Source organism: Hypanus sabinus, chromosome 1 (genome assembly GCF_030144855.1).
Source record: "Hypanus sabinus isolate sHypSab1 chromosome 1, sHypSab1.hap1, whole genome shotgun sequence".
Taxonomy (NCBI): domain Eukaryota; kingdom Metazoa; phylum Chordata; class Chondrichthyes; order Myliobatiformes; family Dasyatidae; genus Hypanus; species Hypanus sabinus.
The window spans coordinates 167571302-167715480 of NC_082706.1; the positions used below are offsets into that span (position 1 = coordinate 167571302).

The 144179-nt window shown below is 38.7% G+C and overlaps 1 protein-coding gene across 1 annotated transcript; it reads right to left on the reverse strand.

Moving 5' to 3' along the window:
* Positions 1–5849: 5849 nt before the first annotated feature.
* On the reverse strand, positions 5850–79270 carry st18 (ST18 C2H2C-type zinc finger transcription factor). Its single transcript, XM_059991707.1, has 19 exons — positions 79260–79270; positions 76568–76761; positions 72826–73641; positions 64270–64404; positions 60849–60939; positions 49592–49693; positions 47808–48016; positions 46725–46927; positions 42949–43185; positions 41424–41530; positions 38419–38481; positions 34113–34181; positions 31006–31068; positions 30832–30915; positions 29589–29810; positions 28493–28584; positions 21973–22076; positions 21468–21611; positions 5850–5998 (listed from the first exon to the last, which is right to left on the reverse strand). Exons 1-19 carry the CDS (start codon positions 79268–79270, stop codon positions 5858–5860), a joined length of 3087 nt encoding a protein of 1028 aa, XP_059847690.1. The 3' UTR covers positions 5850–5857.
* Between the last annotated feature and the right edge of the window lie 64909 nt (positions 79271–144179).

Sequence of the window (144179 nt, forward strand, 5' to 3'; positions counted from 1 at the left end):
GGTGAATCTGTGGAATTCATTGCCACAGGCAGCTGTGGCGACCAACTTCTTGGCTAAATTTAAGGCAAAAGTTGATAGATTCTTGATTGGTCAGGGCATGAAGGGATACAGGAGAAGGCAAAAGTCTGGGCATGAGACAGAAGGTGGATCAGCCATGGTGAAATAGCAGGCAGAGCAGAATGGATAAGCCAGAAGGCCACATTCTGCTCCTATAACTTATGGTGTGATAAACTGTGTACCATCTTGCTGAATAAGTATTATTTCATTTTTAATGCAATTTCAATAATTTTGTATGATAACATCAAAAATATAGAAAATAATAATAGCTCTCGTATCTATGAACTAACTACTTTCACATCCGTTATCCATAGATGAACTTTATATCTATGTATCCACATTAATACAAGTTTCCTAGTCTAAGGGGAGAGTTTACAGTTGTCTGTAACTTTAATTATTCATCCCACTCCTACTCTGACTTCTCTGTGTTCCAAAGTGGCCTAAAGTAAAACTGAGGAACCGCACTTCATCTTTTGTCTTGGTGAATTCTGTTACAATTGTTACATATCTCTTTGTTTGTTTTCTCTGTTTGACTACCCTCAATAATCCATCAATGCATTGGTTCATAAACAACCTTTCACCATGCCAACCCTCGTTTCACCCCATCAGAAATACTCCTTTGTGCTATGCAAATGCTCCATTCTCACGGCAACTTAAAATAACTTTGTTTTTTTTACTTTTCTGGTTTTAACAAAGTGACTTCAACCTTCAATTTTGCTTCTACTTCAAAGGAGGCTACCTGACCTGCAGAGTATTTCCAGCATTTTCTTTTTTCATTTCAGATTTCCAGCAACTGTAGATCTTTTGATTTTTGAGTTTCGGTGGAGATTTCTCAGGATGGTTGCAGAGAGAATATTTTTGCTCGTAAGGTATTCAGAATTACAGGACATTGTTTAGGAATAAAGAAATATCCATTTAAAACACAGGTGAGGAGGAATGTCTTCTACAGAAGGTTGTGAATCTTTGGAATTCACAACCCAAAGGGAAAAGAGAGAGGATGATTTACATTGTAAAGGTAAAGACTGACAGCGTTTGAACTTTTTAAGAATTAAAGGATATTGAGAGAGAGTGTCACACCGAGGAGCTGGTTGACCTGCTCCTCTATTCTTATGCTAATCATTCCCAGTGCGCTGACAGCATTTTACAAAATACTCCTGGTGTTCCTCTGCCTTCCAATCATTACCACCCATTGATAGATACTTATGAAAATCTTAAAGTGGGGTTTTAGTGAGGAAGCCAATCTGATGAAGTGGATCAGAGCCTTCCCCAGGCACAGCAAAAGGGAAGTTTGATTTTTATGCATCAGTTGAAAGTTTGAGACCACTGCTAACCCATCCAATTAACCTAAAACTTACTTATATTTCTCACTGTTCTATGTTCTGTATTCTCAAAAATTTTGAATCCATTAAATCAACAAAATTAGTATATTTTTCATAAATTGAGACATCTATAGGTCATAGTCCCTTTAGTCTTTACGATAAAAAATGTGAATAGAATATTGTGCTGCTTGGTCTTTGCTTTGCAACCACGTCAATGTGACAATTTTCCCCACTATATATTGCTGAGAAATTGTTAAGAATTGTAAGAATACAATTATTCATTTATACATCCACGTAAAAAACATTGTTTAGGCAATTTTGTTGAAGAAGTTGTCACAACGTTAATGCAAAGTATCAAGCAGTGGCATTTCAATCATTTTTAAAAATTTCAAAACGCTAATCCCAAAAATAGGGTAAAAAAAAGAACTAAAGTTTTGCTGTTTAAACAAGGAGTGCTTTGGCCCTTCACTTCTTCGAGCTTGTTCCAGTAGCACTCCTCGTCCCTTCACATGGCCCCATGTAAGATTTTTGTTGCCTCAAATTGACATGTCATGAATATGTATTTCAATTCCAACTTATGTCCATAAAATCATAAAAACCTATTTTTAATTTCAGATACTTTAAATTTTTAAGTTTTCTAAAATGAAAAATATAATGCCAACAGTACTGTTTAATATGGTTATTAACCATATAACCATATAACAATTACAGCACAGAAACAGGCCATCTCGGCCCGTCTGGTCCGTGCCGAACGCTTACTCTCACTTAGTCCCACCGACCTGCCCTCAGCCCATGACTCTCCATTCCTTTCCTGTCCATATACCTATCCAATTTTTTAAAATGACTTTTTATTAAGTGCCTTTCTCTAAAAAATAATCTATTTGTTTTAACCATGCTTATATTTGCTGTTGTGAAGTGTTGTTAGCTAACTTTAGAAGGAAACTCTGAAATATATTGTGGCATATATTTTATTCTCTATTTTTACTTTTTTTGTGCTTATATAGTGCAGACAGTCTTCTAAACTTAATGTGAAACCTAATAGTACACCTACCCAACAACATTTACTTTGTCAGGAAAAGCACTAAGTGGCATAAAATATTCAATGATCAAACAAAAACAATAACCTGAACGACAGTGACCTCTACATTTTGACTTGAACTTCCATCAATACATGTCATAGTGTATTGTCGTGCAGAAGTCCTAGCTTCCCAGTAAATGGGCTGGACATTGAGGCAGCAATGGAGCTTGCACTCTGTCTGTCTGTACCTCTACCAGCGTGCATTGATGCTCAAAAGAACATAATTCCCACTCTCCTACATATCTTATCCTTCATCAAGGGTTCTAGCAGCACAGGGCAATGGGACTGTAAAATAAATGCCTTTATTGGCGGTTTCCAGTGGACCTTCACTCCTATGTGGACACTGGCCTATTTCTCAAAAAATCGCAGGCTGTGGTTTTCTGCCCTGGTTTCTCACACATTTCATGGTTTATCTATCATCTCTCCAGGATGTGGGAGAAAATATATAAATGAGGCCATAAGAAGGCCTGTATCTGTGGCCTTGACACACTTCCAGCAGGCCTTCATCATCTGTGCAACTTTTCCATTCCTCTTAAATATTGGTGCTTTCTTCTCAAAACATAGGGGCTTAATTCTACTTGTTGATATTTAGATGGTGATCGTGTTCTAGTCTTAAATTGTACATAATTCAATAGAAATCAACTATCCCAAAGCAGCATTCATCTAAATATTGGATGGCAACAATTACATTTAAAAAAAGCTTATTTATAGGGATAATTTTAACCAGACCATTCCTTTGAGAGACTGAGCAGATCAGGGCAATTCTGACTGACACCCTCCCTGGATGAATAATTGGTTGCAGTCAATAAAAACAACACCAATCACCAACTTCACTAGCATTTCTCTCCATCTTTTGGCTTTCTTGCTTACCTGGTTAAACTGAACTTACTCTTATACTAAGCACGGGTGGTAGAGAAGTGAAACTGGTTCATATTGATGCAAACTGTGGATGTATTTTGTTTATTTTCAATGCTTACAGGTGACTATTTAATTCCTGTAGTCAACATCTGATCCACTACTGAGAAACTATTTTGGTACAAAAGACATAAAGGAACGTCTTGAACAATATCATAAGGATATGGTATACAGTTAAATGTTTCAAAATAGCATTGATATAGAATAGATCAGGAACAAGGCAAATATTGGGATTTCTTTTGACAAACTTTACAGAAGACTTGCTTTCAATGCCTAAGATTGAGGAGGTGTTTGCAATGCCAACAGTGCTACAGACAAATGGTATGCTAATAAACATACCCTATTGCCACTGGCAGGGAGATGTTTGTTATTGCTGCTGGCAAGCTAATAATATTAAATTATAATAAATTTAATATCATTTATTGCAAAGTTGTTAAATTGGTATTGCCATTATAAGATAATACACAAGAGGCTATTTCTGAAGAATTTCTAGAACTTTCATTTCATTCTGAATTGTCACTTGTAAATAATGCTAAAAGAATCTCGACAAAAGAACTGAAGTTCTACACTAGTAAAAATGGAATAACTTTGATCTGAATTAGGTTCTGCAGCTTGTATGATAACCTTTAAGTGATGCCTCAAATGACATTCACGTTGAATTATGAAGTAATACAGAGTCAAATGAGACAACCTATGAATAGAACATGTGGGAGTATCCTAATCAACAGTTCATGGGAAATAAATCACAGGAGCCCTTTGATTAATAAATTTAGAAAACAAATATACCACAGGACATATTCTAACTCACAAAGAACAAACATTATACCTAACACCACTGAGTGTTTAAAATTTGTTTTACAAAATGTGTTTCATCAACTGAAATAAATATGCAAAATTAACAGGCAAGTATTTCTAGTCACTTTTAACCATCAGCTACTGTCCTGTCACAAGCACAAATATATGTGCACATTTAGACCTATTCAAGCATATGCATGCATGAGGACATATGCAGGCATAGATGCACATGTGATACATATGGGTATGTACACAAGCCATTCACACACAAAGGCAGATTGTAGCAAATTTATGATCTAATATAGTGTACAAGAATTTTGAGATTTTACAGTTTAAAAAAATCCATAAAAACATTTTCATACAAGTGATTTTTTGTGATTCTTCTTGTCCATAGCTTCTCTGTTACTGTACAGTGGTCCCTGATATATAGCCTGTACCTGAACTGTAGCCAGGGTGAGCAATTTTTGCAAAACAGATGTACCAAATTCATGTTACCACAAGAGGGCAGTGTTTTACATTACACTTCTATTTGCATGATTCTTATAATTGATTGCTTTGTTGGTCATAAAAAATGCAATATAAAAAGTAAAGAATATATATATCCACAAAACACAGTAATAAGAAAATAAATTTATCGGAACACAAGAGACTAGAACAAAATAAAATCTGCTTGGAAATTCAGAAGGAAAACATAAATAATTTCTGTCTGTTATTTGCATTTAGAGCCCAAAGGGAATTGTCATTTATTAAAAGAAAATGTATATTTCTTTTGTTCCATAATCCAGATAAGCAGAATAATTTTACATTTTTCCCCAGAAAACCATTTCATTAAATAGCATTGTTTGCATAATTAAAATCAACAAATTATTAAATTAAAAATAATAAATAATAATGTATTATAAAAATAACCTAATCACTCACTTTTACAACAAATTATATAAAAAACTGAAAATTGGTGCAAACATAAAATTTCTTAAGTAAGTGCAGTGTTTTCAATGCTGTCATCCCTTCCAATTTCTGTTTAAAAAGTCAATGCCCTATTATAGACCTACATGAACTGGCTATGAAAACTATTAAAAATTAGCACTACACAACATTCTTCCTTACTTATTGCACATGGTGCATGTGGTTGAAGATATTTTAAATAAGCAGCCCTGAAATCATGCAATTGGATCTTAAGGTATATACATTTAGTGTGTCTGCAATTTGTCCCTCTGCTATTTTAGCAAGGGTGTAAAACCATTTATCTAAATAGGTTATCATCTCTGCTGAAGTTGCAGTGAAGGCCATTTTAGGTGAATATATTGTGCTTCAAATGCAAACACTACATAATTCCAAGGCTGTTTCTTTTTGTAAGTAGCGTGATGGTTGTACTTCCAAACTCTGCTTCTGAGTTGATTTCATACGGGGCTGTAACTCTGTGACATCATCTCAGAGTATTGACAAACTGCAATGTTTTCTGATGCTTCAATGAATGTTACTTGGTTTTATTTATGATTACATCAAGTTACAGCCCATTAGGGTTATTATTCTGTCTTGCTAGGTGGCTGTTGTAAATATGGAGTTTGCATTTTCTAAGACATGCCACTATTACATGTGCGACAAACACTTGAAGCTGAAGTGTACTGCCTATAAGTAAAAAATGTCATTAGCATTTACAGAAGCAGCACCAGTAAACTGGCAGGGACAAGTTTCACACCTGGATACCCTTCACTGCTTGTTTTATGCTCTCCAGAAGGGCTTTGCTTTCAGGAGTGTAATTCCTTTCCAAGCTGCTGTACATGTCAGTCAGAGTGTTCACATACAAATCAAAATTCTGTTCGCTGATTGGTTCCTAAGTGAAAAATTCACATTTAGCACAATGAATATAAATATAGTTCAAATTCAATGCAACAAGATTTTTCACAACATAAAGCAACACTTGAAGGGAGCATTTGATTCTTGCTTCACTGAATGAGGATTTCTCACTGTTACCTCGGTGCTAATAACTGCAGTACAGCCACTGAGTACTGACCAGCAAACCCATAGTAGCCCCACTTTATGTCCCAACATCAGTCAGCTATATGGAGCAACAAACAAGATGCTGGTGGAACTCAGGAGTTCAGGCAGCATCTGTGGATGAACCATTAGCAGTTGATGGCTTGGGTCCAGACCCTTCATCTGAACTGAAAGATAGAGGGTAGACAGCCAGCAGAAGAAGGCGATAGGAAGTTGTGTAACAAGAGCTGGCAAGAGGTAGGTAGATCGGCCAATGGAGAAGAGAGTGGAAATAATGGCAAAGACTGGGAGGTCAGCGACAGAGGCAACAAACAATATAAACAATGAAAACAGCGCAGGAGCAGGCCTTGTGGCCCATAATGTTGTGCCCAACCAATTAATCTAATGATGCCTAATTAAACTAACACCTTCTGCATGCACATGATTCACTTCCCTCATATCATGTGTTAACTGAGAGCCTTTTAAACACTATTATCACATTTGTCATCACTGCAATTCCATTCTCTGTGTATAAAAGAATCCCTCACACATCACCTTTGAAATTTCAACCATGAATTTTCAAACTCCCCTTCAATGCATACCCTTGGCTATTAAATGTATTGACCCTAGATAAAGATATGTGCTCTCTACTCTCTATATACATCTGTTAATTTTATAAATTACTATCTGGTTGCCCCTCAGCCTTCACTGATCTAGAAACAAAGTAGTTGATACAGTCTAGTCCATTATAGATAGCCCCCCACTTCAACCATTGAGCACGTTTACAAGGTAGCATCCATCATCAAGGACCTCCATGCAATGCTCTCTTCTCACTGCTGCTATCAGGAAGGATGTACACGATCTTCAAGTTTCACACCACCAGGTTCAGGAATAGTTATTACTGTAGGCTATTTAATATTTCAGTAATATTGTGACTATATTGTTTGATTAAGCATTCTTTGTTTGTTCACATAATACCTTACGGTTTAAATGCAAAAGTATGTGAATGGTATATTTAATTTCACCACCATGTCACATCTGAGTGCCTCACAAAAGAAAAGGAACAAAGTACACAAGTATTCAGTGCTCCTGCGTGTTCCTTTCAAGGAGTTTTGGAGTCACAAAACATAACAGTGGCAATGATGAAGTTAAAAAATGAACCTGAGGCTACTGCCTACCTGTTGAAGTGCAGCACATTTTTTCTTTGGAAGGAGAGAAGGAGAGAGAGATGGTTGAGTTAAAAATGGCACAAAATGGAAAAAAATCATAAATAAGTTGTACCAAGTGATAATAATAAATTAACAAAAAAGAAGAAATGGCTGGCTGCATCAAAAAGATAACAGTTAACTGGATGTGTAGTGAATGAACTTGGCAGTATTTTGAAGTAAGTGAAATAGTCAATGAGAAATGACTGCCAGTGTTGTGAAGTGCAATAGATGGAAAAGCATACAGTTTGCTTAGAAGTTTAACAGCTACAACCAAACCAGCCGAAATGAACTTTGCTGATATCGTGAACTTGATGCAGGAACATGTAGAACTGAGACCATTGATGATTGTAGAATGCTTTAGGTTTCATAATTGCAATCAAAAGGAGGGGAAGTCCATTTCAGCTTATGTGGCTGACTGGAAGAAATTGTCCAAGCATTGTCGGTTCAGAGATGGGCTTAATGATGCACTGAGAAATCGTATAGTTTGTGGAATCTTGCAAGAAACAATTCAAAAACAGCTCCTGACTAAAGCAGAGCTCACATTTAAATGATCAATTGAAAATAGCTATATCAATGGAAACAGCAGCCAGGGGTGCAATTGAGATGCAGTTAGGAATGAAGAAGAGCATGAATGAAATTGCAATATCTAAGCAGAGTCCTGCCTGGCTGAACAAATTGTGTCAATATTGTGACAGGGGCCCACACACACGAGACCAATACTGACTTAAAGCTGAAATTTACAGAAAATGCAACAAATAGGATACATAGTAAGAGCATGTTGGGCATAAAAAATAAATGGACTGCACAGGGAATAGAAAAAGATAACAAGTCAAGTTGCAGTTTTAACAAGAGCACTAATCAGAATGCTGTTGATGAAAATCTGATAATGATGAGAGTGACACAGAACTGAGTAGTCTTGAGATTTATGATGTGAAAACTAACAAGGGATAAGCAATATGGCTTACTCTAGAAGTGAACAACAAATTAAAATGGAATTTGACACAACCTCGGCTGTTTCAGTCATTACACAAAATAAGTTTGAACAGCATTTCAAATACCTCACAGTGCTTAAATCTTTAGGCCTGAATGAGACTATTTAAAATTTACAATGCTGTGGATGTCTTTATAGCTGTTGCATACATTACTATGCAAAAGTCTTATCCACCCTGTACCTTTTCTTTTAAATGTTTACTTTTTGTGTTCTGCATTTTGTCAGTAGGTAAAAAGCAAAATTTAGCTTTCCAAATATTTATTTTCCAAAATATTAAATGTTTCAGAGACATTTTAGTTTTTCATTAAATAAAGTAACATATAAAGTAAAAGTCCAATCACAAACAAGGGAAAATCTGCAGATGCTGGAAATCCAAACAACTCACACAAAATGCAGGAAGAACTCAGCAGGCCAGGCAGTATCTATGGAAAAGAGTACAGTCGATGTTTTAGCCTGAGACCATTCAGCAGGTCCACTTTGCAAATAAAAATTTGATTACTTTGTAAGCATATGGCCCAATGCACGATTAAACAAAGACAACAGACAGGTGATAATGATCAAGGACCAAATGAACTAAACTGATTAACTGAAACAGAAATGATGTAGAAGGAATCAAACTGGGCAAGGGACAACCAAACTAAAAGATGAGGGTGTGGCAGATGTGACATTTTAACCTTCAAATGATCAATTATTACACCAAGGCAAGAGTGAGCACAGCAACAAGACTCAAGGTGGTCATCCTGCATCAGCAATGTTGCTCCCAAGTAGAAATTTTGTGGCAGACAGAAGTCTCAAGATTTGCTGTCCAAGCTCTTCTGAAGGAATAAAAAGAAATTGAGGACCAGAAGCACAGTGGCTGGCCATGGAAGCAGATGAGAGATACATCAAACTGATGCCCCTTCTAAATCGGAAGAAGTCCATCACTCTGTTCAGCTCTGAACTCACAGATATCACTGGAACCCAAGTATACCCTTCAACAGTCCAGAGAAGTCTTGACAGCAGAGGATTTCATGGAAGAGTTGCTGCCAAAAAGGCTTTCACCCAAGTGAAAACAAAGTTACCTATGCACAAATATACAAGGACTGGGGCACTGAGTAATGGCAATGAATGTTCTGAACTGACAAGACACAAAATTTGAAATTATTGCTGTTTATTCGTAGAAGAGCTAGAGAAGCTACCTGAATGAGAATTTGCAGCCAACATTGAAGCATGGCAGAGGTTCCCTGTAGGCTAGGGACTTATTTCCACAATTGGAGTTGGTGATCTGGTCAGAATTAATGGAATCCTCAATGCTGAGAAGTACAAGCAGATTCTCATCCATCACGCAATACTTCAGGGAGGTGTCTGATTGGTCCCAAGTTCATTTGGCAGCAGGACAATGACCCTAAACACATGACCAAGGTCATAAAGAACTACCTTCAGTGAAGAGAGGGACAAGGAGTTCTGCAATAGATGTATGGCATCCACAGAGCCCTGATCTCAAAATATCGAGGCTGTCTGGGATCACCTGGAGAGACAGGAGCAAGTAAGGCAGTGAAACTCTATAGAAGAACTGTGGCAAATTCTCCAAGATTATTGGAATAACATATCAGCCAATGACAGTTTTACCTAAGAGTTTTAAACGCAAAGTGCGGTCATAATAAATATTGATTTGATTTTATTTTTTTTTACTGTTTATTGGTCTTCATAGTAATTTTTTTTGTTAGAAACTTTTCATTTCATTATTTTTGAAAGCATCTTCACTTTACAGAATTTTTAACACTGAGACACCAACACTAAACTGATTCCACAACCTATGGATTCACTTTGAAGGACTCTACAGTTCTTTTCTTTTTGTATTCAGATGGTTTGTTTCTCAGTAGTATCCTGATAATCCACTTCTGCACCCTCCACATCCTTTCACAGAGTCATAGAGTCAAAGAAAAGAACAGAGCAGAAACAGGCTCTTTGGCCTATTTAGTCAGTGCTGAACTATTTAAATTGCCTAGTCCCATTGACCTGTGCCCTTGACCATAGCCATCCATACTCCTATCCTTGTACCTGTCTAAACTTCTCTTAAATGCTGAAACCAAGCTTGCACGCATCACTTGTGCTGGCAGCTCATGCCACACTCTCATGGCCCTCTGAATGAAGAAGTTTCCCCTCATGTTCCCTTAAATTTTTCATCTTTCAACCTTAACCCATGACCTCTGGTTGTATTTCCACCCAACCTCAGTGGAGAAAGCCTGCTTGCATTTACCCTATCTATGCCCCTCATAATTCTATGATCTTCCTTCAATCTTCTACGTTCTAAGAAATGAAGTCCTAACCTATTCCATCTTTCCTCATGACTCAGGTCTTTGAGTTGCAGCAACATCCTTGTAAATTTTCTCTGTACTCGTTCAATCTTTCCTGTAGGTAACTGACCAAAACTGCACACACACAACACTTCAAATTAGTCCTCACCAAATTTGTCTTATACGATTTCAACATATATCCCATCTCCTGTACTCAATTATGAATGCCAATGTGCCAAAAGCTTTTTTTTAAGACTCTAGCTACCTGTGCTGCCACTTTTGTTAAATTATTGAGTTGTATTCCAAGATCCCTTTGTTCTACCACACTTTTCAGTACCCTATTGTTCACCGTGTGAGATCTAACCTAATTTGTCGTACTGAAGTGCAACACTTCGCACTTGTCTGTGTTAAATCCCATCTGTCATTTCTCAGCACATTTTTCCAGTTGGTCCAGATCCCACTGCAAGCTCTGATAGTCTTACTCGCTCTTCACTGCACTCTTAATCTTGACGTCAAGTGCAAATTTGCTGATCCAGTTAACCAAGTTATCATTCAGATCATTGATACAGATGAAAACAACCCAATACTGATCCTTTTAACACTCCACTTGTCTCAGGCCTCCAGTCAGAGAGGCAACCATCTCCTACCATTCTGTGGCTTCTCACACAAAGCCAATATCTAATCCAATTACTATCTTGTCTTGAATGCCAAGCGACTGAATCTTCCTGACCAACCTCCCACACAGGACCTTGTCAAATGCCTTCTATGTGGACAATATCCACTGCCTTGCCTTCATCAAATTTCCTGGTAACTTCCTCTAAAGAATTGTATAAAATTGATTAGACATGATCTATCATGCACAGCCCTGTTAACTATCCCTAAATAGTCTCTGTCTATCCAAATATTTATATGTCCGATCCCTTAGAATACCTTCCAATAACTTTTCCATTTATGATGTCAGGCTCACCAGCCTATAATTTCCTGCTTTATTTTTACAGCCTTTCTTAAACAGTGGAACAAAATTGGCTATTTCCAACCCTCCCTGATCCTTGTTGCAAGGATGATTTACATTTTTCTGATAGGACCCCTGTGACTTCTGCACTTGCCTCCCACAGGGTCCAAGTGAACACCTTGTTAAGCCCAGAGGATTTAGCCACCCTAATTTGCCCCAAGGCAACAAAACTCCTCATCTTCTGTAATCTGTAAAGGGTTCTTGACTTTGCCACTGAACTACCTCTCTTCCATCAACTCTGTGTCTGTCTCCTGAGTAACTAAAGAGGCAAAAAATCCATTTAAGATCCCCCCCCCCCTCCAATCTCTTTTGACTCCACACACAGCTTAACATTTTATTTTCCAGAGGAACAATTTTGAACCCTTGCAATCTTTTTGCTCTTAACATATCTGTAATGTCCCTTAGGATTCTCCTTCATCTTGTCTGCTAGGGCAACCTCATGCTTTCTTCTAGCACTCCTGATTTCTTTCTCAAGTGTTCTCTTGCATTTCTTATACTCCATTAGTATCTCATTTGTTCCTACCTGCCTATACCTGCTATGCACCAGCTTTTTATTCTTAACCAAGGCTTCAATATCTCTTTAAAACCAAGGTACTCTATTTCCATAATGGGATGACCAAAAGTGAGTGCAATATTCCAGATACAGCCTAACCAGAGTTTTATAAATTGGCAACATAACTTCCTGATTTGTGAAACCATTGCCTCAACCAAGAAGGTTAAGCAGGCTACACACCGTATTTATCAGTCTGTTAACTTCCGTGGCGTCTTTCAGTGAGTATAGACCTGTATCTGATGATCCCTGTTTGCATCAAACACTGCAGATGATGGAATTTCATCAGAGGAAAGTGGAGCATGTGAGCAAATCAGGGAAATGTGGAGGACTGATAGGACTGATGTGGAGGAAGAGAACCAGTGGGTGATGGACAGATGGAATGGATGGAAGAGGGATGGACAAGGCTACCTTTTTGCTGAGAATCTGAACTCTGTAAAAAACTGGCCTTCTAGAACACCTAGTAGTAAGCATCTGAATTCTCCTTTTTATTCCCTCATGTCTGACCTCAGAGTCCTCCATTGCCAGGGTGAGGCTAAATGCAGCCAAGGAATATAACCTCATACTCAGCCTGGGCCTAAACATTAAATTCTCCAATCTCATGTTTTCCCCCTTTCTCTCTCTTCCTGATCTACCCAGTTCATCCCACACCCATCCTATGCACCCCTTCACCTTTTCTTCCACTCTCATCTACCCACTTCATCCATCTATCACCCACACTGAGTCTCCTCCCCATCACTGTTCCCATCTCCCTGATCTGATTCAATGCTTCTTTCCCCCTGCAATCAGATTCCATCACTGCTGCCTTCACCTATGGAAGTTCAAAGTTCAAAGTAAATTCATTATTATAAGTGCACATATGTCACCATACACATCCCTAAGATTAATTTTCTTGTAGAACAAAGAAATACAATAGAATCAAGGAAAAACAAGCAAAAAGACTGACAAAGGAAGACAAACTGTGCAAATATAATAATAATAATAATAATAATAATAATAATAATAAAAAAATAGGAACTAAATGATACAAGAACACAAGTTGTGGAGTCCTTGAAAGTGAGTCAGTAGGTTGTGGAATCAGTTCACTGTTGTGGTGAGTAAGATTATCCAGCTTAATGACTGAACTTTTCCTAAACCTGTTGGTGTGGGACATCCCGGCCCTGTTATTATTCCCGCTCTTCCCTCCTCTGCCTGTTTCTCACTGCCTCCTCATCCAGATTCGACTATCACCTATCAGGTCTTGCCCAAACCTTTCTTTCCTCCTTTTTATCCTGGCTCCCTTGCCTCTATCTTTCAGTCTCAATCTGATACCACCTTCCACAGCTGTGTCCTGACCCGCTGAGTTCCTCTACCATGATGGTTGTTGCTCCAGATTCCAGTATCTGTAGCCACAGCAATCTATCCACCTGGGAAATCCTCATTGTAGGAGGTTGAATATAAAACCCATGCACATTAACAAAACCACCCTGAATGGCATATACCTCTTATTCCTGTATTTCAACCTATTAAGGCCATGTTATCATTTTCCTTATTATTAGGGAATGTAGGCATACAAGTAACTCACTGTGACTTCTACCATTATAGACCAGTTTATAGCCTAGAGTGTCTTAAAGAAAAGAATATTAATGAATTGTAAAGAAAAGCATTCTACTTTAGAAACATAGGAGCATAGAAAACCAACAATACAGGCCCTTCGGCCCACAATGCTGTGCCGAACATGTACTTACTTTAGAAATTACCTAGGGTTACCCATAGGCCTCTGTTTTTCTGAGCTCCATGTAGTCTGTCCAGGAGACTTAAAATACCCTATCGTATCCGCCTTTACCACCGTCACCTGTACCCAACTTTCCAATCTGACCCGGCACTAAAATCAGTAAAACATAAGCTCAATCCGCCCAGACTCTACTGCCTCAATTCTGCTTGTACACACCACACTGCAGCCGTCCTGCAATTATAGACTGCATCACACAGAAAATAAAGATAAAGAATTATTCTGAAGTTGTAATAACACTTCCTTAAAATTGTGAAGGAAGAAATATACATCCCAGATCTATTATCATGACAGTTTTATGTAGTGTAACATAGGATTGTATTGTGACAGATGCCACATTTTAGATATGACTTTTTATTGTGCTAATGTATCTATAACTGGAAAGTAGCATTACATAGATCATAGAACATAGACATTTACAGCACATTACAGGTCCTTTGACCCACAATGTTGTGCTGAATATGTAACCTACTTTAGAAACTGCCTAAAATTATTCTGCCACATGGCCCTCTAGTTTTCTAAGCTTCATGTACCTATCTAAGAGTCTCTTAAAAGACCCTATTGTATCCTGTTTCACAACTGCCACTGGCAGTGCATTCCACGCACCCACCACTCTCTGTGTAAAAAAACTTACCCCTGACATCTCTTCTGTACCTATTTCCAAGCACACCAAAACTGTGCCCCTCATGTTAGCCATTTTAGCCTTGGGAAAAAGCCTCTAGCTATCTCCATGATCAATGTCTCTCATCACCTTATGCACTTCTATCAGGTCACATTTCATCTTCTGTCGATCCAAGGAGAGAAGGCTGAGTTCACTCAACCTATTCTCATAAGGCACGTTCCCCAACCCAGGCAACATCCTTATAAATCTCCTCTGCACTCTTTCTATAGTATCCACATCCTTCCTGTAGAGAGGTGACCAGAACTGAGCACAGAACTCCAAGTTGGGTCTGACTAGAGTCCTATATAACTGTAATATTATCTCTCAGCTCTTAAACTCATTCCCATGATTGATGAAGGCCAATGCACCCTATGCCTTCTTAACCACAGAGTCAACCTGTGCAACAGCTTTGAGTGTCCGATGGACTCGGACCCCAAGATCCCTCTGATCCTCTGCACTGCCAAGATTCTTACCATTAATATTATATACTGCCATCATCCTTGACCTACTTTATTAAATTCTATAGCTTATTTTGACCATATTTAATGCCTCAACTGTAACCAAATCCTTTGTTGTTGAGACATAAATACAGTTTTGTTTCAACATATGTTTCAACAGCTGTTTCTGTTTCGATAATAACATTGATCTATTTGATCCTTCATGGGAATCAATGATCCGATTCTTGTCCAGGCACAATTATATACATGTAAGTGTATCATTGTTAGATCTGCAGTTCCTAAAATCATTGTCCAACAAACAAAAGCAAAGCCCTTTTGCTGGTGAGATCAGGCAGAGGACAAACATAAGCAAGAACGAGACCTCTCCTTCTCCATAATTATGTTGAAACTAATGGCATAATGATCATTAGATGCAAAGCGTTCCACTATACAAAATTCAGCCACCTGCCTGTTTCATTTCTTAACAGGTGACCTAGTACCACACTTTATGTACTGATTAAGGAAAATTTCTTGAACCCATTTGACAAACTCTTTCCGATCCAGCCCTTTTACAGTATGGGAGTCCCAGTCAATATGTGGAAAGTTCAAAACAACTACTATCACAACCTTTTGATTCTGGCAACAGTCTGCGATATCTTTACAAATTTACTCCTCTAAATCCCACGGGCTGTTGGGTGATATATAATCTCATTAACATTGTCATCCCCGTTTTATTCCTCAGTACCATTCATATGGACTCAGAAGACGAGCTCTCCATTCTGTCCTGTCTGAATATTACCATGACATTTTCCCTGCCACCCCTCCTCCTTTAATCTCTCCCACTCTATCACATCTAAAACAATGGAACCCTGGAACATTGAACTACCAGCTCTATCCCTCCTGAAACTAAGTTTCCCTAATGGCTACGTTAACATAGTTCCATGTGCTGATCCATACCCTGAGCTCATCCACCTTTCTTACAATACTCCTTGTACTGAAATACACACAACTCAGAACATTAGTTCCACTTTGCTCAATCTTCCGATTCCTAACTTGGCATGTAGCCTTAACATCTTTCCTCTCAACTACTCCACCATCTACTCTGGCACTCTGGTTCCCATCCACCTGCAACTCTAGTTTAAACATTCCCCCCCACCCCAACCCCCATGCTGCAGTAGCAAACCTTTGGCAAGGATATTAGTTCCCCCTCTAATTCAGAAGCAAATTTCCCTTCTGTACAGGTCCCACATTCTCTGGAAGAGAGCCCAATGATCCACAACATCTGAAGACCTCTTTCTGGCACCACCTTCTTAGTCACATGCTAAACTGTATGCTCTTCCAGCTTCTGGCCTCGCAAACAAGTGGCATGGGTAGCAATCCTGTGATCACATCCCTGTCCTTTAACATAGCACCTAACTCCCTGAACTCCGTTTGCACCCAGCAGGATGGACGAACAACCAATGTGCAAAAGACAACAAACTATGCAAACACAAAAGAAAAAAATAAGTAACAATAATAAATTGAATAAGCAATACCTATCAAGAACATGAGATGAAGAATCCTTGAAAGTGAGCCCACAGGTTGTGGGAACAGTTCGGTGATGGACTGAGTGAGTTGAGTGAAGTTATTCCCTCTGTTTCAAGAGCCTGATAGTTGACGGGTAATAACCTGTCCGTGTGAGTCTAGAGGTTCCCATGTCACTTTCCTGATTGCAGCAGTGAGAGGAGAGCATGACCTGGGTGGTGGGAGTCCTTGATGGTGGATGCTGCTTTCCTGTGACAACATTCCATGTAGATGTCCTCAGTGGTCAGGAGGGCTTTATTCTTGATGGAATGGGTCATACCTAGGGGAAAGGCCCCACAGTACTCTGCATTGGCTGCATATCCTTTTTCACCCTCCTAACAGGTACCCAGTAACTTGAGTTCTGCACCTTAGATGTAACTACCTCTCTGTAAATTCTGCCAATCAACCCCTCAGCCTCCAAATGAGTTCATTCAGTTCCAGCTCCAATGCTTTATCATGGACAGAAAGAAGCTGCACCTGGATGCACTTCTTGCAGGTGTAGTTGTCAGGGACACTGGACGTCTCCCTGCCTTCACACGTTCTGCAAGAGGAGCATATGGATTTCCTGCCTGGCATCCCCAATGCTCTATAAGAAAGAAAGAAAAATTACTTGAAAAAATCTACCTGCAGACTCCACCTCTCCTTGCCAAAGCCTCTAAGAGCCACAACCTGAATCTCCCCACTCTAACTCTGGCCTGCTCCCACAATGGCTGCTCCGCTTAAACCTAACTTCATTTTTTTGAACCCTGCCAAGTACCTAATTATATATAATCAATGTCACCTTGAGAACTGTGGCACACAGAATATCCTGACTGCCCCTGCTCCCTTCTTTGCTAGTCTCTGACCCACTGCACAATCCAATAGCTCATCAGGAACTTCGGTGCATGGAATTCACTATCTGCAATCTACACCTGCAATCCTCCAAGGCTGTTCTTTTCAGGATCCTTGAGCTTTCCTGTGTGGCATAAAACATTTTCCACAAATTATCAAAGACAATGCCTTCGCCTTTTCCTCCCTAGTATCAAATGCACTTGAAGGTAGATAGGAAATTAGTAAGCAGCCTCCTGAATGCACACTGGCCACTGCATTAATCCATAACAGTTGTTCTCATGGGAATGTAGTTCAGAACCAGCTACAGCCCTCACAGCAAAGTCTTTCCATAATGTGGGCAACAGCTGAAAGAGAAGGTGGGATAAAGTGGCAGGAAAAGTCGAACCCACTAGATTGATGGAAGACACTTTGACAGTCCAATAAACCCCAAAGTTCTGTACTGCCTAATTTATGAAATACTTAGAAACACTTTGCAAGTTTTTGAATGCTCTAGATTTTCAGAAAATTCAGAAATACTGTTTAAATAATTTGTAAAATAAGTCACTTTATGAAATCTGAAAACATTTAAAAAATCTAAAACATTTTAATCACATGTAAAGCAATTATAAATATTTAAATTTGTTCAAAGCAACTAAAAATAAATGCATTTACCTAATATTTACCTTTGCTTCTGGGAGTCATTTCCCCTCCATTGAATTGAACAGTAGTGCACTACTGCTTATGGTCTAGCCGAATGAAAGGTGTTAGATTCCCCACTGTATGTATTGGAAATTGCCTCACCTTCTCACTCTCATGTTGAATTCTATGGAAGTCCTGTATCCAAGTGTACTCAGGGAAAAAAGGCAATGAAGCTAGAAAGTTTGAATCTTTGAAACCTAGAAAAATCTGGGGAGACCTTATTCAAACACTTAAGCTTCTAAGGAGGCCTGATGTTGAGATGTTTTCACTAGTTGGAGCCACTAACAAAGAGACATAGCTTCCAAAAAAAAAAAGTGCAAGTCATTTTAAACCAATGTACATAGAAGTTTCTTTCTTAGGAAGTAGTGAACCTGGAATTCTTTGTCTCCAAGGATGTGGGAGATCAGAATATGAGATATATTAGTTAGAATTTTAGATATATTGGAATATTAGATACATGTACAGAACTGTACAAAAGTCTTGGGCACATGTTAGGTGAAGATTGTTTCAAAAATATTGAAATGAAAAGTTTCTAAATTTCAAAAAATATATACTATAAAGGGCAGTGAACAGTAAAAATCTAAATCAAATCAAGAATTGGTGTGACTACCCTTTGCCTTTAAAATTGCACCAATTCTCTTAGGTACAATGTCATGCAGTTTTACAACAAAATCAGGAGGAAGGTTTTTCCAAGCACCTTGGAGAACTTGCCACAGTTCTTCTGCAGACTTTGACCACTTCACTTGTTTCTGTCTCTCCAGGTAATCCCAGACAGCCTCGATGATGTTGAGATCAAGGACCTGTGGTGGCCATACCATCTGAAACCATATAAAAAAATCTAGGGCGCCTAAGACTTTTGTACAATACTGTAGATAAGAAGTGAGAAAAAAGATTATATTTAAAAGGCTGAGGAACTGGAAGTTTGAATCTGAAGGGGAACAGTCACCGGAGAAGAACTGAGGCCAGTATAAATCAACCACAATCATGTTGCCCAGCAGGACAAGGCCAAGGGGTCTGGTGACCTTTCCTTCTCCTATTTTGTTGCATTGTTTTCTTGTGCTCTTGAGTGGCTGTCTGCAACTTTGGTTTTTCCACATATACATTGAAATCCTAAAGTTGATGACATTTACTTAAAAGCAATGTTATTCTTCAAAATGATAAATGCTATTAGTTTGCAGAATATCTTGATCATCTACCTTCGTAGCAATATTGCTAGTCATGTAAAATGGCAGTTGATACATGCCATCTACCGTCAAAAGTTAAAGTAAGATTTATGGTTCATGTGTTTTTAAGCAATCAAAAATGATGCATGAAATAACTAATGTTGCACAGCACTTACATACTTTAATACTTAATTATGGGAGAAACTGCAAGTATGCTGTAATAAAATATTAATATCAAATAGGCTTTTTAATTGCTTTAAATATGTAGTGATTATTTTTGTAAATTTAGTTATTTGCTTCATTTCCAGTTGGTTACCAGTAGTTAAAACTGACAATAAAACATCACTCAAACAGATTATCTATTCTAAATTAATTGCATTTATGCAATATGATCCTGTACATTATTTGCACCCATTGATTTGCCAAACAATTGGTTACTATAACCAGCCAATATTGTGACCTGGATTTTGTGGTTACAATAGTTGCAGCATTCACTATTACCACATGTGAAATCGATTGCAACTTGGGGAGTGCATTTTACATAAAAATCCTAAAAAATGTCTCACAGTTTCTTCACGTGCTACAGAGTTTTGCAGTTTTCTCCAAAGTAATCAAGGTTGCAAATCGATTTGACAAAAAAAGGTCTTTTTAAGCTATCCTCATGGTAAAAATCCTTGAAAGTGCTTGAAAGTTGTTTCATAAAGTGCACTGAAACTTTCAGTACTGTAGTGAGCCATAATTAATAATTAAGCAAATCTCTAGCACTAGGAAACTAATCATTATTTTTTTAACAAACAACTTTTCTCATGATAATTCAGCTTCTATTTATATCATTTGCACAAATTGAAGCTTTATTTTGTGCTTTCCAAAACTTTTTTGTAATATGGCTAAACAGTTGTTTTCTTCCTGTCCCATGAGTGATATTTAATGAGACAGGCTGCTCAGCCTGATTGATAGCCTATCTGTCCCACAAAATCTCTTGAAGTGAAGCTTGATAGCAAGCAACATATAAAAAAGGGTAAGTCTGCCCTGTGTGGAGATAGCTGAATCTTTGTGACAGCTCTTTTAATACTAGTGCCTATTTAATGATAACCCTTTTAAATGTGAGAAAAGAAGTAAAAAAATATTAGGAATAGAAGGAAGTTTCCACAAATGTTCGTCACCATCATCATTATGTGTCGTGTTGCATGACATTGGTAATCACGGTCCTATGACCATGATTGTTCCTGGCAAATTTTTCTACAGAATTTCTTTGCCATTGCCTTCTTCTGGGCAGTGCTTTTACTAGACGGGTGACCCCAGCCACTATCAATAGTCTTCAGAGATTATCCATCTGGCATCCGTGGTCACATAACCAGGACTTGTGATATGCATGAATTGCTCATTTGACCAGCCACCACTCGTTCCCATGGCTTCACGTGTCCCTGTTCAGGGGACACCTTGCCCAAGAGTGACCTGGAGTCTTGTGGAGGGAAGGTGCACTTCGCACCTCCTTTGGTAGAAACTTATCTCCACCCTGCCACCCAGCCACAAATGCTATGCCACAAATTTGTTCTGTTCTGCATGGACTTCAAACTTGAGATAATGTTCACTGATTGAATTTCCTGGGGCTTATTGAAACTCCTGCTTAACAGTATAGCTGTATCTTAGTGTTTTTGATGGTTAAGTGGGGACGGTAGTGGAGGGCAGTGGTGGGTGGAACAATGAAATAAATGTTTCTTTACCCACGATTTTACTAGGGATACCAGGTGAACCTAAAGTGTCATTCACTTCCCACTTGGGGCATAGAAGGAATTCCACCAGAATGAGTAAATATGCCTTTGTTCTTCATTCATTAGTGGTACCAGATATGCCTTTCCATTCTGAAAATTCTCCATATAACTAAAGCCTTAAAATAGCAAGTTACATACATTGTTGCTTAATTCTATTCTATCAATACCATTCACCAGTCATAAGTATAGGAGAGAACTGTCATTTATTTTAGTTTAACTTGTGTACTTTTTAAAAATCACTGCAGGGAAATATAAATGGGGGATGTGTACTCTAAAATGTTTGAATTGCTTCAAAGACATTACAAAGTGTATCCATTAGAAAATTGATTTAAGGGGTCAGAAATACTCACATATTCATAATAATTTTGCTGTGCAGAAATGTTTTAGTTTCAGTTACTTGTTTGATAGCTTACCATTTGTGGGAGTTGGATGTCAGCGAGGCTGTTAATAAGGGCCTGACTCAGACCAGCTAATTCCTTTAACAAACTCTCATTGTGCTGCTCAATTAGTTTATTCTCCTCCTCAATTGTTTTCAAATTGCTCTCCATGGAAGTAATCTAAAATTTAGAAATAATTTTTCTTTAATTACATAATGGGCGCTTTACAAATTTCACAGAAATACAGCTTTGATTTATTATTGACAATGTAGCACTAAGAATTTTGCAGTTGGTAAACTACAGAACTAGACGTTGACTATGTTAATGTGAGTATCAGCTAAACTATAAAGCTGTATTATTTAGTCAACACTGTGGAAACATAACTGGAAAAATAAAAGTCAGCCATTATAAGAAGACAATCAATGTCAAAGCACTGCATAAGGTGGCTGAAAATGTAGTGAAGTATAGCATATCCATGTCTTCAGATGAAATACTTCCATTGTTCCTGCAAAATGCAGCTCATGTACTGGCTGATGTTTACCTGTGTCTGAAGTTTTATCATATCTGCTTCCATTTTTAAATTTGATTCATTCAGCTCCTTAATTTCATCATCCAAATGATTGATCTCCTCATTGTTTTCAGCTCCTACAGAAAATAAAGGCAGTACATTTATCTATATGGTTGGTGCCTGTAGATGGCGTACAATTTTTATGGCAAATGTTTAGAAATTCATCCCTGTTCAGTCGCATTAAACACATTATATAAAGCAACAGCTGTGCGACCTCCTCAGCTTCTGAATGCACACTTATTACCATATAATGTGTTTATATGATGAGTACTCTTGACCAAGGATGAATTGTTATTGGTAAAGCAACTTATAGATTTTACTGTGTGGAAATCTCTGAATGTGCATGGTAGTCTGAAGGTCCTTTAATCTGCATGTGTATTCCACCAGGTGAAGTGATTGCCTTCAGTGATTAAGCTGCTTATATTTTGACCTAATGAAGACATACATACTAAACATATGACTCTTTTGACTCTATTTTCTTAATGTATTTTGATGGAACACAATTCAGGGAATGGCCAGCTCCAGCTGAATCCTTCAAGTAGTGATTAAATTCAGGTTGCAGTGAAAGATGATTTCTGAGTGACCCAGGCAATAGAAGAATAACTCAGGCTGTTTGAAAATAGCAATAGTCTACTCAATGACACTGTGAAAGGCAGCATAACCTTTTATTCTTATATGGCAATTATCATGACCATTCTCTCGGATTTTATTACTGTTCACTTCTTGAGTGACAGCTTCAGGCGGTTTTGAAAAAAGAATATTGTGTAATTTGTTCTCAACACTGACTTGTTCGCTGAAAGAAGTTAAAGCATACAGAATGGACCATTCTTTTATGGCAATCATCATGAACGCTCTCTGGGTTTTTAGGTGTTGGTCATCATTATGTTCTGCCCATGAGGGAGTCACTGAGGGAGTCAAATCCTGTTCCGTTCTCAAGTACCTCGGGATTTCTTAAGGGTTTTTAGTTTTTTAGTTAAGGCCAATAGTTCCTTGTTTCTGGGAATACTCATTTCTTAGAAAGTGCTTTTCCCTGCTGCTTTCTCCTTGAGTCTGGAACTTCCGTGATTTTCCTCATGCATGGTGGACTATAATCTGCGTGATGCAACTTGTGGGTCCAGCACCAACCTGGAGAAAGCTAGAGGCACAGAAATTTATTGCAACTCTTATTACTTCAGGTTGTTACGAACAATGGAGCATTAGCCTACTGAAGGTGTGATTAAAGATCTCCCTGGAGAAGAAAGAAGCCCACAACTGTTGCTCTTCTATCTTTGATGTGGAGAAAATGTTTCTAGAGAACCTGTACGCTAAGGTCTTCTTCTCTCCCTTACTTTCTCTCTCCTTCTTTCATTGTGCCACTGTGGCCCATAGTTCCTTTCCTTCTCTACTCTCTTATTCTGCAGGTCCAGAACTCTAAGATCCAAATTCCTCTCTTTTGATGGGGCAACCATAGCTCTAGTGAAACTTTATATTGTTCACTGCATCCTCTTACTACTTTGGAATATTAAAAGTTTCCAGCAATAGAAGTGAAAAATATGTGCAGTACCAGCTCTCCTCAGCACACACAAGTGGACAAGTCAACAAAGGTCCTCTTTCGAAAACACAATGAGATTGGCAGGGGTAATATTCTTGCTGTTGCTGAATGCTTGACTCCCTGTGAGTGACTAACATATTGTGTTAGCAGGTCTGTCACAGAACATCTTGACTGATGTAAAATCAATGTTGCATGAGGAGTGATGTCATGAAATGTCTAATCTGAATATATTCAACGTGTTCAACCACTTCATGTGTCACTGCATAATCAATTTGCTGGATGGTGCAATTTACACTTGGCAATAATTTCAATTAAGGCACACGTGCCTTTCTTGGACAGAGTTATTGATGTCAATAAGAACATGATTGTGCATTTCAAAATCTGGAGGGAAACTAAAAACCATGAGATGAAACAAAAAGCAAAGCAATGCAGCTCTAGCATTGACCTGTCTTCTTCATTCAGAAACTGCACTGAAGTCCGTCCGTTAGCTCCTATCTTTGTTGACAGGCAACTTAGGTCTTTGATGACACTCGAGCTCAAATTGCTTTCCAAATACATTTCAAAAAATTCCTTTAAAGATCTTCATGAATAAATCTGTTGTTGCATTTATTGATTTCCCTCATTAATACTTTTTGATTAGACAGGAGCACAGATGCAGTAGAAGTGTTCCTGCACTGGTCCAGAGTGGAGCGAGAGAAATCTGCCAGTTTTAGCCAAGTCTTTGACTAGACCACAGCACAGGTAGAGTAGAAGCATTCCCACACAGGTCTGGAGTGAAGCTTCAAAAACCCAGTCTCCGTAAAAGAGATGTACCATCCAGCAGAGTAGTCATTGTTGGAGTGATCTGAATCAAAGTATTAAGGCTTTCATTCAACAGACTTCAGCAACATGCCGTGTGGCAGTGAGGGTAGGAATAGAATGAGGTGGCAGATAAATGCACAGCTGAAGAATTGGAGCAGGGGTCAGGGATTCAGATTTCTGGATCATTGGGACCTCTTCTGGGGCAGGTGTAATCTGTACAAAGGCTGCACTTGAATCTGAGGGCAATAAATATCCTTGCAAGCAGGTTTGCTAGAGCTGTTAGCAGTGGTTTAAACCGGTATGGCAGAGGAATGGGAACCAGTATGATACAGCTGAGGATGAGCCTCAGCTCAAGTAGTGATGGGTACAATATGAATATGAGGAAGGACAAGCCAATGATTGGGTACAAATGATGGCAGTGCAAAGAGTTAAATTGTACCACAGAGGCAAAATTCAGAAGGGGGAAGAATGCAGGACTGAAGGTGCTGAGTTTGAATGTGCCTAGCATTTGGAATAAGGTAGATGAACTCATGGTGCAAATAGAGATTGTCTGATATGGTGTTCTGGGCATCACTGTGACGTGGCTAAAAGAAGGTCATAGTTGGGAGCTTAAAAGGGATACACTTTGAATTGAAAAGACAGGTAGGAAGACATAGGTGGAAGTGTGGCTTCATTGGTAGGAGATGGAATTGCATCTTTAGAAGAAGATGACATAGGGTCAAATCTTTGTGGGTGGAGTTAAGAAACTGCAAGAGCTTAAAAAACTATTATGGGAGTTATAGCCTAGATGTGGGGTTGAGATTGTAAAGAGAGCAGGAAAGGGAATGTAGTAAGAATAGTGTCACAATGGTAATTGGGGACATCAATTTTCAAGGAGATTGAGAAAATCAGGTTAGTGTTGGATCACAAGAGGGAATTTTTTGAATGACTACAAGATGGCTTTTTAGAGCAGCTTGTGCTTGAGCCTACTTGAGGAAAGGCTCATCTTAGATTGCATGTTGTGTAATAACCAAGATCTTATTAGGGAGCTTAATGTAAAGGAGCCTTTAGGAGACAGTGATCATAATACAATTGAATTCATACAGCAATTTGAGTGGAAGAAGCATAAGTTAGCAGTATTAGTATCACAATGGAATAAAGGGAATTACAGAGGTATGAGAGAGGAGCTTGTCCAGATGGATTGGAGGGAGATACTGGCGGGAATGACAGCAGAGCAGAAGTTTCTGGGAATAGTTCACAAGGCGCAGAATAGACATCTCTCACTGAAGAAGAAGTTCTCAAATGACCAGGATAGGCAACTGTAGCTGACAAGGGAGGTAACAGACAGCATAAAAGCCAAGGAAAGAGCATATAACGTAGCAAAAATGAGTGGGAACTTGGATGATTAGGAAGTTTTTAAGATCTAACAAAAAACAACTGAAAAGGTGATAAGAAGGGAAAAGATGAAATATGAGGGCAATAATATAAAGCAGGATACTAATTTTTTTTTAGTTAAATAAAGAGTGAAAAGGGGGTGAGAATTGATATTGGACCACTGGAAAATCATGCTGGTGACATGGTAATAGAGGACAATGAAATGGCAGATGAACTTAATCAGTACTCTGCATCTATCTTCACTGTGTAAGACACTAGCGGTGTGCTAGAGGTCTGTGAACATCAGGGAGCAGGAGTGAGTGCCATTGCTATTACAGAGGAAAAAGTGCGAGGTAAACTGAAAGGCCTTAAACTGAATACGTCACCTGGACCAGATGGACTACATCCTAGAGACCTGAGCGAGGTTGCTGAAAAGATAGCAGCTGAATTGGTTATGATCTTTCAGTTATCACTTGATTCTGGCATGGTTCCTTAGGACTGGAAAATTGCAAATTTCACTCCACTCTTTATGAAGGGAGGAGTGGAAAAGAAAAATAATTATAGGCCAGTTAGCCAACCCTCTGTAGCTGGGAACGTGTTGGAGTCCATTATTAAGGATGAGGTTTCGGGATACTGGACATTAATGATAAAATCAGTCAAATTCAGTTTGGTTTCTATAAAGGAAAATCTTGCCTGAAAAATCTGTTAGAGTTCTTTGAGGAAGTAACAAGCAGGGTGGACAAAGGAGGGGCAGTGAATGGCTGTTACTTGGATTTTCAGAAGGCATTTGATAAGGTGCCACACATGAGGCTGCTTAACAAGATAAAATACCATGGCATTACAGGAAAGATACTGGCATGGCTAGAGGAATGGCTTGCAGGCAGGAGGCAGTGAGTGGGAATAAAGGGGGCCCTTTCTGGTTGGCTGCCAGTGACTAGTGATTTTCCTCAGGGACCACTACTTTTCACATTGTTTGTCAATGATTTGGCAAATGGAATTGACGGCTTTGAGGCAAAGTTTGCAGATGATACAAAGCCAGTTGGAGTGGTAGGTAGTGCCGAAGAAACAATGCGATTGCAGAAGAATGGGCAAAAATTGGCAGGTGGGAAAGGTGCAAAAATGCAGACTATTATCTAAATGGAGAAAATTCAAACATCAGAGGTTCAAAAGGACTTGGGAGTCCTTGTGCAAAACTCCCAGAAGGTTTGAGACTGTGGTAAAGAAGGCAAATGCAATGTTGGCATTCATCTTGAGGGGAATAGAATATAAAAACAAGAAAATAATGCTGAGGCTTTTTAAGATACTAGTCAGGCCATACTTGGAATATTGTCAACAGTTTTGGGTGGCATATTTCAGAAAGAATGCATTGTCTTTGGAGAGGGTCCGGAGGAAGTTCACGAGGATGACTCTAGGAATTAAGGGGTTAACATATGAGGAATGTTTGGCAGCTTTGGTCCTGTACTCACTGTAGTTTAGAAGAATGCATGGGGATCTCATTGAACCTAACCAAGTGTTGAAAGGACTAAATAGGGTGGATGTGGAGAGGATGCTTCCACTGGTGGGGGCATCCAGAACTAGAGGGCACAGCCTTAAAACTGTAGGGTGACACTTTAGAACAGAGGTCAGGAGAAGAGTAGTGAATCTATGGAATGCTCTGCCATATACAGCTGTGGAGGCCAAGACTGTGGGTATACTTAAAGCGTAAATTGATAGTTTCCTGATTGGTCAGGGCATCAAAGGTTATGGTGAGAAGACAGGTGTATGGGGTTGAGTAGGATGCAGTATCAGCCATGATGGAATGGCAGAGCAGACTTGATGGACTGAATGGCCTAAATCTACTCCCATGTCTTATGGTCTTATTACCCAACACTCTATTATGGGGGAGGAACACAACATAAGGAATCTCGGATGATACAATTGCTCATAGAGCACCTGTCCCACAGTTCTAGTGATTGTGCTTGATAATGGCTTCTGCTAGTGTTTGTGTGGAATTTGCATGTTCTACTTGTGACCATGTGGGCTTCACCAGCTGTTCCAGTTTTCTTCCACATCCCAGAATATGTACAGGGCAGTTAGGTAATTCCTGTGAATATGTGGCAAAAAGTGGAATTTCAGGTAAGTTTGTAGATTGGACTCCGTAGTTCATGTTATGATGTGTTTCTGGTTTCCGGTCACTCCTTTTTTGTTTTTGTTATTTTGGGCGACTTTGATCAGGGCAGCTTGGAGGTAATGAACTGAATATGCCTGATTGTTTTTATCTTGGGTTTTACATTCAGTGTTTTTTGCTCAGTTTTATTTTGTTGCCATTTGAGCGATTTGTTTTTTATTGAGTGGTAAGGGTCTGATGATTTTCTTTGCTTCATGGCTGTCTGTGGGGAAGATAAATCTCCACAGATGTACACTGCAAGCATCCTTTGATAGTAAATACACTTTGAATCTTTGAAGTTGATGGAATGTGGGGAGATTGAAATGGGAAAAATATACGATTAGGGATGCTTGATGATTGACATGGACGTGGTAGGTCAAAAGGGTTATTTCCATGCTACATGACTCCATATGACTCAAAGCCAATTGAGGCAATAATGAATAATCATTTTCAATAATATATGAAAGTGCAGCAAAATTTAATAACCAAATTTTATCCCACAGAATGAACCCACAGGAAGTTGGAAGCCAAATAATTTATTTATTAAAGTTCTAGATTGCAATAGGACCCAATGTATGTAAACAGTACGAAGAAGGAATTAATCTAGTATAAACAAACTGATTTGAATTGTATTATTGTATGTCATTTGATTGTGTTCTTACCGCTACTTGCCCTGAGCTTGATGGTCATCATTTCATCACACGAGAGTTTGCTTCTCTTTAGTGCTAGGGAAGCTCGGGGGCAACCTGACAAACTGGAAATACAAAAATATGAGAAGAATCAGCATTTTCTATTCACATTTCATGAAGCAAATTTAGTTTGGGGTAGCAACTTAAAGAAAGTGTGTAAATGTATGTTGAAGTGTGTCTGTACCCTGAGGCACAGACACACAGGTAACTTTGAATCAAGCAGGGGTTTCAACAAAACACACTTGCTTTTTAATCAGAAGGTGCCAATGATGCCAAATATAAATCTATTGAAAGTCACTTCAAGCTAGAAATTACCATTCAGATAAACAAATTGGCTGATGCAACTGTATGATATTCTGTTTTATTCTGGTTTGATGGATTGAAATAACTGACCTACAGTAAGAAAGTCAAAGAAATACATTAAGGATTCATCTACCATTATCAGCATCGGTGATTTTTATTCTGTTACTGTAGAATGAAGAGAAAGTAAGGAAAATGTATAAACAAGAGATTCTGCAGATGATGGAAAATCAGAGCAATGCACAAAAAATGCTGGAGTAACTCAGTAAATGAGGCAGCATCTGTGGAGGTGTTTGTGTTGAGCCCTCTCAACAGGACTAAAAAAAAGTATATTTTAGTTACTCTAAAATGGACCATGTTTTGGCTAATTTATTTATGCAAACAGGTTAAAATAAATATTTAAAAAGGTAAATGAAGGATTTAACATGTCAAGAAAATAATATTAGTCATAAAACATATCTCCTTTTGGATTACAATAGTTTACCTCTTGTTATCATTGCCCCTTTCCTTTTGATCTGTATTTTAACACATATCTTAGATGCTAAACAAATAAAATGTGTTAATTAAAAATGTGGTCATTAGTAACAATATTATAAATAATCAATTTTTGAAAGTTAGATGAGCTGGGCTCAGTTGGTTTAGATGATAGTGTACAGCATAGTAAAGTGCAGGACAAGTCCTTCATTCCGGGTTCTTTCATCACTAATATGGTTATAATGTTAGAAAATTTGTATTACAGTGGTAAGAAGAAGGATGCCCCTATACTAACCTTCTGTGGGTGACAAAACTGCCATTAATGTGACCGGATCCATCACAGCCAGGTGTGGGGCACGTTGTACCTTCCGCTTTGCCAGATTTCCATGGAAACTGGGGTCCATTCAATGAAGCCTCCTTTTGTCTTTTTGCAGCTAAGGGGCACCCTGATGCACTCCGATGTGATGAGTATTTGCCAGATATGTGACCCTGCCCATCACAACCTATCACTGGACACCTTAGAAAGACAAAAACACAGTGTTGTAAACCATGTTATCAATGAAGAGTTCAATAACATAGTCAGGTTACATGCAGAAACTCGTTCTCCTTTTTGTGATAGATATGGTTTAAATAACATTGTACTAAATGTTAAGTTGCCATGGAACGCTTTGTATGTATTGCTAATAGGTGCAAGAGAAATAATCACTTATAATTGAATTTTAGTCTGCCAAGAACACATGGCACATTCATTTCATTCATTGCCAAATCTGTCTCAAACACAGCTCGACTTACCATGCCATACTCTCACAGCCAAAACCGTCTGCTGCTTCAGAATCATACAGGAGCATAAAGCCACCTTGGCCTCCGTTTCTACACAAGGTACAACTCCTCATTCCCTATCTTCATTTTCAATAGCAACTCTGAAGGGACTATAGAATTCCTTGGTGATGAAATTGCACTTTGCTGTTTGTACTCTCAGATTGGGATGTAAGGAGGTTTAAAGGCTGCCCTCTCACAGCTGAGTCCATCAGTACAGGTGTTGGAGGCAACCCTCTAAGGTGGAAATTGAATCCACAACATGTGGAATTTTCCTCCCTATAGTCAATGTTGTTTTCCCCTTAGTGTTCCAATTTCCTCTCAAATCTCAAACATGTGCTGTTTGTTAGATTAATTAGCTGCTGTAAATTAGCCCTAATGGATGTGAAAGTTAAGGTGGGATGATCAGAGGGTCAGTAAAAGCTATGTGTGAAAGGAAAGCACGGGGGAATATTTCAGGAATTGGAAGGGGGTGGGGGTTGATCTGAAGGCTATATTCCAGGCTTGATTAGTCTAATAGCCTCTTTTTATGCTGTAAGACTATATGAACATTCAAAACCTACAGACACAAATGCAAGAACATCCACTGAATTAATACAAACTAGCAAGATCATTAATGCAATGCCTAAAGTTTATAGACTTTACATCACTATATACTGTATAAAAAAGTCATTACCTAGTGGAAGAATTTTTAAATAACAGTATGTAGCTTTTCATCCTACCTCACTAACTCTGAGTCTTCCTTGTCATCATTGCTGGGTGTTAGCTTAATTCCACCTTTCTTAGCTCTTGGGCATCCGGAAAGGCTAGAAGATAAAATTGATCATCCACTCAGAATGAAGTAACAGGCCTTTAAATTACTGCCCTGATTTCTTTCAGCTTATTACCAAACTCACCTTCTGTGTGAAGCATAGTTTCCAGTCACATGCCCAGAGCCATCACAACCAGGCGTTGGACACCTCATGTAATAAAGGAAAAATATGTTGAGAAAACTGTACTGTACAATAAACTTAATCAGATTTTTAGTGTATTTGTTGATGGCCATCTAACAACAAACCATTTTCCAGTGAACTACTAAAATCCTAGCAAACCATCAACAATAGTGGGCAAATCACATTTCATAAAAATCATATAGACCTCTCCTCAACAAAGAGAAGCCAAATTAGAAACACGTACAAAATGTTGGTGGAATGCAGCAGGCCAAGCAGCATCTATAGGGAGAAGTACTGTTGACGTTTCGGGCCGAGACCCTTCGTCAGGACTAACTGAAAGGAAAGATAGTAAAAGATTTGAAGGTAGGAGGGTGAGGGGAAATGTGAAATGTAGAGGGAAATATAGAACAGACAGAGTGATGGGCAGAAAGAGAGAAAAAAAAGGAGGGGGAAAAAGACTAAGTATATCAGGGACAGGGTAAGAAGGGGAGGATGAAGGAGATGTCTTCCTTTTTTAAACAAAGGGGCTTCCCTTCTTCCACCATCAACTCTGCTCTCAAACGCATCTCTCCCATTTCCCGCACATCTGCCCTCACCCCGTCTGCCCACCACCCCACTCAGGATAGGGTTCCCCTTGTCCTCACCTACCACCCCACCAGCCTCCTGGTCCATCGTATAATTCTCCTTAACTTCTGCCATCTCCAACAGGATCCCACTACCAAGCACATCTTTCCCTCTTTCTGCTTTTCGCAGGGATCGCTCCCTACGCAACTCCCTTGTCCACTCGTTCCCCCCCCCCCCCCATCCCTTTCCACTGATCTCCCTCCTGGCACTTATCCTTGCAAGCGGAACAAGTGCTACACCTGCCCTTACACCTCCTCCCTCACCACCATTCAGGGCCCCATACAGTCCTTCCAGGTGAGGCAACACTTCACCTGTGAGACGGCTGGTGTGGTATACTGCGTCCGGTGCTCCCGGTGTGGCCTTTTATGTATTGGTGAGACCTGAGGCAGACTGGGAGACCGTTTCGTTGAACACCTACGCTCTGTCCACCAGAGAAAGCAGGATCTCCCAGTGGCCACACATTTTAATTCCACGTCCCATTCCCATTCTGATATGTCTATCCATAGCCTCCTCTACTGTCAAGATGAAGCCACACTCAGGTTGGAGGAACAAGACCTTATATACCGGCTGAGTAGCCACCAACCTAATGGCATGAACATTGACTTCTCTAACTTTAGTTAATGCCCCTCCTCCCCTTCTTACCCCATCCTGATTTATTTAGCTTTTCTCCCCTCCTTTTTTTTTCTCTCTCTCTCTCTCTGCCAATCACTCTGCCTGTTCTCCATCTCCCTCTGGTGCTCCCCTCCCCCTTTCTTTCTCCCTAGGCCTCCCGGCCCATGATCCTTTCCCTTCTCTAGCTCTGTATCCCTTTTGCCAATCACCTTTCTGGCTCTCAGCTTCACCGCACCTCCTCCGGTCTTCTCCTATCATTTCTCATTTTCCCCTCACCCTCCTACTTTCAAATCTCTTGCTATCTTTCCTTTCAGTTAGTCCTGACGAAGGGTCTTGGGCCCAAACGTTGATAGCGCTTCTCCCTATAGATGCTGCCTGACCTGCTGCGTTCCAACAGCATTTTGTGTGTGTTGCTTGAATTTCCAGCATCTGCAGATTTCCTCGTGTTTGCCAAATTAGAAATTAGTGTAAATTGTTGCATAGCCTGGTTTCAGCTGGTCTTGAAGAAACCTGCAGCTCTGGTACATTTTGCACAGCTGTCAGCTCAATGCTAAACTCTAAAGTTGGCAATCTTGCTGAATTGTCCTGGAGACTCCAGGAATTCGAGATTAATTTTCTAGGGATTGCTGCAAGCATTGTGGGAGAAAATGTATGAGGAAGTTTCAAGGAATTGTGTTTACTTAATTTCATTATGATATTTTGGCAATTAGGAACAGCAATACTAGACATGAAAATTAAGGCTATTTTACAGGATGGAGGAATTGCAAATGGCAATTATAGTAAGAACAGCCGGCCAACACAAAAATATTATTCATATCTTGACAACATACCTCCTTAGATTTTCAATAAAGGTTTTACAGTAGAGAGAACTGTCTAGGCAGAGTCTGAAAGATATTTCCTTCGTTGCTAATTGTTAACTAAATTATATCTTAATGTAATGTAAAGCTTTTTTTCTATTTATGTGAAAAATTCATACCACTGCACCTATGAATGCATTTGATTGGTGTCTGATGCATCCACCTGTTGAGTTATGATAGGTTGTAAGCTGATATATCACATCCTGAACCAACAAAGCAAGCAGCGTCCGTAATGAGACATGTTTCTGGTGACAGGTTTTCAACCAAAAGCATTACTCCTACAGTCTATGTTTCACTGATGTCATCTAATCTGATGGATACTTTGAACAATTTCTCCTCCTACTCTTGTTTACTGTTATAAAAAAAAGCACATTCTGATCTTAGGTTAATTGTCACCCATTTGTCTTCTTCCACTGTGATTGTACTATAACTCCCCAGAATTCTTGTCAAGGTTACGAACATAAAATGTACAGAAATGTAGACAACCAGGCACTTGCGGATTCTCAATGTAACATGTTTTTAGACCATTGATGTGGATAACAAAATACATGCTCAATAGATCAGTTTATTTCTTCAACAGTTCCCCTGAAGTGAGTAACCTGTAGTGGGATATACTGTTCTAAGCTCACAAGTCCATATTGTGTGCAACTCCAGGCAAATTGATAATGAAGATTCTGAAACTGAATCTGATCCTGTTATCTTTCCAGACGTAGCACATGGAACAAAAACATCACTCGCAAGTAACCAGGTGCAAACCTGGCCAACATTCTCCCTCCATAGAGCATGGGAACAAAACCAATGATTTGTTGTCCCATCTAAGGCTAAATGGCTCAACTCCTGGTGAAGTCCAGAGCAGAGGAATTATTCTTCAAACACTCTTGGTTGCAAATGATTGAAGAATGCTGCCTTCCAATCATTCAAGACTGCCATTGAAAATAGTAATGGAAAAATACCAGAGATTTATACAAATGAGCATACTTCAGTTCCTGGGAGCTTGCTGCCATTAAACTCTTGAGACTTTTGTCTGCCAAAGGACAACCAGATACACTGCAAAAGAAAGAAAATATTAATTTATTCTAGTTCTCTAATACTACTACAAATTTATAAACAAGAAAAAATATATGATAGGGAAACACAATACTTTTACCTGCCACAAATGAACCATGCTTTCAGATTCTCACTATCTAATTAGATAACTGGATATTAGGTTTCCTTATTTCATTGGGTATATACATTTTATACAGTAAATTCAATCAAAAAGTGGCCACAGAGTGCATATCATGACAATATACAGCATTATTTAACTTTCCCTGAATACTTTAAGTTTAAATTTTAAAAGAAAGTAAAATTAAAATATTAAATCAAAGGCAAAAGATATGTTTGGAAATTTCTGAGTGTAATGTAATTTTGTGCTGTGGGGAAGGGCAACTTTGCAATATTAAAACGCTCAGTGGCTACTTTATTAAGTATCTCTGTACCTAATAAATTGGCAACTAAGTGTACGTTCATGGTCTTCTTCTGCTTAGTCCATCCACCTCAACATTCAATATGTTGTGCATTTAGAGATGCTTTGCTGCTCATCACAACTGGAACATGTAGTTAGTTGAGTGTCTGTTGCCCTCCTGTCAGCTTGAGCCAGTCTGGCCATTCTCCTCTGGCCTCTCTCATTGACAGGGTGTTTTTGCCCACAGAGCCAGTCTGGCCATTCTCCTCTGGCCTCTCTCATTGACAGGGTGTTTTTGCCCACAGAACCAGTCTGGCCATTCTCCTCTGACCTCTCTCATTGACAGGGTGTTTTTGCCCACAGAGCCAGTCTGGCCATTCTCCTCTGACCTCTCTCATTGACAGGGTGTTTTTGCCCACAGAGCCAGTCTGGCCATTCTCCTCTGACCTCTCTCATTGACAGGGTGTTTTTGCCCACAGAACTGCAGCTCACTGGATGTTTCTTTGCTCCATCCACAGTAAACTCTGGAGAGCATGCATGAAAATCCAGGAGATCAGCAGGTTCTGAATGACACACATCACCCCATCTGGCACCAACAATCATTCCACCGAGTGGCATAAAAGCATGCAGACATAGTCAAGTGGCTTAGATCATATTTCTTCCCCATCCTGGCGTTTGTTCTAAACAACATCTAAACCTCTTGAACATGTCTGCATACTTCTATGCATTGAGTTGCTGCCACATAATTGGCTGACTAGATATTTGTATTAAAACCAGGTGTACAGGTGTTATCGAGAAAAGTAGCTACTGAGTGTGTACTGGAAGTTAGGCAGTTCCAGTTTCACCAGTCAATCCTACATAAATTTTACTTTTCCCATGACCAAATATATATGTAAAGAAATCACATAATAAGTAATCAGTCCTGATGAAGGGTCTCGGCGCGAAACATCGACAATGCTTCTCCTTATAGGTGCTGCTGGCCTGTTGTGTTCCACCAGCATTTTGTGTGTGTAATCAGAATATCGTCTGCTTTTCTTGTTAATTAGTGGGGCAGTAAGATCAAGAACCCTGGATTTCTTCAGACTTTTGCCCTGTTTGCTTAGAAGTAGCCCAGTCTTAATGCCTTTGCCTTAGAGTCATCATTATGAGACTTCGAAGAGAGATATTTGTCTTCAGTTCTTTGGCTAGACCAGCATGAATTGTAGCAGCAATGAGCTGTATTCTGCTATTTTAAAACCCATTGATTTCTATATTAAATATGCACATTTGATGTAAGAAAAAGCAGATTTATGCCCTTGCCTTTTGTTTTGATAATCATGGAGTCATATGATCATGTGAGGGGATAAAAATAGAACACTGTCTGTCTTTTCCCTTCAGACTAAAACTGAAGATCACAAATATGCTACATAGAGTCATACTGTCAATGAACATCACAGCTCAGAAATGGGACATTTGGCCCATCTAGTCCATGCAGACCTATTAATTTGCCTCACCCCCTTGACCTGCACCCAGACCATAGTCATCCATACCTCTCCCATCCATGTACCTATTCACATTTCTCTCCATTACTGAAATTGACCCACATCCACCACTTCTATTGGTAGCTCATTCCACACACTCACCACCCTCCGAGTGAAAAAGTTTCTCCTTAAACATTTCACCTTTCACCTTTTAACCCAGAACTTCCAGTTCTAGTCTCAAAGAACCTCAGTGGTAAAAGCCAGCTCCTTCCTGCCTACACCTGCTATGTGCCTCCTTCTTCTCAATATCTCTTGAAAACCCAAGTTCCCTATATCTTTTACCCTTGCATTTTATTCTGACAGGAACACACAAACTCTATAATCTCAAAATTTCACTTTTGAAGGCCCCCCACTTACCAAATGCACCTTTGTTAGAAAGCAAATTGCCCCAATCCACACTTGCCAAATCCTTTCTGATACCGTTAAAGTTAGCCTTTCTACAATTTAAAATCTCATACCAAGGACTAGACCTAGCCTTCCCCATAATTATATTAAAATTAATGGCAGTATGATCACTAGATGCAAACTGTCACTTGCACTGTCTTATTCCCTAAAAGGAGATCTCATATCACAGCTCCGTAGTTGGGACATCCATATATTCATTAAGGAAACTTTCCAGATCATATGGGAGTCCCAGTTAATATGTGTAAAGTTAAATTCACATATTATAACAACATATGTTTTCTTCCAACAATTTCTTGCAACAATCTGTGATCTTTCTGCAGATTTGCTCCTCAAACCCACAAACTGTTTGTGGTTTATAATATAATCGCATTAACATCGTCACACTTTTTTTATTCGTCGGTTCCACCCATATAGCCCGAGTAGATGAGCTTTCCAGCCTTGTGCACTGCTGACATTCTCCCTGACTGGTAATGCCACCACTCCCCCTTTAATCCCTCTTGCTGTATCACATCTAAAATAAGGGAACCCCAGTACATTGAGCAGCCAGCCCTGCTCCTCCTGCAGTCAAGTTTCACTAATGGCTGCAGTGTCATAAATCTACATGCTGATCCATGCCCTAAGCTTATCTGCCTTTCCTATAATACTTACATTGAAATATACAGTATACATCTCAGAATATTAGTTCCACTGTGCTCAACCTTTTGACTCCTGTCTTTGTGTGTAGGCTTAACAATACCTTTCCCCACAACCACTCCAGTATTTGCTCTGGAACTCTGGTTCCCAAATATCTTCATAGTGTGTTCAGTTAAATGAGCACAGCAAACGGTTTAGTTATTTTAAGGACGAATACACAGCTACAAGGGAGAGGTGTTTAATTTAGCTACCAACTGCAAGCTACTTCTCTGATTTTAAATTATACTGTTGCCCGCAGATTGCATAATGAGAAATTATGCTTATTTGTGTAATATTTCTGCAAAGTAATTCAGGCTGTAGTTAACCACATTACTGACTGAGCGCAGTAGCAGCAGAAACCAAGAGAAAGCAAGTTGTAAACTTGCACTTTGTTCATCAGTACCACAGCTTAGAACCACACAATCCGTATACATACCTGAACTGCACTCCTGCCCAATAAATATGAACATGTTCACTTCCTTAAGACAATAGACAGAAGGTGCAGGAGTAGGCCATTCAGCCCTTCTAGCCAGCACCACCATTCTCTGTGATCATGGCTGATCATACACAATCAGTACCCCGTTTCCGCCCTCTCCCCATATCCCTTGACCCCACTATCTATAAGAGCTCTATCTAACTCTCTCTTGAATGCATCCAGAGACTTGGCCTCCACTGCCTTCTGGGGCAGAGCATTCCACATATCCACCACTCTCTGGGTGAAAAAGTTTTTCCGCATCTCTGTTCTAAATGGCCTACCCCTTATTCTTAAACTGTGGCCTTGAGTTCTGGACTCACTCATCAGCGAGAACATGCTTCCTGCCTCCAGTGTGTCCAATCCCTTAATAATCTTATATGTTTCAATCAGATCCCCTCTCATCCTTCCAAATTGAAACAAAAATATGCAGTATCTTTACACAAGTTCTAGGAAATACAAATGAACTTGCAGACATTTGCAGGAGTTTAAGACTCAACACTGCAAGTATGAGACTATTTTTGCTTCTTTGCAGATGGGGAACTCCATTTGCAACTTGAGCACAGTAAACCGATCACCAAACCTAACACATTTACATAGGTGAAAGGATTACAGTGCAAATTAGCCACTCCTTTCATTTTTAATAAACAAAATACAGGAGGAAAGTCAACATATAACAATGTCATTATGATAAAACCTGCTTAAGTATCGGGGATATTAACTCATCATCTTTCATGGGCGGTGAATATGAAGATGAGTCTTTTTACGTACCTGCGATGTGATGCATAATTTCCAGTTACGTGGCCACTACCATCACATCCTGGTGTAGGGCAACTACGGAACATAAGCATGAACATAATGTCAGATCAGCAATTCTTGCACGGTAAGATGGGCTTTAACATGGCATTTACAGTTTCAGAACACTGCAAACCCCACTTAACTGAAGAAATAGGTGCCAATTTGTTAATGAAATGGTGAACATAAATTTGTTCCAGAATTGAAGTGGAATTTAAGTTAAATGATCGGTATATTAAACATATGTTGCTTCCAGAATTCTCTTCAATTTCTCCCTGTGAAACTGCAACCAAAGTCCTGATTTAACTGGATTGCAATGACATCATATTGAAACTGTAGCATTGTAGATCTGAGTTAGAAATAATTACAACACCTTTCTGCCAGTCGTTTGGTGTGTATACATGCTCACGACATAATTCAAATTACTTAAGCATTCTTTTGGAAGTTTCTTCCAAATTCTCCCAATTAACTCCCAGGACATATGGACAAAATAGGATTTTTTAGAATGTTATGGGTGGTTGAAGTGAAAAGGGAAATTGACATATTGTATATGTATGTTATTTTCCTTGAGATGGCTAGAGACTTTGTGATGTCATATTAACTTTGAGGTTATAAATGAAGAATTAACAGAACAAAAGTTCGAATGGTAGATGGATAAAAATGAAGAACTGATGGTCTTTAAATTCAGCTTTATGAAAATGTTTTATGTATTCTGAGACTGAATTGGGTTGGAGGATTAACAAACTCCGTAGGTTGAGCAGGATCTGTGGGAAGAAAGAAATTGTCAAAGTTTTGGGTGAAAATCCTGTATTAAGACCTGATGCAAGATTTTGACCTAAAGCGCTGTTCAATTTGTTGAATTTCCCCAGCAGATTGTTACTGCAGGTTCCAACACCTGCAGTCTCTTGTGCCTCCGCTGTTTGTAGGATGGATTGGTGAATGCTGTTGAGTACGTCAGCCATGAAATATATCTATGGATCACAAGCACCCATCAAACATTTGAAGCCCATCACGAATGCATTGGTAATGGCAATCATAGTACAAAACACACTTGATATTACGACTGCAACAACAGACAGCAAATAAGGGACAAGCAGGCATCAACCATTAATTCAAGTGCAGATTCAAAAAGGAGAGGTATGTGCTGGTGCATTTATAAAATGGGAAGGTTTTACCAGTGTACTGTAATTGTCAGGGAATCCATGACAAAAGACACTAACAGTTTCACCTCCAATGTATCAAATAGGTCAAATTTCAGTTCATTATTCAGATGAGATAATCTACTTATTTTCTGAGAGAGTTGTTTGGGATTCAAGAGCTTTGATTATCTTTCTGGTTGTCTTGTTCTGACTCCATGAATTCCAGTGCAATATCAGAATTGCTAGACCTCTGCTCACTTCCTAGTAATGCTCATGACAGCACTTCCGAAGCATCACACTTCCAGATGAGGTGAAGCAACTCAGATTGGATACTGTGCAGGCTTGGCATAACAGTAGATCAGACATAACTGAAGGCAACATGTGTGTCAACGTGTACAACAGTGCAATAATGCTTATGTGCATTATGCTCACTTGTATTAAACTCACTCTTCAACAAGCCTGGACAAAACTCTCAAGGAACCTTCTCTGTGTATTTCAGTGGAAGGTAGAAGTTAAAGGATAATATTATCATTAAAACTATAAGCTTAAAGGTTTAGCTAATGTCTAGATTCAAATTTTAGAGATTTACAAAAATTATTCCAGTAATGAGGGATTATACCTACTTGGAAAAACTGGAAAAAGCTGATGATGTTCTCTTTGGAACAACAGAGGTTGATAGCATTTTTAAGATCATGAAGAGTGTAGACAGAGTAGAATCAGGTATAATATCACTGACATATGTTGTGAAAATTGTTTTCAGGCAGCAGTAGAGTGCAATGCATAAAATATACTATTAATTGTAATAAGCTATATATATATATATGTAGTGTAAAAGGAGAGCAAAATTATGATGAGGTAGATTTCCTATCTGGTCAGAAATCTGATGGCAGAGAGAATGAAGCTGTTCCTACAATATTAAGCATGTGTCTCAGGCTCGCTGAACCTCCTCTTTGATGAGAAGAGTATATGTCCTGGGTGATGAGGGCTCCTATTGATGGATGCCACATTTTTGACTCATCACCTTTTAAAGATATCCTCAATGGGAGCTAGACTAATGCCCGTGATGGAGCTAGCTGAGTTTACAACCCTCTGCAGATTTTTCTGATCCTGTGCAGTTGCCCCTCCATACCAGGCAGTGATGCAACCAATTAGAATGCCATTAGATAGAGAGAAGCTGCTTCTACTGAGGGTGAGTTAAGAGCCAGGGGCATAGAGTAAGGCAGCAGACAAATGAAGCAAAAAATCACATAAGGCAAAATGTTTTTACACAATGAGTGATAGAGACTGAAATTTATTAGCAAGGCAATAATAGAGGCAGACTCATAATGTTGAGTTGGATAATTGTTAGTCAGAAGAAGAGGCCACTGAGGCCAGGGGAGAAAAAAACCAGAGGTCATGGGTAAAGGGTGAAGAGGGAAAAGTTTAAAGGGAACATTAGGGGAGGGGGCTTCTTCACGCAGAGAGTGGTGGGAGTGTGGAATGAGCTGCCAGATGAAGTAGTAAATGCGGGCTCACTTTTGACATTTAAGAAAAACTTAGACAGGTATATGGATGAGAGGGGTTTGGAGGGATATGGCCCAGGTGCAGGTCAGTGGGACTAGGCAGAAAAATGGTTCAGCGCAGCCAAGAAGGGCCAAAAGGCCTGTTTCTGTGCTGTAATGTTCTATGGTTCTAAGAAGAACTTGTGGGAGAGAGAAGGGATATGGAGCTAGCTGGATTGCACTTTCAGAACAGCAAGCCTCAGGGCTACCTTCCATGCTGTAAACGTCCTGAGTGTTTGTGATTTTATTTGCTTAGTGCTACATCATACACATAGAGAATAAATGGTGCACTGCAACTCACGTAATTAGCTCCTTCTTTGAGTCTTTGTTTGGAACTTTGGACTGAGGACTAGGGATCGTGACCTCCCCAGGATATCTCCTCTCTTCCTCTGGACCAATGTCTTCTTTCTGTAAGTACAATAAATGAGACAACAAGGTGGTGAAGTGTCTGGGTGTTGTCAGCCATTCCAGCACTCAAAATAGCATTCCTTTCAGGGAAAACACTGCTGTATGTGCTATTAATTCACACACAAATCTATATACTTGATTGCAAAATCTGACAAAGAACAGCACTTTTGGACCTCAATTTAAAATATAAAATTAATAAATATAATTTCTTCAATGAAAACTTCTCAATTGGTGACAGCAATTATTTGCTTTTATCTGTCCATAATGTAATAACTTATCCCACGTTACAGGAGCTTCATGAATTAAAAGTCAACGCTGATCTGTGAGACCATGGGGTGGTGGGGGGGTTGAGAATTTAAAAAGTGCAGCTTTGTTAAACTGTTGCCAAATGTCAGTGGCCATAAATGTAATGATAAACAGGGAATTCTGTCCATTAAAGGACAGCATCAATCACATCATTGAAACACGGCATTAATTCACCCCTATGACTAACTCTCTAACAATGAGCTTTCATTTATAAAAGGTACAGAATTATTTTCTAATTCAGTTCTGGTCAGTCAAATGTTCAAAAATAGCTACCAATTATTCTTGCTTAAAAGATCCAGTTTTATCATTGTGGTGTCATTGAAAGACTAAAAAAAAATCCAATGCCACCCAAATGAAATTAGCAAGAAGCCCTAGTCATGGTTTATCTCCCCAGGGCCATTGCTAGGTTTGTGGGTGGAATCTGCATTTGGTATAAAGTTTTTAATACTAGCGGAGAAGATTACTAAACCTCCAGTTGAAGCAACTGTAATTTGCAGTTCAAATTCGACAATGTTTTGTGTAATGTCAGGGAAATTGTGCCAAGGAAAGTGCAAGCAGTTGAAAACTGCAGGCCAACATAACACTATGTGTTATGTCTTAACACTATGTCTTGACACTATGCAGTCATGAATAGTACATGCTTCAAAGTGGGCAGATGATGGAAGAATGATACATCTCAGACTGCAACTAGATTGTCATGTTTATGTATGCTTGCTAATGCTACGAGTCAGCTTGTGTAAAATAATAGTGAATGCCAGTAGCCTTACTATTATTCTTACAATAAATTACGACCCCCATAGACCACAACTTAATCTGTAATGTAAAGGTTTAAATCATGTATTTTAATGTAAAATTCAAGTGGAAGGTTGTGGTTGTAGAGAAATAATGATAATGAATACATTGGAAGTAATGGATTGCAGCTGTGCTTTCCAGACTTGGACTTCTGTAGCTTCTGCTCCGATGGAAATAATGGATAACAAAATCCCCACAAGAGCTTGCTTTCACAAATGAAATAAAATTAACATTGAATCTACACCAGAGCGCCTGGCAACAGCAACTTGCAAGTCTACGCAGACTTCATGAATTATCAGAAAGAAAGCCCTTTGAGTTACCTCTTTATCCTCATCCTTTTGTATTTGTGCTTTAGTGTAGTTAACAGGTGCATCCCATCCTTCTTGTTCGCACAGTGCTTGGTAGTACTGAGGAGTTATCAAGATACTGTTTAGGTACGGTGGGGGAGATTCTGGTGTGGTTACTGCAGAGCTGCAAGTGGTGACCTTGTCCCGGTTTCTATTTTTGTTCAGGCTTAGGTCGAGAGTTCCATTTTCATCCACTTCTATGTCTGTGTTCTGTATTAAGAAATTCCCATAACTATTATTATTTGCCATTGTATGTGATCAACAGTACTCTATTAAAGGGGGATCTACTGTGCTATATTAGAGAGGTTACATTACTTTGATGATACATTTCAGAAGATCAATCAGCAATGTGGTTATACAGTTTTCACGTTTCTTTAAATGGAAATTTAATCCAGTGATTCAATAAGAAATTTCATCATCTGTCAGAACTCAAAGTTTGCAACAAAAAACTCTGATCCTTCAACAGGGATTTAACAGTAACTATTTTTTGTAGAAATTTGTGGCATTAAGGCCCTTCTTGACCTAATGACTAAGATGTATAACTAATACTAAGAAAAAGATTTGCTTTTGGTTTTCAAAGCATGATTTGAGAAGACAGTTATTATGCTTTACAATTAGCTTTATTTTAGTTGGATGGCATCTAAACTGTTTGCAATGTTACCATGTGAGACACTTAACAGACCTCTAGCAAAATTCAGTCTGCTGTCCATAAGCGTTAATTCATTTAAAATGACATAATTCCCAGATTCTATTCAATGTTCTAATAAAACAATTATAAAAAAATAAAATGGAATTATCGATCTGCATCTTGTTAAGAATTTAAAGTGCTTCACTAATGCAACAGTCTCCTAGTGGTGGCAAGAACATAGTGCAAACAAAGGCTCTTTGACCATGACAACTATCAAGTACCCATTTATCCTAACCAATCTTCCACCACAATGGCCTTCAAATACATTGGCAACTTCAGTGCTCGTCGGATACCTAAGTGCTTTGAAAGTATCTGATTTCCTCACTTCTTCAGGCAGTACATTCCAGATTCTAACCACCTTCTTACTGAAAAATATTTTCTTGCATCCTCTCTAGACTTACCCCACCTCCAGCCCAACCACCATCCCCCACCCATCTTAAACCTATGGTGTTCAGTTTTAGAAGCTTCCATTACACGAAAAACCTTTTCTAAAAACTACCCAATTCATGCCCCTCCAATGCTTTCTGGCATTGAGGGTCTTGGTGAACTTCCATTGTCCTGTTCTCACAGATTTGATGCAGGTTATACTGTAAATGTATTTTCAAATATTGATAAAAAGATTTGTTTTCACTTTTCAAAGCATGAAAACAGAAACTTGGTAATTATGGTTTACGGTTAGATTCATTACTGAATTCTATACTTGTAAATTACTGTGGCATCTTCATCACGGGTCTCCTCTGATCCAAGGAAAGAAAACCCACTCCTCATGAGTGAAATGCTCCAGCTCATGTCACATGCCGGTGAATCTTTTCTGCACCCTCTTTGATGCAATTATATTCTTCCTGTAGTGTGCTGACCAGAACCCATAATAGAGGTATTACCAATGATTTAGAATGCTTTTTCACAACCCTCTGGTCTTAAATTCTTTGCCTTGGGCTGGCATCTTCAGGGATCATTGGACCTTTACAAAAAGGTCTTTCTGTTTCCCTGTATTCCCTAAGGCCCCATGATGTGGTTGTTTTTCCTGGAAACTATTCATATTGTGATTTCCTGTAACACAAACCTCCTGTTCCCATCACACCACACGATACAAACAGGGGTGAGTGTCTATAGGATGTTTTTTCTCTCACATTAAGCCATTTTGTCAGTGATAGCAAAGTGACCCACTGCTGTTATTTAACAGCTGATGGAAATATTAGACTTGGGGGATGATCATGGCTCCCTCAAAGGAAACATAAAATATTGCCAATTTTGATTTTTAGTCAGAGAATATGGTGGGCAATGAGAGTTGGATAATATGGCACTATATCAATTGGGATGGCATTCACAGCCGAGTCCTTCCTTTGTCAAACTATCTCCTGTCCAAGGACCAGTGAACAGATATCTCAGAGTGCAGCATAGGCACGTTCTTCATCTGTGAGGCATTTTTTCTGTTGTACATGGCTTATAGAATAGTTGATGGTATAGGAAGTTGGATGCAGCAGGTCAATTAACAATTAACAATTAACCATACTAACTGTTTAATACGGCTATAGAGGTGCCAACCCAACCATAATCCTGGAAGCCTTCCATTTTCATAGGTCACATATAGTAATCCAGATTTATAACTTCTATCAAGAAAGACAGAATTATAACTATGAAAATGAGTGAGAATACTACATATATACTAATCCTATTTGATTTGCCCTTCTTGATCCTAACACTCACCTACAGACTAACCAAAAGTTCAGAATATGGGAGGAAATCAGGAAACCCTGTAGTCACAGGGAGAATGTGCAGACTCCACACAGACAGCTCTAGTGATCAAGATCAGACCTGGGTTTGCAGAGCTGTGGGGAAGCACCTGCCTCAACAATGCCATTGTACGTCAGACATCATGTTGAACATAAGCTTTATTCAAACTTAAGGAAAATGGAATTAATCTCAATAGCTGAAAGGTGAATGTTGGCATAATTAGAAATTAATATGTCAACATTCAAATGCCATTTTTATTGTATGCTATTAAAGGAATTAGGCACATACATGTTGTTGCTGTCAGAAGAATTAAGCCATTCATTAAAATAAAAAATTGTGAGAATAACATGCTGTATAAATGTGTCAAGGATTCTTCTTTTAAGACAATCAAAAGAAATATCCATTTTGAGAAATTCCAGCCTTCCATGCAGTCTTTTCCTTGCCTGGATGAACCATTATGTCTTAAAACCTTTTCAACTTTTTGCATGGAAAAATTCATGGCTGATGAGCCAAATACAACCCATGAGATTTATAAGCCATTTTATAAGAATGTTTCATAAATGTAGTTCCAGTAAGGTTGTAGTTTCAGATTCTAATATTTTTTTCAAACTCCGACTTGAACTTCAGAATTCAAAGTTCAAAGTAAATTTATTATTGACCTTGAGATTAATATTTTATGGCTATACTCAATAAATCAAATAACCATTATAGAATCAATGAAAGATCACACCAACAGGATGGACAACCAGTGTACAAAAGACAACAAACTGTGCAAATATAAAAAGAAAGGAAAAAAGGAAATAATAATAATGATAATAATAAATAAATAGCAATAAATATTAAGAGTGAGAGATGAGGAGTTCTTGAAAATGAGTCCATAGGTTATGGGAACAGATCAGTGATTGGCAAGGGAGGTTGTGTGAAGTTATCCCCTCTGGTTCAAGAGCCTAATGGTTGAGGAGCAAAATCTTTTCCTGAACCTGGTGGTTTTAGTCCTTAGGCTCCTGTACCTTCTTCATGATGGCAACAGTGAAAAGAGAGAATGACCTGAGTGGTTGGGATCCTTGACGATGGACATTGACTTCTTACGACAATAGTCCATGTGGATGGGCTCAATGGTGGGGAGGGCTTTACTTGGGATGGACTCCCACCACACAGTGCTCTCTTCTCAGTGCTGCCATCAGGAAGAATTTAAGTTCAATATGTATAAATGAAGAAATTGGTATGAGAATTGCTATAACATTTGGAGTTCATTGCCTCCTTCAACCATTTTCTCTGCTTACATGTTTCATTGTTTGAACCCATGGTTTAAGATGAATTGTCTCACCTTAGCCGACAAATCCTGAGGCTTTGTGGAGAGGTTCTGCGGCATTTCTCTGCAGCGAGTGGATAGGTTGAGGATAGCTGCAGCTGCTATATGAGTGGCTTCAGTATCGTGAGTATAAGTGTAGATACTGGAATGGCATGGACTTTGAACAGAGGCTCTAGGCAGTCGGCTGGAAGAAGTCACTGGACTTGTAAACTGTTTAGCTGGCAGTAGATACAGGTGAAATTTATGTTAACATTTATGCAGTAACTTGACTGCGTTATACAATTCAATCTATTATTCAACTTTTAAACTATTTTCTTCTCCGATTGAATTAACAGGTACAAAGATAAAAGTAAAACTAGAATAGTTAAAATAGACAGGGAAAGATGAGAAGAAACAGGAGATTATATGATTAGAAGTGTCTATACTTCAAATTTCAGTTTAAAATGCAGATTTCTTAACTGTATTTGTGACAAAAAAGTCTTGGGATTATATCTTAATCCCATTCAATGTGTAAGATACATATTAGTCTTCAGCAGAATGGCCATTTTCTCCCTGACAGTGAGAAGCCAATGAATCTATTAGCCCATAAATACAAGATATTTTGCAGACGCTAGAAACCCAGAGCAACACACAAAATGTTGAGAGAATTCAGCAGGTCAGGTTGCATCTATGGAGAGGAATAAACAGTTGATATTTAAGGCTGAGATGCTTCATCAGGACCAGAAAGGAAGGGGGGTTGATGAGAGGGGAAGGAGTATAAGCTAGAAGGTTGTAGGAGAAGCAAGATGGGGGGGAGGTGGGGGTGGGGGGTCATGGATAAAGTGAGAAGCTGGGAGGTGATACGTAGATTCCATTTCCTAGTGTTCACCTGGTTGGTGGATGGGTGAGAGGGGAATTCGTTGGAAGATCAACACTTACAAGGAATTGAGAAATCTCCCGGAAAAATAACATGAGACTGCTACGAATTTCCTGGAATTTTAATGCAGGACAGAGTAATTCTGGGAGATAAGGGGAAATAAACCGCTCTATTATCCATTAATGATTTCTAGCATTCCATTATTATTCTTTACTGGCTTCAATTTGTTCTTCAATACTTACCTTCACAAAATTGAACAGCTTCCCATTCTTGCACTTTTGATGTTACAGTGTGTTTTCCAAATACTTGTGCATCGAAGCTGGCATAATCAAACGGAGCCTTGGTGTATTTGTCTAGCTCTTTAGATATGTTGGTATGGCATGTGCTGATTGGCTGAGAGGATGCATAGCTCAATTGTGTAATCTCCATTTGTTTCACCAGACACATAGGCCTATGCAAAGGACAGAAACACCATAAACGAAGTTTGTTTGTTTATTTCCTTTCCTGCCAATGTAAGCTGCATGTTTTTCAGTGAGGCACTCCGGCCCTTCTCAGCTGTTGTCACTCCTTACATGTCCCAGCAGGTGGCACACTGGAGCAACAAAAACTGGTTATATTTTGCCTGTGATAAGCCAACATTTGAATATTCAAAACAGGAATTTTATTCCAAGCTTGTATGAAATTTTGGGAAGTACATGTGTAACACATCAGTCCACATTGACTGACAGCCAAACATGACGGAGGAGAATATGGTAACAGAAGTGCCTTTGCCAGTAACAGCTTAACCAATCAACATGAATAGTCAGAATATGCAAAGGATGAACCATCACTTTGCAGAACACAATAGCCTTAAATGGGGTAAAAACTAAAAGCAGTATTGATACCTTAATCAACTGATGATGGGCAACCCTTCAGAATACAAGAATGTTCCTCTGGAACAGAGATGAGAAATTTTTTTCTTTAGCCAGAGGGTGTTGAATTTGCCAAATTCATAGCCACAACGGCTGTGGAGGTCAAATCATTGGGTATATCTGAAGCAGAGGCTGAGAGGTTCTTGATTACTAGGGGCGTCAAAGGTTATAGGGAGAAGTCAGGAGAAGGGAGCTGAGAGAGATAGTATAGTAGTGGAATAGTAGAGCAGACTCGATCAGCTGAGTGGCTTAATTATGCTGCTATGTCTTTTATGGTCTGATGGTCTTAGTATTGATCATTTGTTTTGAGACTAATATGAAATCTAGGACAGCACACAGGAGTAGAATCTGCTGCAGGTGACAGTGTCACGGTCTCAACTGCAACTGGATTCCTACCCAAAAAAGAGCAGAATTTCTGTGGTTTGCAGTGCTGCTGACTCACTTCCTTCTCTCTTTCTGAACTTGTTAGCACCACAATTATCCTCTGTTTTGCATCTATTTCCTGATGTTCAGCCCAGAGAAAGAAATAAGTAAGGTTTCATTTTTGGCCCTTGTCTCCTTTACACTTCATGTGATTTTCTGGGGCTTCACCGAGGTGGGCTGGGTTGTTCTGCTCAGGAGACAGAGTTGGCGGTAGGACCCTTTTGGTTCCTCGAGTACCAATCTGACAGAATCCAAACTGCAAATGTGTCAATTGCAAGTGGACGTTCCAGAATGGAATCTAAGAAGATGTTTGATGCACAAGTTGTAAAATTGACCCAAAATATGTGCAAATAAACTTTCTGGTTATATCAATAAATCATCTAATTTTCCTTGACACATTGAACACTATCTGACTCAAGTTCTATTTTTTGAATTATATGACAGTCTTTTAAATGTTCTAAATAATAAAGCTTCCATAGTAAATATCCAAAAATATAAAACATTATATATTAAATGGTTCTGTGTCTTTTTTAATATCAATGTTGTCATAATCAGGTAAAACAAATTGAGATTTTCTTTTATGAAATGTTATCCAGGCAGTGCAGTTGATATTATCCACCATGCTTTTAAAATTGACCGGATCATATGAGCAGCATTGATGACTCCAAGGAAATGGTGAAAAATGTGACTACCTGAACATTTGGTCTGAGATTTCTCCAATCCTTGTAAGATCATTCTGTTTGTCCTGTGATTTGGCCAGTTTCTCTGCTGCAGCAATAGGGCAACCTGAGAGACTATGAAACAAATAAAATACTTAAGTGTAAATTAGTTAAGGAGTCACAAAGATCAACAAGATGAATGCAACTTACAAGCAGCAAAGGATCACGTAACATTACAGAACAGAAACAGGTTCATTGTCCCATCTAGTCTGTGCCAAACTATTTATCCATCTCGTCATATTGACCTGCATGACAGCATGTCTACATATTTAGAAGTTTGAGAAGATTCAGCATGACCTCTAAAATTTTGACGAACTGCTATATCTGTGCAGCAGACAGTACATTGACTGTTGCATCACGGAATGGAATGTTGCATCACATCGTATGGAAACATCAATGCCCTTGAACAGAAAGTCCTATAAAATGTAATGGAGCAGACCAGTCCATCATGGGTCAAGCCTTTTCCACCACTGAGCACACCTACACGGTGCGCTGTCACAGGGAGAAGTATTCAACATCATGAACTCCCACCACCCAGGGCTTGCTCTCTTCTCACTGCTGCCATCAGAAGCCACAGTACCCTCATCATGAGGTTCAGGAACAGATAGTACCCCTCAACCATCAGACTCTTGAACCACTGGAGATAACTTCCCTCAACCTCACTCGTCCCACCTCTAGGGTGTTACCACAACCTATAGACTCACTTTCAAGTACTCTTCAACTCACGTTATTGATATTTATTTATCTATCTATCTATTTATTTATTTATTATTACTTCTTTGTTCCTGTTTGTATATTTTGTTGTCTTTTGCACGTTGGTTGTGGTCTTTCATTGACTCAATTATGTTTCTTGGATTTACTGAGCACATCCACAAGAAAATGAATTCCAACATTGTATATTGTGACATATGTGTACATTGAAAATGAATTTGCTTTGAACTTTGAATAAACAGTCACTGTTTTGGGCCAAGACCCTTTTTCAGGACTGGAAAAGAAGGGGGAAGATTCCAGAATAAAAAGATGGGGGCAGTGGAAGGAGGATTAGCTGGAAGAGTAAACAGTTGATGTTTCAGGCCAAAATCCTTCCAGGGTTTCGGCCCGAAACGTTGACTCTTTACTGTTTTCCAGAGGTGCTGCCTGACCTGCTGAGTTCCTCCAGCATTTTGTGTGTTGCTTTGGATTTCCAGCATCTGCAGATGTTTGTGTTATCTAGCTAGAAGATGATTGGTGAACCCAGGTGGGTGGAAAAGGTATAGGGAAGAGTGGGGAATAGAAGAAAAGAGAAGTGGAGGGAAATTTTTAGTAGAAGAAGGAATTGATGTTCATGTCATCATGCCGGAGGCTAAATAGATGGAATATGACGTGTTGTCCCTTTACCCTGAAAGTGTTCTCATCTTAGCAAAAGAGTAGGCCATGGACTAGCATGTTGAAAGGAAATGGGGATAGAATTGAAATGGTTGGGCACCAGAAAATTCTGCAGTTAGCTAATGGAGTGGAGGTGCTCAACAAAGGTGGCCCCCCCCAGTGAATGATTTTGCCAATGTAGAGGACCCCAACATAATTGCTGGTGAAGTATTGCCATCTGAAAAGACTGGAGCCTGAATGAAGGTAAGGAAGGTAAAGGAGGAAGTAAATGGGCAGGTGTAGCGTTTTGTTTGCTTGCAGGGAAATGTGCCAAGCGATAAACCTTTTTACAGATCCATGCTGGATTTGCTAAAGTCCATGTAGACAACATCTATTGCCTTGCCTTCATCAACTTTCCTGGCAATTTTCTTGATGTTTTTTTAAGATTGTTTAGACACAACCTCCTACACAAAAAGCCATGTTGACTATCCCTAATTATTCCCTGTCTATCCAAATACTAATACATCCGGTCCTTTAGAATACCTTCAAATAATTTACCCACCACTTATTTCAGGATCACAAGTCTATAATTTCCTGATGCATTCTTAGAGCCTCTCCTAAACAAAGGAACAACATTATCTATCCTTCAATCCCCTGGCACCTCACCAGAGGCTAAGAACATTTTAAGTGTCTCTGCTAGGGCCCCTGAACTTTCTGCACTTGCCTCCCACTGAGTCTAAGAGATCATCTGATCAGGTCCTGATTTATCCACACTGATTTCCCTTAAGACTGCAAATAACCCCAGCTCTTTGATCTGTATGTTTCATGACTTCACTGCTGTCTTGCCTCACTTCTAAAGATTCTGTGTCTGTATCATAGTAAATACGTATTCAAAAAATCCATTTAAGATTTCCCCAATCTCTTTTCGGTCAATGCATAGATGAGCACTCTGATCTTCCAGAGGACCAATTATGACCCTTAGTTTGCTTTTGCCCTTAATATATCTGTAAAAGCCCTTGGAATTCTCCTTCACCTTGTCTACTAGAGCAACATCATGCCTTTATTTAGCCTACCTGATTTCCCTTGGTTCCCTTGGAGATGTTCAATTGTGCGTAACTAGGTATTTGGTCAAGGGCCAATAAAAAGACATTAAGTTTAAGTGGAGCAGCCATTGTGTGAGTGGAGCAGTGTTAGAGTGGGAAGTTGAGGTGTGGCTCACAGAGGCTTTGGTAAGGAGAAGCAGAGGCTGTAGAAAGACTTTTTCACAATTTTCTTTCTTTCTTATTGCAGAGTTAGAGCCATGGGGATGCCAGGCAGGATAATGGAATGCTCCTCTTGTGAGATGTGAGAAGTTAGGGAGACCTCCAGTGTCTCTGATAACTACACTTGTAAGAAGAGGATCTAGCTGCAACTTCTTTTAGACCATGTTAAAGAATTGGATGAACTCTGAATCAGACAGGAGGCCGAGTGTTTGATAGACAGGCGATGCAGGGATACTCAAGGTGCAGGATACAGGTGATGTGCGGAGGGGGCAAGGGGATAGGCAGCCAGTGCAGAGTACCACTCTGGCTCTTTCTCACTATAGTAGATACACTGCTTTGGGTGCTGTTGTGGAGAATAACCTAGACGAGGAAGGAAGCAGTGGTCAGGTCTCTGGCACTGAGTCTGCCTCTGCGGCTCAGGAGGGAAAAGAAAGGAGAGATGAGCTGTAGTGATAAGGAATTCATTTGTTAGGAGAACAAACAGTTCTGTAGACAAGGACAAAGGGTGATAAAGTTCTGCAAATATCCATTCAGGGCTCCAAACAGTCCTTCCAGGTGAGGCAACACTTCACCCGTAAATCTACTGACTATTCTATCTAATGCCCAAGATGTGGCTTTGTTGCCACAACTATTCTACTTCATCCACAAAAATCAGATCTTCCTGGTGGCCCAATGTTCCCATTCCCATTTTGACATGTCAGTCCATGGCCTCCTCTCGTGCCATGATGAGACCACCCTCTGGGCAGAGGGGCAACATCTCATTTCCATCTGGGTAGCCTCCAACCAGGTGCCATGAAAGTTGATTTCTCCTTCCGATAGACAAAATTTCACTCCCCCTCTCTTCTTCTTATATTCCTCTAATGCTCTGGCCTCTCACTTCTTTTCACCTGCCTATCACCGCCCCCTGGTGTCCCTGCTCCTTCCCTTTCTGCTATGACCCACTCTCCTCTCCTATCAATTCCTTCATCTCCAACCATTTACCTTTCCCACCCACCTGGCTTCATCCACCACTTTCTAGCTATCCTTCTTACCCTCCCCCATCCTTGTATTCTGGCATCTTCCCCTTCCCTTCCAGACAGTTTGTACATGAATGCAGCCTGACCTGCTGAGTTCCTCCAGCATTTTGTGTATGTGGCCTGCAGTATTTCTTGTGTTAAAGATAGTGGAGCGGTTCTGGGGAAAGATGTTGTTAAAGCTACATATTAAGTCAGGAATCAAAAAATCGAGCATGGTGGGACTAATTTTCTGAGTTGTGTATATTTCAATGCAAGGAGTGTTGTAGGAAAGGCAGATGAGTTTAGGGCATGGACCAGCACATGGAATTATGACATTGTAGCCATTAGTGATATTTGATTGCAGGAGGGGCAGGACCACCAGCTCAATGTTCTGGAGTTGTTGTTTTAGATGTGGTAGAGTGGGGGAGGGGATTAAAGGGGGAAGGGTGGCATTACTAGTCAGGGAAAATGTCACTGCTTTGCTCAGAATAGACTGACTGGAGAGATCATCTACTGAGGCTAAATGGACAGAACTGAGAAATAAAGGGATGAAAATGTGAATGGTATTATATTATGCAACATCCAACAGTCAATGAGATTTAACAAACTTATTAGCAAAGGGAAAATCTTCTGAATAGATTGGAAGTTGATTGTGAGATAAGAGATATGGCATCTTGCTGACCAAGTCATCCTGTCCCCCAACTTACAACAGTGTCTAAGTAATGCACAAACCTCAGCAATTCATTGTGTTTTCCATTTTGTCCCAGTAGTAGTGTTTAATCACAGTAACATCCAAAATGAACTTTCCAATGTAACCTGTCACTGATTAAGATTCCCTAAATCTGTGTAAAAGAAAGGTTCCCTGAACCTGTTGTCTGATAATAGGAGATCTGGTATTACACTCTCTCTAGTTGCAACCTCCGTATATTGATTAAAGAAACTTTTCATGAACACTTTTGATAAACTATCTTATCCAACCTTTTACAGTTTGGGAGTCCTAGTCAAGACACAGAAAGGAAAAATCACCTCTTACCACAACATTATGTTTCTTGCAACTGTCTTCACCTCAAGTACTCTCCCTGTCACAAGGGGACATGAAACTGGACCCAAATGCAGGACACAGGCACTGAAGTACTAGGGGCAGGACAGGAACAACTAAAGGATAGAACAAGGTGGGGAGACCATGGCATGCATGATGGACATGGCATTCAAAGGTGATCCTGGGGTTCAGAGATAGTTTATAGCAAGGCAGGACCCTGGCTAGGCTAGAGGATGCATCTATGGGACAAGGAATACTAGGAGGATAGCCCCCTGGACAGGCCACATAACTTCTGGGCAGGGCCCAGCCTCCCAGGCAGGAACACAAGGGCCTGGGCAAGTCACAGGGCACCTGGGCAGGTACAGGGCACAACCCATCAGGAGAGAGGGGTAGGAAAGTGTCAGAGTCCCCCACTAGGCAACAGCAGTCCAGCTTGCATACCCAACAGAGGCAAGGGATCAGAAGGGAGCTCAGTCCAGGGTGACTACAAGAACAGACTTACAGAACTAGGTGATTAACAGTGGGTACTCCAAGCCAGGGCAAGCATGCTGAACAGGGTAAGCAGGGCAACCCACACAAACAGGACAACCAGGTCAAAATAGAATAGACAAACAAAACAATCCCCCCAACTAAACTCAGTCCCAGAGCCCCTTATATACACCTCCCAGCCGATAGGCATCAGGTGTGCCTCATTAAGCCAAAATGATCCTATTTGGGTTTAAGGATGAAAGGAGGGATGGCTACAAGACCTGGAGTCCGGAGCCCACGGACCAGATCAAGACCTGGAATGCGGGTTCTGGACCGGACCATAACACTCCCATTTTGAATCTGTAGACAATTTAACAAAAAATATGAAAAAAGACCTGGCTTGTGTTTTAGGTTGACTGGTGTTCCCTTTGTTGTAATAATAAAAAAATAATGAAGATGAAAGCTTAGTGGATCCACCTAATTGAAGTTCAAGCCTCCCTTCCATCCTGTCCTATGAAGACTTTGGTCTAAAATTTCATTGCAGGTGCTTTGACTGGAAATTATTTACATCTCAAAATCAGGGTTTTGCATTACAGTCTTAAGAGTATTCAGCCTAAACATCACGGTTTGCTGATCAATGAATCAGTACGAATTCTACCAGCAAATTTGACTGAGCTGCATCTCATTCTGCAGAATGTCTTGTGTTTATGATTGACAGAGCTGTACGATCTTTCCAACAAAGAGGCTCGGGGGTCTGATGAACAATAGTTATACATCCAAAGTGATGTGGGAGAAAATTATATTGCAATATTGTAAGAGTGGGCATCTTATGTTTAGTTGCCCTATCTTAAAATGACATCTTTCTATACTTTACAATTAATATCAAGCCTACCACTTTTAGCTGTTTCTTTATCTTATCCAACAGATAACTTGCTTTTCTGCTTGAACTCAGTCAAGAATGCTAATTGTGTGCCACACAAAGCAAGACATTATATGGGTGAAGCTGAGTGGACCACTGCCTGCCTTTAAATGTCCATATGTGTAAGTGTATAATTTTACAATTGGGGTATTTAAATATTTTAAATATCCTATTATTGCTCTCAGATACAGATTGAAAATGTTATGCAATAAGGGCACAGTATTTGTGGCAGCTGGGTCAACTAGCCAAGAATTTGTAAAGTCAAATAGTTGATATATTTGTTTTCAAAATGACTTATTGTATGAAATGTTTGGTGTTGCTGGATGAATAGACATATTATTCACCAAGCAAAACATTTAGTGGAGCTAATTTCACTCCTATTGTCAGGAGCAGAATCTACAAACAACTCTACATAAAATTCCATGCACACAGACAGCTTCTGTCGCCTGGCATAGAGAACACACCCTTATTTTTATTGTGTTAACTATATTGATGTTGTAGGCATCCAATAATTACTCATCACCAACTGCAAAATCCAGGTTCTCATGGAAGGGATCTTGCCAGTGATGCCTGCCCACTGTGAGTCTGTTTCCCTCTCCAGGGTGCTGAACAACACATTTGTGTAGGCTGCAGTCCTTTTACAATTTGCTCCTTTTTATCACAAATTCTTCCCACAGCTTGGCCATGGACTTTGCAGTTTGGCAAAGGGAATGCTCTCTGTTGCATTTTAAAATGCTCAATGTCTTGAATCAAATTTATTTGGACATAAATTTCATAAAACATAAGCTTAACCTGCATCCGAAATTCACTTGTAATGACAAATGCAGCATGCTTTGTCTGAAGCACATATTGGAGATTCACAGTAGCATATAAAGTGGGATTTACAGGTGAACCACTAAATTCAACTGTTAAAGAACAAATGCTAAAGGGAGTGTGAAAATATTTTTGCATCTGAATAACAGCGTTAAACTGATCAGCATAGTCACCCATTGATGGGATGCAGAAATTAATAGTGAAACCATTATTTATTGCCTGTCTTTAATTACCCTTGACAAATTATATGGTGATGGTAGTGAACTGCTCTAATTCTTGTGGTAAAGGAGTTTCCACAGTGTTGTTGGTTAAGGATTTCCAATATTTAGATTCAGTAACAACGGAGGGACAATATATTTCCACTATATTATTGTATTGTAAAAAGCAACAGAGAGGCATGGTTCCTGAATATTCTTTCAGGAAGGTGATGAGTGGTGTTTTCTTTGGACCAGAGAAGCAGAACCTCATCTAAAGCCAATAAATTAAACACTGGGTGGTCCTAAACAAGTGAAGAGTGAAAGGATATTCCGAGTAATGGAAGGGCCAAAGATGACTTGATTACTGGAATAAAAGAAGAAGAGAATTAACAATGAAATTGGAGAAATAAAGTAATTTTCTTTTTACATGACATATGCTTGGAATCTGCAGTGCTCTGCCCGCAGATATGGTGGATATAGGATACTCTGTGGCTTCAAGAATGAATTATGTAAGACATATATGGGGAAAAATTTTACAATGCTAAGAAGAAGGGGTTGTAAATGGTAAAGCCCTCCCCACCATTGAGCACATCTACAAAGAGTGTTGTTGCAGGAATGCAGCATCTGTCATAAAGGACCCCCATCATCCAGGCCTTTTCACTGGTGCCATCAGGAAGGAGGTACAGGAGCCTCAGGTCCCACTCCAACAGGTTCAGGTACAGTTATTACACATCAACCATCAGGCCGTTGAAACAGAGGAGATAACTTCACTCAACGTCCCTCACTACAACACTGAACTGATTCCATAACCTATGGATACACTTTCAAGGACTCCACAACTCATGTTCTCGATATTTATTGTTTATTTATTTATTATCTGTACTTTTTGTATTCTCAGTTTGTTGTCTTTTGTACATTGCTTGTTTGTCTGTCTTTGCATGCCTGACTCTTCATTGATTTTATAGTGTTTCTTTGTATTCACCCTGAATGCCCACAAAAGATGAATCTCAGGATAGGACCTGGTGGCATTAATGTACTTTGGTAATAAATTTGCTTTGAACTTTGTACTTTGCTTTGAACTGTTGGATGGAAATAATCAGTTGCTCTGGCTGAGAACAGGCATGGACAGGATGAGCAGAATGGCTTTTTTTCTGTGCTGTAATCATTCTATAAATCTATAATATCTTTATTAGTATTATTAACTAATTTGCTTTCTATTGTTTTGAAAGTTGTATCTCAAATACCAATAACATTTAAATTCCATATCTGAACTCACTTACACAATTACTCATAAAGCCGAGTATAAACTTAGATTGCTCTAAAGCTATGTATTTTTAAAGAATTAAAGTGCACTATGACATGGAGATTACTATTCAAGAAGGTCTAGGAAAGCTTTAAGCAAGACTTCAGCTCATTGTTTGTGTTACTAGAACTGAAAGGGTGGGGGAATTACATGTGGAAGGCCAAGAAGAAAGGAATGAGCTTGACAAGTTGCAAGCTTGATCTATTCCATGTCTTCTCTGAGGTGGTTGACCAAGTTGCTACATTCTTTATCAATTCTTAGCAAGTTCCCACATTGTCCTATACCTAGACTAAAGTGGAATCAATTTTCAGACAGCATCTAATCATTTACACAATAGATTCTGAAGATGTTAGAAATCTTGTGCAACACACATATTGTGCTGTAGGAAATCAACAAGTCAGGCAATAACTACGGAGAGAAATTTAGTTTTGTAGATGCACCATTGTATATGGGAATAGGATTCACAGTTCATTCTTCAGAGATTCTCCTTCTTGGCCAAGACAACTTTAATAAATACATTGGTGGAGATGCATGTAATGCATTTGGATACATTATGTAATGTGCGATTCTGACAACATTCATCTTATAGTGGTCAATTTGGAACTTCCCTAAGAAATTTGCTGTGATTGTCATTTTAGCACATGTTAATGACTTAACATTTCACTTTCTGCCCACCTTTAGAATCATTCAGAAAAGATCTGTTTCAATGGTTATTCCCAAAGGTTATTGATACCTAGCAGAATTGGTTTGGCTTGTCATAAGAAAAACTCCGTTACTTCACTGGATATTTAATTTCATAACATGGTACTCGAAGGATATAAAGAAAACAAAAAGTACTTACATTTTACAAAAGATTACCATTTGCACTTATTTTCCCAATGGCTTTTGAGATATGTTACAAATCACCTCTATATTCCCCCGATAACTGACCCAAGTTTAAGAAGGATTATTGCTGTTATCCCTGGATGAAAACCTAATCCTATGAATTTAGATTGAAATCAACACATATTCATCAAGGTTTAGAAGAATGACAAGTGATATCATTTAAAATGTAAAATTCTTAACAGGTCTGGAACTGGAGGTGCCAGTCTCTGAGGATGAAATCAATTATTTAACATTGGCATTGTATTTCATCACATATAGGGCTTTAAGAAGGTGGAGCACTCAATCCCAGAGGGCATTGGATGTTCAATTGTTGTGTATCTTCAAGAGAAAAAATCAACAGGGTCAGAAATTAACTGATAAAAATGGGATCAGCTGCAAAGTGGATGATGTAGAACCATCCTACAATTTACCTACTGACACAACTGATCAGCAGATGATACCATAGTCACAGCACTACACACCGTCCTCACTCAAATCCAGAAGAGGGATGCTTAAGTTAGAATGCTGTTTTTGGACTACAGTTCAGCATTCAACACCACAATTCCCCGCAGGCTCAACAAGAAGCTCAGGAACCTGGGCCTGCAAACCACCTTGTGCAGCTGGATCCTGGACTTCCTGTCGAATCGCCGGTAGGTGGTAAGGATAGGCTCCTTTACCTCTACCCCTCTGACCCTCAACACTGGAGCCTCTCCAGGGCAGTGTCCTGAGACCCCTCCTCTACTTCCTATACACTCAGTACTGTGTTGCCACACACAGCTCCAATCTACGGATCAAATTTTCAGATGACGCAACATTGATCAGCCTTATTTCCAACAACGATGAGATAGCCTACAGAGGAGAAGTCAAGGCACTGACATAGAGGTGGCAAGAAAACAACCTCTCCTTAATGTCAAAAAATGAGGGAGTTGAAAGATCGTGGATTACAGGAGAGACAGAGACCGGCTAGCCCCTGCTGACATCAATGAGACTGTAGCTGAGAGGGTGAGTAGTTTCAAGTTCCTCGGTATACACATTACCGAGGATCTCGCCTCGAGTGCACATACCAGCTGTGTGATGAAGAAAGCACAACAGCACCTTTTTCAATTCAGACAGCTGATAAAGCTCGGCATGAGTCCTTAAATCCTCAGGACTTTCTATGAGACATCATCAACATCACCCTGACGGGCTGCATCACTGCCTGGTATGGGGACTGTACTACCCTCAATCGCAGGGCACTTCAGTGGGTGCGGACAGCCCAACACACATGTAGATGTGGACCTCCCACTATTTGGGACATTTACAGCAGGAGGTGTGTAAAATGGGCCCGCAGGATCATCAGGGACTCCAGCCACCCCAACCATACACTATTTCAGCTTCTTCCATCTAGTAAATGGTACCTCAGTATTATGGCCTGGACCAACAGGCTCCAGCACAGCTTCTTTCACCAAGCCATCAGATTTATCAATACACATTGATCTAATTGTGTATTTGACTGTACATACATGCATACAAAACAGTAACATAAACAATATTGGTGTTTGGGCATTATCCTCCCACATTTCCCTTCTTTATTGCTTGAACATAATGACGGAGACGCAACATAAAGATTTTTACTCCCTTGGATGTAATAAATAAATAATAAAATAAGTAAATAGATAATCAGCATGATCTTATAAAAATTGTGCAGCAGGCATCAGAGGTAAAATGACCTACTCCAATGTTCATTTCTTATCTAAGCTGTATAATCACAAAAGCTATACTATTCTTTTACTATGATTTTTCCTTTTATCACTTTTCTTCATAGCCTTTCTGGAATCCAAAGAGAATAAATCAATTGAAACGATACTGAGAAGAACTTTGTGTGCCCAAAACAACTTGGTCAAAAATAATACAGCTTTAAATTCTATCTCACTCAGATCGATAGAACTCTGAAATGAAAGAAGTGGTAAAACACATTAGTTTAGGCAAATTATTGATTGCCTAACTTTAGCAGTGTAAAATATATACTGTAATTAATGCAGCTTACCTTCGGTGTGAATTGCGGTTGCTGTTCACATGGCCTCTTCCTGTGCAGCCTGGGGTTGGGCACCTGAGAACATTCTCATGCATGGCAAGAACTGAAAAGATGCAATAAAATATATCCGGTCATTAATGAAACTGGATTAATATACACATTCCTTACTTATCCTTCAGTGTAGAGTCTGTCTGTCTATCTGTACATCCAAACATGTTTGCATATTAAGTATAAGAACAGGTTGTTCATATAAATTTATTAAATGTATAAGAATAAGTAAATATAAGAAGTCATCATTTTCAACAAAGCTGTCAACTTTTGTTGTATTAGTGTAACTTCATACTGAATTTGTTAACTACTACTGTATGCTGAAGATCTGATCAATTTGCCATGAACAGCAAAATAAAGTGGACTAGTTGACAAAGTGCATTTGGATACATTTTGCCAACATAAAAGGTTACTCTGTAAGATCAGAGGGCATGAGGTTGGGGATAATATATTAGTAGGATAGAGAAGTGGCCATCTAGCAACAACAGGGACTCAAAATTGTGGATCAGTTTCAGGTTGGCAGTTAGTAACTAATGGGGTACTTCAATGCAGGAGAGAGGGAAGGGAATACCTGGAGATTGGCTTGGTCTTTGACCTGGATGATAAATGCATTAAGGTAAATATGGCTTGAAAAATAAAGGGGAATGGAACATTGGCAGAAAGTAGCTGCCTGATTGACTTCAATTCTAATAATGTGGGATCCTAACACATTGATGATATGATGAAGTGGGGGAGAAGAATTAAAGGTATTAAGTAGAATTATCATTACTCTCATGGATTATGCTTGAGCATGGTATGCTTTGGTAAAGGAGAGAAAGCCTGAATATGCTTTATAGTACAGACAATTCTGGTGGTGGATGGCTAATACTGTATTTTAAACTTGTTCTCTCTAGATTGAGGGAATGCGGGTGGGGCTATTCTGGTATAATCAAGACTTCAGAAAATAAAGTTTTGATATAAGATTAATTGTGCTGACCAATGGGTGCAGAAAAGTCATGGCAAAGTAGGACAAAGGTAGATAGTTTTCACTTTGAAAAGTGAATGATTGAAAATTTATAATCGGTTTGGATATTACAGGAAGAATAGATTGTAAGGAAAAGGGCTGGAGAAGCATGCAGGAAGATGATCAGAAATAGTCTTCATTGGTGTACATTGGTGATCATGAGTTTAAGAGGAACAGAGCATAGCTTCAACAGGTAACTGAAATGAAGATTAATATTACTGAGGATGGAGAGCAGCTCAGCCTAAAGGCTTGGCAGTGGGGTTGGATTGACAAGACTGGAGGCTACCTTAGTGGCTAATGGAAGCTGCTTAATGTTAAAAGGAAAGCAAGAAAGGTACAACAACAGGAGGTGCTTGACAGAGAATATGGGGGGTGGAAGATGATTTGTTATTTGCTGAGTGGCACCAAATAACAAATCATGTTAGTGAGGGACAGGCATAGATCCACTTTAAGTCAAAGCCTGGACAGCAAAACAATCACCCAGTATTAGAATAAGTGATGTTGATTGCTGATGAATGAGCATTTTGATGAGAAAATACAAAGGGGCTGTTGGCTCAGCGGCAATGTCTGAGGTTCGGGTCTTGGGTTAGGTGAACAAAATTGGAAGATAAATAAAATCAATTAATGCCAGTGGATGGTGGATGAAAAGTGCAGTGAGAGATGAAGATGAAGCAGTCATTTTTGGTATTTATAAAGAGGCCCGGGAGAGTGTTTTCTTATTCCTGAAGAAAACACAACCTTGTTCTGCTGCTCATAAAACCTTTTTATCTCCATACCACTTGATTAGAGAGCCCAGTGAGGATGAAATACCTCACATACCTCAACTCTAATGCTTTGATTTTCTGGTGTGTTAGTTAGTTAGTTAGGTATTTCATAAAACTGGTTAGTTTTTCCCTGACAGGTTAAATTGAATGTTGAGGATTGTCTGAGTTTTCATCTGATCACTACCCTAGGCATATGATCTGTAAAACATCAGGGAAATGGCTTTAAACTTCTAGATGTCTTGGGAAAATACATTTATTTGCATTGGACTTTTGTAAGATTGTCCCATCCAAGATGATCTGGGATTTTAATAGATTGCAATATAGTCCTTAAAATTGAAAAGTATTTTAAGAAATTTACCAGCATTATTAAAAGTGACAAATTCATTTTAATGAAGAATGAATCAGAATGGTAAAAGAGTAATTACAAATATGAAGTATTACTGATGATTCAAAGAGCTTGTCTTTTGAAAAGGTGAGCTATGTGAGTCAGTAATCCCTCAGACTCTAGAGGTCTTTTCTACGTTAGTTGATCTCTTCCAGGCTGGTGCTTTATTGGCTTCTCTTCCTGAGATGAAAGTCATCCAAAGTCAGATTTTCAGGTTTTACCTCAGTTATATGATGTTGGATGTATTTATTACTGCAAGATTAATTATTTGTAATTTTAAAACCTGTGAGTAATATCTTTTGATAACAATAAAACTTACTGGGAAAGAGCAGGGACCGTTTGGCAACTTCATTCAGAAAACCACAACAAAATAAAATGGATCAACTTGTGAGCCTTCAATGCTATGTTCTTTAATCATGATTTAAAAAGCATTATTTAATTATAAATTAATGATTTTTCTTTCTTTTTTTTGCCTTTCTGTTCAATTAGGTATTCTTGTTTACGCTTTTCTCTGCGGTTCTGGTTGGGTCTGAGGAGTAGCAGATCTGGGAGTAATTCCAATCGGAGTACGGGGTAGGGGGGTGAATTATTTTAAATTGGGCTTTGTATTCCCTGCAAGTGCTACTACTTCCTTTGCCAGTTCAATGAAACAGATGCCCACATATTGTTGTTGCTATTGTGATTATATAATGATCTTTATTAATCTTATTGTTCAACAAAATCATCTGATATAAACTCCATTATTTATTATAAACAGTTATAAACAGTTAGCATGGCTTAAGTGTAATCTACTAAAAATTCTCCTATTTCACATTAAATTCATTTTAAACCATAATAAAAATAAATGTAGGAAAGGATGAGCCCATGAAATGATCTGTCACCATGTTTGAAGCAAGCAGGTAAGAGCAAGCGTCCGCTTTTCACTTTTACCATGTGCTGACCTTGGAATCATTAGGTAACTGGGTGGAGCTTTGAGCTATAATCAAATCAATATATGGGAATTGCCAAGCAGAACATTTGGTCTGTTTAAACCCCATATGCTCAGCTGAAGAGCAGCCAGATCTCAGATCCAGATTGTTTTATTCTTTGAATCTAAATATTGCGTGTACACTTTTTTTTTATATCAAGACATTTCAAATGCTTGTAATATGCCATAGGAGCTTTAGAATTATAGACAGCACTTGTATGTAAAGTTTGTGTTATGGAACAAGTTTGTCACTGTTGAATACTCACTGTCTGGGGGCACCCTCATTTTATGTGGGCATCCTGAGAAGCTGCGGTGGTGTGGATACAGTCCTGTGATGTGACCACTGCCATCACACCCTGGAGTTGGACATTTGGACTCTTTTTTGTCAGATCTTATAGAATCTGTAAAAATCAGTAGAATATTAGCAACAAGATAACTCAAATACAGCCATGTGATTTATCATTTCTCACAAAAGCAGACATCAACTTAAAGCTGATTAATATCCAACAAAAACTAATGTAGGCACAAAAATACCAGCTCCTCTCTCATGCCTCTGTAATTCCCACTGCTCCACTGTAATACTGATACATCTGATTTTACCTTCTCCCTCTCAAAATGCAGGGTGAATTTGATCATATTATGATCACTGCCTCCTAACGATTCCTTTACCTTAAGCTCTTAAACTCTCTAATTAAATCTGTTTCATTATAAAACTCCAAATCTAGAATCGCCTTTTCTTTAGTGGGCACAACAACAACCTTCTCTAAAATGTCATCTTCTAGGCATTCTACAAATTCCTTTTCTTGGGATCCTGCAGCAACCTAATCTTCCTAATCCAGATGCATATTGAAATCCCCCATTATTATCATAGCATTACCCTTTTTACTTTGTTTGGCTGTCTCCATTCTAATTTGTAGGCCACATCCTGGTTACTATTTGGAGTCCTGTATATAATCCCATCGGAGTCTGTTTAGCCATTCAGTTTGCTAATTCTACCCACAAGGATTCTCCATCTTCTGATCCAATGTCACCTCTATCTAAGGATGTGATTTGTTATTTTACCAACAAATTCATCCTAGTTCTTTTGCCTACCTGCCTATTCTTTTAATACAAGATGTATCCTTGGACATTAAGTTTCCAACTATATTCTCCTTTCAGCCATGACTCAGTGATGTCTACAACATCATATCTGCCAATCTCTAAATCTGCTACAAGGTCATCTTCCTTAGTTTGGAATCTGCATGCATGCAAGTATAATACTTACAGTTCTGCATCCATCACTCTTTCCAATTTTTCCCCCATGTAACATTTCCACTCATCCCCCTACTGCAATTTTGCTCTATATTCTGTCTGTCCTTTCTCACAGTCTCACTACACACTGCTTCTACCTGTATACCAACTGCCCCATTCTTAGCCCTATCCTTCTGGTTCCCATTCCACTGCCAAATTTGTTTAAACTCTCCCCAACAGCTCTAGATTACTACACTGGAGATCCTCCTTGTCAGCTTCCTACCTAACTCCTTGTACTTTCTCTTCAGGACCTCCTCCCATTTTCTATCTAAGTTGTTTCTAACTACAAGTTCTGGCTGCTTCCCCTCCCCCTTTAGAATAGTGTGGACCCAACCTGAGACACCCCTGATCCCAGCACCAGGGAGGCAAAATATCATACGGGTTCTTTTTCACGTCCACATATTCTCCTGCCTGCTTCGATAACTATGGAATCCCGTATCACTACTGCAACCCTCTTCTCCCCCCTTTACCTCTGAGCCACAGAGCCAGACTCAGTGCCATCTGAGTGTCTTACATTTAAATATGAAGATAGTATTCCTGTTGTACATTCCATTTAAGCTTATTTCCGATATCACAATCTAAAATAATTGAGAACCCAGCAAAAACACGTGGTGTTTCAAAATGGCATTTCCTTTCTTGCAATAAAAACAATTCTTTAACGTATTTTCACATGATTAATAGTTTGGCATGGACCAGACTAGATGGGCTGAATTGCCTGTTTCTCTCCTGTGGTTCTCCATGACTCTGTGACTCTGGCAGCTGAAAACTGAGTATCCACAAAAAATATTTGTAATACTTAAAGTGAAGCAGTATAGCATTCTGTTTTTAGATAACTTAAGGGGATCAGAACTACTTGCCAGCTTAATTGATGTACTAGAGTCAATTTCTTAATAAATTTCTAGCAAAAATGCTTTTAGAGATTGTATATTAATGTCCCTGTCTCTCATGTAGGTTAATTTTTACCAGGTTTTTTAAAGCATGATATATAGATATAATTCACTTGGTGATTAAGTCCATTGCGGGCATATGATTATATTGTTGCGACCTTTCAGAAACGATACCCTAGATATTCATGTGGTGAGTTTATACGTTAACCTATTATATCTATACTAACTCCTTGTCTATAATCTCAAGCTTCCCCTCTAAAAATGATAATTGTGCTTCAATTATTTTATTTTATTTGTTTAGAGATACAGCATGGAATAGGTTCTTACATCCCTTCGAGCTGCACCTGCCAGCAATTCCAGATTTAACCCTAGCCTAATCACGGGACAATTTACAATGATCTATTAACCTACAATTGTTATGTCTTTGGACTGTGGACAGAAACCAAAGCACCCAGAGAAAACCCATGCATACACGGGAAGGAATGTACAAACAATCCTACAGAGGATGCCAGAACAGAATTCTGAACGCCAATGCCATGAGTTGCAATAGAGTCCCCTAGCCACTACGCTCCTCCCTTTTTGAATATTCCATTATTACTTTATATGGAATATTTTCCAATGAGTTAAGCATGCACCCAACATGTATTTATATTTTATTTAAATCATTCAAAATTGATGCACAAAAGAATCTTAATATAAAAAATTAAAAAGTTCTTGGTAATAATATGGTAAAGAAACATTTTGGTCATAAATATCGCAACAGCTATGTTTGCAAAACTGTTCCAAAGCAGAGCAAAGTGGTTTTATTTTTAACTGGGATTGTGATAGCACTGCATCTACTAACGCTGCCATTGTCGTGGCTATCCCTCGAGTTCGAGGATGATTGTCTTTATTTCATTGATCACTTGAAGATGTGGCCCACAGAGTGAAGATGCCTGTACATGTATTTATTTAACATGTACTTGATGTTGCACTCCAAGAAGCACACGATACTTCACAAATCAACCAACTGATTCCAATGGCATGGAAACCATGATGATTGGAGCTGATGGATTTGTTGCAGCCTTCATCCGCTTTCACAGTCATTGAGTGTGAAGTTACTTCATCCGCCTGTTCCACTACTGGGGTGTCTAACCTCTAAACTCAAACAAGACCTTTATCCCTATCAGATATAAATATCCACGAGTACTCTCACTAACAGGAAATTATACTGTAACTACCCAAAATTCAAAGACTAATTCAATTCTCTAATTTATTCCAGCACTGGGTCCCCTCTCCTTACCAAGGAGAAGATACTTCCAGCTAACAAAGTAGTTTAAAACACAGCTAATTTATTTTCAATGATACATGTTTAAATCCAAGCTATTTCAAGTCCAAAGTATAAACTGTTTCTAAAGCACAAAATATTTCCAAAGCACAAAGGACAAAAGATTTCAAAATAGTTACAATTATAAGTACAAAATACAATTTGCAAGTACAATAGATTAAAAAGATATACAAACTAACAATACAGATGAACGAATAATCAATTGCAGAAATTGAAGCCACAGGAATGGATTCTAGTTCAATCCATGTTTCTTTCATAGCTTCTTGATGTTCTTTATCCCATTCCTAATAAGCCTGAACTGCTCTCTGCATGTATACCCTTGTCTTTCAGTTGGGTGACTTCAAACACATATTTTTCCTCGGAAACTCTTTTTACACAAAGGGTCTAAAAGCTTTTTGAAATACAAGTTACCAGTTATCCCCAATTAATGCTGCAATACTAAGTTCACTGAGTACATAAAACTTCCAACGTTAATAGATCAGTTATTTGATATACTAAATTTTATTATCAATCTGGTCTGCAAGTTTCCCTGAAATAAAACAATGTAGTCAGTGTCACCTGTTTTGAAACAAACCAAATAAATAATCCATTGTTTTATACTGCACACTTGAACAGCAATAAATCAGGTGTAGTGAACTACACCTTACTTCCCATAGAGAGAGCATCTGCTATATACTGATATTGTTTGTAAAGCTCTTCTATTGAGAGTGCTTTTTTTAACTTCAAGCTGATTACTGCTTGTCATCCATTTACATTTTAAGGAATGAAGACTAACTCTTATTTATGACCGGAGCTAAACAAAGCAACTTGTTTCTTGGTCTCCAGAGATACTGCCTGACCTGTTGAGTTCCTCCAGCACTTTGTGTATGTTGTATAAAGGTAGATAGTCGTAGTCTGAGCAAAGGATGGATTACTAGATATTCACAGTTCAAATGCATGCATTGTGTTTCCTCCATAGATTTCCTAATTTTTTTATATATATATATAATGAGATAAATACATAGATGACTTCTATAGATGTGTGGTAGAGAGAATATTGACCAGCTGAATCATAGCCTAGTATGGCAACACCGAAGTCATTGAATGGAGAATCTTACAAAGAGTAGTGGATATGGCCCAGTCCATCATAGGTAAAGCCTCCCTACCACTGAGCACATCTTCATAGAACAGTGTTAAGGAAAGCACCATCTATCAGTGAGACCCACCACCCAGGCCAGGCTCTCTTTTCACTGCTGCCATCAGGAAGAAAGTACAGGAGCCTCAGGACTCACACCAGCAGATTCAAGAACAGGTATTACCCCTCAACCATCAGCCTCTTGACCAAAAGGGATAATCTCACTCAACTTCACTTGCCCCATCACTGAAATGTTCCCAAAATCTATGGACTCACTTTCAAAGTCTCTTCATCTTAATTCTTCAATATTGATTGCTTATTTATTCACATATTATTTAATTATTTTTGTACTTGCACTGTTTGTTGTCTTTTGCGCAATGGTTGAAAGCTCAGTTTGGTGTAGTCTTTCATTGGTGATATTATGATCATTATTCTATTATGGATTTATTGAGTATGCCTGCAAGGAAATGAATCTCAAGTTTGTATATGGTGACATATATGTACTTTGAAAATAGATTTACTTTGAACTTTAATATAATTTCCCAGTTTTATGATAAGAGAGATGTATTTCCACCATTGTCCCATGGCAACTCTGCCTCAGACCTTCATTTCCAGGAGGGCTGATAAACTTTCATCAGTATTTTTCTGTCAATAACATTTGAATTGTTTTTAAATTTCTCCAATAATTAGAAAGAATACAAGTAGGTTTGAATAATGAAATGAAACAATTGACAAAGTTATGAAATGTTACAACTATATGGTAATGTTACAGCTAAATGAGACCATAGTTAGACCTTTCTTGGAGTACTGTGTTTAGTTCTGGTCATCTCATTACAGGAAGGATGTGGATACTATAGAGTGAGTGCAGAGGAGATTCACAAGAATATTGCCTCGATTGGAGAGCATGCCTTTTGAGAATAGTTTGAGTGAACTTGGCCTTTTCCACCTGGATTGACAGAGGATCAGAGATGACTTGACAGAAGTGTAAAAGGCATTGAGTGCGCAGATAGCCAGAGGCTTTTTCCTAGGGCTGAAATTGCTAACTCGAGGGGTCATAGTTTTAAAGTGCTTGGAAGTAGGTACAAGGGGGATGTCAGAGGTAAGTTCTTTACACAGAGTGTGGTGGATGTATGGAATGCACTGCCAATGAACGTGGTAGAGGCAGATACAACAGGATCTTTTAAGAGACTCTTAGATAAGTACATGGAGCTTAGAAAAATAGAGGGCTATGCGGTAGGAAAATTCTAGGCAGTTTGTAGAGTGGGTTGCATAGTTGGTGCAGCATTGTGGGTCAAAGGGTCTGTAATGTGCTGTAGAATTCTATGTTTTTATGTATTTGTATGTTCAATATTGTCTTAAGTTTCTTCAGAAACTCACACTCTTAGCCACTGACTCTATCACTCGCCACCAATATAGATGTTTGCATATATATTGCATCTTTCAGATGAAGTTCTGTCCTTGCAGAGTTGTCATAACTAAGATTTTCTTTTTCCACTTCTGCAACATCATAGGACACCACCTACAAGAATGCTCTAGGAAAGTTTTTCCTGCCCTAGTCATCCTCCAAATCTGTTATTCCTGATAACCTCTTGACCTGATTCCACTCCTCCATCCTCCATAATGGAGGTAGGTAAGGGTAGGGCAGTGAATATTGTCTACACGGAGTAGAACAAAGCCTCTAACAATGTCCCACATGGCAGGTTGATCTGGAAGGTAAGGTCACATGGGATTCAGAAGGAGCCAGTGAGGTGGATTCAGTATTGGTTCAATCGCAGGAAGCAAAAGATGACGGTTTGATGTTGATTTTTCAGCTGTAGGCCTGTGACCAGTGGAGTGCCCCGGTGTCATTGTTGGGATCTCTGTTATCCATTATTTATGTAAATGATATGACTGTGAATGTACATTGCACGATTAGCCAGTTGTTGATGATACTAAATAGGGGCTCCCATTTTTAAGGAAGTGGGTTACAATGCATTGCAAAGAGATCTTGCTCGGTCAGAGTGTCAAGCTGCGGAATGGCAAATGAATTTCAACTTAGAGAAGTGACACACTTTAGACAGACAAACCAGGGCAGGGCTTATACAGTAAGTGGAAAGGCACTGACTAGTGTTGTGGAACAGACGGTTCTAGGAGTACAAGTGCACCGTTCACTGCCACTGGCTGTGCAAAGAGAGAGGGTGGCAAAGAAGACATTTAGCATGCTGGCCGTCATCAGCCAGAGTATCAAGTTTAGAAGTAAAGACATTATGTTGCAATTATACAAGTTGGCAAGGCTGCACTTGAAGTATTGTGCACTGCTTTGGGCATCCTGTTATAGGAAACAGATCGTTAAACTGGAGAGGGTGCAGCATAGGTTTATGCAGATGTTGTCTGGACTAGAGAGCCAGGTTATAGGGAGAGGCTGGCTATGATGGATCTTTATTACCTGGAGCACAGGAGAAGTTGAAGAGACCTGAGAGGTAACTTCTTTATACAGAGGATAGTAAGTACCGTACCTGGAATGAGTTGTCAGAGGAACTGGTTGGGGTGGCTACATTTGCAATATTTGAGGCATTTGGATAAGTACGTGGAGAGGACAGATTTGTAGGCTGAACCTGGGCAACTGGGACTAGCAGGGAGGATGCTGTAGTTGGCATGGATCAGTTAGGCTTCAGGGCCTGTGTCCATGCTATATTATTTTAAGACTCTATGACTATTGGCAGCCTTGTATTATGTTGCCAAGGCCCTAAACTCTGGAGATATAAGAGAATACAAATACTGAGATCTGGATTAAACACTCAAGCTGCTCGAGAAACTTAAGGGATCAGGTACCATCTGTGGATGGTAAGGGGATAGACAACATTTTGAATTGAAACCCTTCATTGATCCTGAGTTCCTTCAGTAGGTTGTTTTTTTTATTGCCCATAAGATCTAGGATTTGATTTTCTTTTACTTTTCTAATTTTCTTAACTCTGAAAATTACTTCTTAAGACCTCTATCTATGACTAAATTGTTGGTCATGTACCTTAATATCTCTTTATATAACTTAGTGTCAAAATTATTTTGATTACACTTCCAATATCTTGAGGTGTTTTACTACAGTGAAGGTACCACTTGAATCCACTAATTTTGTTGTTAATTGGATTGTGCTATGAAGAAAGAAAAATTACCTGGATGCATTGCATATACTGTGATTGATTTTCTGTTTCTCTGAACTAAATATTCAAGTTTTGCTAGTTTAAGGATACAAAACCTTCCATATAAATTCCAGGTTTCCATTTTTTACATTTCTATTCATTAGTTTAATTCCCCCTCCTTCCTTACGGCCTTTAAAAAAATAGGCCCCGAGCATTAAATCACTTATATAAACTCAGTGGACAATGATGTAGCTGCCATCACCACTTCACTATTTCTTATTTGAACCCAGTAGTGAACAGATTTAATAATAAACCAGGTATGCAAGCAAGGGATAGAGTAATTGAAATTTTGCCTGCTAGATTGAAATGAGGTAGGGCAGTGGAGATTACTTGAGGCTGAAGCATCAACGTGGCTTTAGATTGGATGGACTGTTTCTGTGCAATAAGTTTCATACCTTGTTCACCCTAAAATTTTCCATATGGGAATTGAACGAACTGGCTGAACAGAATGAATAATACACCACAATTTTTATGTCCTTTGATGAAGCTAGTAACATCTGTTGACAAAGATTTTTAAAATATCCACAGCAGTTCAAATGGCTGAAAAACCTGTAGTGGGTTTTCCCTATTGTTCAGTGTAACCCTGGCAAAGGAGCTGCAGAAAACCAGAGAAAATAGCATATGGCTGGTGTATCTTTGGTTCTTTTACTAAGAAGCTGATGGACAATTGGGAGAACTGCAGAAAGAATTCACTTTCCTCACCAGATGCATGGCAGCACATGCAAAGTTTTTCTGGAAGCATTCAGTAACTGAACTGCAGATTTAAACCATGGTCACCTCAAGCGTTAAAACTCATCTGACCTGACTTGGGAATTTTCATCAAATACAAGCTCCTAAGTGGAGCACTACATGGTGTTGAGTTGCTGTCATTTATGAGATCGAAGTCCAGAACAGAATCACGCTCAGACTCAGTCACATCCAGGTCATGGATATGCCATTATGAATGGGGGAACAGCTCTAGAGGACAAAATATTATTTTTATAGGCGATATTAAAATTGCTTCTGGAATAATTAAAAAGGCACTTTACCTCTGCTGGAGAAACTTTTCCGGAAGCCAATGTCAATAGTCTTGCAAAGTTGCCTTCCTGCTGTTAACTTCTCCAGTAAAATCTTTTCATTTTCCTTGTGTGTTTCCTTTATGATGTAACCCCGCTCTGCCTGTAGAGCTATAGCCTGTTCCAGGAGACTTAGGTTCCCCTTTGCAGTGCTAAAGTCTTCTGAATCCTCTGTAGTTGTGGATAGCTGAGAAGTACAGTCATCATCAGTCATTGGAGACTGCATGTCACCTACAGGAAGGCCTGGCTTTGAATCTGGTGCTTCACCAATATTGTTCACTCTGCTCTGATAGGTTGGCTCCTGTGAAACAATTTCTGTTATCTCAGATTCCTTGCATTTTGCCCTTAAAATGTCTTTAGGTTTACTGCCCAGGCCATACACCTGAACTGCGAGGGGCTTTAATTCATTCTTGTTAGATGGTTTGGATAAATCTTGGGGTTGGTCACAGTTGTCGTAAATATTCTCGGAAGGAACTTGAGTATTTTCTGCATAGGAATAGTGTGGTACTATTTCTTTCTCACATACACTTGCCTTATCTTTAGTTGGGATTTCAGAAGTATTTCTTTCATCTCCATCACTTTCTCCCTCCAAAGATTGTACCCCACTGTCATTTAAATTGTTTTCAATACACCTCTGTATTCCCGCATCTTCAGCTATTTTTCCCAGATCTTGAAGTGATTTAGCTACCAGCTCCTGATAGCTGTTGAAATCATCACTATTATTGTTAGTGTCTTTCGCTGGTAGGTCCATTTGAGAGTCTTCGTGTGTTGAATACAGAATTCTGTTTTCTAGGCAACAAACAAATCATTAAAGCACATGAGGTTTCTCTTTTCATTTTGTTATTTCATCTCCTAAAGACACTAATTCTTGATGGGGAATAGCTCTTCAGGCTCCTGGCACCATTCATATCCTTCATAAATTGGTCTTGGCAGTGAGTGTCATCCTGCAATCTTACCACTGGGGAGACCACGGCCAAATCCCAATCTATCTTTGCCCAAAATGCGTACACATGGTTAGTTATCAAGAATAAGGTCCAGGGTTGATCTTTTTCTAACCTTAGGCAGAGGGCTTTGAGAAAAATTTTAGCACTGCAGCTGCCATTGTGGCTGTGATAAAGGCAACTCAGATTCTGGGGAGGGTGCTACGTAATAAGTTCATTGGAAAATCATTTTCAAATGATTGGTGATTCAATAGGAAAAAAATGAAAAGGGACACTTATTGGAGCTGTAAAAATTTTGATGTTCGGGTAAATCTTGAATGATCGGTTTCTACTGGCCATTACATTGATTGGAACACAGATGCCACAGGCAAAGAGAATATCTTTATACAAGGGGTCATTGCTGCATTTTGAAGCAAGAACGCAACTGACTTTTACAATTAAATGTTAAAGTATTTACTAAAAATAAGGTCAAACTCCCGCAGCATTGCAAATTGGAAGTGAACACTAAAAGGGAGAAACACATCTGTACTTGCTGCCACTTAAAGTGTGCACAAGATCTGCCTTATCCATATATTGTCCCATTCCTTTCCATTCAGCTGAATATGTGGTAATGAGGACAGCCAATGTCCAATAATCATGGAGAGATACCAAAGATAGAATTTTCTCTTAATTTATCAGTTTCAGGTGAAGAAACATCTGATATTTTAGGAGTAGTTCAATGAAACATGTTTGGGAAGTAATGTTGGTGAGAACTTGACATCTCTCCTTAGTGGGGCAGCTGAGTGATGTGCAACTAAAGTATGAAAGCAGTTCTCCTGCTGGAGTGGTGCAATGAGAGCCTAATAAATTAACATAGGCACAGTTGTTTAGGAACTGACAGTGCTTTAGAGCCATATTAAGCAGTTAGTTTACCAGAGACAGTATTTTTTTCAGGGACCCCACACTCCCACAAAGGACAACTTTGCTGCACAGGAAGTTCAAAATGTGATAGAGGAGAAAGGTCAGGGAGTAGGAAGAGGATCGGTGAAATAGAGCTGAGACAGATAGTAGATACATATTATACAGTACAGGAACAGGCCATTCAGCCTTCAATGTCTGTACCAACCATGATGCAAGTCCTACCCATCTGCACACGGTTTGTGTTGCTCCGTGCTTTGCCTATTTATGTCCCTGTCTAACTTATTCCTAAGTTTTGTTATGGTACCAGCATTCATCATCTCCCCTGACAGTAGGTTCTTGGCACTACATCCTCTGTGTAAAAGCCTTGTTGCCTCAAAAATCTCCTTTAAACTTTCCCTCTCTCATCTTAAATCTACGTGCACTGGTATTTGACAACCTCCCCTTTCCTTCTAGGAAAAAGACTCTGTCTACCCTATACGTTTACATACATTTACATACTATTATCATATCACTCCTCAGCCTTCAACACACCAGAGAAAGCAATCCGAGTTTGACCAATCTCTTCTTATAACTAATATTCTCCAATTCAGGCGACATCTTGGTGAATCTCTTCTGCACCTTTTCCAAAGCTTTCACTTTCTTCCTGTAATGTGGCAGCTAAGACTTCACACAAGTGTGGTCTAACCAGTGCTTCATTCAAATGCAACGTGACTTCCCAACTTTTGTAATGAACAGCTTGACTAACGAAGGCAAGTGTGCTGTATAACCTCTTTACCTCTACTTGTGTTTCTGCTTTTGGGGAGCTTTGAACCTGGACCCCAAGATCCCCAGTACATGTTGACAGTTGCTGTATATTTTCCTCTTGCATTTAATCACCTAAATTATAACCTCTCACACTTGTGTGGATTTATCTCCATCCGCCATTTCTTTGCCCACATTTCCAACTGGTCTGTATTCCGTTGAATCCTTCTTCAATATCTACAATCCTGCCAATTTTTACATTATCTGAAACTTATGAATAAAACCATCAAAATGTTTGTTTGTGTAGCTTATATATATCACAAACAACAAAATCCCACTACTAATCTTTGTAGATGACCAATAGAAACAGACCTGCAGTAAGAATAATAGCCTTCCACCACCAGAACTACCCTCTGCCTTCTTTGACCAAACCTATTTCGTATCTACCAGATCTCCATTCATCTCATGTGCTTTGATCTTTTGGACCAGCCTTCTAGGAAAGTGATTTTGATTGTGGTTGTAAGTAAACAATGATAATTTTTTGTGTTATAACACATTATAGGAATTTAAAGTCCAAATAGCAGGTAATTATTATTGATTTATCTTAAAAAAAGCTTTAGTGTTTTTAAATATTGGCATTAAGGACAAAATGCAACTGTAATTATGTGGAATCAGGCAAACACTGCAAAAATATCAGTGTAACCAAAAAATCAGCACAAAAATGTAACGGTACAATAATGAAAAAAACAGAATTATGCTTGGTGGTGTATGATTTGTTGAATTGTTTCTCAATCCACTACTTTGGCCACTTCTGTTCATTACTAATGGAATGATTGTACCTAATAAAAGCACTAGAAAGCAACAATGACTACTGTTGCTAAGTTACACAGTTCTGATATATCCCAATTAGCCACATGGTGATTACTGGACATGGTGAAAATGCACGGTTACCTAACAATGTCTTTTTTATGCCATGCTGAAAAACATCATTGAAAGGAGTATACGTCATTGGAATATTGTTATAATTATAATGATGTACTGAACCGCCTATTTGGACTTTCTAACTATTTAAAGAATAGTTCCAAAAAAGCTACTGGACTTCAATCTGACATGGATTATCTTTTTAGCATTACCTAACAAATGCCGGTGGTTTTCCATATTATCTGCCTTTGCCATAATCTCATCACAGTCTTTACCATCTTTACTTTCTTCTTCACAGTCCTTGCTGGGACTGTAGTGACGTGGTTTCATCAGAAGGGATTTTCTTTTGTTCACTGATGCTCCCAGTTCCATTTCTTGTATCTTTCTCCTCTTTGCCAGAGAACAGCTATGGAACATTTAAGGGAGGGAAAACAGAACAATTACATAAATTTTATTTTTGGAAGCAACACAAACTTTGAATATTACTGCCAGAATGGATTTGATTCCAGCCAATAAAGACCAATGCATGATAGCAGAACCATAAATAACATGAAGTTTGGGAGCAACAGTACAAAGGCAGTAGATGTCACCGTATTAAAATTCTACTTGTTCAAATTGTGCATCATTGTAGGTGGTTGCATGTGACTGTTGACATGTACACTATTGCTAAGGCATGGTGAATATATTGTACCTGGAATGTATTCACTTGATACTTCAATATGATTGCCTGCTTTGAAAATGGGTAGGTGTTCATGTTCCTATTTCCTTATAACATAGAACAAGCCCATTTGACACATCAAAAATTTTCTAGCTAACAGAACAATCATCAATCTAATTTCCCCACTTATTTACCTTTTACTTTTCTCTTACACAAGGCCATTGAGAATCCTGATTCTTTCACCAATCACCTACTGTACATTATCAGCAATTCACAGTGGCCAATAACCTGACAAGTAGCATATCCTCCTTAGGAAACTGGGGCATCTGGGGTAAACATTCATGGGCACAGGAAAGTGTGCAAGCTGCACTCAATTAAACCAAAGCTACAGGAAAGATGTTGTTAAACTGGAAATAGTGCAGAAAAGATTTACAAGGATGTTGCCAGTGGTCAGAATAGAACCCAGTTCACTGGAGCTTTGAGGCAGCAGCACTACCTGCAGTGCCACTGTGTCAAGTTTAAAGGTTTTATTGTAGGAATCAGCACATTAAAATTTCACATAATCTCTGCCATGTACAATCCCACGGCCGGCTGTGAAAGGAGGAGAGTTGGGTATGGGACTAGCAACCCCATTCTGTAAAAACCCAGAGCTACAGAAATGCCAGCATAGGCTTCAAGGACCTCATCCCTGGGACAGGAAGGTTCTTTATCTAGAAGACATATGTGGTTATGTGGTAAATGCAGAAGCCACAGGGCCAATCAGTCTTGCTTCGGCTCAGGACAGAGGACTCTATGCTGTTGGCAGCCTATACTCCGGTAGGGGTGATGGGTTTAACAAGATGAAAAATTCACATATTTCAAGAAGTTAATTACAATTTGCAAAACTATATAAATTCTTCTTTCCAGATTATATTTGGAAATATATGGACCACTACAAAGTGATCTTAAGAAGCTGAATATGTGGACTGAGAAATAGTAACTAGAGTTTAATTTAGATGGGTGCAAGGAGTAGCACTTTGGATAATCAAGTCAATGAAGGGCTTTCACAATGAATGACAAAGTGCTATAGAACAAAGGTCCCTTGGAGCTCGGGTATGTGCTCCCTGATAATGGAGTCACAGATAATCAGGGTGGTTAAGAAGACTTTTGGCATGCTGGCCTTCATCATTCAGGGCACTGAGTAAAGAAGTTAAGAGGTAATGGTGTGGGTTACAAGATACTGGTAAGCACTGGTCATAATGCTACAGGAAAGATGTCATTTAACTGGCAAGAGTGCCAAAATTATTTACAAGAATGTTGCCAGGACTTGATAATTGAAGAACTCAGAAAAATATTGCAGTACCAGAGAGACATTAGGGACTGCTGTGTACTTTGCTTCTTGGAAATATGGCTATCATTTTGGAGGCTGCACTTCAGCACAATGGCTTCACCATTCTCCTCAAAGACAGGACAACTGAGTCGTTTAAAGGTGGAGGAGCTGTATGAGAACTCACTGTGGTGCACAGATATGGCAGCTCTGTCACAATCCTTCTCACCTGACCTGGAACATCTAATGGTCAAGTATTTGCCATTTTATCTGCCTAGGGAGTTTTTCACCATCAACCTGCTAGCAGTGTGCGTTCATACTCTGACTAACATCAGGCAAGCAGAGCACCGTGATCAGCAGTCACAAAACCGCTTCTTCCTCTCCACCTTCAGATTTCTGAATGGAAAATAAACCCATGTGCACTAGCTCACTGTTTTGTCATTTTTTTGCACTGATTTCATTATATATATATATATATTTCTTATTGTACTTGATAAGTTTTTATTCAATTTTTATTATTATGTATTGCAGTACTGTGGCTGCAAAACAACAAACTTCATGACATAAGCCAGTAATATTAAATCTGATTCTGTTTCTGAGACTGCGTTATAGGATGAGGTTGGACGGGCAAGCACTTTTTTCTTGAAACAAAGGGAACTGAACTGTGATCTTAAAAGGCAGTTGGACTGGTGCAAGCATAGGAATGGTTTAGAAGATTGTGGGCCAAACACAGACAATTGGAATGAGCTTAGATGGGCATTTTGGTCAGCCTGGATCAGTTGTGCTGCAGGGCCTGTTTCCGTGCTGAATGACTTTACACAAATTTTGTTTTATTTATTCTTTATGAGGGATCTGTACATCAGTAACAATGCCAGCATTATTGCCTATTCCGTAGTTTTTGGAAACTAAATTAATTAAACTGGGGTATACTGAATATTACCTTTTAGTCATATTTCCCAACTGACAAATTAAAGCTTACTTTGTCCAGTCTCATGTTCCCATTAACTGAAAACATCATGACTGTGGAAATCTGTGGAGAATTTTTAAGAAATTCTTCAAACATTTTACTTAATTATGAGAACCACAAAGGTATTCAATGGAATTTAAGAAAAAAAATTTCAAATATCTGTACTGTGATAATTTTTCTCAGAAATAAAACTTGAATAGTAATAAAAATTGCAGGCAAAAGCAGTATAGCATTGAATTAGGCATTAATTTAATGTTCAAGCAAACTTCCTGTTAACCTTGCATATCGCAACACAACTAGTAACTAATACATGTAAGTTGATGTTTTGATGTTTGCAGTTTATAGACCTGCATCTTTATTTGCGCTTTAATTAGATTACAGCTTATTGAAGTACTGTAGTTGTTCAGATGCTAATGTCTGCCATATTGAAAGTAGCAGCTGACATGTGGGTGTCATTTGCTGAACTGTACCCTTCACAAGTGGTGTCACAGATACAGGTGAAACACTATTGCTTAACTGAAGATCCACATGGAAATTGGAATGCTCACACAACCAGCGGGAAGGAGAGAAAGCATTCATTAGAAAATGACTCCTCTTTTGGGCAAAATGTCATCATTTATCATTTTAACAGAATAATTAGCAGGAATACAATTTGTTGAGTTTCTCAGCAGTTTAACATATCCATTTTCACATTTGATAGTGACAAATAATGTGAAGTCTTGAAGGGCTCCATATCCTGCGCGATCATCACCATAGCAGAATTCTCAGCTGTTATAAGCAAAATTGCCTCCTTGTCGCTACTTGATTTTGATCTTTCTAAACGTGTGTGTTTGCGGGTGTATTGGCAGGGCCAGTATTTCTCAGCCATTTGTCAACACCCTTGTGAAATAGAAGGAGAACTGATATCTTGACCCATTGTAGTCCTTGTGGTGAAGTTGCATGCACTGTATCAGTTCTGAAACACTCGGTATATACCAGTTTTTAACAATGGACATAATAATCATCAATAATCCATTTGTTACCATTAGTTTGAGACTGTACTTTCTGAGAACACTTTCTTGATGCTTGTTCTCAATTAAAGTGCTTTAACACATTTAGTTTAACTATTAGATAATTGATTCAAACTGGGCTATATAATTAGTTCCTGAATTCACTCACTTAATAAATTAATATTGCTGACAAGACCAAAGTAATACTCAGAGGGCAAAGGACTTTGTAAGTACTTCTTACAAGTGCCAATTTAGTCTTTAGTTTAATCCTTATCACTCTATATAGATTCAGTGGTCACTTTATTAGGTACACCTGTGCACCTGTTCATGAATGCAAATATCTAATCAGCCAATCATGAGATAGCAACTCAATGCATAAAAGCATGCAGACATGGTCAAGAGTTTGAGTTGTTGAACAGATCAAACATCAGAATGGGCAAGATATGTGACTGTGACTGTATTGTTGATGCCAGACAGGGTGGGTTGGGTATCTCAGAAACTGCACATGGTACCCATCGCAAGTGGTGTAACAGATACAGGCGAAACACTGATTTTCACACACAACAGACTCTACAGGTTACCAAAAATAATCCAGTGAACAGCAGTTCTGTGGGCCAAGACACCTTGTTAATGAGAGAGGTCAAGGGGGAATGGCCAGACTGGTTCAAGTTGACAGGAAAGTGACAGTAACCCAAATAACCATGCATTACAACAGTGGTGTGCAGAGAGGCATCTCTGATCTCGCAACGTTTAAGAACTTTGAAGCGGATGGGCAACAGTAGCAGGAGGGACGTAGCTAATAAACTGGCTACTGAGTACACACTATTTTGTCACACCCTTCATTCCACGTGCACTGAGAAGGTAAGTGTGACCAACATGAATTGTGTGACGTCGTGGGACAGATGACAGATTTCCTTCCTCCCTGTTACAGTTATCATTCCTAAACATGAACTGTACCACAGGGTAATATTGGGTGGCCAAAACCCCCCATACTGTTTCAGTATCTGCACCTGATTGAATTTGAAGGGATTGTTGGAATTTAAATTACATGCAAATTAATGTGCATCAGCAGATTGCACATATTTCCTCTAATAGAATTTGATGCAGATCTTGGCCAGTCTCCTGACACTTCCTAAATTATCATTTAGGTTTGTCTAAGCTTGAAGTAACAGCTATTATTAAGAAGGGTGTTTAAGTTTTACTAGATAAATGAAGATTTTATTGGAATTTGCAGATGAACACTGTTGGGCCCATTCATTCTGTGACATACTGTTGCTACACCCCCATTCTTCAATTCCCAGCCTAATTTTAAGATTGATGCTAAGTCTATGATTTCTGATCTGAGTCCCTCTGCACCCTCACGTGTGCCTGATACTTATCAGGGGAAGAAAAAATCTGGGCTGCATTGACTAAAGTCTGTTTCCTTGATCACAAGAGTTAGGTGGTACTGGAGATGCAGCCCATATCCATCACAATGAAAATTAGGCTATTCCTGCATATCCCAGCACAACTAGTAATGGAAGTCGCTGCTCAGCACGTCTGCTTTGATATCTGTGGTTTCTCACAGTCACAGACCATCAGAAAACTTCAGGAGACCTATGGAGGAAGGTGTAGCAATATGGCTGCTTTTGAATCCATGCCAACAAGCTAAACTTTAAGACCATTAGAGGTAGGCTATTCAGCCCCTCAATCCTGGTCTGTCATTCAAAGGGATCATGGGTGATCTGACATTCCTATATCCATTAGAGCATTTCAGTTGTTCACTACTCTCTGTGAGAAGAAATTCCCAGACACCTCAGTTTAAAATACCTCCCTATTTTATAACTATGTCCTATTGTTTGAGGCTCAGTTATGAAAACATCTCAACATCTACCCCATCATGTCATTATAAGGATCTTATATGTTTCAATAAAATCATCACTCATCCTATAACTATAACTTTTTTAGCCATTCATTCTGTCACAACGTTCTCATCCAAGAAATTAGCCCGGTGGATCTGCTGGACAATCAGCAGTGCTAGTACATCCTTCTTTAAAGAAGTGAAAATATAACTTTTCATAGCAGTTCAGGTACAGCCTCAGCTATACCTCGCAGAGCAGTAACAAAATGTTATATTTCTGAACACGTACCCTTTGTAAGAGAACAACTTGCTATTTGCTTTGCTAACTATTTTGTTTTTCACCTGCATGCTAATATTTTTCTATCCATTAGAATGCCTTGATCCCTCTCTACTCTTTATTTTTAGATAATAGTGTGTCTTTAGATTCCTTCCATTGAAGTGTGGTTTCCTGCATTACACTGCACTTGCCAAGTTTTTTTTTCTCTTACTCAACAAATACTTTCTTGTTGCAATGTCTAACTATCCACGCTGCAGCATGCTCTCCCATCTACCTGTGTGTCATCAGTAAACCTGGACTTTACCTTCTGTCCCCTCCATCAAGTTATTACCCAGTTAAAGGCAAACAAGAAATCTTTGCGACAAATTAGGTTGAACACCTATGCTTGGTCCGCCAGAGAAAGCAGGATCTCCCGGTGGCCACACATTTTAATTCCACATCCCATTCCCATTCTGATATGTCTATCCATGGCCTCCTCTACTGTCAAGATGAAGCCACATTCAGTTTGGAGGAACAACACCTTATATACCAGCTGGGTAGCCTCCAACCTGATGACATGAACATTGACTTCTCTAACTTCCGTTAATGAACCACTCCCCTTTTTACCCCATCCCTGACATATTTAGTTGTTTATTTTTTTTTCTCTCTTCCCATCACTCTGCCTGTTCTCCATCTCCCTCTGGTTCTCCCCCCCTCCCCCTTCCTTTCTCCCGAGGCCTCCCGTCCCATGATCCTTTCCCTTCTCCAGCTCTGTATCACTTTTGCCGATGACCTTTCCAGCTCTTAGTTTCATCTCACCCCCTCCGGTCTTCTCCTAGTTAAATCTCACTCAAGATTTGTACTACTGGATATTTGGTCTTTCTCATATTATTGTCTATGGTATTTTGCTTTGCTCAAATTGCCATCATAATTGAATATTACAACCTTAGCTGCAGTTCAGAAGTGCATCTTTGACTGGATATTTCTGATAAGGCTATGAGAGGTGCTACATAAATATATAAGTGGAAGGTTTTTATTAGATAATTGTGCCAAATGTTGGATGAGAGATAAGTATTGGCCAAAATACCACTGCACTCTTCTTAGAACAGTATCACAGGATCACAGGATCTCTCTGGCCAATCTTAGAAGGTAGAAGGAAGTAGATTTAATTTCTAATCAAAACTTCACACTGCTATCAGTGTAACACCCCCTGAGATTGTACTGATTTTGTATTTTGTCAGTAAGGCATCCTCCTTCCACACAAGACCTGTTTTACTTGCAATGCTGTGACTGTCATAGAAACATAGAGAAATAGAAAACCTACAGCCCAATACAGGCCCTTCGGCCCACAATGCTGTACCAAACATGTATTTACTTTAGAAATTACCTAGGGTTACGCATAACCCTCTATTTTTCTAAGTTCCATGTACCTATTCAGGAGTCTCTTAAAAGATCCCATCATATCTGCCTTCACCAATGTGGCCGGCAGGCCATTCCACGCATACACCATTCTCTGCATAAAAATACTTACCCCTGACATCTCCTCCGTACCTACTTCCAAGCACCTTAAAACTGTGCCCTCTCATGTTAGCCACTTAAGCCTTGGGAAAAAAGCTGACTATCCACATGATCAATGCCTCTCATTGTCTTATATATCTCTATCAGGTCAATTCTCATCCTCCGTCGCTCCAAGGAGAAAAGACCAAGTCCCCAATCCAGGCAACATCCTTGTAAAACTCCTCTGAACCTTTTCTATAATTTCCACATCCTTCCTGCAGTGAGGTGACCAGAATTGAGCACAGTACTCCAAGTCAGGTCTGACCAGGGTCCTATATAGCTGTAACATTATCTGTCGGTTCTTGAACTCAATCCCATGGTTGATGAAGGCCAATACACCGTATGCTTTCTTTTCACACAGTCAATCTGTGCAGCAGCTTTGAGCGTCCTATGGACTTGGACCTCAAGATCCCTCTGATTTTCCACACTACCAAGAGTGATACCATTAATACTATACTCTATCGTCATATCTGACCTACCAAAATGAACCACCTCACACTTATCTGGGTTGAACTCCATCTGCCACTTTTCTGCCCGGTTTTACATCCTATTGATGTCCCGCTGCAACCTCTGACAGCCCTCCACACTATTCACAACACCCCCAACCTTTGTGTCATCAGTAATTTTACCAACCCATCCCTCCACTTCCTCATCCAGGTTATTTTATAAAAATCACAAAGAGAAGGGGTCCCAGAACGGATCCCTGAGGCATCCCACTGGTCACCAACCAGTGACCATAGACAAACACTCTTTGCCTTCTGTGGGCAGGCCAGTTCTGGATCCACAAAGCAAGATCCCCTTGCATCCCATGCCTCCTTACTTTCTCAATAAGCCTTGCATGGGGTCCCTTATCAAATGCTTTGCTGGAATCCATATACACTACATCTACTCCTCTACCTTCATCAATGTGCTTAGACACATCCTCAAAAAATTCAATCAGGCTCATAAGGCAAGAGCTGCCTTCGACTAAGCCATGTTGTTTATTACTAATCATTTTATGCCTCTCCAAATGTTCATAATCCTGCCTCTTAGGATCTTCCCCATCAAATTACCAATCACTGAAGTAAGTCTCTGAGTATAATGTTCCTTTATATAAAAATGCAGATGGAATATAATACTAATAATATAGCTAAGAAATTGTCTTTTGGTAATATGTTTGGCATGTTTGAAAAACATTGCTTATTACATTTTAATGGTGACCTATTTAGTTCTTTTGGATTGCATTGTTATAAACAACTTTTTTTTTAACTGGATCCCTCAGAGTCTATACAACCCTTAAAAATCCTGGAAGAATTTATTCAAACTAATTGATTAGTTTGGTTTTGTGGCTGTTTGTGGCTTGGTAGCTTTAAAGAAAGCTAATAAATATGTTGGTGGTTTTTTGGCAAATTATTAATAATTTCAAATGACCTATATTTAAACAGGACTGCAATTATTTATGATAATTAAGTAAGTCCATACTTGTAATGTTTTATCAATGTGATAATGAATTTAAATTGTTGATGATGTGGAAATTGTTGCTTACAAGTGCAATGAACACTATGAAATGTAATATGCTCTTCCTAATTTGGTAATGCAAAGAGGCATAATGGACATAATTAAATAAATTGATTTTACTTTCATATCAATATAAGTTATTGCAGTTTATTAATCATGTATCTTTATTTCTTATACAATTACAATTTATAATTTCTAAGATATTCTGGTTGAGTTTGTACTTAAGAGACAAAACAAAAGATACATCTTTAATTGTATACAAAATTTAAGGTGGCACAGTCGTACAACTAATAGAACTGCTGCTTTATGAAACTGCAGATCTGGGTTCAATCCCGATCACAGATGGCATCTGTGTGGAGTTTGCACTTTCTCCTGTGACTGTGCAACATTTTTCTGGGTGCTCTGTTTCCTCCAACATCCTAACAAGATTGACCAGGTTGATACGTTAATTGGCCACCGCAAATTTCCACTAGAGTACATGTTCATGGTAGAATTAGGGGAGGGGTGACTGATGAGCATGAGGAGAAAATTAAAAGAACAGGATTAGTGTAGATGGGTGGTTGATAATCAGCGCAAATTCAATGAACTGATTCATAGTTTTTGTACTGTATGGCTCTGATAAAATTAACCTATTTTTGAACATGTTTCTGTTCAAATCAGTTGTCTGTTGCTAAACAGAAATTTCAAAATAACCCAACACAATTAGGCAATGTTATATTAAAAAAAGTATTTTGAAATATTCCATTGTGTATTTTAGTGGTATAGTGATAAAAGTTTATTAATGGAGCCGGAAATATAATAACCCCAAATATTAATTTTAAACCTTAGTGTCAACCCTTTAATTTTACAATACTGACAATGACATTTATATATGCAAAATTATTTTATAGAGTAAATTTAAAGACAGTGTAAAACTTTCCTATTGTATATACTATTGTACTTCCCCCACCCCCAAAATGTAGTTTAACCTATAGAATCTGAATAACTGCCTATGATCAAACAGCTTATACAGTACCAAAAACAATTTTCAATATCTTCCACTTCCAATGACCAATGACCTGGTGACCCTTATAGAAAAATATTAAAGTACAAGAATAAGGAAGTTTTCTTACAATTACAAAGGATGTTAGTAGGGTCACACCTTGGGTAATGTGTACAATGTGTACTAACACCCTTATTTATTTAAGGATGTCCTAGCATTGATGACAATTCAACAAAGCTTCACTAGATTGACTTCGGGGATGAAGTGAAAACTCTGTTTCAAGGTAACTACTGCATAAATTCCCTGCAGCACTAATGACTGAAAGGTAGTCTTATCGAAACTTAATACCTTTGAAAAAGCTATACAGGGTCAATTCTGAAAGTTTGTGCCCCTTGGTTGGAGAGTCGAAAAGAAATGTTTCAGGATAAGAAATTAGAAGACATTTCTTCACTAAGAGGATGGTGAACTTTTGTTAGTCACTTCCTCAGAATGCTTTTTCATTGAGATAATCAAGCTGATACAGACACATCTTTTTGCAGAAACCATGAGGAAAAGATGTGGTTGAGAAATTGAAGTGAGGTTAGTCAATGATAATTTAATGGAACGCTGATGCAAGCGCGCTACACCTGCTATTTTTTGTTATATTCTTAATGACCAACTCTGTTGCTAGGTTGTGATGCAATCAGTTCAGTAACTGCAGAAATTCAATATGTATTATTCAGAATTTCCACATCAAATTTCATTACCTTTTCAGCTGTTTTGTTATCAAGGTAAATGTTGAAAGAATACAATTTAATCGTTATCTATAAGTTTAAATACAAATTTTATAATTTTCTGTACAACAGCATTATTGAATTTTTATTATATTGTTTACTGAACAGTAAGTAAGAATAAATCGAGATATTTGTATAAAAGCAAATAAAACATCAATATTGCTGAATGAGATGGCATAAATGTTCTATTATATCGAGATTGCTCTTAAAACATCAGTTTCAATTTTATGGACTATTTTTAAAAGAACAAGAATTTTGTTTTCGTAATGAAAACACAGAAATACGAGTCTGTAGCTTGCTGTTGGCAGGTGGAATTGATAATGGGAATCACTGCCAGTTAGTCATGCAACTAGATCCTGGACTAAATGCCAGAATCCTGGAAAAACTGACCTCCTGTTACATCATGGCCTATCTAGTGACAGAAGCCACCAGATTTGTCAGACTGCTTCATTAGTAGGCTCCATATAGAAGCCAAAGAAGAGGTCAGTCTTACTAGAATTCCCTAGCATTATATTTGAGAATCTATCTCACTGAATATACAGTATTCAGTCAGATTTGGTGAGGGCAAAAGGCCCATTCATTTCAGTTGCTGCATTTTACTTTATTTTAAAGTTTCTGCTCTTATTGATTTACAAATTTACATATTTTAACTCTTTAAATTATTTTATTTATTTTATTCAATTAATAGTTCCTTAATGTCTTATTTCTGGGGATATTTCAAAACTATTGAATTAAGCCTCACATGCTTTGACCAAGGCAACAATTTGAGGATTAATCACTGCTATGGGCTTGCTGCACCTAGCAGTCCAACCGATGGGCAGAGAAGGTTCACTGAGATTGGCCCCCTGTACCCTGGGTGGGAATCCCAGCATTAGGCTGGGTTCAGCATGATTCAGCCATTCAAACCACATCAGCTGGAACATAAACCATAGAATGTAGTACCGACCAGGAACAGGCCCCTTAGCCCATGAGGTTGTGCCAAACTAATTAAACTATTAAAGCCTAAATATACCAAACCCTTCTGCCTGCACATGGTCGATATCCTTCTATTCTGTACTTATTCACATGCTTATCTAAAGTGCCACTATCATATCTATCTCCACCACCACAGTTCAAACACACATCACACTCTGTCTTGAGAAACTTGCCTCACACACCTCCTTTAAACTTCCACCCTCTTCTTTAAATCCATGTATTTGACATTTTAACCCTTAGACAAAGATATAGACTCTCTACTCCATTGTGTGAATATATGAGTGGGGAAGTTTAGGACTGTAAGCTATCAATCAATATGACCACAGCAGTAACATTATACATTCTTAGTTTCTTAAATATGCTTTCTGCATTTCTGGTGATACATTCATATTTAGCCATAATATTAGCAATAAAATAACATTATATCCTGAATGCACATCAAAACTCTTGTAAATTCAAAAAATCCAATTCAGACAACTTAAATTTCATAATCAGCAATAAAAGATATTACCATATTTTAATAATTAATTTCATTAAGCTAGCTCAATGACCTTACACTAATTGCTTATTTCTGTTATGTAAAACATTTTTAGCAAACATCATTCACTCCAACAGTGACCTTCATTTTATTCCATAACGTCTCTGCAGATGTTGTATACAAGCCAGAAATAAACAGTCCTCTTCATGATATTCAGTCTACTGTGGTGCACTGGTTTAAATGATGCCATATAAGTAGTTTTTCTGACCTACTCAACCAACAAGAGGACAAAGAAATTATAACCCTTCCCACTGGCAATCTCACTGCATGCCACTCCCAAAAAACAGTGGGAAATCACTATTCTCACTCAAAATTACAGGAACAAGGTAGATTACAATAAAACCGAAAATACAAAAAGAGAACAATAATAATAACAACAACAATAATAATAATAATAATAATAATAATAATAATAATAATAATAATAATAATAATGAATAAATAATCAATAACCATCAAGGACATGAGATGAAGAGTCCTTGAAAGCAAGTCCTGATCGGTGATGGGGCAATTAAAGTTGAGTGAAGTAATCCTCTCAGGTTCAAGTGCCTGATGGTAATAACTGATCCTGAACCTGGTGGTGTGGGTTCTGAGGCTCCTGTACCTTCTCCTTGATGGCAGAAGCAAGAAGAGAATATGGCCTGGATGATGGAAGTCCTTGACGATAGATGCTTCTTTACTGCGACAGTGTTCCACGTAGATGTGCTCCATGGTGCGGAAGGCTTATTATTATTAGTAGGCTTTTCCCTACAAGGGCTTTAGTGCTTCCATACCAGGCTATGATACCACCAGTCAATATACTCTCCACCATATTGTACATCAATAGAAGTTTGTCAAAGCTTAGATGACTTTCTGAATGAATGCAAACTTCTAAGAAAGTTGAGGCGCTGCCATGCTTTCTTTGTAATGACTCTCACATCCTGGACCCAGGACCGATTCTGCTGAAGGGTTTCAGCCCAAAAAATCGACTGTACACTTTTCCAAATCCTGCCAAAGGGTTTTAGCCTGAAACGTTGACTGTACTCTTTTCCATAGATGCTGCCTGGCCTGCTGAATTCCTCTAGCACTGCCTATGTATTAATCAAGGTTTTAGTTGCACAAGGAGGTATTAAGCCCAACGATGTGAAGCTTATTGATTAGTTTTAAGGGTTTGATAGTATTGAATGCCGTGCTGTAGTCAACGAAGACTATACTGATGTATGCATCTTCACTGTCTAGATACAGAGCAAAGAGCCAATTAAATGTCATCTGGCTGTTGACCTGTTGTGATGGCAGACAAATTTAATGGATCCAAATCGCTTCTCAAGCAGGTACTCCATTTGGGCTGGATGCTTTCCGTAGGTTCACTCTCCTGAAGGATGCTCTCATGTCAACCTCAGACTCAGCAATCTCATGGTCATCAGTGGATGGTGCGAGTTTATCATGAAACAGAGACCCCTACCTTCAGCCTTTACTAAATCAGCGGTCCTCTCCAGTCAGTCTAGTCTATCAAAAAGTGTTTGGGTCTTACTAACATATTCAGCATGTCTACAGTAAGCCATGTCTCCATGAAACACAGATCACAGCACTTCTTCATGTCCTACCGATACAGCAATCTTACCATAGATCCTTAATCTTGTTCTCCAGGGACTATACATTTGCTAGATTTTCATTCCCCTACATCTCAGTCTGGCTTGGAGTTCTCTCTTCTTCACTCTCTTCCAGTCATGCTGATGTACCTTTGGCCACTTCAAATGCCATACCTGCAAGCTTGAGAGTTAAGTCTGCTGAAGATCATGAAATTGCTAATTCCTTAAGACAGTTCAAAAGGGAAAAGTCTGAGTGAAATTACAGGTTGCAGGCTACAGTGAGAGTAATTCAGAGGAAGTATGGTATATTCAGAGTTCACCAGTGACATCTTGGACACTGGTCCATCTGAAATGAACTCCATCATCATCTTAACCACAATGAATTGTTTTGTGATCTCACATTTGTGAAATTGTTCAAAGACAGTCTTTTTACAGACACCAACTTTGAATGAATAAAAGGAAATCCATTCCACAATTTTCTGCCTCACAATTATTCATTCTGGTGTTCTCCCTTCTTTTTCACCAAGTGATCAGTGGGGAATTAGTCAGTTCTAGTTTGATGTTGCTTTAATATAGGAAATGCTATTGTTTTAGTGTCTATCAATGACAAAATATTGATATTACTTCAGGCTTGGTTTTGAAGAGTAAAGATTTTATTTTTTACAGTTAACTCTAGATCTAATATTTCCCTTTCTAATATTTCTTGGCGAGCTTTTCAAGTGAAATTGGAAGATAGGAATTTATATAAAAGCATATATTTCTCATGCCTAACAACAAAATAACTTGCCATTCCACAGCACAATGACTTCTGACAGCCAGTGGAATATTTGCTTGTAGTTCCCCTATAAATGTTATCAGACTTCACATGATGCACTGTCATAGTTAATGCAAACAGAGCAAAAAGATGGGTGTGCCTGCCAGTCAAACAGAAGACTGTTTTGCAATGATGCATTTGTTGTTGAAAGAACTTGGCACAGATCAGCCAGCTAAACTGAAATATCAAGCCAGAACTGCAAGAGAAATATAATCTCTCTCACTTACAGAAGTAGTGTGAATGTGGCTGATACAAACGATGGGAGAAAAGGAAGACAGCAAGCCTTAATCAGGGTAGGGGATCACATTTGGTTTCAGTCATAGACCTTTTACAAAGACAGCTGTTACTATTTCCTTTTCTCCCTTACTCTTGCTGAAAATGGTTTTGTTCAAGCTAACAAAGATAAGTCATTAAAATGCATCAATTCATGTGGAGATGGAACAGATGTATATTTAAATTCTGGGGTGGAGTTTCATGGGTTTGGTATGTTGGTGTTGGGGATTAATATTCTGATTTATTATTACCTTGGAATCATAGAGTCATTGAAAATGACAACATAAAACCATTAATCTTCTTAGTCCCATCAACCTGCACCCAGGATCAAACCCTCCATAACCCTGTCATCTAGGTACCTACCAAAATGTTTGTTAAATGTTGAAATTGACCCTGGATCCACCACTTGCATTGGCACCTCATTCCACACTCTCACCACCCTCTGAATGAAGAGGCTCCCCCTTAAATATTTCACCTTTGTATGGGCAATTACACAGCACTGCTTCTTCCTTAGGAGATTGAGATGATTTGGCACAACTTGTAAAACTTTGGTAAGCTTCAACAGATGTGTAGTGGAGAGTATATTGACTGGCTCCATCACCTCATGTTCTTGATATTTATTGCTTATTATTTTTTTATTATTACTCCTTTCTTTTTGTGTTTGTGCAGTTTGTTCTCTTTTGCACACTGGTTGAATATCCAAGTTGATGTGGTCCTTCATTGATTCTATTATGGTTATTATTCTATTATGTATTTATTGAATTGGCCCACAAGAAAGTAAATCTCAGGGCTGTATATGGTGACATATGTGCACGCAATAATAAATTTACTTTGAACTTTTGAACCTTTCACCCTTAAGCCATGACATCTTAGTCTCATCCAACCTCAGTGGAAAAAGCCTTCTTGCATTTACCCATTTTATACACCTCATAATTTTGTATACTTTTATAAAATTTCCCCTCAGTCTTTTACATTCTTGGGAATAGATTCCTGATGTAGTCAGTCTTTCCTTATAACTCAGGTCCTCAAGTCTCAGCAACAACCTTGTAAATTTTCTCTGCACTCTTTCATTCTTATTTACACATTTCCTGTATACAGGTACCAAAACTGCAAGTAATATTCCAAATTAGGCCTTACCACGGTTTTATACAATTTCAACATTACATCCCAACCCCTATAAAAATACATTGATTTATGAAGGCCAATGTGCCATAACTTTTCATTATACCCTGCCTACCGGTGATGTAACTTTCAATGAATTATGGATCTGTACTCCCAGATCCCTTTGTTCTACTGCACTGGTCAGTGCCCTACTGCTCACTGTGAAAGACCTACCTTGGGTGATCCTCCCGAAGTGCAACACCTTACACTTGTGTCTGCATTAAACTCCATCTGCCATTTTCCAGCCCACTTCACCAGCTGGTCCATATCCTGCTGCAAGCTCTGATGGTCTTCCTCCCATCTTGGTGTCATCCGCATATTTCCTGTTTCCATTAACCACATTGACCAACAAGAGCAGACCCAGCGCTGATCCTTGTGGCACACTTCTAGTCACAGGCCTCCAGTCAGAGAGGCAGCCATCTATAACCAATATCTGTGAAGCCAATATCTAATCCAATTTACTACTGCAGTTTGAATAGCAAATGATTAAGCCATCTTGACCAATCTCCCATGTGGAACCTTGTGCAAGTTCATGTTGACAACATCCGTGGTTTTGCCTTCATTAGCATTCCTGGTAACTAAGGATTGGTTAGACTTGACTCACCCACACAAAGGGATGAGAGGTACCGATCATCACTAATTACTTTGTGAGGAAGTAAAGCATAGTTGCTGCAGAACTTGTTGTTTCTGGCTTCTTACACTGCTTATCTGAAGGCTCTGCCAATCTTCCACCAATTGTGGAAGAATATCATGACAGTCTCCACATAAAATCAAAGTACATGCTTAAAGTTCATTGTCTTCCATGTTGGTCTGCTGCAAATGATATTGTGCAGGTGTCCTTTTGAAAATACGATGAGCTATGTGGATATAATAAATGATCAAATAGTAATGATGCTAAACTGTTATGAAAGCAAAATTGTCATTCTAAGGAAATAAATTGAAAATGGAAGTACTTGGCAGTTGTAGAAACTGTTGGAGATTTTGGGTTTCTAAATCAAATTTTCTGTTTTTGAGAATTTGTATTTATATTATGGTAATACAGGTATTCCTTAATTTACACACATCCAATTTACAAATTTTCATTACAATACCATTCAGTCTTTAGAGTACATATTGTCAATTTTGCAAAGAACTTTCTGCTATAATGAAAATTGTGATCTTCTCTATCTTTGAAGCCTTCTTTCTCCTTTAGCAATTTGTCCTCACTGTAATGACAATGATCTGCATTTTGTTAGCGTTAATTAAAACGTATTCTAGAAATGCCTTGCAGTTCTAAAGGTTACACCTCCTCTATTAAATCATGTCAGAGTGTGAGCATTAATACTACATTGGTTGTAATGAACCCAAGTGGAAAAGATGAGTGTGAAGTGAGCACCAGACATTTGTTAAATCTTGCATTGTTGTGTATTTAATATGTCAGTAATATTTGAGCAAACTTGAATATCTGTTTGTTGATTAAGTATTCTTTGTTGTTTATGTAATGCATTGTGTGTTATCTGTATGTATGTTAATTGTATACATCATCACACCACCACGTGATATGTGCGCATCTCACTTAAAAATAACAAAAACTATGTAACACGCTGTAAGGTTACACTGCTAATGTAATGGCTTCTCTGTAATGTTCCACTGCTTAGGTAATAGTTTCCCTGTAGTGGTAATGTTTGGGTTATGACTAGAGATAACGGGACATGCTAGCCAATGAGTGGGATGTTGTTCTTTCTTGTGTGTCTGGGAGCTGGGAATTCACGGTCTTTTGCCATGGAGAGCAGGGAGAGAAGACACGAATGGAGAGAGTTGGTAGACTTCGGACAGAGGGATTGGAGCAAGGGTCCAAAGGTCAGCGATGATCGAAGGAGGTCGATGGTGCATGAACGGCCTTATCAGTCAGCTTCAATGTTGTGCATTAGACTGTTTCATGAGAATGAGCCCTTTATCTTTTTTTGTTTTCTTTACTAACAATATAGTCAAATTAAGAACTATAAAGCTCAATTGTTTAATCGCATATTGTATACTGTTCGTTATTTCATGGTACTGATTTGTAACAGGGGGCACATCACGCAGTATCCACCCAAATGAGATTTTTTAAGTTTGGCCGGGCTGAGGAGGTTATCATCCCCTATATTAAGCTGCTCGCCGAAGCAAGAGTTACATCTGAACAAGTTCTCTTTGGCTCCCGTCTTTTTTGCTTTCAATTAATTTAATGTTTAGAAGTTACAAAACATGACAATGGCAATGAGGTATGTTGAAGCTCGTTAAAAAAAGCACTGCAAAAAATGGTTGAGTTTTAAAAAGGTGCAGCACTTTTCATTTCCTTTGAAGCAACAGATTTTCACCACGACAGGAAAGATGACAGAGTTAAAAAAGCATAAAATGGTAGAATTCAAAGGTTCATAAACAATGTTCCCCCTAATTTGTAATGGCCAGTGCGTGCAAAAATCTTGTGTTGTGCAATTTTTTCCCCCGTGATAATGATATTTGCATATTGAATTTCATATATAGGGTATTCATTTTAACAGCTAGCAAAACACTGTCAATAAGAACCTTGATCTTCTCTAGGTTTGATCATTTTCAATCTTGTTCATCTGCACACTCACAAAACATATGTAGCAGCCCTGTAGCATGTAACGAAGGATTTTCTTGCTGGAGTTTTTGCACATTGTTCATACGTGATTTGCTTGTTAAATGACACTTTAAAAATTCAAGTTTCCAAATATCACTCCACTTGTTCCCACTGGGCCGGCTGGTGGCATAGTGGCATCAGCGCCAGACTTTGGAGCAAAGGCTACTGAGTTCAAATCCAGCCGGCTCCCTTGCACACTTTCCATCTGTGCTGGGTTGAGCATTGAGCTAGCATCTCAGTCTCGTAAAAATAAGGAAGCCTGCTAAAAAAAAATGCCGTCACGATGGCGTCCCGATGATTCCACTCAGAGTTAAGGGCTTTCTTCTTCTTCTCCAGACAATACATGAGGGTAACACCAATTTCTGTATTGTACATAAATATTTCTCATAGCTGCTGACCTTATAAGCTTTCATTAAGTCATTGTGTTTTAAATGATCTAGCAGTTCTTTTTCGTCTTTGGAATTTGACATAGTGAAACGATAATCTCTTTAATAAAGACTGTATAAAGCCTGTTCTAAAATCTGCATTGCAAACTCTACACTTTCAACACCGTCCACATCAGAAACTGAAAAAATATGTGATTGTGTACAATTGTGAAATATACTTAACATACCAACGAGGTAGTGGGTGATAAACTTTTGTGCGCAGTTTAAATTCCTTTGTGCACTGTTAGCAAAGGACGTGTGCATGTGCACATGCACAAACCTTAGAAGGAACACTGCTCATAAGCAGCGAGTACCAGATGATAATAATCATAAAATAAAATGAGCAGAAATGGCTGGCTCTATCGGAAAGATTGGCACTTTTGATTATATAACAGATAACTGGATATTGTATACTGAGCAGATTAGTCAGTATTTTATAGTAAACAGAATGGTTGACGATAAGTGAGTGCCAATTTTGCTGAGAGCATTGGATTTAAAAGCATACTGTATGCTTAGGAGTTCAACTGTTCCAACCAAACTAGCCAATATGAACTTTGCTGCTATTGTGAAAGTAATACTGGAACATTTAGATCTGAAATCATTGATGATTGCAGAACATTTTTAGCTTCATAAGGGGAAGCAAAAGGAAGAGAAGTCCATTTCAGCATACGTGGCTGGATTGAAGAAATTGTCTGAGCATTGTCAGTTCAGTGATAGGCTTAATGATGCACCAAGAGATCACTTAGTTTACGGAATCTTACAAGAAAGCATCAAAACAAGTGCTATCTGAAGCACAACTTTTATTTAAAAGAAATTGCTGCATCAATTGAAATGATAGACAGGAGCGCAAGTGAGCTTGAACAAAATTGCAGAGTCTAAACAGAAACCAACCTGGACAAAAAAAAATTGTGCTACCGTTGTCACAGGGGCTCACACTGGATTAAAACCAAAATTTGCAGAAAATACAACAAAGTAGGTCACACACCAAGAGCATGTCAAAGAGGCAAAAATAAATGGACTGCACAGGAAAGAGAGAAAGATCGAAAGTCAAGTTGCAGTTTCAAAAAGAGCACTAACCTGCATGCTGTTAATGAAAAGTCTGATAATGATCAGAGTGATGCAGGACTGAGTAGACTTGAGATCTACAATGTGAAAATTGACAATGGACAAGCAATATGGCTTACACCAGAAATGAACAGCAAATTAATTAGAATGGAATCGGACTGACTCGGCTGTATCAGTTATTCCACAAAATGAGTTTGAATGACATTTCAATGATACAGAACTTGAAGACTGCAGATATCCAAGAAATAATCTATATTGAGGTAAGGATAACTCCTGCAGGAATAACATTTGTTACACTGAAATACAACTAACAAGCCACTTTGGGCTTGTATGTGGTAAAAACATTAGGGCCATCTTACTGGGGGCATGATTGGCTGAGACAATGACAACTTGATTGGAGATCCATCTACCGTTTGCATGCCACATCCCCTGCAATAGAGTCAACTGGAAACAAAATAAGAAAAGTACAGGATGATGACTCAATTGTCTCCATGCTGTACACCAGGAACTGCTTCCCAACAGAAAGAAAAACAAGTGTTGCTGCCTCTGTGCCTTGGGTTGGAAAGCACATTGGACTAAGGAATTACTGTGCTGCTTAGAGGAATCATGAAAATGACAGAGCAGTGGTCTGGCTACAACAATTTTTGTAGTTAACATATCTGAGAAAGTTTCTGAGATGTTAGTCAGGCAGTTACTTGTGAAATGTGGCTTAGTTTTGGATCATAATACCATAAGATATAGAAGCAGAATTAGGCTATTTGATCAATTGACCTTACTCCAACATTTCTTCTTGGCTAATCCATTTTTCATCTCAGTCCACATCTCCTGCCTTTCCCTGTATCCCTTCATGTCCTGACCAATCAAGTATCTATGAACCTCTGCCTTAAATATACATAAAGACCTGGCCTCCACAGCTGCCTGTGGCAAATAATTCCACAGGTTTACACTCCTTGGCTAGAGAAATTCTGTCTCATCTTCATTCTAAAGGGACACCACTCTATTTTGAGGCTGTGTCCTCTGGTCTTAGTCATTCTCATCATTGGCAATATCCTCTCCACATCCACTCTATCAAAGCCTTTCACCATTCAATAGGTTTCAATTAGGTCACAGCTCATTCTTCTAAATTCCAGTGAATACAGGCTCAGAACCATTAAATGTTCTTCACAGGACAAGCTGTTTAATCCTGGAATCAGTTTTGTGAACCTGCTTTGAACCCTCTCCAGGTTCAGCACATCCTTTCTAAGATAAGGGGCCCAAATCTGCACCAAGTGAGGCCTCACTAGTGCTTTATAAAGTTTCTACATTACATCCTTACTTTTATATTCTAGTCCTCTTGAAATGAATGCAATCATCATATTCACCTTTCTCATCACAGACTCAACCTGCATCTTTAGGGAATCTTAATCTTAATCTTTAGGGAATCCTACACAAGGACTTCCAAGTTCCTTTGCAACTCAATTTTTTTGTATATTCTCGCCATTTAGAAATCAGTTAATTCTCTGATTTCTTCTACCAAAGTAGAAGAAACCATACACTTCCTGACACAATCTCCATCTGCTACTTTTTTGCTCACTCTCCTAATCTGTCTCTGTCCTTCTGCAGCCTCCCTATTTCCTCAAAACTACCTGCTCCTCCTCCTATCTTTGTATCTTTTGCAAACTTTACAACAAAGCCATCAATTCCATCACCCAAATCATCGACATATAATGTAAAAAGAATCGGTCCCAACACAGATCCCAGTGGAATACCACTAGTCACAGGCAACCAACCAGAAAAGGCTCCTTTAATTCGCACTCTTTGGCTCCTGTCTATCTGCCATTGCTTTATCCATGCTCGACTCTTTCCTGTAATACCATGGGTTCATAGCTTGTTAAGCAGCCTCATGTGTGGCACCTTATCAAAGGCCTTCTGAAAATCCAAGTACACAACATCAACTGATTCTCCTTTGTCTATCCTGCTTGTTATTTCTTCATAGAATTCCAACAGATTTGTCAGGTAAGATTTTCCCTTGAGGAAATCATGCTGACTACAGCTTATTTGATCATGTGCCTCCAAGTACCCCAAAATCACATCCTTAACAATCAACACCAAAATCTTCCCAACTACTGCCGTCAGACTAACTGGTCTATAATTTCCTTTCTTCCGCCTCTCTTCCTTCTTGAAGAATAAAGTGATATTAACAATTTTCCAGTCTTCCAGAGGTATTCCAGAATCTAGAGATTCTTGAAAGATCATTAATAATGCTTTCTCAATCTCTTCAGCCTCCTCTTTCAGAACCCTGGGGTGTACACCATGTACTCTAGGTGACTTATCTACCTTCAGACCTTCCAGTTTCCCAAGCACCATCTTTCTAGTAGTGGTAACTTCACATACTTCATGACCCCGACACCTGGAATTTCCACCATACTGCTAAAGTCTTCCATAGTGAAAACTGACACAAAATACTTATTCAGTTTATTGGCCATTTCCTTGCACCCCATTACTATCCCTCCTGCATTGTTTTCCATAGTCCAATATCCACTTCTGTCTCTATTTCACACTTTATGTATCTGAAAAATCTTTTGGTATCCTCTTTAATATTATTGGCTGGTTTGGTTTACCTTCTTTAAGATTATTTAGTTGCCTTTTTTTTGGTATTTATAAGCTTTCCAATCCCCTAACTTCCCACTAATGTTTACTCTATTATATTCCCTCTCTTTGCCTTTAACTTCCCTTGTTAGTCATGGTTGAGTCACCTTGACTTTAGGATACTTCCTTCTCTTTGGGATGTATATATTCCACGCCTTCCGAATTGCTTCCAGAAATTCCAGCCACTGCTACTTTGTCATCATTCCTGTCAGTGTTCATTTCCCATCAACTCTGGCCTGCTCCTCTCTCATGCATCTGTAATTCCCTTTACTCTACTGTAATATTGACTTTAGCTTCCTCTTATCAAATTTCAGGGTGAATCCGATCATATTACGATCACTTACCACAAAGGGTTCTTTTACCTTAAGCTCTCTAATCAATTCTGGCTCATTGCACAATACCCAATCCAGAATAGCCGCTCCTCCAGTGGGCTCAACCAGGAGCTGCCCTAAAAAGCCATTTCATAGGCATTCTAGAAATTCCCCCTCTAGTAATTCTGCATCAACCTGCTTTTCCCAATCTACCTGCATATTTAAATCCCCCATGACTATTGTAAAATTGCTCTTTTGGCAGGCATTTTCTATCTCTCTTTGTAACTTTTAAACCACAGCCTTACTACTGTTTGGAGTCTGTCTATAACTTCCATTAGTGTCTTTTTGCCCTTGAAGTTCCTTATCTCTATCCATACCGATTCAACACCTTCCGACCCTAAGTCACCTTTTTCTAATGACTTAATTTCATTTTTTACCAATAGAGCCACACCGCCCCCTCTGCCTTCCTGCCTATTGTTTTGATACAATGTGCATCCTTGGACATTAAGCTCCTAGTTTTTAGCTGGAGCAGAGTTCCAGGATCTTCAAGAAAGTTGCAAGCACTTGGCTTCTGTGAGTATAACGTATCAGAATTGACTCTGCATGCATTAATGTTATTTCATGAACATCAGTTGGGAGACAAAAAGCTGCTTGTAAAAGAGGATGCAAAGATCAAAGCCTAGCTGGATGAATGGAAGGCCAATAAGAAAAGAGGCAATGGAGAAACGAAAACAAAACATTTGGAAGCAGAGTCAGTGACAGCACTTCAGAAGTGTCTAGGTGGGCACTTGAATCTCTTTGGCATAGGCGGCAAAAGGAGAGGGCTGGAAGATAGGATTATTACCAATTGGTGCCCACTGACCCCTAAACACAGTAGGCTGAATGACCTGTTTCCCTACAGCATGACGCTATGACCCTATGGCACACTCCCAGTTCTCAGGTGAAATATTCTTCTGCTTAGTATTCTAAAAGTGTAAACTATGTATCTTTACATAATGTTATAATGTAATTGTTAATAAAATAATATATGATGTTAAGCTTTTTGATATTTGTATTGATGTATTTTTAAATACTTTTTAATGTTATAGTTCTTGAAGTGAGAATTAGAATCAGGTTTATTATCATTGTCTTATATGATGTGAAATCTGTTGTTTTTCAGAACGGTACAGAATGAAACCAGAAATTTTGTGTTTAGTTTAGTGGGAAATGTCTTTTCAGGTTATGAATTGTTGCTTAATGAAACATTTTACAGTGAAACAACCTTTTAGTAAATTAAGGAGTACCTGCATTCTATTTCTGTTGGCAAATCCAAACTTGCTGGAATGAGTGCCAGCCAAACATATAGGGATTCCATTTATCTCAGTTTCACAAATGGGCTCCGAACAATGTGGTCCAATGTCATGGAAACTACCTGGTGCATGAGTTTTCAATGTTGTCTGTTTGCTGCAATTTAATTAGTGCCCATACCAATCCTGTAGTGCAGACTTCAGTTCTGGATCACAGTTTACTCTTTTGAAAAAGGCATAGAATGGAACAGTGCCAGAAACAGTCAGTGAGCTAGTTTGCATTTTTACTGTTGAAGAACAGGAAGAAGAAACGGGGCTTAACTCTGCTCAAGAACTCAGAGGCGCAGTGACATGAATGAGTTCTAACATTAAAGGTTAGAACCTACACAGGAAATGCAAGCCAAGCAAACAGCAAATGCACAGCATGGCACTGACTGACACATATCCTAGAAAGGTCGCAGGTCATCAAATGAACTAATGAAAGCTGGTATATGAATTGACTCTCCTGTAACTTAGTGAAAATAAACAGGGAATAATTTACATAGTGAGTGTTTTCTGTGAATGCACTGAACAGGAGGCTCACTGGAACAAAAGAACTTGAAACATTGACATTCAACATCCGTATCAGGACAGGACCGAGGAAAAAGAAAAGATGAAGAAGCAATGAGTGAAAAAAAAATCATTCTAAGGAATCCTGAAATATATCACAGAGAATGTTTTATTTTGTATTTGTGATAATAGTGCTCAACAAAATCTCTTCTGCAAGATGAGCAATGGTATAGTTTGTTCCTCAATAATGTTTGGTTAAGGAGAAATATTATCTGGGACATGAGGAAGACTCTTTGCTCTACTTTTAACAGTGTCATAATATCTATCCATGCATCTATCAACACCAGCATAGTAAAGTATTAACACAAAATTAAAGGTTCAATACATGAAGGCAACTTGAATAAGATAGCTGAATTGATTGCTTGAACAGAAATAAAGTGTGAATGAACTCATTGCCATTACAGTGAGACAAGGCTGGGAACTAAATATTGCAGGTAAGTTGACATTTCAGACTGATAGAAAGAAACATAGTTGGGATGGTTCTATTAACAAGGAACAGACTGATACAGTCGGTGAGATTATCAATACGGCAAGATATAATTATTAAGATGCAATAGCCAGTATAAATAAGTGAAGCTCCAGGTGTATGTTATAGGGAAATGCGAAGTAATTCACTTTGTTTGGAGAAAAGGGAAAGCATTTTAGTGTCAGTCTCAGGGTGTGCTCAATCTTTGAGGTCAGTGGTGATATTCACTTTGTTTAATACTTTAAGTGGGAAAGGCTGCAGGATGCTGTGGTACAGAAGGATTTGGTACTCACAGATGAAGCACAGAGAGCAGCATCTAAGTCCAGCAAGTCATTAAGGAAGATAATATAATGTTGGATCTTTATCACAAAAGGAATAAAGATACTGAGAACATGTTTCCCCTCTGGAAAAACTCTAGATCTGGGAGACGTAGATTCACATTAAGGGAGTGCACACCTAATTGGAAAAAAGGGGAGCTATTTTTTCTTGGAGGACTTTGAACTTTTGGAATTCTTGAGCCCAGGCAGATAGGAAGGTTGAATCTTTGAATATATTTAAGGCCGAGATTTTTTTAAAAAAAATGTGTTATAGGGGACAAGAATGACAGTGGAACTGAGGTGAACGTAAGAACAGCAATGACCTTTTGAATGTAAGAGAAGGCTCTAGGTATCATGTGACCATCTTCTCTTCCTATTTGTGTTGTTCTTCTATAATCTAGTGATCAGCAGGAGGAAGTACCCTCTGGGAGTCTTTATGGCTAATTCAGCTGACCTCTGCAATTAATTGGAGACTCCCAAATTCACATTTTTGTCTATTGCCATATAACTGTAAACTCAGTTTTGGCTAATCGGCAGACCAAATGGCCTGGAGTGGAAAGATAATTCAGAGGTGCCAAAATAGGGAATTATTTAAATGAGTTACATGCGATACCCTGGGCCTAAAATTCCCCAGAGTAATTTTAATATATTCTGGTAGCATCTAAGGTGTATCAGTTGACAAATGGCTGTGTCAGGGCCAATATAAACATTTGTTTTTATGCACATTTTCCACAGAATAGTTCTTCCAACGCTGGAACCCATTTACTTATCCAATGAATAGTGAACAGTTTTTGTATTGGATTATCCTGCTAGGAAGTTCATCAGATGGAAGTCATCATTTACAATGTACCAGCCGACCAGCGTGAACAAAAGTCTCAGCCTAACTTGTGAGTTCACATTCTGAATCAATACTTCAGTCCAAAAACTTCTTGTGCGGAAGGAAAAAGTGATAACCTTCAAGCCAACATGAAACTCAATGGCTTTATCCTCTTGTCTCCCAGAATAACCCCCACAAGATCGGCTCAAATATCTGCCCTTTCAGGATATGAATTCTTTCAGTACGGCATAAGCTGCATAAGGAGCAGGAATGCCTTTCTGAGATTTTCCCTGTGACATTTGGAATGTTTTCATCAGTCAAGCCTGTGAAAATCTCTCTCCCACTCCCACCTCTTGTTTGACAGCCAGCTAAACACTGCTTTCTTAAGAAAGGAGTCTAGGATTGAGACTTACTTAAATATTATAAATGGTTTTAGTCACAAAAATTGCTGAGCTTCTTCCAAACTTCTACATTTAGACATAACAATATTTAATTATTTTATCAGTAACTTTAAATTTAACCATAAATACACAACTGCAAACTTAGATTAATGGGTAACACACTATCTTTGTTTAATTCCTATTACCATTTTCTTTTTTATCATTATTGCTGCACATCCTACATATTTTATGGGCCTAGAAGTAATTATCTCCAACATATTATCTTTCAACACCCCTCTGTTTCTACTGGAATTCAGGGTTGTGTAAGAATTGCTATTAACTGATTTTAAAATTTTCTGACCTGCACTTATTTATTGTTTATTGACATTCAGCACAGAGCAAGTAATTTCAGTTCTTCGAGCCACACCAGCCAGCAATCCCCTAACGTAATCCTAGCCTAATCATGGAACAATTTAAAATGACCAATTAACCTATGTCTTTGGGAGAGCATAAAAACTCCTTACAGGCTATGGCGGGAATTGAACTCGCGTCACCTGTACTGTACTGTAGCAACACACACAAAATGATGGAGGAACTCAACAGGCCAGGCAGCATCTATGGAAAAGGGAAAACAGTCAATGTTTCAGGCTGAAGACCCTTCATCAGGCGTAACGAAGGGTGCTGATGAAGGGTCTTGGACTGAAACATTGACTGCACTCTTTTCCATAGATTCCGCCTACTCTGCTGAGTTCCTCCAGCATTTTGAGTGTGTTGCTCGGATTTCTGGCTTCTGCAAATTTTCTCTTGTTTATGGTTTGATTATCTCTGGTTTTAGTCTCACCCAACCCCCGGAGAAACAGCCTCCATGATTTACCTTATCTATGCCCCTCAGAATTTTGAATATCTCTATAAGTCCTCGCCTCATTTTTCTACATTGTAGGAAATAAAGTCCTAACATATTTAACTTTTACTTATAACTCAGATCCTTAAGTTCCAGTGACATCCTTGTAAATTTTTCTGCAATCTTTCAAGTTTATTGACATCTTTCCTGTAGACTAGAGTTACAAACAATACTCCATATTTGTCCTCTCCAATGTCTTATACAACTTTAAAGTAACACCCCAATTCCTGCACTCAATGCTTTATAAGTTTAGAGCATTTTGGGGCAGTTAAACAATGTTGAACTAAATTTACTAAGTATACCTGCAGGAAAAAGAATCTCAGGATTATATGTGGTGGCATGTATGAACTGTGATAACAAATGTTATTTTGAATTTTGAACTTTGAAGTTCCTTTCCTGGCTAGTTCCTGTTTTTTAGGAACTTTGGTGCATGACAGCAATGAACAAAAGCAATTTTTTAAAAATGAGTCATCTCCAGGCAGCTTTCACACTTCTCAGAATGAGTAACGGAGTGAAGTCATATAATTCAATAAGCAGGGCATCAGCCTACTCTCATAGTGAAGCAGCTTTGTTTAAAGTCATCCCCCAGGCAAAACAGGTGATAGTGAGACCCCCATCCCCACCGTCATTATGGCTTTTCCAAACAGTGGACCTAGGTATCTGCCTGAGGCAGGTGCACAGTTTATTTTGGCATTTAAATATTTTGCTTAGCACAATGCTTTACAGTAGAGGTGACTTGGGTTCAATTCCCATCGCTACCTGTAAGGAGTTTGTACTTTCTCCCTGTGACCATGTGGGTTTCCTCTGGGTGCTCTGGTTTCCTGCCACACTCTGAAGATGTACCAGTTGCTAGGTTAATTGGTAAATTATCGCATGATTAGGTGAGGATTAATTTGAGGGATTGCTGGGTGGTGTGGCTCAAAGGACTGGATTTGAACTGACTCTGTACTGAATCTCAAATAAAATAAACTGTGTCTCAGATCCAATGATATTTGTAGAATATAGATCAAAGGACTTGAACTCACATGTAGTGAATTATTGAGTTATGTGAGGCTGCAATGTATTTTACTTTTAGCAATGTAAAGGTTACCTGAGCCGCTGCCACACAAGGTCACCTTAGTTCCCAAAAACTGATATATTCTTCATCTTTTTCAACATACTTCATTCATGGATAACTGCTTGGCATAATTAGCAACAGTGATATAACTGATCGTGTTCAAGTAATTGTGCAGGTCTCTCCAAGGTGTGCCCATGAGCTGGGAGGAAAGCCTATAACCTCCATTTTAGCCTTTCTCCTGTGACTCATGCAGAAGTAAGTGTGTGTGTGTGTGTGTGTGTGTGTGTGTGTGTGTGTGTGTGTTAATCTGCAAGGATGACTGCATGCATGAACATGAGTGAAATGTATGTATACATGTGAAGTGTATGACTGGGCAAGTCTAAAGTTCAAGCGCAAAGAGCAAGTCAGTCAGATGCCAAAAGGCCACAAAGAAGGAAAATCTATTTTGGAAAAACATCACAGAAGTAGCAACTAAGAATATGCCACACAAACAATTATGTAAACATGACAAAATGCATCCCTGGCATTTTTTTGTTACACTAGTGTACACTTTCACAAATAGATCACACTATTTTTTGTCTTAATGTTGAAACTTATAGATGGAATTTTCAACTTCAAAGGAAACTTAAAATGTTGCTATATAACCATTCTGATGATGCTTTCCATTGAGGGCATCTTAAGTACTCCTTTACTGAAGCCAAACTTCCAGTGGTACTTCAATCTCATTTATATATACAAGGCAGATAGACAGTAGCTCTGAGCAAGAACACAATTTTTTGTGTGTTTAAGGAAGACTAAGGCATAAGTTTCAACCTTCCCTGTGTTTATCACAGGCTAAGGACCTTAGTATGCTGAGCTCAATGCCATCCATAACATTCATTATCTGAAATGCTGGACAGCTCCCTCCATTGAGTTTCAGTTGAACTTTTATCCACAGCAAAATGATAACAACCTGCTACCCTAGATTAACTGGCTTCTCAAGGGTTGCTAAAATAACTTAATAAACGAAGAAGGTTTTTTTTAATTTTTGGATAAAAGTTAAAGCCTTCATTAGTTAAAATCCACCAGCAGTAAATCTAGGCTAGGAAATGTCCTGTCCGCTACCACAGATGCAGATATCATCTTTCCTGATTGATTTAACAGGATCTCCTATCTTGTCAAATGAAACCCTGTTTGCTAACTTTAAAAAAAATAATATTTAAAAATACACTCCCTGAATCTATTCCTTATTTTAAGACATTGTTCTGAGAAATATGTATATATGTGTCTTTCTATCAATTTGCATATGTTTGTAGGTGGGGTAGAGAGGATGTAGTGTGTGTGTACATCCTACTACAAGAATGAGTGTACATGTTCTTGTGTATCTTGCCTTTAATGGTAATGATTACTTGATTAAATTGCTGCAACCAATTCTAAATGTTTATCAGTACATTCTCTTCATTGTCTGTTACCAAGGAGTTAAATCATTGAAAACTTATATATGATGGTTAATAGAGAAATCTATTGAAATTCTACAAAGCATTGTGGCAATCAATCAATAACTTTTATCAATGGTAATGGGGAATATATGGCCCATAGCTTCCTTACCTCAGTTCCTGTGTCACAGGCTCCACTGGAACTGTCAACAGAGAATAAAAACAGTTAAGTTTACATTTCCACTAAAAGAGCTTCTGCTGTTTGCACCTGTCTCCCTGTGATGACTCCACCTGTAGTAGTAAAGCTACAGGTGCGCTTAAATTCACAGCTACGTCAATTGAAAAGCCATTACAGGTTCACTTTAACTAAGAACAGTGCATTAATCGAAGCTATTTAAAAGCAGGTGATATAACAATTTTCCTGACCCTAGTAATTTTCAGTCTTGATCCTGCCAATAATAATGTTAATGCACTACACAGTGCACTATGTGTAATAAACCATTTTCCCCATTAGAGTTTGCTGCTACAAATAATATTTATTGCTCATTGTAAAGAAGTTCCGGACAGTTCTCCTTAGTTCCTTAGCCATCCTTACCCAACATATGAATGCTTCTATCTTAATGAAGAGACGAAACCCTAGAAATTACACTGTATGATAAAAACATAAAAATGCTCAATAAATTTAATATTTCAGAGTTGGAAGCCAATTTTCATAAGAAGGTATTAAGTATTATCATACGCCATAATTCCCATGTCTGGCTGTTCTATTTCATTTTCATTAATTTAAAGGAACATACAAATAAAGAGATTATGGCGATAATTCATCTGTAAACAATTTGCCTTAAATAATTTGCTTGCAATCATGAACTTCATTTCAAATCCTCAACATGCCCGAAAATGCTAAGTTACTCATGAGATTCAGACACATTAACCAGTTTGCATACTATACTATCCACTAATGGCATTTGAATGCGTGGAAAGTTCATATGATCTTTAAAGGATTGCTGACCAGGATATCAGATCAACTCTGAATATTTACAACACTACAACACAATATATATGTGTTGAATATATGCTAATATGAATGTACTTCTTCCTAAAGACCGTACTTCTGACAAATAACCTTCTCTTCGTATTGTGTGGAATAATCAGCCCAAGTTGTGTCTTTAAATTTTGTGATAGGCATAAAAATTGCAAATTTCAGTCTAGAATTACAAATGTGACAACCATTTTTGACTTTTCTTTCAGCTGAGTCTAGCTGTGTTCTTTCAGCATGATGCCATGTAACGGGTTAGACCTTTGATGCCAATCAATGCTGCTTCACACCACCCACACCATCCTGCATCAACACTACTCCCCTCACAGACACGCCTCACCATAACCCTCTGCCTCCCCTTGGCCAGATACTACAAATTCTGATTGCTGCGTTCAGCAGTCAGTGCAACAACTGCTCTAAATTTTACTATTTTGCTGGAAAATCAAATGATAAAATATGAGCTGAATTATTGTGAAAAGTAACAAAAGGAAAGACATATTCCTTCTCACATAGTTTGAATATGAAGCTAACATGGGTAGATAGGCTGAACACTGAACAGTCAGGCTATGAATATAGAGTACTTCTGCCCTGCCATGTGATATACAGTGTATTAGTGCATTTTATGTGCCGTGACTGTAATTATGCAATTTAGAAGTATAGATGGGGCAAAGGGAGTAAATTTGATTTGTCTTCTGCTTATCACAGGACAAAATCACTTTGTTTTTAATTTAAAGAGGAATATGGCATCAAGCTATGGCATAGGTAAGGAATGCCATCTTTCATAACTCCTGTAAAGCCAACTAAGCAAAGAATAAAAATGCCAGAATGGAATTTTCAAAAAGCATTACTGACTTTATTCTTTGCTTTAAAGCAAAATTAGTGCATACATTTTGAAATTCTGGAGGCAATGGCTTGGATTCGTCAATAAGTAAACCCATAGAGAACCAGGCAAACTGGCATCAGTCTATGTATTCAGATGGCATTGCTGATCCGCATGGCACACCACTGAATAAAATTAGATTTTTATGCTCTGTTGCACTCAGCTATTAGTGTCACACCAGCAGAGATTACAAATTCTCTCTCATGTTTCATGATAGTCTATGCACAACAGTTTATTCCATATCTATCTCAGATAGAACTAAATAACATACCTTCCACTGGTTTAATCAACAGAAAGACTTAACATCAATGGTTATTTTTGCCTTTATTGAACTTTAATAACATTTTATTTTTTTACCAACTTTGTATCACAAGTTTTGTATTTGTCAATGTGGAAAAGTACAAACATTTGTAAGTCTAACAAAGGTGAGTTTACTTTTCCAACAGACTTCCAACTGCTGGCTGACAGCATCAGGAAGTCATGAGGATGTGCATACAGTCAACAATTGAAAAACATGGACAACATATTCACGATTATCCAGTAATCACTGCTAATCAGAAAGCTTGCATTGACAATGGAAGTTTGTCCTTGATTTTATGTGCCAAGTGTGTGACGGAGAAGCATTTACACATTTCATTCCATTTCTGTCAACTTTAATGAAACTGAATGTCTTCATATTAGCATGGCACGCATACACAACTGTAGCCAAAGTCAAAATCGAGCTTATTGTCATATGTGAAAGTGCATGTATGCACAGATGCAATGAAAAACTTACTTGCAGAAGCATCACAGGCACATTGCATCAATGTCTGAGGGAATAGTTCTACAATAGGATGTTTACTTTATTTTCTGTGTGGCTTTGTTCATTGTCTCTGGTGGATTTAGCCCCATTGAGTGGAAGAATGAACTAAAGCACCATTGCCAAAAAAACAAGGATTAGTATAAACTTATACTCTCAGGCATGAATGCATGTGTCAATGTATATGACACTCTGAATATAACCAGGAGAGCATTATGCTGAAAGGAATGAATCATGCCTGACACAATGTTTCCCCCGGAGACGTTTTTATATATTTTATAAACTCCCTGTTGTCAACTTAAAGTATTAAAATGTCACTGCATGTACCTATGAGCATAGATCAAAGCAGCAAGGTAATAATATCCACAAGACAATAAGACATAGGAGCAGAATTAGGCCATTCTGCCTATCATATGCTCTGTCATTCCATTATGGTGATTTATTATCCCTCTCAACCCCATTTTCCTGCCTTCTCCCCATATCCTTTGATGCCCTGACTAATCAAGAACCTATCAATCTCTACTTTAAATATAAGCAATAACTTGGCCTATGGCAATGAACTCACAGATTCACCACCCTCTGGCTAAAGAAATCCTCCTCATCTCTGTATTAAATGTATGTCCCTCTATTCTTAGCAGTAGTAAGCATCCCCTTCATATCTAAATCTAGGCCTTTCAAGATTTGATAGACCTCAATGAGATCACCCCTCATTCTTTTAAATTGCAGTGAGTAATAACGTTCCATCAAACGTTCCTTGTACATTAACCCTTTTATTCCTAGTATCATTCTTGTGAACCTCCTCTGGACTCTCTCCAATGCCAGCAAATCCTTTTTTAGATAAGGAGTCAAAAGCTGCTCATGATACTCCAAGTGTGGTCTGACGGAGGTCTTATAAAGACTCAGCATTATATCCTTGTTTTTACATACTAGTCCTCTTGAAGTGAATGCTAACATTGCATTTGCCTTCCTTACCACCACTCTAATAAGCTTCCTTTCCTTCTTTTTTATTCTTCAGTTCTCTTCTGTAAGAGCACTGTTAGTGTAGCGAGAATGTGTCCAGGGGCTGCGTTGTGCTCTGTGTGTGAGATGTGAGAATTTTGGGAGGCCTCCTGCCTCCTGGACAACCACGTCTGCACCAGGTGCACTGAGCTGCAGCTCCTCAGAAGATGCGCTAAGGAACTGGATCTGCAGATCAGTGACCTACAACTCATACAGGAGACTGGGGAAGTGATAGATAGGAGGTACAGGGAGGTAGTCACCCCTAGGTGGCAGGATGCAGGTCACATGGTGACTGTCTGGAGAAGAAAGGGGAAATGGGCTGCCGGTACAGAGTGTGGCAGTTCCACTTAATGATTAGCATACCGGTTCGGATACAATTGCAGGGGATGGTTTGCCAAGGGTGGGGGTCTGCTGTGACAGGGTTTGGTACTGTGCATCAGAAGAGAAGAGAGATGAACAGGACTTCAGTAGTGATAGGAAATTCCAAAGTTAGAGGAATAGGGACACCCAGATTGTATGTAGCCTTCCAAGTGCCAGGGTCAGGGATGTCTCGGATCACACCCATGGCATCCTAAAGGGGGAATGTGAACAACCAGAAGTTTTGGCACATGTTGGCATCAATGACACAGGTACAGGGGTGGGCAAACTTTTTGACTTGTGGGCCACAAAGGGTTCTAAAATTTGACAGGGAGGCCGGACCAGGAGCAGATGGATGGAGTGTTTTGGTAATACACCTCATAAGAGAAAATAAAATATCATGGGATATGTAGAAAACATGTGCTTTAATTTCAATTGAAAATGAACAAATGCATTACAACAAAATATCTGTCTTTGAAGTCCCATGGTATTTAGCTATTTATTGAAATGACTTTTAAAACACTGAAAATTAAATGAATAAAATACAGCTTTTTTAATAGTAACAGTTATTATTTTAAAGCACTGAAAATTCTGTTATCCTTCAAGATATTATCATCATCACTCTCCTCCTGACTGTCTTTATTTCAAAAACGGTAGGAGATGCAGGTCTACTTGTCCTGCTCCTTATTCAATTGTCCCCTGTGCCAAAACTCAACAACGACCAGCATAAGGACAGAACAGTGACAGCGCGCCAGTATGCGGAGCGTGTTATTTGATCTGGAGCACATTTTTTATTTTGAGAACGTACGTGTACCTGCGCACTACTCATGTCCATCACTTAACAGAAATGACATGTAACATGTAAGGCTTATTGAAAAAAATATTTTCAAATCATTTTTTACATAACACAACAAAGAAACTTATTTTTAATTTCAGTGGGAACAGTGTTGTTGGTCTCCCTTTTTAGCCAGCGCATCAAAGTCTGGATTTAGTTTTGTTGTGGCGATTCTCAGGATGGATCTGAGGAGTTGGTCAGTTAATTTGGATCTGTGGCTGGCTTTGTTGATGTTCATGACGCTGAACGCCTGTTCACACAAATAGGTCGAGCCGAACAAAGAGTAAAGCGCAAATGTGGAGTAATACGCTGCACATCAACAAAGGTCAATGTATATAGAGTGCGTCATCTATTGGGAAAATGCCAGAATTGCGGGGAGAAAACGTTAACAAGTTTTATCAATATAATTTCATCAAGTTCTGCGGGCCGTAGTTTGCCCATGCCTGCACAGGTAGGAGGCACAAGGAGATCCTGAAGAGAGATTTTAGGGAGCTAGGTAGAAAGTTGAAAAACAGGATCTCCAAGTTAGTAATCTCCGATTGTTGCCTGTGCCCTGCGTCAGTGAGGGTAAGAACTGGAGCATTTGGCAGAATAATGTGTAGCTGTGTAACTGGTGCAGGGGGCAGGGGTTCAGATTTCTGGTTCATTGGGATCTCTTCTGGGGAATGGATGACCTGTAGAAAAAGGATAGGTTACATCTAAACCCAAAGGAGACCCATATCATTGCAGGCAGGTTTGCTAGAGCTGTTCAGGGGGATTTAAACTAATTTGGCAGGGGGTGGTGGGGGTGGGAACCTAAGTGATAGGACTGAAGATGGGGCAGTTGGTTTACAAACAGAGTGTAGTGAGACTATGAGGAAGCATAGGCAGATCATAGGGCAAAATTGAAGTCAATGGGATGAGTTGCAATGTAAAAGGGGGACAAGATCAAAAAGGAAGATGAATACAGGAGTGAAGGTGTTATGTTTGAATGCATGCAGTTTGCTGAGTAATGTAGATGAACTTGTAGTGCAGTTGCAGATTGGCAGGTGTGATGTTAATTACAGAATCACAGCCAAAACATCCAAGGATACACATTGCTTTGAAAGACCAGGCAGGTAGGCAGAAGGGGGTGAGGTGACTCTATTGGTAAAAATGAATTGAATCCCTTAGAAAAAAGTGACATAGGATTGGAAAATGTAGAATCCTTTATCTAGAGTTACAAAACTGCAGCTGATGGGAGTTCTATACAAGCCCCTGAACAGTAACCAGCATTTGGGATATAAATTCCAGAGGGAAATGGATAAGGCATTTCATAAGGGCAATGTTACAATAGCCATGCGGTGGGGGGTGGGGTTCAATATACGGGTAGATTGGAAAAATCAAGCTGATGCTGTATCCCAAGAGAGGAAATTTGTAGAATGCCTACAGAATGGCTTTTTAGAGCAGCTTGTCATTGAGCCTACTAGGGGACAGGCAATCCTAAACTGGGTAATGTATAATGAACTGGAATTGATTAGAGAGGTAAAGGAATCCTTAGGGACCCATGATCATAATATTATAGAATTCACCCTGCAATTTGAGAGGGAGAAGCTAGAGCTGAAGAATACTGTAATCAGTATTACAGTATAATAAAGGGAATTACAGAGGCATGAGAGGGGAGCTGACTAAAGTTGACTGGAGGGGGACACTGGCAGGGATGACAGTAGAAAAGCAATGGCTTAAGTTTCTGTGAGGAATTCAGAAGGCAGATGTGTTGGCATCAGACTGAGTGAAAATAGTACACTTCCTGTCACGAGTCCCAGCAGAGATCAGCTATCTACACTCTGCAAAGTTTTGCTTCTGGCAAAGAGTCTTACTGGATGCCAGCTCAGATGGAAGATCAAGGATGAGAGAAAGCAACCTAAATTTGTTCAAGCACATCATGCTTAACAGACCAAAACTGAAATTTTTGAAGAAGATGTAAGGTCGAGGGGGGTGGGGGTGCGGTGGCTGGAATGAAAGTTGTTATTTACTCTCAGGTAAATCAAGGAAGTAATCCAAGTCAATTTTAGAGCTATCTATTAACCACATGATTCTTGAGGCTGGTAAATAACATATGTAAGCAATGTGCATTCTTGCAGCTACACAAAATTATTATATAAGAACGTAACATATAGGATCAGAATTAGGCCATTTGGCCCATTGAGTCTGCTCCTCCATTTTATGATGACTGATCCGATTTTCCTCTCAGCCTCGATCTCTTGCCTTCTCCCCATATTCCTTCATATCCTGACCAATCAAGAATCTATCAACTTTTGCCTTAAATATACATAAAGACTAGGCTTCCACTCTACTGCCTGTGATAAGGAATTTCACAGATTCACCACTCTCTGGATAAAGAAATTCCTCCTCATCTCCATTCAAAAAGACATCCCTCTATTCTGAGGCTGTGTCTTCTGGTCTTAGATTCTCCCACCTCAGGAAACATCCTCTCCACGTTCACCTTATCAAGGCCTTTCACCATTCAATAGGTTTCAATGAGGTCACCACTCATTCCTTTCAATTCAAGTGAATACAGGCCCAGGGCCATCCAACGCTTTTCATATGACAATTCTCTCAATCCATGACTCATTTTCGTGAACCTTCTTTGAACCCTCTTCAGTTTCAGCACATCATTTCTAAAATAAAAAGCCCAAAACTGCTCCAAGTGACTCCTCACCAGCACTTTATAAAGTCTCAACATTACATCCCTGCTTTTATACTCTAGCCCTCTTGAAATGAATGCTAACATCACATTTGCCTTCCTCACCACAGACTCACCCTGCAAATTAACCTTGACAAAATCATGCACAAGGAATCCAAAGTCCCTTTGTAACTCTTTTTTTTTGTATTTTCTCCCCATTTAGAAAATAGTCAACCTTTACATTTCATCTAACAAAGTGCATGGCCATACAATTCCCGACACTCTATTCCATCTGCTATCTCTTTGCTCATCCTCCTAATATAGCTAAATCCTTCTGTGGCCTTTCTACTTCATCAAAACAACCTGCCCCCTCCACCAACCATTGGCATATAACATAAAGAGAATTAGTTCACCCAAAGATCCTTGCGGAACACTACTAGCCACGGGCAGCCAACCATAAAAGGCTCTAATTATTCCTACTCTACTTCCTGCCTATCAGCCACTGCTTTTTCCATTCACAAATCTTTCCTGTAATACCATGGACTTGTAGCTTGTTAAGCAGGCTCGTGTGGCAACTTGTCAAAGGCCTTCTGAAAATCCAAATACACAACATTAACCAATTCTACTTTGTCTATCCTGCTTGTTATTTCTTCAAAGAATTCCAACAGATCTGTCAGGTAAGATTTTCCATTCAGGAAACCATGATGACTATGACCTACTTTATCATGTGCCTCCAAATACCCTTAGACCTCATCCTTACAAATCAACTCCAACATCTTCACTGAAGTCAAACGAACTGGACTATGGTTTCCTTTCTGCTTCTCTCCTTTTTTGAAGAGTGGAGTGACAATTGCAATTTTCCAGTCTTTAGGAACATATCAACAGAGAAAAACTACAGCACAATACAGGTCCTTCAGCCCACAAAGTTGTGCTGAACATGTCCTTCCCTTAGAAATTACCTAGGGTTACCCATAGTCCTCTATTTTTCTAAGCACGTACCTATCCAGGAGTCTCTTAAAAGACCCTATTGTATATGTCTCCACTACCATCACCGGCAGTCCATTCCAAGCACTCACCACTCTCTGCGTAAAAAACTTACCCCAACATCTCCTCTGTACCTACTTCCAAGGACCTTGAAACTATGCCTTCTCATCTTAGCCACTTCAGCCCCAGGAAAAAGCCTCTGACTATCCATGTGATCAATGCCTCTCATCATCTTATATACCTCTATCAGGCCACCTCTCATCCTCTGTCACTCCAAGGAGAAAAGGTTGAGTTCACACAACCTATTCTCATAAGGCATGCTCTCCAATCCAGGCAACATCCTTGTAAATCTCCTCTGCACCCTTTCTATGGCTTCCACATCCTTCCTGTAGTGAGGCAACCAGAACTGAGCGCAGTACTCCAAGTGAGGTCTGACCAGGGTCCTATATAGCTGCAACATTACCTCTTGGCTCCTAAACTCAATCCAATGATTAATGAAGGCCAATGCACCATATGCCTTCTTAACCACAGAGTCAACCTGTGCAGCAGTTTTGAGTGTCCTGTGGACTCGGAACCCAAGATCCCTCTGATCCTCCACACTGCCAAGAGTCTTACCATAAATACTGTATTCTGCCGTCATATTTGACCTACCAAAATGAACCACTTCACACTTATTTGGGTTGAACTCCATCTGCCACTTCGCAGCCCAGTTTTGCATCCTATCAGCGTCACTCTGTAACCTCTGACAGCCTTCCACACTATCCACAACATCCCCTACATGTCATCAACAAATTTACTAACCCATCCCTCCACTTCCTCATCCAGGTCAGTTATAAAAATCATGAAGAGTAGGGGTCCCAGAACAGATCCCTGAGACACACCACTGGTCACCAATGTCCATGCAGAATATGACCTGTCTACAACAAGTCTTCGCCTTCCATGGGCAAGTCAGTTCTGGATCCACAATGCAATGGCCCGTTGGATCCCATGCCTCCTTACTTTCTCAATAAGCCTTGCTTGGGGTACCTTATTTAATGCCTTGCTGAAATCCATATACATTAAATCTACTTCTCTACCTTCATCATTGTGTTTAGTCAAATCCTCAAAAAATTAAATTAGGCTTGTAAGGCACGACCTGCCTTTGACAAAACCATGATGACTCTTCCCAATCATATTATACCTCTACAAATGTTCATAAATCCTGCCTCTCAGGATCTTCTCCATCAACTTACCAACCACTGAAGTAAGACTCACTGGTCTATAATTTCCTGGGCTATCCCTACTCCCTTTCTTGAAGAAGGGAACTACATCCGCAACCTTCCAATCCTCCGGAACCTCTCCCATCCCCATTGATGATGTAAAGATCATCGCCAGAGGCTCAGCTGTCTCTTGCCTTGCCTCCTATAGTAGCTTCGGGTGCATTTTGTCTGGTCCCAGTGACTTATACAACTTGATGCTTTCCAAAAGCTCCAGCACATCCTCTTCCTTAATATCTACATGCTCAAGCTTTTCAGTCTGCTGTAAGTCATTCCTACAATCGCCAAGATGCTTTTCCATAGTGAATACTGAAGCAAAGTATTCACTAAGTACCTCTTCTGTCTCCTACGGTTCCATACATACTTTTTCACTGTCACACTTTGATTGGTCCTATTCTCTCATGTCCTATCCTTTTGTTCTTCACATACTTGTAGAATGCCTTGGGGTTTTCCTTTATCCTGTCTGACAAGGCTTTCTAATGGCCTCTTCTGGCTCTCCTAATTTCCTTTTTAAGGTCCTTCCTTCTAGCCCTATAATCTTCTAGATTTCTATCATTACCTAGTTTTTTGAACCTTTCATAAGCTCATCTTTTCTTCTTGACTAGATTTTCAACAGCCTTTGTACACCATGGTTCCTGTACCCTACCATCTTTTCCCTGTCTCATTGGAATGTACCTACGCAGAACTCCATGCAAATATCTCCTGAACATTTACCACATTTCCTCCATACGTTTCCCTGAGAACATCGGTTTCCAATTTATGCTTCCAAGTTCCTGCCTGAACTTCGGTGGGGGGGGGGGGGGTTCTTGAAAGTTTATAATTCATGCCTGCACAATCTCTTCAACCATCTCTTTCAGAACACTGGGGAGTACACCACCTGGTCCAGGTGACAATCTACCTTCAGACCTTTCAGTTTCCCCAAGAGCCTTTTCTCTGGTAAAGGCAACTTCACACACCTCATGATCCCTGCCATCTGGAACTTCCACCAAATTACTAGTGTCTTTCACAGTGAAGACTGATAGAAAATACTTGTTCAATTCATCCGACATTTCCTTGTCCCTGACTACTACCTCTCCAGCATTGTTTTTCAGTGGTCTGATATCCACTCTCGCCTCTTTTACAATATATGTAAGTGAAGAAATTTTCAGTATCCTCTTTGATATTATTGGCTAGCTTACTTTCTTATTCCATCTTTTCCTTATTAATGAGTGTTTTAGTTGCCCTCTGTTGGTTTTTAAAAGCTTCCCAATACTCTAACTATTGTTTGCTGTATTATATGCCCTCTCTTTCGTTTTTCAATTGACTTTGACTTCTCATGTTAGCCACAGTTGTGACATCCTGCCTTTAGAATACTTCTTGCTTGTTGGGGGTAGATGTATCCTGTGCATTTTGAAATGCTTCAAGAATTTCCAGTCATTGCTACTTTGCTGTCATCCCTGCCAGTGTTCATTTCCAATCAATCCTGGCCAGCTCCTCTCTCACATCCCTGTAATTTCATTTACTTCGCTGAAATACTGATACATCTGACTTAGAATCTCCTTCTCAAATTTCAGTGTGAATTCGATCATATTATGATCACACTCCCCTATGGGTTCTTTTAGCTTAATCTCTCTTACCAACTCCGGTTCACTGCACAATGCCCATTACAGAATAGTTGATCCCCTGGTGGGCTTAACCACAAGCTGCTCTAAAAAGCCATTTCATAGGCATTCCAGAAACTTCCCCTCTAGTAATTCTGCACCAACCTGATTTTCCCAATCTCCCTGCATATTGAAATCCTCCATGACTATTGTAACATTGCCCTTTTGACATGCATTTTCTATCTCTGATTGTAATTTGTAGGCCACATCCTTACTACTGTTTGGAGTCTGTATACAACTCCCACCAGGGTCTTTTTACCCTCGCAGTTCCTTTGCTCTATCCACAATGATTCAACACCTTCTGACCCTATGTCACTCTTGCTAATGATTTGATTTTAGTTTTTACCAATAAAGCAACCTTATCCCTGCTTTCTTGCCTTTCTTTTCGATACAATGCATATCCTTGGACAGATGCATTATGTCAGCTATAATCTTTCAGTGACACCTACATCATACATGCCAATCTGTGGGTAAGCTACAAATTCATCTACCTTGTTCCATATTCTGCATGCATTCAAATAAAACACCTTCAGTCTTGTGTTAACCCAGTTCAATTCTGTCTGTTTTATGTTGAAACTCATCTTCTTGATTGCAATTTTGCTCTATCAACAGCCTCTCCTTATTACACATTGCCTCTGTTTGTAAACCAGCCGCCTCATCTTCAGTTTCCCATTTCCCCTGCCAACTGTACGATAGATAGTTGGTACAATAATTCTGCAGCCTGGACCATTCTGGAGAACTAAATCAGAAACACACAGAATTCTACAGGTGCTGGAAATCCTGTGTAACACATACAAAATGTGAGATGAACTCAGCAGGTTAGACAGCGTCTATGGAATTATATAAATAATTAACATTTTTGGTAGAAACGTCAACTGTTTATTCATTTTCATATATGTTGCCTAAACTGCTGAGTTCCTCCAACATTTTGGATGTGTTACTCTGGAGGCGCACTGCAGTATCTTGCAAAACAGATTAATTGTTTCTGATTTTCTAGCACAAGTTAACTGGCTTGAAGCCTAACATCTTGTCACTACTTTTATGGAAAATTGGTGCAGAGAGCAAGGAGAAAAGAGTGGAAGAGACGCCTATTCCAATGGTCCCTATTTTCCAATTAACCTGCCGCTGTTTGCCCTAACTGTGCCAGGACTTTCATTCGGCAACGGAATGGCTCCATGCCCGGGCAAAATGCACTTCTAGGTTGCATGGATCTCTGTGGTCCTTAACTCTGTACACGGCCATTTCAGTAAATATGTACCAAACATTTCATTAGGTGTATCTCAATCATCCTTTCCTGGCCTTCTCAATGTCTTGATCCTGGAGTAGAATGGAGAGTGGCATTGCCATCTGGGGCTGTGGCACTTGTTTTGCTCCTTCCACCTGATCTTGCTATAGTTCACCTCATGCCCTTTAGATCACAATGTTAATACGTGCCTCTTTGCTGCTGTGCAGTATTGAGGGAATGCTATACTCTCGGATCCACTTCTTTTGGCTTTCTTGAACTCCTACACTCTTTAGGAAAAGCAGGTCAGGCAGCAGCCATGGAAACAGAAAAAGGTTTAAAGCTTCAGGTTAAATATCCTTTATCAGGACCAGGAAGAAGAAAAGAGCAAGTTAGTCTTCCCCTGTTTTCCTTCTTTTCCTCTTTGAATGAAAGGTCTTCAACCTGAAACATTCACCCTTATCTCTCCCCATAGATGTTGCTCAGTTGCTGTTTGCTTCTGACGTTTTCTGTATTTTGTATCAGATTTCCAACATCTTCAGATGTCTTTTATTTCTTCCTATCATGCTGTTGAATGAAGACTTTCAGAATTTAAATCTATTGATGACAAAGGATAAGTAATTTCTACCTAAATCAGGATGCTATGTGAGTTGGAGGAGTACCTGTAGGTGGTGATGTTGCCCTGTGCCTGATGCCCTTGTTATTAAGGGTGGTAGAGGCTGTGGGTTTGGCAAATACTACTTCTTGTCAAGAAATTCTTTAAGAGTCCAGTTAGGGGGGAGGGGTTAAGGGGAGGGGGTAAAGGTTATATACATTGTTTTTTCATACTTTGTAATCATTTAAAAATGCAATAAAAAAAGTTAAAAAAAAAGAAATTCTTTAAGAGTTACTACAGTACATTTTGCAGAATGTACTCCTTGCAGCAGTTGTTTGCTAGCTATGGAGGGAATAAATATTTCAGAGAGTGAATGCCAGCAAATTCATTCTAAGCGCTGGAACTGGGGATTATCCCATGAAATTTTTAACTATTTTCCTTTGTAGATTCAGTCATGGAGTCATATAAAAAAAATCACACAGAAACAAGCCCTTTGGCCCATCTAGTCCATGCTAAACCATTTAAACTGCTACATCTATCTACCTGCACTAAGACTATTACCCATAGCCCTCCATACCACTACCATCAAGGTACAGATCCGGACTCCTCTTAAACATTGAAATTGAGCTCACATGCAACTCTTGTGCTGGCAGTTTGTTCCACACTCTCATGATCCTCTGAGTGAAGTAGTTCCCCTCATCTTCCCCTTAAACCTTTCACCTTTCACCCTTAATCCATGGTGTTTAGTTTTCTCAATACATTGGTCTATGTTCCAAAAACTTTCTTTATGACCCTATCTACCTATGATGCAACCTTCAATGAATTGTGAATCTGTATTCCCAGGTCCCTTTGTTCTTCCACACTCCTCAGTACCCTGCTGTTCACAGTGTAAGACCTACTCTGGTTGGGCCTACCAATGTGCAGCATCTTGTACTTGTCTGCATTAAATGTCATTTGCCATTTTTCCAGCTGGTCCTGATCTTGCTTCAAACTCTGATAGTCTTCCTCACTCTCCACTACACCCCCAATCTTTATGTCATCTGCAAATTTGTTGATCCAATTATACACATTATCATCCAGATCATTGATAAAGATGACAAACAACAGTGGACCCAGCACCGATCCCTGCGACACTCCACTAGTCACGGCCTGCAGTCAGAAAGGCAACTATCTACTAACACTCTCTGCCTTCTTCCACCAAGTAAATGTCTAATCCAATTTACTAGCTCATCTTGAGTGCCAAGCAACTGAACCAACCTTTTTTGTGGGACCTTGTCAAAGGCCTTGCTAAAGTCCATGTGAATAACATCCACTGCCTTGCCTTCATCAAATTTCCTGGTAACTTCCTCGAAAAACCCTTTACGATTGGTTAGACATGACCTATCATGCACAAAGCCATGTTGACTATCCTTAATCAGTCCATGTCTATCTGAATACTCATATATCTGGTTCCTTAGAACACCTTCCAATAACTATTCCATTACTGTTGTCAGGCTCACCAGCCTATAATTTCCTGGTTTATTTTTAGAGCCTTCCTTAAACAGTGGAGCAACTTAGCTTTCCTCTAATCCTCTAGTATATCTCCTGTTGCTAAAAATGACTTAAATATCTCTGCTAGGCCCTTGCAGTTCTGCACTTACCTCCCACTGGATCCAAGGGAACACCTTGTCAGGCCCTAGTGATTTATCCACCCTGATTTACCTCAGGGCTACAAACATTTCCTCCTCTGTAACTTGTATAGGCCCCATGAAGTCAAAACTGCTTTTCGTTTCTATTGGCTCTGCATCTATCTCCCAAGTAAATACAAATACGAAAAAATCCATTTAAGATTTCCCCTTTCGCTTTTGGCACCATGTATAGACCATTCTTTTCCCATTGCAATCCTTTTGGCCTTAACATATCTGTAGAATCCCTTAGGATTCTCCTTTACCTTGTTTGCTAGTGCAACCTCATGCCTTCTTTGAGCCCTCCTGATTTCTTTCTTAAGTGTTCTCTTGTATTTCTTATACTCCATTAGTCCCTACTTTGTTCCTATCTGGCTGTACCGGCTAAGCACCTCATTTCCTTTTCTTAACCAGGGCCCCAATATCTCTTGAAAACCAAGGTTTCCTAAACCTGTTACATTTACCTTTTATTCTGAAAAGCACATACAAACTTGGTACTGCCAACATTTTACTCTTGAAGACCTCCCACTTACCAAGTACACCTGTGGCAGAAAACTGCCTGTATCAGTCCAAACTTGCCAGATCCTTTCTGAAACCATCAAAATTGGCCTTTTTCAAATTTAGAATCTCAACCTGTGGACTAGACCTATCTTTTTGCATATTTACTTTGAAACTAATAGCATTGTGATCACTAAATGCAAACTTTTCCCCTACACAAACTTCTGTCACCTTTCCCATTCCCTCCTGGCAGATTAAGTATTGCACACCCTCTCTTTGGGACTTCTACGTACTGATTAAAGAAACTTTCCTGAACATATTTGACATACTCTGTCAATGGTGTGAAGGCTTTGAGGATTCTGAAGGTGAAACATAAAATAACTATGGGACATGTTTCACTCACTCTCACTGAGTGATACATTTGCTACACCTGGAGTCATAGAGTCATATCATTCAACACAGAAATGGGGTCTTTGGTCCAAATGATCCACGACGACCAAGATTCACATCTGCTTCCCTGTGTTTGGCCCCTATCCCTGTTGGTTAACATTTGGTTAAATGCAGCAACTGAATAAGAGAAACAGTCACTTATTTTTTTACTCAGCAATGCAGTAACAAGTTTAGCAATTGCCATTGCTGGAACACGGGTTAATAATTTCACCACCCTACTCCATCAATTTTCCTGCTTTAGCTCCTCAATGCTAAACTGTTGTTATTCAATGTTAATCTTAGCAGGGATATTACTTTATCTGCCAGTGGCCATCTTCATTTGTGGGAACATTATTCAAAATAAAAGCATATAATCATTACCAAAAGACATTTCTTGCATTATGGTGGTCAACCTCTTTATAGAGAATGTGTAAAATTTTTATAGCTAAGCTTCAACAGAGAAAATAACTTTAAGTATGCATTTTCAAAGACCACCAACAATAAAAAGCTGTTATGTTGCCTATTATTCAACCTTATTAAACTTGACTGTGGAGTTTATGGGTAAAAGTACCTTACTCCTTCTCTCTGCTCAATATGTGAATGTATCACAATAGAAAAAGAAGAAGTAAATAACACAACTGCATATTTATGGCTCTCCATAGGAACAAACCTGTCTTTTACTGCAGAGAGCGAAATTATTTTTGAACTTTTCAAACACTTACCCCTGGATCCTTTTGAGCGAGTGCGTAGTCTCTTTTCCTCAATGTCTGAGTCCATCTGTACATAGAATGAGATATTAGTGCCAATCATTGCCACTAATTTCTGGCATTCATCTTACCTTAAAAAATAGTAAATAAAACAAAGACTTTTGCATTGTTTCCATCAGGCCTATCAGCATCATTGCTGTATGAAGGTCATTTTTAAATTTTTGCTTTCTCAGAAAGGAAGTGAGTGAACAGGATGTACTGTACCTTAGCTTAAATGGGAAACATTACTCTTTTATCTAATGTTGTGTTGTGATTGAAAGTAGTGACCTGTATTAGATTTATAATAGGGGAGCAGGTGTGGCTATGATGGACCTTAATTTCCTTTAATAAACCTTTTGTGCACTGCACTCATATGGCAATACGATGCTCTCTGAGGCCCTGTGCATAATAGGTTCATTACTTTTGATTACTACGGTCTATTGAGAGAAAGAACTCACCAACACACTATATTATATGCTGTTAAACCAATATATGTATGCCATTTATTTATTTTCTTTCAGTAGTTCATGTGAGGCACTTAAAGTGATTTTAGCATCTAGCCTTCATAAATTAAAAAGATTCAACCGGTGTAGGTAAAAATAGCACATGTGATCTGTTTTCTTACCACTTCAATTGCACAAGTTATTCCACATTTGATTTGTCTATATACAACAAAAGTACATCTTTAATATCACAAAATGGTGGTAAATAGACAAAGGAGTAGAATTGTAATATGTCAGTGAAAAATAAATCACACTCGACTGATCTGACCAAGCTTTCTATTTTACTAGCTCTTATGCAAAATCACTTTTATTCTAAATTGATAAAAACTCTTAGATAGAAACATATTTTGAACTAAACTAATTTCTGCAATGTATTAACCGTGTGCATAATATGGATGTAATAACTAAAGGATAAAATTGCTTTGCAATATACAGCAATAAAATACATAATTTATGGGTTTTATTTAAAAAAAAACAATTCTGGCCAGCATTAGTTATAAAAAAAGATGAGAATAGGACAGTGTCATTTCTACTGTTCACGATTTCTTGCACCAACTTCTGTTGGCTCCGTCAGGATCTTCTATGAATCACAAAACTTTTCCCTAACATTCTTTTTTAAAACAAAAATAAGAGTTTTTATCCAGCTAACAAAAGTCATAATTTTATAATACAAGCAGTTTTTGGGTTGTGTAAGAGTTCCATTCCTAAGAAATGCCCATAAGGTGATTTCACTAAAGCTCAGAAACACCCATTTTCTGTAGCTATCCATAGTTTATCACTTCTACGTACACGAGTTCTAATTCTTATATTTCACTGAATAATTACTCTAACACCATCAATAATTAAATTAATAGAATACATACTGAATCCATTCATTAACCAATACCATTAAAATTTTATTATGACTATTCTTATTACTAGCTTGAAAATGTTCTAAAAATCATGAGAATTGTCATAAAAGTTGGATTTCTCTAATTCATAACCTTGTGTTCCTATACTGGATTATTAATAGACCACATTGAAACATAACATATCATGAAGGAATCCTGATTAAAAAAATAATGTAATGGAGAAATAGGTAAGATCTACATATGATGTAATTAGCTTGCAATAACACACTTGATATATGTGACTCTTTAGAGTAAGATCAGATAATCTGATAGTTTGATGACATATCTTGCCATTTGACATTAATCACACAGTTAATCTGCCAAGGATTTGTAGCCAAGAAATTATTGTTTCTTTTCATATATTATTAGAAACACATACAATATTTTAGAATTGGAAATAGAATTGGTTTATTAATGTCGAATGTACTGAGGTACAGTGAGAAGCTTGTCTTAAATACCATTGAGATCAAATTATTATTTACTGCATTGTGGTAGCACAAGGTAAGACAATAACAGAATGCAGAATGAAGTGCAACAGCCATGGATAAATGGGAGTGCAGGTCGTCAATAAGGTGAAAGGTCATAATAAGGAAGATTGTGAGGCCAAGAGTCCATCTTATCATAAACTTAACTTTCTTAACTTACTTTAAATTTTTTAACATTGCCTTCATGTCATATTCACTTGTACAATACTTTAAAGAATATTTATTTCAAACATTTAACTCCTCTCTTAAATTAACAGATAGAGCATAGGTGTTGTCGCTATACAGATCTCAAAACATAGAAATGAATGAATTGTGAATAAAACAAATAACTAATCTTAAACATGTGGTACGGCAAATTGTAAAGATGTCTCAGCTTGAAGGAAGTGTACTTTCAACCCTAGTTCAAAGGTGAAGCCAGGGTATTATTGTGTTAATGACAACACATGCAACTGTAATTTCTGTGAGGATATTAACACTTACCTTTCCTAGTTGGCTGTTGTAGTTTTCTGATGTTTCACAGTTTTTATCGTATTTTTGTAACACTATTTACTTTAGCAGGTAATCTTGAAATTCATTCCCTGCAAGACAAAAAATACGAATAGTAGACTCTTGGATTTTGAATCAAAAATAAAATACAGAAATCTGTTTTCGATGTTAATTTAGCTAATTTTTCTAAATCTTTTAATACTCTTGGTCAGTACAACCACTTTGAATGTGATTAAGTTAAACAGTGAACAGAATGGCTCTAGCTGCACTTACAGGCACCAACAAGAAATAAAGAAGCACTCCCTGCTGTTCAGCATTACACTTAATCCAAACCCCACTGGAAACTGATAGTATTAAGCAAAAATCATGTGTTTAAAATGAACGTGTAAATAAAGTTATCAATTTCTATTTCTCTTATAACTAAAACAGCAGAATTCAAATGCAGAACTCCAATTCACAGGTTTAAAATCTGAGTATTACCACCTTTGAGCTATTCAATTATACTTCACCCTTGTTTCTTTTTATTGTAGAGTACTTTTGTCTCACTATTTTGTTATCAGTCTCAAGTGACAATAAAACAATCTGTTCAGAATGAAACCCACAATGTTTGTTAGATTTAACTCAAATTTAGCCAAAAGATTTTTTGTTTTGCCTGCACTTGGGTTGCTGTCATGGCATGAAAATTACTCCAGCCTGATTTCAACAGAAATTCTATTCTATATTTGATATGTAACAACAGCAGTATATTTCCCTTATCTGAAGCAAGTGTGGCATTCAAAGCCATGCTCATCTTGATCTTAAGTTACATCCACATTACTGCTTAGTGACAATCCAAGGGAGAAGGGCAAGTCACTTCTGTGATATAACATTAATCTTGCCTCTTTAATCTGTTACTTGAATCATGTGTTGCTTAATTACATTCTAATTATATCACATTTATGGTGGAGCAACGGTTGATATTGAACTAATGTTTCGGAGCCTTGACAAATATTAGTAAATGTAAATCTTTATCCTTGTCATGGAATAGTTAGAACCTGAATTTAGTCAGAAGAATTGGGATTGCTTTCCCAGGGAAGTGAAGATTAAGGGAGACTAGACAATAGTATTCAAAATGGTAAAATGTTTGAAAAGTGCAGATTTGTTTTCCTTTATAAGAGGATCAATATCTATTGGGTACAGATTTACTGTAACAGGCAAACTAATTAGGGTGTAAAGAGTTTTTTTCTTTATACAACAATTTGGTATAATCATGAATGGGCTATTTGAAAGAGGATGGCTCAACCACAAGGTATAAAAATGAAATGGAATAAATGGGAAAAAAATCTCCAGAGAAAAGTAGAAGGGCTGGGATTAAATAGGTGGACCTGATTTTATGCAGGATGACTCCAAGATATTTCTTTGCCTGCATAGTTCAAATGAAGTAAATCTTTTATCTCTTACACATACTGATAAATATACCCATGGCCTCCTACTGAAGTCAAAGCAGTGTTACAAAGGTTTTTAATCACTTATTTGCCTTAATCTCTAAGTAAAAAGCCAAGGATCCTATTTGCTATTTCAAGAGCCTTATCAACTTGAATATTACTCTAAATTACTCCACTTATTGATCATTACAAAATACCAGGGACGATAGTTGCATTTTAAGACCAGGAAAATGGACTATTAAAGAATCACAATGCTGGAGCAGTAATTTGTTATAATGTCATGTTCAGGCAAAATACCATACAAGTACTCCTAGCATGGTAGGAGTAAATCTTGCCATGACAGCCTGTTAATAATGAGATATAATCTACACATGTCACTTGATGTGTATTAAATGCTTCAGAAAAATGCATCCAAATCATTTGGCTTTCAGGAGTAGCTTTAAGGGGCAAAATCCTTATTTCATTCTAACACTACTTATTGCCAGAGCTGGAGCACTAACATTTAGCCTGCAAGCAATTTTTTTGTTCTTTTTATCTTCACTTGAATATTTGGAATACTGTTACTTTAATTATAAATATAATGAAGCCAACAGTGAGCAAAATAATGTCAGTTACTAACTATGGAAATGTCTGTCAGATTTCAAAATATGAATATGAAGCTCTGGTGAAAAGAATAAACACCTTTGTTTGACTTTTAGAAAGCTCAAGCCAAAGTCAGATTATTTCTTTGATTGTAGTGTGTAGTGGTACAGATGTTCCAAGAAAAACATCTTTTTTGTTTGGGTAGACTGACATTGACAATACTATAACCAGTGTCATAGCTCCTCAGAGCAGAATCAAATAACCAAAAATTAATGAGCTGGCCTGCATCAATTTCATATTCATTATGTACCAAAGGATTTTTTTTATATATTCTGGAATGCAAACTCTATTCCTTTCCTAAAATGCACCTGCAGCTTTAGTTGTTCCTTCCCAATAAAGAAAAAAATCCAAATTAACTTGTACTGAAAATAAAATAAAAAGCACTGTTGCTCCATGTTGAACTGTTTTTTTAGTGGAAAGGAAGTAAGTAGCTACAAGAGACAGACTGAAATTACCTGAGGGGAACTGTTTTTACAGGCTTGTTATGGGAGGCATTGCTAAATATGGTGATGAAGGCAGATTCAATACTAATTTCAAACAAGGAATGACTTGTAGAGCTCAGAATGGAGAATAGAAGGGGGGGGGGGTGGTGGCAGGAATTTTTTTCTAACAGAAGGAAAAGTCAATATTCATGCCATCAGGTTGAAGGCTAACCAGAGAGAATCAAAGGTGAGACCCTCAGAGTGGCTTTCTAGTTACAGCTTGACTGCTGAGTTCCTTCAGCAGTTTGTGAGCATCATTTTGGATTTCAAGCATTTGCAGATTTTCTCATGCATATCATTTCATCTATATTTTTTTCTGTTTATATAGCAACAGCCAGCATCATCACTGTGGTCTACCGACATACAGATGCTTCAAGTCATCGTTCATGTTCTAAAAGAGTTACACCATGGAAACAGATCCATCAGCCGATTGAATCCACACTGGCATTCAAGCACCAATCCACACGAATCTGATATTTATCCCATTTTCATTTTCCCCATGTTGTCATCAACTACTTACTCATTCTGCAAGTCACCTACACACAGGGACAATCTGAAGTTACTATCTGGGAGGAAATCCACACCGTCAGGGAAAACATGCAAACAACACACAGATGGTATCAGAGATCAGAATTGAACTCAGGTGACTGGGCTCTGTTGGATCAGCTCTAATTAAATATACTACTGTATAGTAAAAATTCTTTGAGCATGTCTTCCCTCTTGGAAGTTTTGGAACTGATAGATTTCCCGTTCTAGATTACAAAAGCTAAGATTTTGCATTGTCTGTAAGGTCCTTTGGTATATTCTTAGGCAATGAAATGGGCTATATGAGCGTGTCACTGTTTGCAAGCTTCTCACAGTACATTTCTTGGGTACATAAGAAGGCTATGACAGTCTAAAGGATTTAGTTAATTTATTTCTCCCTGTTGATGAGATGAATACCTGAAGCCACCATCTTCTAATATTTGTAACTCTCTACTTTTTTATTAGTTCCTTCCATTAACTATATTCATCATTCATCTTTCGGACTACTAGAAACGTATATTACAACAATGATTTTTACACTTGTAAAGAGAATGACCTGTTATGAGCCTGTGTCTCAGGTATATACTAAAGTCTATATCTTAGGAGATTAGAGAATTCAGAAGTTAAAAAAAGGCAAAAATGCTTTTGTAATTTCTGACCATATAAATAGTTAAAAAAAATTAACCAAATGAAGTAAGTTGGACATATGCACTACTGTATTCCCTTGAGAAGCAGGCTATTATGTGCAGTGATAGTTGTGGCAGCTGTTCTAACTGAACAAAATTCAGAATTAAGTTTGGTGCCTCCTTAATAACTATGTACATCCTCTCATCTGTGGCAGATTGCCAAATAAATTGTGCCGAGACAAACTACCAGTAAGACCATTTGCACTGTAAGGTATACATATGGGAAGGGATTACAACACAGTATTTACACAAATACCCCATGGCAAACAATCTTTTAAGACTGGCACTGATCATCAAAATACATATCCATTTCCATATGTCCTGATATAAAATACATGTACAGTTTGGTGCAAATGTCTCAAGTACGTACAGTGCTTATAAAAAGTATTCAACCCTCTTGGAAGTTTTCATGTTTTATTGTTTTACAATATTGAATCACAGTGGATTTAATTTGGCTTTTTTGACACTAATCAACAGATAAAGACGTTTTCCTGTCAAAGTGAAAACAGATCTCTACAAAGTGATCTAAATTAATCACAAATATAAAACGCAAAATAATTGACTGCATAAGTATTCACCCCCCCCCCCCTTTTGCTATGACACACCAAATCATCAGGGGTGCAGCAAATTGGTTTGACAAGTTGCATAATTTGTTCAATGGAGATCACCTGTGTGCAGTCAAGGTGCTTCAATCGATGGTAGCAAAAACACAGCTGTATCTAGAAGATCCAATTGCAGGTGAGTTAGTACCCTGGCAAAAATTACACCAAGAAGACAAAAGAGCACTCTAAGGAACTCTACAAAAAAGATGAGTCAGGAGATGGATACAAGAACATTTCCAAGTCACTGAATATTCCTTGGAGTACAGTTAAGTCAATCATCAAGAAATAAGAAGAATATAGTATAGCTGTAAATCTGCTTAGAGCAGGCCATCCTCAAAACCTGAGTGACTGTGTAAGAAGGGTACTACTGAGGAAGGCCACCAAGAGGCCTATGACAACTCTAGAAGGGTTACAAGCTTCTGTGGCTGAGGTGTGCAGAGATTGACTGTTGCCCAGTCACTGCTTTATGGGAGAATGGCAAAGAGAAAGCCACTGTTGAAAACAGCTCACATGAAGTCTCGGCTTGAATTTACCAGAAGGCATGTGGGAGGTTCTGAAGTCGGCTGAAAAAAGGTTCTGTGGTCTCATGAAACTAAAATTGAGCTTTTTGGCTGTCAGACTAAATGCTATGTTTGGCATAAGCCAAATACTGCACATCATCAAAAACACACCATCCCTACAACAAAGTATGGTGGTGGCTGTATTATGCTTTGTGGATGCTTCACTGCAGCAGGCCCTCGAAGGCTTGTGAAGGTAGAGGGTAAAGTAAATGCAGCAGGATACAGGGAGATCCTAGACGAAAACCTGATGCAATCTGCAATAGAACTGCGACTTGGGTGAAGATTTTTTTTCCAGCAAGTCAATGATCTCAAGCATAAACCCAAAGCAACACAGGAATTGCTTAACAACACCAATGTTAATGTCCTGAGGTGACCAAGTCAGAGTCCAGACCTCAATCCAATTGAGAATTTGTAGGTGGACTTGAAAAGGGCTGTTCACTCATGATCCCCATACAATCTGACAGAGCTTGAGCAGTTTTATAAAGAAGAATGGGGAAAAATTGTAGTGCTTAATGTGCAAAGCAGATGGAGACCTAGCCACACAGACTCAAGTCTGTAATTGCTGCCAAAGGTGCATCTATTAAATACTGACACAAACGGGGTGAGTACATATGCAATCAATTATTTTGTATATAATAATTGTAATAAATTTAGAGCAATTTGTAGAACAATGTTTTTTACTTTAACATGAGAGATTCTTTGCTATTGATCAGTGTAAAACCAGTCAAATTAAATCTAATGTGATTGAATGTTGTAAAACAATAAAACATGAAAACTTCCAAGGGGATGAATACTTCTTATAGGCACTGTATATACAGCTAGGTGTGTAAGACTTTTGTACAGTCTTACACACTGATCATAATTTTATGTATTACATTGTACAGTTGCCCCCCAAAAATACAAATTTCATGAGATATGTGAGGATGATGAAACTGGTACTGTCATGGGTCTCTATTGGGGACTGAGTAGGAAGGGGGCAGGGACAGTGGAATCATGGTTGGGAAAAGGGGAAGGGAGAGGGGAGTTATTTAGAATCAAATTATCTTGCCTGGTTCCTTAGGGATGAATGTGTTTGCATTTGCACAAGCACTCCTCCCCCCCACCCTTGGCACTCCTTCTCTGCCACCTGTCTCACAGCTCTCCACCCTTGCCATTCCCAATGTCCTTTGCTCCCGCCAGACTTACAAAACTTGCTGTCCACTCCACATTGACAAATTCAGCACTATGCAAAAGTCTAAGACACCTTAGCTTTTGTATATACTGTATATTGGTCAATATTGATTAAAGGATGGATGGAGATAATGAGATGCTAATTGAAAACCACATTATGAATACAAATACATGTTCTTTCAGTACAAGATTGCTTTCTGAAATCTGAACAGATTAGCTGGAATCTTATTCATTTTTATGGATAAGTGATTCTGCTAGTCAAAATGCACTTTACACTCTTTATAGTTGAGCTATTTTTTACAACTTATATCTATGCAAAGCAAACATTCAATATTGTGTTAACAATAACATATGTTGTGTATAAGGAAAATTTTTCTCTTGTAATATGGACAGTCTGTTTTACAATAATGGAAAATTTGCTAATTCTTTAAGAGATAAGAAACTTTACCGAGCCTTCCAATCACCTGCTGGATTAATAATACAGGATAAAATTGATAAAATGAGTTTTTATCATATTTGTTATGATATTTATCACAGTTGTTTATTTTTTCAGCTTCTTGAGTCATGAGGAAATTTCTCCGGTTGAACGTTTATTGCATATATGAAATAAAATCATCTTCCTATAAATGTGAATTGTTCTTTACAGCTTTTGTGAGATTGAAGTGTATATATTTTTGTCAGGAAGATAGTTTATGGGTCTTTGCAGAATGTCACTCGGTATACATCTAGCAATAAAAAAGAGAACAGAAATCTACATTTAATCATCACAGCATGTTTTCTGAAATGTACTGTGATTCTCTAGATTACTAAGGCAATCTAGAGTATCATATGGGATGATGAATTCATAAGGACAGAAGGCAAGGAATGAGGAGAAGATCATACTATCTCTCAAATATGCTCCACCATTTATTTGATTTGTGGGTAATCCTTTGTCTTAGCTCTTTGCTGTCCAATTTCCATGCCCATATATTCCCTTAGTTTCCAAAAATCCATTACACTCATTCATGGATGTGATCTACAAGATCAACAGACTGTTTTAGGACAGAACATACCTTGCAACCATCCAGGTAAATAATTTTTGCTTTGTTTCATTTCTAAATGGACAATACCTTCTCCTGACACAATGAGCCAAGCACAATGAAACAACCTCTGACCTTTTATCCTGTAAGTGCTTTTCTTGTGTGCTCCAGTGATATCATTTGTCATTCTGCTGAATCTCAGTGAATATAAACCAGTTTTACTCAATTTCTGTTCCTCCAGTAATCCTCTCAGTTTAGGAATCCATCCATGCTGCATTATCCCAAAGCGAATACATCATCTCTTAGATATGGAGCCAAATACTGCACAGAACTCCAAGTTCCATAACTGGGTAATAGCAGAATTATTTGGCTATGGATATTTATAATTTCCTTATTCTTGTTGCCTAATTCCATTATAATAAAGGCCAAATACTATTTGCCATTCCAACTGCATGAATTCTCTGAGCACCAACGTTCCTTAGATGCCACTATTAATGAGTATTCCGTTTTCTCTTGTTGGAAAAGTGAATAACCTCATAATTTGCAGCCATTTTTCTGCTGGTACCTTCTTGCCCAATTATCTAGCATACATTTGTGATCTCAAAAACTCTTCACTTTTCCAACTAACTTTGTATCATCAGTAAATTTGATTAATATACACAACGCCTTTCAGGTTTGTCATCAAAATTAACTACAAATGGCTGAAGCCAGAATATGAATCCTTTTCCACCCACCAATCATAGCTTGCCAATCTGGAAAGGAAGCATTTGATTCTATATTCTAATTTTCCATCTCTTATCAATCCTATCCCCATGCTAACATGTTAACCACAAAAATACAAGCCTTTAATTTATGGACAGCATCAACAGAATCCACTTCGAAAATTGAATTAGTTACATCCACAGTTTTTAAAATATTTATCCTCTTGCATCAAACACAAGTTCTCTTTCATAAAACACTAACATTAATCACATCATGATTGTGCCCCGTTAACATTTTCTTTTATACAAAACATAGATTAATTGATAACATAGGGAATCTTAGCAAAAGATGTTTTCTGTCAACACAGCCTTAATAACATCAAGATGGAATATAAAACATCTTGACATTAATGATCTATACATTAAACTTGTGGACTTAAGGATATATTGAGAAATAATTGCTCCAAAGCACGTAGACAAAACAATTGCTGCAGTGTAAATAAAAAAAAGTTTTGATCACTATATATAAAATTGCAATAGAACTTGAGTGAAATATAACATGTTAAAAAGGTTATATGACAAACTAACAAAACCCTTATTCTTGACAATTCCTTCTTTATCCTGACATTAAATGTTAATATAAAAAAATAGGAGTTTGATTGAATACATTGAAAATATTCAGCTGGTCAGCATAAATTTATACAGTAAAGGGTAAATAATACTTATTGAACCCAATTGCTTTTTTCAAATGGTGTCTAAAATAAGGAACAGAGGAAAGACTATTGATGTTATTTATATGGACTCCCAGAAAGCATTTGGTAAATTTCTTCACAACAGTCTGTTAACCAAAGCTGCAGCTCAAGGAACTGAAGACAAATTAATCACAGAATTAAAGAAAATCAGCTCAGCAGCCAATTGGCAGGATGGCAGTGTCCTGGAAGAATTTGTGTTGAGAATGTGGACAGCATTTCTAATTGGCAGGATACCATTCTTAGTGTCTGACAAAATCTATGCACACCATATGTGTTAATAGGCAGTGCAAATGGAAGCATAAACTTATACATAATTATTCATAGATTAAGCATAGGTATTCAATTATGGACAATGGACTTCAATGCTGGCTAATGAGAAAACTTTAGTTTTTGATCCAGAAGAGGTTGAACAGGATGCTTTTAAATGGTGAAAAACAGGATTTATTATAGGTTTTTAAAAGCTTGAGGGCCCATATGAACTGACCAATAATTGATTGTTAGTCTTTGTATCTGGAAGTTAGCAGCATACACCACAATTGTACAGATTCACATCTCCAATAATCTGAATTAATTCAAAATTTGTCATGCTACACATATGGTATTTTCATGGGATTACTATAAATAGGTATTTGAGGGCCAGTCTGGACTTGATGGGCCTAGCGGTCTGTTTCCGTGTTGTCTATGAACTTATGAATGAAGTACACAGTGGTAGTATTATTCTACAGCTATTCAAAATATGCATTCATTATCTAAAATATTGTATTTCATTCTGGGTGCTGCACTTCATGGTAGATATACTGGCTCTGAAGCAAATGTACCTTCATATGGGGAAATATAAATTAATGAGAGATTAGACAAGTAAGAATTGTATTTACTGAAACTTTGAAGGTTTGATGGAAACTTTGATGGAAGGTCTCAAATTATGAAAAAATAACGGTAAAACAGAAAAACTATTTCTCTTGATGATGGTTGAGATTAGCATACATAATATAAATAGTAAATGAATGTTTCTGGACAAAACAAAAATTGCAATTGCTGGAAGTTTGATATTAAAACAGAAAATTCTGGAAGCACTCTACAGGCCAGGCAGCATCTGTGAAAAGAGAAACACAGTTAACACTTCAGGTCAAAAACTCCTCATCAGAATTGCAAGAGGGAGAAAAAACAGTTAAGTTTGTAAGGAAGCTGGGGAGAGGAGTAGATGGGCAAATGGGAAATAATTGTGAAAAATGGGGCCAGGATTATGATGAGAATAAGTGGGCAGTTAATGTGCTAAAGTGATAACAAAGATGCTGAGTAATTCCGGCATTTCTCTTTCAGTTTCTGGAGCGATGTTACAGAAATCAGCTATTGCAAAAGCATGTTAACTTTGCTTGAAATATTGGATGTGCTGCAGTGAACTTAACAGTGAAAGAGGGACCACAGCAAAAGCATTCTCAATCGCTATACCATTGAATAAATTAAATAGGTCATTATTAGCAGCTTTACCTGAGTTGCATAGAATGGTTACTTCCTTGGCAACCAATCTAGTCACCCTGCAAGAGAATTTGAAGGCTGTCAACAAAACACAAAATGCTGGTGGGACACAGCAAGCCAGGCAGCATCTATAAGGAGAAGCACTGTCGACGTTTCGGGCCGAGACCCTTCGTCAGGACCACCAGCATTTTGTGTGTGTTGTTTGAATTTCCAGCATCTGCAGATTTCCTCGTGTTTGCTGTCAACAAAAGTTGTGCTTCTCTCCTTTTCTGGCTCACGGAATAAGGAGGGGAAGAGGACCCCCTCCTGACTCTACTTTGTTAAAATTAGGCTGCACCTATGCCCAACTTGCAGTTCTTCCACACTGCATCAACTCAGTGAAAAACACTTCGAAGTCTGCCTGCCCAAAATGTGTTGATCTTCCAGCTCAGTAAGACGTCTGTAAGACAATGCTGCAGATTGGCTCTGTACAGACTGCAGGAGTATCTGCTGAAGGATACACTGAAACTCAGTACAACCAATGCTAAGTCTCTAACAGGACCACAGTCGAAAGTCCTTCCACTTCCTCACAAAGGGGGGCGGAGTTGGATGAGTAAGTCCCTAAAATAATGAAATTATCACCCCAGGGGTCCATGTGAATGGCGTGGTGCAATGTTTGTTTATGTTTCTTTTAAAGAAAAGTTTACATCACTGAATAAGTAGTTAATAACACCATACTGAACCACACAAATCAAGTGGGACTGCTTTGAATTGGTGGACTGTAAAATATTCAGGGTTTCATCTTTGAATCTGAACAAACACACCACAGTCATCACCAACTTCATCAAGACCTGTGTAGATGAGAACATGCCAGACATACCCAAACCAGAAATGGTGGATGAAACAAGAAATCTGTAGTCAGCTGAAGACTAGATCTGTGATATTCAAGACCTGTGATCCAGAACTACACAAGAAATCCAGTTATGACTTACAGAAGGCTACATTAAGAGCAAAACAACTATTCCTGTTGAGGTTAGAGATGGAATCAGATGCACATCAACTCTGGCAGGACTTGCAGGCCATTACCTCCTACGAAGCCAAATCGAGCATCATGAATGGCTGTGATGCTTCTCTCCTAGATGAGCTCACCTTTTATGCATGCTTTGAAAGGGATGATAAATCTACTCCTGTGCATCTGGTGACCTTATGATCTTTGTCTCAGAGGCCAATGTCAGAACATCTTTCAAGGGGGTGAACCCTCAAAAGATGTCAGATCCTAATGGTGTACCTGGTAGGGCTCTGAAAACCTGTGCTAAACATCTGGCAGGAGTGTTCATCTTTAATCTCTGAAATCAGGGGCTCCTACTTGCTTCAAAAGGACAATCATAACAGTGACTATCACCCAGTGGCACTCACATCTACAGCGATGAAGTGCTTTGAAAAGTCAGTTATGGCTAGAATCACCTCCTGCCTAAACAGAAACCTGGACCAACTGCAATTTGCCTATTGTCACAATAGGTCTACAGCAGATGCAATCTCACTTTGTTTTCCATTCGGCCTTGGATCATCTGGAGAGTTCCTATTCTGATAGTAATACCTATGTCAGATTGCTGCTCAACATTCAGCACTACCATACCGTCAGTTCTAATCAACAAACTCTGAGGCCCTGGGCCTCTGTATTTCCCTCTACAAATTGATCCTTGACTTCTTCACTGGAAGACCACCATCTGTGTGGATTGGAGATAGCATCTCCTTGCAGACAATCAAAACTGGTGCACCTCAAGGTTGCAGTCTTCGCTCAGTGCTCTACCTTCTCTACACCCATGACTGTGGGGCTAGGCACAGCTCAAGCACCGTCTATAAATTTACCGATGACACAGCTATTGTTGGCAGAGTTTCAGAAGTTGATAAGGAAGTATAGCTGAGTTCAGATAGAGGAATAGATAGTTCAGCTGGTTGAGTGGTGTCGCAACAACACCCTTGCACTCATTGTCAGTAAGACCAAGGATTTGATTGTGGTCTTCAGGTCTCCAGTACTCATCGAGGGATCAGCAATGGAAAGGGTGAGTAGTTTTAAGTTTCTGAGTGTCAACATCTCTGAGGATCTATCCTGGTCCCAACATACTGATGCAATTACAAAGCAGGCATGGCAGCGGTTTCATTTCATTAGGAGTTTGAGGAGGCTTGGTATGTCACCAATGATATTTGCAAATTTCTACAGACATACCATGGAGAGCATACCATCTGGTATGGAGGGGCCACTGTGCAAGCTGCAGAAAGTTTTAAACTCAGCCAGTTCCATCATTGTTACTGTCCTCAGCAATGTGTGCACTAACGTCTCTAGCATCAAGGGCACCTTCAAAAGTCGATACCTCAAAAAAGAAGCAGTCATCATTAAGTCAAGTCAAGTGAAGTCAAGTCATTTTTATTATCATTTTGACCATAACTGCTGGTACAGTACATCGTAAAAATAAGACAACGTTTTTTCAGGACCATTAAGGCCCCGATCATCCAAGACTTGCCCTCTTCTCATTGCTACCATCAAGGAGGAAGTACAGGAGCCAAAAGACAGACACTCAACATTTCTTGAACAGTTTCTTCCCCTCTGCCATCAGGTTTCTGATTGGGCAGTGAACCCATGAATCTCACTATTATCTTTACATCTCTTTTTGAACTACCTATTTAGTTTAATTTTTAAAATATACTGTATATACTTACTGTGATTTATACATTTTTATCATTATATATTGTAATGTCCTGCTGCCACAGAACAACAAAGCTCACAACAAAAGCCAATGATATTAACACTTTGATTAATTCTAATTCTGGTGCAATATTTGCTCGTTTTCTTCAAAATGCTTCAAAGAAATGTTTACACTACTGAATGTAAAGATCATGAATGTAAAAATTCTTTGCACTGTTTTTTTTTGCTTGTATTTATATTTTTTATTTTGAATAAAATCCATGATAGGCTGTGGAGAAACTATTTTCTAGGTCCACTGTAGGTACTTCAGTGCCTTCCCAGTGGTGAGGAAGAATTCTTTGATGGGCAATAGATGAGATTTAAATGTTGCAAAAATTCAGAAATGTTTACCATTTAATAGTCATTAACTTGTTGGATGTGGATATTACTGTTATGACTAATATTAATGACCTATTTCTAATTCTTCAATAACTAGGGAGCATGCCAAGCCATGTATGGAACAACTAATGAACTGTACGAGTGGGTTCGAAGTTACATGTAAACTGGGCAGGCTAAGTTTGGCAGACTTCCTTCCCTCAAAGACAGAAAAAATATCGGGTCGGATTTAATGATATTTGGTTATGTACCCTTTCCGGAGTTTAATCAATAATTTTGAGCTCATGACTTTAAACGCATGAGCTCTTTGTGTTCAATCCGAGTGGCTTTAATGGCAAAAGTAGCATAGACCCATTAGATTTAAGAGCGCATTTATGTGACTCTTGGCAAGAGGGTGATGGTGGGTGGGTGGCAGTGGAAGCGTGATAATAAGCTCTTGAGGGAGCCAAATTCTACAATCAGTTGCAGACCTGTGTGGATAGCTGCTCACAGTAAAGCAGCCTTCTCTGTTCTGTACGTCCCCACTTTTAATATTAATTGCCAAGTATCAGCTCTCAGCAATTTCTAGGACCCAGTAACAGCCATGTTATCATTCTACTCAAACAGTCAGATTCATTGAAGAACTCGGACAACAAACCAATTGGGTGGAATCACAATTTAACTAAAATGGTAGAAGTTTTGTAACTACAGAATATAAGTTAAATTAACTATTTACACAAGATTTGTAGAATCTGATGTTTTTATAAATATCATATGGAGAATAATAATTCATACTTACACCATTACACTTTGGAGTTGAAGGAACTGCTTCTCAATGTTTTATTTCAGTAGAACATGACCAATTCACTTAAGTCTTATGTAACATGGGATTTTTCACAGCAGGTTAAGTTCATAAGTGCTTCAAATTCTTGAGAGATGACTGAATTTGTAAGATTACCCGGAAAAGGATTTTGAAACAATGTTTCCTTTGGTGGCAGAAGAAATCTCAAAGAGCCACTGCTATATTCCTGTTTTGAAGAGTGGATGAGCAGATTCCAAAAGGCAGCATTTGCCTTTAAAGCAGTGTTCTGTGTTACTCTAATGCAAGCATACATCACATAACAATTGAACATAAGAAATAAAAGCAGGGAAAGATTGCTAGGCTACGTCTGCTTGTTCTGCCACTCAATGGGATTATGACTGACTTTTTACCTCAGTCCACTTGCTTACACCATACTCACATTTCTTGATTCCCTTAATACTAAGACCCAATTGATCTGTTTTGAATACACACAGTGGCTGAGAATTCTTGTGCTGCAAATTCTCACAACTACCAGCATTAGGATATCGGATACAATCTCGGTAGACAAATCTTTAAGGGGATATACAGTACTATGCTGAAGTCTTTGGCACATATATATAGCCAAGGTGCCTATGACTTTTGCACAGTACTGTATTTGGTAACGTGGAGTGGAGAGTGAACTGGTAAATCTGGCAGGAGCAAAGGATGTTGAGAATAGTGAGGGTGGAGGGCTGCAGGAGGGGTGTGGGGCAGGTGGCAGGGAAGGAGTGCCAAGGGCAGGAGGTGGTACGGATGCAGGCACACTCAGCCCTGAGGCACCAAGCAAAGTCACTTGATTCCAAGTAATTGGTTTATTGATCATTACAGATTCTCTCTGGTACTTCACACTCCTTGTCCTCTCCCTTCCCCTTTTCCTAATCATGATTCTCCTCACCCTGTTCCCTTCCCACTCGCAGTTCACAATAGAAACTCATATCGGGATCACGTTTATCATCACTCACCTATGTCATGAAATTTGTTCTTATTTGCAGTACAATACATGGAATTACTGTAGTACTACACTTACTTATAGTACACTACTATAGTGCAAAAGTCTTGGGCATTCTCATTTTATATACAAACACAAGAACATCTGCAGAAGCTGGAAATTCAAAGCAACACACATAAAACACTGGAGGAACTCAGCAGGCCAGGGAGAACAGTAGCCGCAGGAGGCATATTCTTCAGGAACTGAGGAGCATGGAGCCACAATTCTCTTATGTGATTTCCCAAACAATTGCCCCTTCCCCAGGGCAACAGACACATGTCTGGGAAATCTCTTAAGAGCATTGTTCTATCTATGATCACTTACACTTTGTTGAAGCTTGCAATGCAAATAAATGCCAGTGCTAATTCTACCTGCTCCCGTGTAGATGAAGTGTCTTCCCCTTAGGTGACCTCTATAATACAGAAGTGAGCAGCAAACTGCAGAATATGGCATATTTGCAGCAACAAACTAGAATGCTTTGAATCTACACACACAAAATGCTGGTGGAACGCAGCAGGCCAGGCAGCATCTATAGGAAAAAAATACAGTCGACGTTGAATGTGATCGCTTCCAGTTTCAAAACTGCATTCTCTTTTGCTCAATTCAGTCTAAAACTGTAAGTAGGGCAGAAACAAGCTCTTAGTTTACATTTTCAGTTTATGGATCACAGAAAGGAATTAAAATAGCAAGAAAATGCTGGTAGTTTTTAAGAACGTGCATTGGAGCACAGAGAATCAGACATCAAAGAAGCAGAGCTTTCACCCCAGCGAGCCTGTGCTGACCTTTGAACACCTATTTGCACTAATCTTACACTAATCAGATTTTATTTCTCTAACATTCTCCTCAGCTTCCTCCACGTTCCACAACTTGCCTACACGCTAGGGGTGATTTTCAGTGGCCAACTGGGATGTGGGAGGAAACCAGAGCACCGAGGGAAGACCTTTGTGGTCACGGAGAATGTGTGAATTCCACACAGACAACACCAGAAGTCAATGTAAACTGTGGTCACTGAGCAGTTCTACCAGCTGTAGTGTTGCTGCCTCACTAATTCAAATCACTTATTAAACATTTGCCTCTCCACTTCTGGTCAATTCATAATTGTCCATCACAATCCATGATTTCTGTTCTGATAGATTCCTATGCTGTTGGGTTGATGAACCGAAAATTCAATTACTTATTAAACTGCCTTTTGGACCTGTTATTATTTGCAAAATCTATTCTCGTGGCTAAACTCAAGTTATCAAATTCCTTCCAATTCCGACAGACTTTGCCATTGAAAATCAGTGCTCAAGTGTCGTGACAACATTCTATAATCTGAACCATGATATCTGCTGCTCATAATGCATGCTAACTATATATGATATGCCACTAATGTGACTGTGTAAGCAATGTGACTTGATTATTAGCTTGAGTTCCAGTTCAAAGACAGGGTGGAAGTTACCTTTTTATGAAGAGTATTTTTCAAACTCCTTCACCAATTTAAAAATAGTAGAACTGGACTTGCTTAAACATAGTTCAAACCTCAAAGTACATATATTATTAAAGTATAATATATACTTTATTACTTTGTTACGTAAACAACTTTGAGATTTGTCTCCTTATAGGCAACCGCAAAACAAAGGAGATGAACATATGTAATAAACAAATATTCCCAGATAATTTTTATATCATTACTCAGACAACAGCAGTGCCTTCCTTCTTTGAGAGAAATCCAATTTCCTGATAGCAAAATAGCTTGGTTTAAAGAATATCACTGATAGAGATTCAAGCCCAAATTCCCACATAAGCTATTCCTGCCAGCAAGTGTAGAATGGAGGCTAACATATACACTAACATATATTTTACATAGTGTAAACTACATTTAGTCATAAAGAAAACCTATAATATGCCTAGATAATTATTGTGCACATTCCCAATGTGGACAAATTAGCATAAAGATAACAACAAAAGATAAGTCATCTGTTAAAATGCAATTCTTGGTACTTTTTTTCATAAGCATTTTTCTCAGAGGTATTGTTTTCCATTTATTCAGCACTTCACCAGTTCTCAAGGGAAAGAGGCATCTTAATGCTCATAGGTTCTACACAGCAACCAAAGCATTTGTTGTCAAACGCATCAGCCCTCTACTCTAACCCCATCTGCTGTTTCTGCCATCCCTGGGGATGGAAAGTTCAGAGTATAATCTAGGATTCACTGACATGATATTATTGAATGGTAAACGAACAGGTTTTATGAATTTTATAAAAGCTGGGATTACTTTTACTTATCTTATGTAAAATGAAAATTATTGTCAATTTAAGCTTTTAACCAGTTACTGTCCCTTAAAATTTAAAATAAAGAATGGGTTTATTTTAGGTCTTGAACTAGTATTAAAAGGTATAAAGATAAATTATTTATTTGAGCACATACTGAATTCATATAGATATTAGCTAAAAGAATCTCTATTCATTGGTATCTTTCACAACCTCGTCAGATCCATGAGGCAATGAAATACTTTTGAAGTGTGGTCATTGTATCATTGTAGGGAAGGAAAACAGAGTGTGCATCTGTATCTAAAAATAGCAATGAGATTCATAAGCCCACCAACCTGAAATCTCAACACTTTCCTCTTCTTCACTAAAGCTGACCGATTTGCAAAATCGGTTCTTATTTCATAAGCAGGATACTCTCGTTAATGATGACAGCATAGGCTGGAAATGCCCTAATCTGGAGTTAGAACCAGACTGTTGGGGGAACCAACTGAGTCAAAAATTGTAGAGTAGAGGAGCTTCAGTGGAGTAGAGTAGTGATACTTTATGTTTAGGCTTTATATCAGTGCTGGGAGTGTAGAGGGGAGATGTGAATAATGTTACTTAACTAAAACTTGTTAGCATGGATATCATAAAAACTCTGCATTTCACATTTGAATAGTACCAGGAAGAACAGCTAAGGATCTCAGTTTAACATCTTGACCAAACTAGACAATGTACAACCCTTTCAGTATAACATTAAAGAGCCCAGCAGAATTATGATCTCAAGTGACTTTATGAGGTGAAACACTATAATTTTACTCAGAAGCAAGAATTGCCATTAAGTCAAGACTGATAATCAAAGAAATCTCTGATGAACTTATAGAAACACTCAATACATTTGTAGAAAATTAGCTTTTTAACTTAAACACATCTATTAAACAGCAGAGAGAAGAACTTGATAAAATTAGTGTAAGTAGTTTTGCATTAACACCTCTGACATTAATTTCAAATCTATGACAGAATTATTATTTTTATCGCTGCAATAATTATTTAGTGTTTCTGTCAATCCGGGCTGAATTGTGTAAATGTAATATGCACTCTAACTGACTGTACAAATGGAGCTTTTACAATGGGGACAACATACAAAATGCTTTCAACTTGGCTTTGTGCTGGCACTGTCAGTGCTGTTGCAGAAATTTACAGCATAGAAGAAGGCCTTTCAGTCCTTGGCAGCCAGAATTGAAGCTATTTATGTTCTTTGTATTTGTCAACTCATTGTCCATTGC

Coding starts and splice junctions, on each gene's coding strand:
- st18 (XM_059991707.1), bottom strand. Junction 49,694..60,848: donor AACCGCAATTCACACCGAAG/GTAAGCTGCATT, acceptor TTTGTTTCATAG/TCTCTCAGGTTGCCCTATTG. Junction 31,069..34,112: donor GCAAGCTCCCAGGAACTGAA/GTATGCTCATTT, acceptor TTATTACATGAG/GTGTCCAACGCCTGGTTGTG.